This window comes from Apus apus, chromosome 4 (genome assembly GCF_020740795.1).
Source record: "Apus apus isolate bApuApu2 chromosome 4, bApuApu2.pri.cur, whole genome shotgun sequence".
In the NCBI taxonomy this organism is placed as follows: Eukaryota; Metazoa; Chordata; class Aves; order Apodiformes; family Apodidae; genus Apus; species Apus apus.
This window is the reverse complement of record NC_067285.1, coordinates 78,592,862-78,737,040: the sequence shown is the minus strand read 5'-3', so window position 1 is coordinate 78,737,040 and position 144,179 is coordinate 78,592,862. Positions and strand designations below refer to the sequence as shown.

Genomic DNA, 144,179 nt, shown 5'->3' with positions numbered 1-144,179 from the left:
GTGGGTGATGTTTTTATTTTAAATAACTAAGTAATGTTTTTGTGAAAGTGACTAGTCTTTTTAACAAATATTGTTCTGAAAAAAACCCTCAATTTCTATAAAAATAATCCTGAGTGGAAAATTCATAAAGTTAACATTATTAATATACGAAAACATCTTCAAGAAATATCTGACATTCAAACATAATTTGTTTTGGCTACTGAGCAAACCCTATATTTTTGCCAATTCTTGATCGAAAGAAGTGACCAAACAAGAAAGTCTCTCTCCCATAAAAATCTACAAGAACAACCCACAGTAACTGGTTCTGCCAACTGAGAAGTACCTGTCTTTTCTAATAAAATGCAGTTTCTATATTAAAAAGATATGCCACAAAATTATTCAAAGCATTACTGTAACCTTTCTAGAACAGGCTTACCAACATAGCCTATTCTCCCTTCCAGCTGCATCAACCATTACTTCGTTGCCAATGGCATGACAATTACAAAATCTCAGTGCACTTTAAAGAATTAATTCTTTAGTAATTTCTACTTTACTCATCATTTCAGCAACAATGCTAGAGATGACCTGGGGAAAAAAACATAGAAAAAAGTGATTGAAATGAATGAGGAATAGGAAAAAAACAATATTCCACAAAGCAGAAGTCTACAGTCTGAAAAGGAAAATATGAAAGAACACTAATATAATGCATTGAGACAAAACATTTCCAGAAAATAACTTGCAGGCCAGTTCCTCTCACAAATTCGGTTGTGTTTCTTCTGTCAGTTTCATAGTATTCTTCTTAAGCACTGGAAAGGATCTCATTATTGAGACAAAAAACCCCACAAACTATTACAAAACAAACAAAAAAACCCCTAGGTATCCATGTAGATACCTAAGGTACCAGCTAAGTACATCTCTTGTACTAAGTACAGTCTAATTGCTAAGTACAGTCTGATTGCTGATACTCCTCTGAATAAGTGTCTATGGCTAAGGTACTGCTCAACCACATAATGCCCTGAAAACAGGACAGAAACTCTCAGAGTGACATTCCATGCTAATCTGGAGACTGGCAGGATCTTAATAAAATTCATTGTTATTTCTGAGCATCTTGCCATTCTATGCACTTCTCAACTGAGAGGAAGCTCCAGTTAATTTCAGCCAGCTTTCTCTTCTGTGACCATAGAAACCTAGGATGACTTCAAGACCCTGTGTCCCATAAATAAGGGTTTCATGTCATGAGCAGTCCACAAGTATTCCAGAAATCTACTCAAGTCAAGGTCACAAGAGCAGCAGTATAGCTATAATGTATGTTTCAGAGCAGATAACCAAGACTTCCATATTTCTTCATGCAGATAGGACTAATTAGAACAGGACTTGTAGAAAAACAGAAAAAGTCTCTCATTTCATCATGTCTCGAAGGAATAATTTAAGAATTCACGTGCATAAACATGAGCTCGTTATCAGAATTCATGCCTATGCAAATGAATTCTGATCCTCTTTTTCAAGATAGCTAGGCCTTTGCAACACACACAAAGGTAAGTGTTAGCACTAACCACTGTAGGATTTTAGACTACATAGAGAGTACTGTCGACTTAGCTGGGTGTTTGCACAAGGGAAAAGTAAAGTGTAGAGAAAATGCTGATTATGTCTTATAATTACAGAGGGGAAAATTTATGATGATTAGGATATCCTGCCTCCACCCTATCACGTAACTCTGCCTGCCTACCTAAACAAATAAAGTGTTGTCTGATTTACACGCCTTAACACTAATTAACTTTCTTTTCATGTTTCCTTTCAAACTCAAGTAAGTGTTTTGGGACATTTAAAAAATGCTCAGTTTTGCCTTGCTTTTTTAGAAATGCTAAGTGAAACAACTCTTTCTAAAGTAAACTTTGACATTAGTAAAATGTTTCAAGGGTTTAAAATGCTATAATAGCCAGACTATTGTTGAATATTCAACAAGTGGTTTAAGTGTATGGACTAATGCTTTATATAAACTGTGCTTCAATATCCACAAGAGACATCCAATAAATGGGTAAGAAAAACAAAATGCAAGTGTATGGGTGTGTGTGAGAAAGAGATAGGGAGTTATTGATAAAGAATGCAGTTCTTAAATAAAAAAATATTTTAATTGATGTGAATTTGGCCATACTTAACGTGCTTATGTCAGTCTAAACATTAATTGTCTGACTTAAGATCATATATTCCCATACTGGCTGGGTTGTGAGTCCATCTAGAGGAGGAAAAAAATTACTTTCAGATGAAACTTTGGAAATGAGTGCTGATAAATAAGTTTCCTAGCATCATATTAATTGTGCTTCTGGCTTCATTTCCAAGTGCCTCAAAAGCCAGAAAATACATGGTGATTTTAAGAAGAAGTTTGCAGAGCCAGATTATTTGCAACATGACACTACACTTCAAAAGTGTCTCAGAATTATTTCCTTGGTACCTATTGACAACATGGGCCTCGGTCTTGTGTAGACTGAAATATGTCACACCTTTTTGGTCACGGTGGGTTGCTAATCACTTCTTTGTAAAATAGCAGTTAGTTGCTCCCCAGCATGAGTAAGATACCACCCGTTCCTACACAACACAGAAAGAAATTTCTCAGAAACGTCATGAAATTTCAAAAAAGATGTGTGTCTTACAGAAAGAAGTAATTTTAAAAGGTTAAGTCAGAAGCAAGTAAGTATATTTAAACAATCTAACCCTGGCTAGCGACTTTACTGTTCTCTTAACAATGATTGCAGTGACCTGCTACACAGGATGTCAGTGGGTAGAGAAGACATCAGATTCAGCTCTCTCCACCATCAAATTTAGACTTTACAGAATCATGGTTTCCCAATTTCTGTTTGGATGTAAAAAAAAATAATAAAATAAAAATAGAGGTATTTCCAGCATCTACTCAAGTGCAAGATATTAACACATTTTACTACAAGGTGGATTAATATCTCATGATACTCATTGGGAGTATCCTGGTGTCCTGATAAAAAGATCTTTCACCCAGTTCTCAGCCTGAACAAAAGCTTATTTTGATAGCCATTTCAAACGGAAGTTATGGTAGTTCTTAAATACAGCAGATAAAGACCGATATCTTTGCAAGCCCCAGTTCCATTTCAGGTTGTCAAAAAACACCCAGCTGTAACTTCTGTAATAATTTCACATGACATTATTTTTTAATTCCAGTAAGAAACTCTAGGTTGCCTACAAATTATTGTTTCAGGAACAGAAAAAGTTCCTGTGAGACCAATCCAGTACCATACTGGCTTTCTTTTTATACTTGGAGACAGCTTAAGTTGGTGTTCAGAGGTTTCTAAGTTTGATCCAGTTTGTGAAGCTGAAATTTCAAATTAAAACCTTGTATTTGTCACCTAATGGAAACTGTACTTTCAACATTCCTGCCTTTTTTTCTCATATGTAAAACCAATTTTTCCTAAAAATCATTTCAGCTTCATCAGTGCAAAATGAGAGAAGATTAATCCTTCATAGTTGCCTTTATTATTTTTCAGAACCAGGCAACGGTGACTTTCTGGGTACAATGTAAGAATCCATTTTCTTACACTTTCCATGAAGTAGCTCTCATATTGTTGTATATTTTTTGTAAGCTAACAAAAGAGCAATATAATATAGTAGTAAAAAATATATTACATGATGCTAATCAGTATTTGGTTTGCTATCTAACTGAGAAAGAGATAACTAGGTGAATATCAAAACATAGCTACTGCTTCATAACCCAAAAGCACGGCTCATTGCAGTCACCTTGTGCACATACCAAAACTGATTACTGGATTGAACATTTAAGGAATCAATTTCTGTACTATGGCCAAGTAGAAATAAGACTTAGTTGTTTCTGTGTTTTGATCTTTACTGGTATCCAAGTTGTCATTTAATCAGAACACTGCCAAAGCATTTAATACTGCCAGTATAGCCTAACTAAAATCTTAGTGTGAATAAAATATTTAAACAGATTAAAATTAATTAACCAGTGAAATTAAAGCTTCTTTCCAGTAGAGGAATGTAGTTGTTTAAGGCCGGGTGATGTGATTATCTTGATTGTCTGTCTGGCCTTTTTTCAACAATTTATTATCTCAGTTTCAGATGAAATAAATCTGAAGGGGAAAAGACATCTGCTTTAACTCAGTTTGTTTTGGCACAGCATTCAATAAAAGACTTTCATTTATGTACCGTATGATTTGATCAAACAGGTTGCAGTTACTGCACAAAATATGCCATCATTGTCACTCATTAAATCCAGACAACTTTTTCATTTAATAAATCCACAGATTCTTTTCCTCCCTGGTGAATTTGTTTCCTAGTCATTCATTCATTAATGAAAATACAATCACCATAGAAATCACAGTTTCTGAAAACCTGTAATTTAGCTCGTATTAGGCATTTTATTTCACAAAAAATGTGAAGAGGATTTCAACTTAGACCAGTTTTAGAAGTTAAAAATAGTTACAGAAAAAAAATGCATTTTACAGGTCTATAATAAAGTCAGCTAATTAAAAAAAATCTATTTCAAACAACAGTACAAAAAAATTAATATAGATATAATCTTGGAGATCTAGTCAAGTAAATGTTGTTGTAAGATCAAGATGCTGAACATGGCTATGGCACTTAGATTGTATTTGGAACAATCCACAAAAGCAAGTGTGAATGGCATGGTTTTCTGAAATTTTACAAATGAAACAACTGCAACATTAAGTTACTGAAAGCCTAACGATAAAGTAGCCAAGAAATATCAGTTATCTGTTGATGCAAAATAAGAATCCAAGGAAAAGAATTCAGGACAAGAGGAAATGGTCTCAAATTGCGCCAGGGGAGGTTTAGATTAGACACTAGAGAAACTTCTTCACTGAAAAGGTAATAAAACACTGGGATAGGGTGCCCGAAGGAGGTGGCTGAATCACCATTTTGGAAGTGTTTAAAAGTTGTACAGATGTGGTGCTTAGGGACATGGTTTAAGCACTGGACTTGGCAAAGTTAGGTTAATGGTTGGTAGAGTTAGGTTATGATTGAACTCTGTGATCTTAAAGGTGTTTTCGAACCAGAACAATTATGTGATTGTGTGACTGTTTTGCTTCTATTACTCTATCCAAACAATTGTTTTTGACCACTTTCCCTCCTTGGGATACAGATTCGTAGCTAAGGATGCGAAGACCTCCATAGGTTCCCATCCTTAAGAAAAGTGTTTTCTAGATCTCATAATAATATTTACTCCTTATATCCAGACACATTATTCTGTCTAAAGCCCTATCAGTCTTAGCAAACATTACTGTCAAGGTTAGCTAATTAATATAATGCCAGTATACAGCAAACCACTTTTCAACACTATTGATATCAACAAGTTCTTGTTTGGAAAAAAGAATTTTCTTCTAGACTCTCCATTAATTAGTGTTTTTCAAATATTTCACTTGTGTTGAACAACAAACAGCAACATATCTCTGTAGGTTTTACAGAGATGTCATTTTACCTTGTGTTCTGCTTGCTAGCAGCAAGAATGATCAGGTGAAAACACTGTGAAGTAAGACCAAAATAAATGAAACTAGTGGACACGAGCTGAAACAAGAAGCCCTGTTTAGCCTGTATAACATTATTCAAATACATAAAAGCAACTACCATTGAGAAGTCTTATAAAATCTGGACAATCCTAAGGTGATAAAATAAAATGTAATATCATTTTACAGAAGGGTGTAAAGAAGAGATTAGTCAACAAGACTTCATTTTCACAAAGGTGGTTTTTAGAAGTGAGAACAGCAAAGCACTGTGCAAATTGTCCAGGGATGCTGGAGTTCTGTGCCCAGCTGGATCTTAAACATTCATTAGGGAAGACAAATATACTAGTGATACTGGCTTTGGGGTAAGAGAATAAACTAGACAAACAGTTGTCATGCTTTGAAGGTCTACTTCCTATGCTGTTCTGTGATTTCTGTTACAGAAAAAAATTTCTTAAAGAAGAAAAAAGAAAAAGTGCTTTTGATTCGGTTGCAAGAAGCAGAAAAACATACAGTGCACTGGTCACCAAAGCAACAAATCAACTTTACTTCTGTAAAGGTTACTTGGGTTCACACCTGAATGTCCATTTCTCAGACTCTATTTCTATTTTTGTGTATCGTGTCTATTTGCACCATTTGTAACATAAACTCCAATGAACAATACAGTCTCTGAGAGGAGCTCTGAGTCTTTGTCAACATTCAGATATGTCTTATGTTACCTTCTAGAAAATATTGTAATTAAAAAAAAAAAATAGTTTCAAATTATCTGTTCTCTATACAGACTGCTGCTGCTTATGAATGACCTTTCCTCCCCACAGTGGGCAGCAATGGTTTGAGACCTTACCCTTATTCTACATCCATTTACTTTAATTAATTCAATCAAATTTTCACTGACTGAAATTTGAAATTCAAACTTAATATTTTATTTTACTTTTATTAATTGCTGACTGAAAATTTAAACAGCATTAAAACTAATACAACACGAACACCTATTATTTCAGAGATAATTTTCTGGAGGAGAGTTAAGTTTAACAGTGTGCATCAGCAATTGCATAAGAAAAAACATTATATTGATGTGAAATTACTTCAGAATTTAATATTAAAAATCAAGACAATTCAAAGTAAAATCTATGTTGAAAAGAAATCTAAATACATAAAGTGAGGCACTAAACTAACTTCTGGATCATAATGACACAGCTATTCTATTACAGGATTATGGTATTCTTTTAGTTCAGTTTCTATTTTCTATAGGTTTTTTCTTCTTTTTATTTACTTTGTTCAAATGAAAGATCCTAAATGTCCCTACATTTAACAGAATATATCACAAACCAACTTTAAAAAGTCAAAAATAAACTGAAAACAGACTTTGAATTGTCTACTAAACTACACCAAATAGTAGTGCTAATATATAAGTCCATTCACAATCCAGAATAATAATTAGAGGTATTCACAAGCTAATTAACATGCCAGTGGCAGAACACAGAAAACCTCAGAACTAGAAATGGAGTTGCTTACATCTAGTTTACTTTCTAGCAAAATTGACATGAATCAACACATTTTTATGATTATCCCCTTTCTTTTTTAAGAAGCACATGAATTAAGCATCTTAAGTATCAACAAGTCATTAAAATTAACAAAACTTAAAATTGTATGTATGTTATAAAAGACTATCCAAGTATTTTCACAGGTTTATACATAGGATTAGAAATTCAGATTTGAAAAATCATTACATGTCATCTACAAGAGTAGGCTATTGTATTGAGTCCTATTTGACATGTAATTCAATATCATGTTTCATAAGAAAATATTAATTTAAACATATGTTAAATATTGAGATTAAGAAGCCTTACATATCTGATTTTTCCTTACACTTCTGTAGTTAACTAAAAGTGGGTTTGGATGCACTGACTGGAGACTCAGGTTTCATTCAAGGCTTATTATACTCAGTTGCAAACTGTTCTTGTATCAGCAATATAAATAAAGACTAGTTCCAAGATCCTCTTCAAAAATTTAAAACAAAGGCTTTAATTTTCTGTCACTATCCTTAGCCTTTATGACACCACAGATGGCTTGAAAGTATCACTTACAAGATGAAACATGGAACATCTGTTGAAACTACTCCAGGGACATGAAAGAAAACAATTTATTCAAGTTTTTTGTTTTTAATAAAGAACAGGTTACTTAAAAAAAACGAGGGATTTTCATAGGACCAAATTATACATTTTTTCCCATGTTCAATACATGTTTTTTCCATTAAATCTGTGGTATTGTAATTTGTCTTTAAACAGTGCTTACAGAGATAACATTAAAAGTTGCCATGTAACAAATGAGATTTCCTCTTATTGTGAAGAAGAAAACACTCCCTCTTAGTCACAGTTAGTGGAGAAGAGGGGGGAACACAGTTACAAGACTGTTTCTTTATTTAGTTATGGTTGCCAAATTGGACCACATTCACATTCATCAAGTATTTCAAGCAAGTTCCTTTCTTAAATTGTTTCAAGAGTTTAATTTTTTTAGTATTGTTCAATTATGAGAGACAAATTAGCACTGAAACTTAATTGCAGCATTGAGTTGAAAGCTCTGCTTTAACAGAACACTGACTTAAAAAAATTAAAATGGCTTTTTTACTACAAAAATTAAAGTATACAATACTCTGACAATATGACATTAAGAAATACTCTTTTAAAACTATGTATAGCCCTAAAAGTTCACCTAGAAAAGATATAATTTTAATAATTGACACTATTTTTAGAAGTTCCAAACAGAAGCCCCCACCATTGCTTGTGTTACAAACATCAACACTGGAATGTTTCACCAGTTGAAGGCAATTTGCAACACAATACTGGTTTAACTCAAAAAAGCAATTTCAGCTTCTATGTCCTTTTCACCACTGAAGTCCAAATTTTTGTAAGGATAAAAGAACCACCTAAAGCTCATAGGACAGCTCACAAGACAAACGACACTTGGGTAAAACCATCCATTTAAAAATACAGTATTTGACAGAATTATACTAACAAGATTTTGGGGAAAAAGTTCCTTGTTGTCTGTCTAATTCAAGCAAGAAATACTGATATTCGGTTTTGAGTATTCTCATTACCATACACAATCACCTGTGATTGTATAAGGAAAATACAGTGTCCAATACAAATGACTTCACATATCACCTGTTACTATTTCCTCATTTATCTAAGCATTAAACTACCCACATTTATTTCAGGGGTAAACAACCTGTGCCACCTTCCTCTTAAGATGATTCACACATACTGAATACTATTTTCTCTCAGCTTCTCTACCTGACTACGATAACTCACCTTAGAGCAATTACTCCCAACCAGCTCTTAAACTGAAATTTTCAAACTCATATTGGATTATGAATAAAGACTTTTGTGCCAAAATGTTGTGGGAAATATGGTAATTTTAATCAGTTGGACTCACAAAAGCAGCAGCTTCTCTAAGTTCTTATAACTCACATACTTATCAAGTTTTACAATTTCATCATATCCCTTCATAAAACAATCTAGCAATATTTTCATGACATGCTGTAGAAGGGAACCAACTTTTTTTTATTATTGGTTGTTTTTAGTTAAACCAACTGTCTTTAAATTCTTGTGACCAATTCACTTTTTGGCTTTCATCAGAAAATTGTTTGTGCTGCCTACTTTGGCCAGGAAGGGGATGAAATGCAGTACATGGGCTACCAAAAGATGCAAAAATCACTTGTCTGATGGCCCATAAGAGAAAGAAAACAGAATCATCAGTGTCTTCTATTTGACTCTGAGATAAGTCAATACTTTCAAAGTTTCTCCATCCCTGATTGCTGCCAGGACTCCACTTTGAAGGGTCAACTTTTACTTCTGGGGTACCATTAAGGAAAAACCAAGCCCTGGGTAAAGATAAGCATGGCTGTAAACCTTATGGAGGGCAAGCCACTCTTGAAAGCAGCCATCTTTGGTCATATTGTGTCACCAGGACACCAGATATCAAACAAGAAAATGTCACTGAGAGTAATTTTTTTATCTCCTCTTCACTGTGCTACAATTACTGCTGAAGCAACATTGGCAGCAGAGTCAAGACATCAAAAAAAATAAGGCAGGAGTATGCTGTTATGCCCATATAACTCCTGCCTAGCTATAAGCCTAACCTAAAGCCTCTTTGATTTGATTAAAAGATTTTTATTTTTTTTACTCCTCTGCAGGTCCAATTACTGGAATTATGGAACAAATCCCAATTCTTTGGAGAATTTTTTTTTAAGTGAATAAAATACACTCACAGAAAAAAACACATCAGAGTAGAAAAGCATCACAGCATTATTAAAATTATTATTAATAGGATTGTTAATATAGGGAAACTTATTTGCAGATCTTTAAGTAACAGGCGACACTGATATCTCATTTCCACTGGTGGACAACTTTTGAGTTTTCCCAACATACTTTCTCATTGCGTCTTTCCTAATCCCTATAGAATACTATGCACTCTTCTTGTAAATAGTTAAACTTGAACACATCCTAAACTAAAGATAATGTTTTATGCCCTTATAGAAGAGCCAGAATGCTGTTAATACGTTCAACAATCAGAGTCAAGTCAGGCTACTACAATCTGTTCAAATTATTTCACAGCAAACTATTACAGCTAACCGAAATGGAACCCTTTCTAAGTGGCAGTGTCTACCACATTGGCCAAACAAATTATTACATGATATGCACTGAACCACATGAAACCACAAACTTTTTTGGAATATCCTTGGATACCAGAATGTCATAATAAGTTTTCACTTAGTCAGCTACTTTGCATTCAGCTTCTCATTTGTCATGGTATGACAAAACCAAAATGATCCCTCAGGCTTTCCCAGCGATATCAAGAAGTCTGACACCCTTATCATGGAACAGTTTTCATCAAATCAGACAACTGTAGGTGAATTTGCTTAGGTCTATGATAGATAACTAGTATTTGAATAACCTAGCATTTATCAAGAATATGGAGTGACTGAAGAGGGAAGTACACATCACGTGAAGACTGAAAATATCTGAACCAAAATTTCCAATTCACCCATAATTCTTGTCACCATCTGTACCTGAAAAATGAATTTGACCTAACAAGTCCAGATGTTAAAGACAATGTACTGATTACAAAGTTCCAAAACATAATGGTTTTGAGAGAGATGCACATAAACTGCTTTTCCACAAGCGTAACAGTACAAGTTGCAGTGACATTTTCATGATACTTCTGCTTTAGTTCACTGCACAAGAACAAGATTACAACTAATCTAAATTTGTCATAGTTAAATCAGCTAAAAGAAATATTTTTGTTGCAGAATGCTGGTAAACTTTTGTGACTGAGACTCAATGATACCAAGGTAACACTTAAAAGGATTTTAAAAATGTATATTTTTATGGGTACAAACATACAGTTCATTAGACGCCACGGTTTTTCACCTTTTGTAGTGTTTTGCTCTGCTTATTTCACTAACCAAAAATAGAGGTTTCAGGATCAAAATATCAATCTAATGGTTCTAATGTAACTCCCATTAGAGAAGCTATAACTTCTAACCCACATACTGATGCTGCAGACTATAAATGCAACGTACCCCTACTTGTACGACAAACCCCACAAAAACAACTTTATAGCTGTTTACTTCAAACAGGTTTGAAAAATACATTCCACCTCAAGTACCATATTGAAGAGTTGGATCAATTCTAATAGTGTTAAAAAATGTTTTTTCTCATGAAATCAAGAGATCATATTAAGCTATTGCATATGCTCCACCCAAAATGCAAACTACACTGTGTGTACATTTTTATGTGCCTGTAGAGGGCTTTTTTAGCGAGCAGTGGACATGTGAGCAATGCAGCCTTTACTGTAAACATCGGGCCCCCGCCAAGAACGTTACTATGGATACTAACTGAAAAAGTGAGCAGCGAAGTAAACAACTTCCGGATGTGCCAAAGAAGGAAGTGAGGCGGAGAGTCATGACCAATCCCTGTTTAGGTCGTGGCAGGCGTTATGAGAATTGACCAATGATGAGTGGTTTCGGACGCGTGTACACAGCAAAGGAGTATATAAGAAAGGCTGGCGCGTAAAATAAATTGGCAGTCATCTAATCACATTGATTCCTGTGTGTCTGTCCGTGAATCCTCCCGCCTTCATTTTTCAGTCATCTATTATTTCTAACAACCAGAAAGAACCCCTTCAATCTTTCATCGACTGGATGGCCTGTTGTTTTCTTTGGAATCAGATTCAAAAGACATCACTTGGCACATAACCCATGACGAGCGCTGGCTAATCTGTCAAGGTGACAACACAAATGAAATTGAAACCCTACTGTCCTCACCACTGCACTCTGAAAACTGCAGGTTAGAACCAGATGATGCTCTATTACACTTTCTGTAGATTCAGTTTAATATAATGAGAGGCTGCTTCTGACTTAAAAAAGATGAAAGGGGTGAGTGGAAATCAAAGCTCGTTTCTACACCTTGGGAAGAAACAATTTTCCTTTAATTAGATCACAAGCTTTTATGGGTACACCATAATAAAGCTTTATTTGGCCAAGCTTTTTATTACTTAATGCAACCCTTATTATACTGGAGTCTAGTAAGAAAAATACAAAGGGGATGTAAGGCATAAAGTTACATATGACTGTCAGGGAAACTTGTTCTGAAACTTGTGAAAATGGTTTGCCTTCCGTCACTTACAAATATGCTTCACGGTACAGATTTTTCCATCTAGTATAGCAAGACAGAGGAAAAAAGATTATAACTGGGGAAAATGCAGCTATTTTTCAATCTGGAAACCAAATCAAGATACAGGTAAGAAAATAACCCACAGGGAAAGAAAATAATACAATAAAAAACAAAACAGTCTACAAACAGAAACATAAAAAAATACGAGTAATTTTTCAGATTTAAATTAATGTTATGTACTCCCTTAAGTATTACTTGAAGCAATGTAGGTGTGCTACTCCTACATTACTTATCTTTTTGACAGTTGAAAACTAAAAGGCAATTTTTTTCTAATTACATTCACCAACTTTGCCTACTCAGCTGTAAAAATCCCCGTTCCAAAATGTGCCCTAATCTGAAAAAAATTAACAAGATGATAGAGAATTTTTCGTAACATACAAAAGCCCATTTTACTATAAATCTGATAATATTAATATCCATTTAAATCTCAACATTGAATACATTCAGATACTTTCGTCTCTGAACAAAAACTGTGAGCAATGTATAAAGAACTGATGATTTTTTTTTTTTTAACAAATACCATTATGTTGGGTCTTCTAGCACTTTAGAGGTTCTATATCCACAATGCATATATGTGTATATATGCACACTTATTTAACATATGAATGCACTTGTTCTATTAGTACTTCAACCCTCCAAATCTGACAAATCTAGACTATTCTAAAACAAACTATTGTGAGATTTTCTAATTCCTTGAGCTAAACCATAGCAAAGTGCGTCTTTCCTTCTTTTAGTATATAAAAAAATCAACCAGAAATGTTTTTTTGAGTATACTTCACTTCTATTTAGAAATATATTTCCCTGTCCTCTTCCTTCAACTTTGTTAAATACATTTTCTTCACAATAATTTTCTCAAACTTGACAAGTTCTCACTCGTTCACTTCTATCCTACCAATTCTCAGCTTTACCAGCAAAATTATTTGTGCAGCTGCTCTCTAATACATAAACATTAATGATAAGGTTAAAAAGAACTACAATAAAACATATATGGGTAGAACACAGCCAATAGCATGCAGAGATGGGGAGAAAAACTGAGGTTAGAGACAACCAATGCAAACCCATCCTCTGGTGTGAAAATGAATTCAATCTCAGCATTACTAAGAATTACAGACATAATTTTCAAACAGATAATATCTATTAAACACTGAAACTGCAAACATTTATATTATCACAATAACCAAAGCTATACACATGAAAATTGTCTTCTGTGGGAGGGTATAAGCATCTGCACTTAAATATTTTTCTTTCCTTTTTATGGTATTGAATGAGTCTTAAATATACTTGAGGACAATAATTCATAATGCTTTGCTTGAAGAGGTGACAAAAACAATGCCATAAAGAAACAGTAACCAAACCAGTCTCAGACAACAGGTGACATTGCTTAGATTATCATGAAGAGTATCAACATTAGCAACAGACAAAACAGAAACAAGCAAACAGAAGCAGCATATTGCTACACTTACACAGTGAAACTCAAATAGGTTGTATCCTTATCCTTAACATTTTCTGATTTTTACCAAACCACAGAACCCTCTTTCAGTCATATAAGAATTACAGCTGTAGATCACAGCAGAAAAGAAAATTTTAAAAGTATATATATTGTAGTGGGTACTAGGTAGCTCTTTGGTCTTTAGGAGAATGCTCTAAGTTTTTAAAAGGAAAGAACTACCTGGAAAATTTGTCCTTCCAGTCACTGAAAAGGAAAGGCATTTGATAGCTCATTCTTTGTAGGATTCAGGTGTCTGATCCCAGCTGAACAGAGTGGGTCTGCAGTCCAGTTTGCACAATGAATGAAGTGTAACAGCTAAATTAATCACCTGATGATGTGAAAGGCCTGAGTGAAGTTTTGTCTGATGCACATTTGTCACAGGTGAAATCATTCCACTGATGAAATAATTTGGGTTTTTTTTTGTAAACAGTAGAAGTTTGATGGAGACAGAGTAAGTGCATCACCTCTGTCTCCAGTTTTGGTACATTGACACTGTAACAGATATCTTTTGGTTTTCATTTTCCAAGTTTACTTTTTCTAAGAATCCCTGTAAGTTACAGGAATATAGCCCAAACCCAGATTTAGGTTTCTGGAACGTTGTTTCTGGTCTGAGCCCTGCAGCAGAGAGATCAGGAACAAAGAATCGATTTGGAAGAGTATTTCAAACACCTCTCTTTTAAGATTGTTATTTTAAAGTTTGAAAGTATTTCACTGACTTAATATAATACAAAAGTGCAGGCACTATGACTAGCTTCTGTGTTTGTTTCACACTAAATCCAAACCAGCTGACTAGTAGAATTAATCTTGGCTTACATGTATGTATATCAATTAATGAAGAAATAGAATATACCAAATGTGTATTTCAGTTGGCAAATAATTATTTTCACCTAAACACAGTGAAGTTTCTGGGGAGGTCCAAGTTTGTTCAAAAGCTTTCATTGTTTTTGCAGCTGACACTGTCTACCCATACAAAGAAATTTCCCGTATAAAGGGATTTCAGATTTGGCACAAGAAAAGAAGGTCTACATTAGTTTCTACACTTTTGCTCTTTCTGCACAGAGTTAATAAATCTATAAGTTTTAAGCTAAAATGTAATGTCAAAATTACGACAGCCTTACAAAAATGAGATACAAAAACTTTTAATTGACATATACTGCTACAGTGCTTTGATCCCAGCCAGGAACTAAGCCCCCAGCCAGTGGCTCGCATGCTCCTGACTGGTGAGATGGGGGAGATAGGGGCAAAAATGAGAAAAACTGTGGGTCAAGATACAGACAGTTTAAGAAGTGAAGAAAACCCAAAACAAACAAAAAGCCAAGTGATGCAAGGCAGTCACTCACCACCTCCCACCAGCAGACTGATGCCAAGCCAATCCCCTAGAGCAAAGGCTACCTTGGAAAAACTCTCTGCTGCCAGTTTTATTGCTGAGAATGACGTTATATGGTATGGAATGTCTCTTTGGTCAGCTCAGGTCAGCTGTCCCAGCACTGTTACCTCCCAACCTACTCCCTGGGGAAACAATGTGAAAAAGAGGGAAGGCCTTGACACCCTGCAAGTGATAAGCTATAGCAAAAATATCAGTGTTATCAACACTATTTTCGTAACAGATCTAAAACATAACACCATATGGGCTGCTATGAAGAAAATTAATTCCAACTTACGAGACCCAGTATGGGTACTAAGAATGAGCAAAAGACATGTTTACCCACAAGAAATATCAAAGTATTAATTTAGAAAATAGATGGTATCTTTGTCCTACTATTATTCAAAGTTACAAGTCTCTTAAAAAATATTTCACTATGGATATGCCTACAAGAGCAAGGCTCTGCATGCAGCCATTTAAGAAATACAGCCCTTCTAAAGTTGACACATTTAGTAGGCTTAGCTCAGGCCTCTTCTACAGGCTAGGCTGGGAACTATCATTTGGGTTTTGTTAATAGAAAATCAGTTAAAATGGCAGTTACAGCTGGGATACAAACAAACCAAGTGCCAACATAAAGCTACTCTAGTGGTTTGTTTAATCTAAATCATAGAATTAGTTCATCTTCTTTCAAAGGACATTTGTATACTTCATCAAAGGAAGTGCTTATAATGTACAATCATTTTTATTTTAACTTTTAATGCCTATAAAAAGTAAATGATTGGCAACAGGAAAGAGGACACAATACAAACCTCCTGTCCCACCAGTGACCTCTAATATGGGTTACAGCTACTGCCTTCTGCAAATGTCAGAGAGAGTCTATTATTCATGCTCCCTCATCCCAAAGCAGTGCACAAATGCAGAATGAAGGGGGAAAATGTGAGCAGCGGTACTACAAGCACTGAGGTCTGTAAGTCCCAGACACAGCTAAAATCAGCTACAATCCCATTCCATTAAGATCTTGACTATTCTTCAATTTAAACAAAGTTGGGGCAAGAACCTTGCCTCTGTCAAAGCAAGCAAAGCATAGCTGCATCACATCAATAAAATTTAAAACAAGGTTTTCTTGAATTTGGAATTTGCCCATATAACTCGCATTTTCTCAATAAAAAAAAATAATCTTGAAAGTTAGCTGATTTTGGTTACTAATGCCCTTGACATTACAAGCAACCACTTCCGATCAGCAATGGTTCAAGTTTCTTTCCGATTCCTAAATATACCAGAGAACATGTGCAAAGACAGCTGGTTCCTGAAAGAAAAACTAAGCAGGTTCCACATCAAACTGGGAAGGTAGGCACCATCCAGAAGGACACAGTAACCTAGCCAAAGTTAATAAAAAGGATTCATGTACATGAACCACTGAACACATCAGTGCTGTCATAACAACAATTATGCAGAAATCTCAAATCTGTAACACCTAGACAAACACCGCAACTATATGGGGGTTTTGTTTTTTTCTTAGAGTTAAAAACTTTCAGAAAACAAATTTATATCAGTCTTAAAAATTCTGAGCAGTGAATACAGAACTGTGTAATATCTAGATGCTGATGCTCTTCCTGTAAGGAGATCTGCAGGTTTTCTCCATGAAAAGGTTTTGAATTAGAGACATTTGATACATCTAAAGATGTTGATTAAAGCTAAACTGAAAGGTGGTACAACATAACGCAAGCCTCAAAAAAAAAAAAAGAGAACTCCTTAAGTGGTCAGTTGGTTGACCTGAAGATAAAAATTATCTTGAAATTGTTGGCATTCCAACCAATCTAACCAATTTGTAACAAAATACTGAACTGAAGCTGCAAACAGGCCTCCTTTCCCAGCTCAATACAAAGGGTGCTTAAGCTTTTTCCACCCTTAAGTTATTGCAGCTAGAACATCACATATAATTCAGATACCAAAAATACTAAGTTATATAAAGTCTTTCTGCTAAAGGGCTTCAGCTTGCCACCTATCACACAGTGCAACCCACGGGAAACGGGACTGAGACTCTACTGATGTCAGCAGCTGGACCTTACTGAGCTGAAACAAAACCAGAATTCCATCCTTTCATCCTTTGTTTTGTTCCTGAAGTCAGGCATGAGAATATTATTCCATTCATTGCTTTTCTGTAGTTTTTTCACACGATTAGCAAGAAGAAAATAAAGAAGAGGTTTCTAAGTTATTCAAGCATTTCCTCTAAAATTTTTACGTCCCCATTTTAGGGCATTAGATAAACCATACTTGTTTAGGACTAGAAGCCTGAGCTTGCTTGAAACGTACAAATGGACACATGTTCACAGGAGTGCATTGCAATAGACAATAAATAAGAGAATACTTGTAGTGTAAGAACACAGCTGAAATATAGTAATAATTCAAGCATTCTATGCTAAACTACTGACCAAAACAGTAGTTTAGTTACTGTTTATTAGGGACACACATGGGCATACTGCATAACCAATGCATTTTCTTTCCAAAGTGGACTGTTTATTACACTTGGACAGGAAAATCTGAATCTCAGCAGTTCTTACAGCAGACTTTTATGGAGCCATCGGAACAACAAACCAACTTACTAAAAGATACTGTGGCAGCAGAATGTAAGTTTGGTTCATCTTCGGCCTGAGGGGCCAAACCTCCTCTCCCTCTCTATTCTCCTCTTGCTGGAAAGGAAGAAGTGACTATCTCAGCCTCCTATTCCTTTATATTTGCTTTATTCAATTATTCTTTCATCTGGATTTACTTAATTATCACTTAACCTCTCTTAAACAGCTCAGTCATCCCTATACAAGGACTGATATTTTTCATTTCTCTGCATAGGTATCTTCAGTGTCCGTCATGTTAGTCCTGTCAAGTTTGTATTGTACTTATTGATTTATAGAGAAAAATGTCATCCAACAGGTAAAAAACCAACTAACTAACAAACAAAACACACACACACAAAAACCCCAACACCAAGAAAAACCCAAACCCAACATATTCTGAACAAATATCTTTGAGAAAGGATTTTAGGATATTGTAACTTGACTGATGTGGCAGGCTTTTGTTTTATGCTTCCACTGGATTCACTAACCCAGTACTGGTCTTTGTCTTACCACCTTCCCACTTTCAGAAGGCAGACACTTGCACCTATTGCCATGCCATTCAGACTCTTAATTATACAGATGATAACTTCCTGTAGTTATCAGGGTCAATATAGATCAGCAAGTTACACAAATGAACGGTCTTAGTGCTAATTGTTTGAAATGTATCAGGTACATAAATGATTCCTCAACAGGCAGTCATTTTCAGAAAGAGGTGATTATCAGACAGAAATAACAGCTATGAAGCACAATTTTCACTTAATTATTGTTATTCTGCCTCCAGCATGTCTTGGCTGGCATCTATGTGAAAAGGAAAATATCCTTTAACACCAGGATATACCAGTGCAACAGAGCAATACAAAACACAGTTGCTATGAACACATCCAGTGCCAAAAAGTGAAAAGGCTTTAAAACACTTGCTGTGAGAAAACACAGTGGGATTATTTTTAAAATGGGGAAATACACTGTTCTGTTTTCCTATAGAAACGCTGTTGCAATTTTGCTTAGTTTTTCACTTTTTTTTTTTTTCCTGTGCCACTGTTGGTCAAGTAACTCCGCAGCACCTTTCCCATTCCCCTGAACAAATAGAATTTTAAAAGGGTTTTGTGCAAAAAAAGAGAAGGGGAAAAAACCACAGACATCTTTACTCCAAAAAAGGTGAGAACCAGTCTATGCTAGCTGCTCCAATTTTGAATTGTGTGTCACTCCCAGTACTGACTTACTAAGGCTAGATTTGTTGCAAGCAACTATTCAAGACTGTGCTGTTTTCCACTTACTTCAAATGTAGCCCTAAACATTAAAAGAGCACACAGTCTACACCAGTGTTTATTCATACACTTTTTACAACATGCCATAATAAAAGTGTTCTCTTGTGGTTTCCAGAGTCATAACATTTTCTGTTAAACTTGCAAAAGGAGACAAATTCAGATTGTAGCCTAAAGAACCAGAACAACTACTTATTGTTGATTTATGTGACTTCTCTATCCAGATTTTTGACAAAAGGGCACTGGCTGAGACCAAAGGATGATCTGGACAAAGACTCTCTTTTTCATAATGAACAAAAGTGTTGGGAAGAGTAAATAAATAAAGAAAGCATATAGTAATACTTCCCCTGAATACTCTCCTGTTCCCCAGCTAACTTGTAATTTAGTGCTTTCCTGTACCACAGGTGTCATCCTTGTCTTGGACAGTTTTTTTCTTGAGTGAACTTAGTTAGCCTACCCTTTGGCCTATATAAATTTTAATAACTTAAAAAATGTTGCAGATAGCTCAAAAGGCGGGGGGCATAACCAGTTGTAATTTCCTACTATTTATTTTTTAAGTTTTTTCTAAACCTTGATTCAGACACAATACAAGAATTACTGGGCTTAGATTTCACATGTTACTTGTTATTACAAGTAAAATACCTTGTTATTACAAAAATATACTTTAATAAATAACATTTATAGTATAGCATTTGCACATAAATTATCATCTGAAAAAAAATAAATTACTGGAATTAAGATGTCTGTTTTATTTCAGTACTGTCAACTCTTACCCATCAAGCTACCTTTTACAAGATTTATTATATGTCTTACTTTAATGCCCTGCAAAACTTTTGCTGGATGAAATCCCTACACTTTGAGGTAAAGTAATAATCCAGATAATTCAGCAGTAAAATGCACATACGCGCACACACACATACGCTGGAGTTTTTTTTGTACAGGACACAATACACTATAAACATTTTACTCTTTTTTCCTGTATTGCCTGTTTTCTAAAATTATTGACTGGCATATACAACTTAAAAATCTATTCAGTGCATGGAAAACATCATTAATAAGTGCAAAGCATATTAATTTGAAGTGTGCCATATTGCACAAGTGAAAGAGACTATGTGAGCTGAAATCTGTAGGGTTGTGAATAGGTCTTTTATCAGTCACTTTTGTGGATGAAAAAGCAATCCTTCTTGAATGCTGTCCCCTTTCTAACCTCTCTCCCTCCCCAGCAGAGGAGAGGTACAAGACCCCATTCCACCACTGCCAGCAATGGAAGAGCTTCTGAAAATAGAACTATTGGCGTCATCAAACCAGGACTCACAGCTAGGCTCTGGAAAAAAAACATTCTTATTCTGTAAACTGGACCTCTATTTCTAAGAACAAAGCACACCCATCGTGAGTAGGAGAAAGAAAGGGATTGCTTTCACAATCAAAACTCTTGAAAAGAAAACACAGCTGCACCTGCAAGCTTTCTTTACTGCAACACAAGCTTTGCCCTATCCTTTCTGAAGGACTGCCTGGAAGCCAAAGGTGCAAAAATGAACTGAAACCTTGTGCATGAGGAAGTGAAATACAATGAATTACTGCCATTACTCTGAGTACAATTATTTTGCTGAGGGTTTTTTGGTGGGGTCTTTTTTTGGTTTTGTTGTTGTTGTTCTTATGCTGTTGGGTTTGGGGTTGTTTTGTTTTTCTGTTTTGATTTGTTTGGGGTTTTGTCGGGTTATTTTAGGGGCAAAACCGATGTAGAGATTTGTGGGTATTGTTGCTATTCCAACTTTTGGTTCCAGTCAGGCAAAAAACATGTAGGCCATTTACAGAACACATAGGCAACAGAAAATTATCCAGATTAATGTCAGTTGTTTAGAAATTATTATAATGAAGGTATTCTTACAGGAGAGTAAGAAGAGGCTGAGTACAACACAAGCATACTCCTCTATGCTAATGCCATTTTCATGCCTCCTCCAGCACATGGGTAGACCCTGTACTTTGCCTAAAAGTTTCTAGGCAAACCATTTCAGGTTGGTTTAGATTACTGTGGTCTCTGCAGCCACAAAGGAGTAATGATTTAAAGCACTCAAAACTCTGCCTAGAGAAGGGAAGAACTTTAAAAAGTCAAGATAAAACTAAGAAAAAAATCACAACAAAAGTTGCCAGCATCCATGTAAAAGTATCTAGGGCTCCATGTACAAGAAGCAGGTCAATTCAGAAAATACTTAATATATTCATAAAAAATTCCTGGTAACTCTAAGCTATAATGAAATTCCATTATTTCCTGGCAGAATCCTTAAGTAAAGAAATAATGCAGCTTCCACCTGCCCTTCTGCAATTCAGCAGGATTGCGCAAATCTGAGCTCTCCTACATAAGCAAAGTTTAACCAGTAAAAGTCATGTGTTCTAGATCAATGTGTATAAGCACAGCTGACAGGATGCATTTGAAGTCTGGGTAGCACTAAGTTTATACCTGCACTTGAGGCTGGTTAATACCCTTGCTGCAGCTGCTTTGCAGGATTCTGCATTTCAAAGGCAGACAGAATTTTAAGAAAATGTTAGGCTCACTTGTCCTCCCCATGGGTGGTCCTCTTCCTCCTCAGGCTGACACACAGAGCTAACATTCAGTAGATTGTGTGATTTCATTCTCCCTCCTCTCCCCCTTCCTGGACTTTTTCTTTTTTATTTTCCCCCTTCTCCTTTTCCCTCCATTCTCTCCTGCCCCCAAATCAGCTGTATCCGGCTATAAACATTAATTCTTACAAACAGTGTACATTGGGTTGTAAGCTCTCTGTGTTCCTACTGGCTGCTATTCCAAATGCTAGCCAAATAGCTTAACTTAAGAATTACAACATCTGCATTTGTATACCGAAGGACTTAATAAAAAGATAAAGCAGGAGGCCAAATTCTGATCTCACTTGTGTCACTGAATAATTTCACTGACGCTAAAAAGAGTTGCTACAGACTTTCCTCCAGGATTACTGAGAGCAGGATTTGACCATTTGCTTTAATTATGTGCTGATATTTTCTTCAAACAGATCATGAGAAAAGGAAAATAATTGATTCTGGCATTCTAAATATTTGCTCCCTGTCAGTGCTCAGAGAGAGAATTCTATCTATAGTGTGCCTTAATTTCTATGAAAAAAATGCATTTTATTGTTTCTCCATCCTCAAATCTACATCTTTAATAGATGGGAAATTGCATGAATATCTCCCTACACTGGCCTTTTCAATTTACAATAATAGTATTTACAATTCAAAAGAATAGCAGGAAATGTCTAATAGACTTAGCACTTGGTCTCTAGGAAACAAGAAATACCACGCTAATCACTGAAGGCTGCACCTTAACTATATTAAAAGTGTTTAAGCAAGCATGAGAAAGACTTTAGTTTTCTGTGGGCAGTAGTATTCTGAACAGACAAAATACAGATATTAAAATAAAAATAGGTTTGATATCATTAACCTTATCCATTGTAAACACAGGAGCAAATCATATTCTTCTGTTGTAGACTTAAAAAAAATATCAGTAAGCTTAATTTGCACAAAAATGTTGAAAATTGTCTTGGGCATCTTGAATGTTTATGATCTGTTGTTTTTTTGTTTGTTTGTTTTTAAAAAAAAAAAAGTTTTCCACATCAAATATGTTGCTTATAAGTAAAATACAAAAAAGTTTGCATTCAGCTCTACAAGTCCTAGTAAAATTACCTTTACGTGTTATACTTATTCAGACAAATTGTACTCCAGTGTTGTATTTAAAAAAAAAAATGCAGTAATCTTGATTTGTAGCATGAAGATTCTGAAAATTATTTTACAAATACTAAAACTGCTTAAGAACTTTTTAAAAAATGTTTTCATATAAAATATATAGTTTATCAGTAAAAATACCAAAGAACATTAAACTTGAGCCAGAAAAATCCAAGTAAAAACTAGAAGCTGATCAGATGCTGTCATTTTCATGCACTTTTACCAATACTAGCATGTGTTTACCAGCTTAATCCCAGAAAAGTATCTCTGCAGTCTAGTTTTCCTCTGCTTGTCCTTAATGGCAGATACATAACAGTATTAGACTTCCACAGACATAATGGATTAGTATAAACAGAAAATATAATCCTCCGTCTTAAAGAGAAACAAAAACATTCTTCATGTCCTTGCTGTGACAATTTTTTTTTTTTTTAATTAGTTAGCTAGACAACAAAATTCACTATTGAACACCTGCATAGAGAAGACCCATCTATCAACATTAGCCTACTATCATTACAGGCTCAGGCTACTTTATCAGCAACTTTCCAGCAAAAATTATGCTCCTAATTGGAAAATAATGCTTAATTACACAGATAATATGTTGTAAAAGGAAAGTTGAACACTAAAAATAACAAAAGGACAACTACAATCATCATCATGTAGTTTTAAACATTTCCAAAAAAAAATGCCAAAGCACAGACAATACATTTAATTCTTCTATCACAGACACTGAACACAGGCATCATCAGTATATCTGATGATCCTACAGACTAAAACTACATCTTCCACTCTGCACAGACTCGCAGCTTGTATGAAGTAAAATACGTGGAAGAAGAGTACTTTAGAGTATTTTCACAAGAATCTGCTGATGTTTATATGTTTTCATACCCTCTTTAAGTCTCTAAAAGTGAAACACTGACCATATTGTTTCTTTCATCAGTCTCTGGCTGACACTACAGGAAGTTTCAAGCTTCTTCACAGTTCTCTTTTCAAATACACTAGGTATGCAGAGGGAAAGTTGATGGAATTGGCAGTTTCAAGCAATAGCCCCTGTGTAAGGATGGCAGTTCAGCAGACATCTCGCCTTGCTCCAATTGCAAGTCACTGTTAAGGCCTGCAGTATTTCTATCAGCTTGACTTCTTCATTTCCAACACGTGTGATAAAGATGTAAAAAAATGTTGTGGGTTAATTTTTTGTCTGGCTTCGGCATTGCTGTATCAGCCTCCTTGCTTCGTGGTGAGTCACTACTACTCACCAGCAGAATTAATCATCGCAGTAAATAGGGAAAGGACTTCTAATAAGTACATTGAGGACAGACATGGGCTACAAAACAGCCAAGTAAGTGGGAGAACAGCTCTCACATACAGTTTCCATCACAAGTCCTCTCCTATCTTTTCAGAGGTGTCAAAGTGGCAGATGTTATACGGAAAGAGATTAAGACTGTGGGATAGACATACATAGTCACTAACAAAATTGCTAAATCCAACTCACAATTAAAATTCACAACAAGGACACCAACACAAGCAGGAAACTGAAATATCTTGGAATAACTACAATTTTTACTTCAGGCACAAGAACCTGATGCATACAAAGAAGTCTGTATCCATTATAATTAACATCTTAAAGATTTAGAATATTGAAGACCAAACTAAAGACAGGTCTAAAGAACAGAAGGTATTGTGCATGTATGTACTACTACTTTTTAATTTTAGCTTAAACAGCAAGTTTCAGCTTTTGTTTCAAGAAAATCAGCCCAAATACAAACAGGCTTGAGCTACACCATTTTGTAATAGGACAACTCCTGAATTTGAGATCAGGTACTATCAACTGAGCTACGAGCCCTATTTAATAGTTCACAGCACGATGTCAAATAGCATCTTTGGTGTGGACAGGTAATGTACTTACAACTGGGCAATATCTTGCAGCTTGAAGACCTTTTAAAATAAGACATTTGTGAAGAATCGCTGCTTTAAATAAGCCAAGGACGCATAGATGTGGACAAGGCGTGCCAACAAAGCTGTGTGGAGCCTCCTTGCAAGTGGCAGAACACAGGCAAGTTGAGCATCCCTCCGCCAGGGCCCCGAGCACCCCACTCTGGCCGCTGGCACAGGGTGGGCTGGGCAGCACGGCCAAGGGGAAGCTGTGGGCCAGGGCCTGCACAACGTGGGGCACTTCGTGGGCCCTGATCCTGACCCCCACCCACGGGCTGACACTCAGTCCCGGCCCTGTCCTGGCCCGGGGGAAGTGCCCAGGGCTGAGCCTGCCTCCGGCTGCCTTTCTCCGGGCTGAGGCGATGGGTTGTCCCTGGCTGGTGAGGCCCTGCACTGCAGCAGGACACCCTGACCTAACATCAGATACAGCCCTACTTGGAGAGGAGGCTTGGGTCTCCCAAGGTCTCCTTCTCCCTGACCTATTTAGGGATTCCATGATGTAAAGGCAATATATTTTATTACTGCACCAATATCAAGCTTCTAAGGTGCAGGAATTACAGGATCATTTAGGATGAAGGGGACCTCTTGAGGTCATCTAGTCCAGCCCCAAGAAACTTTATTTTCTGGTAGCTCTGACAATGTGGTTATTATTTACATATGTTTTACCAACTATAGAAAGCTTTAAAAATCAAAGTATCTCCACAGCAACACACTTTTATTCACCATTCTTGCAAGTACATTTTAAAAGCAAAGTCAGTGTATTTCTGGTCTTACTAAGTGTATTTAAGAAAAGTCACTTCGCAGCTACAGTACATAACTAAATACTCCTAATTTCTAGTTACACTTTAAGATACATACTCTTTGAGGCCTTATTTTATTAGTAAATGAGATTCAAATTTGCACTTAGAAGATTAGTCCTGATTAATAAACATTACAGTAATAATGTAGACTATTTATAAGTCATAGTAATTATAAAACATTATTTCTTAAATAAATCCATAAATCTTGAACTCTTTAATTTCTAGCTGACACACGCACAAAAAAAGAGGAAACAGAATCAGGCACCAGTTCTTCCCTTCAAAATACTATGCATTACAGCATTTTGTAATTTTGTAGATTTTGTAAAATTCTGCTAGCTATGAAATATCACATGCACTCTCAAAATAAGTTAACTGAAATAAACCTTTTAAATAATGGCATTTACCATTTTAAATCTTGGTAGGAAATAATAGTTAACCTATGACATTAGGATTATTCCATTACAAAGACAAAGCTTTAAGCAATTATTTTTAACAAAAATCTGATATTTCTGAGTTTTTAATCTTGTTTATCCTTTGCAATGAGAGTTTGAAGTTAGTAAAGCTTAAGTAAACTGCACCGTATTTATTTATAAATAGCAGTAACACGCAACACTACTATTTTGTTCTTATGCATATTTTTTTACCAAGGGACCTCAAAATACTTTAAAAAAGGAAGGAAACGTCACTAACCCATTTTGCAGGTAGATAAATTTCAGAGATTTCAGTTTTTCTCTGCCTATTTCACATCCTCCTATGCAAGAAGAAACAATGGATACTATATTTAGTTGCAGCTTCAAAACTGTGGTCTGTGAGAATTCTGTAAGTCACAGAACTATATTCAAGAGTGCTTTTAGGGTGCCCTTTAAAGAGCACAGATTGATCCAGAAGTTCTGAAATTTGATAACTGTTAATTCAATCCAAAAATTTTGCAAGCCACTGACTGTTTATACATGGTCCTATACGCTGTAAAGTACCCAGACACAAAAAATGAGATCCCCAGTTCTAATACCATTAATATTTTAGGCCTACACATTAATAATTATTAACCACTTTATACTGAACTTAAGCTGAAATGTTTCTGTCTGGAAAAATATTCCCTATCTCTAAAAGTGTTTACAGATTCAAACAAAAAATCTAAGTAATTATCATTCATAGAAGTATTCCAATGTAATTGAGTACTTTGATTTTATTGTAACCAAAATTCTGATTAAAAAGTAGTTCTGAACTTAAAAATCAGGGCTTTGCGCCTGAAATTTTCAAGGAAAAAACTATAATTTTAATTATTTTTTTCATGGTATGATAAATTGTAATTTATTTGGGACAAAAAAATAAATCTGATGAATCTGCATTTTTGCATTGGGTGTATTAGTAAACATGTTTAGAACTTCCTAGCACAATAATGCTGAGTATCTTTTTGTTTTGTTTTGTTTTTTAATAATGGACTCCTATTCCATCATAAAAAGTTTAGCATGCTTGTTACCTGTCTCAGGCTATATGAAGGTCTGCAGATTCAGCAGCAATTTCAGCAACAAGCATAAATAACTATGTATGTGAACACAAATTTCATTCATGTTGCCAAACTATCTTAAATGTAAGACTAGAATACTAACTTTAGAAATCTTGGTAAAGAAAAGGAGAAAAAAAAAAAAGAGGAACGGTATCTTGAATTAATGGTCTTCTTTTTTCCTCATGTTAACCTGTTTATTTGTCATGCTAAATAGCAACAGTAGTAAACTATATCAACTTCAGATTCTGAACAATTCTTTCTTTAATAATCAGAACAAGTGACCAATAGTTATGGCATGTTCACGTAACAAGTTTTATATCTAAGAGCTCAGTGCTGTGCCAAGGGAAATCTTTGTACACCCAAACATTGCCTAAATGCTTCCTGACAATAGTTGAGCAGGTTCCCACCAAAAGATGGAGGTCACTGCAGGAAACAAAGTGGAATTAAATGTTTCCACATTAAGTTTTGCAAAAGTGTAGATTGCCATACAGATAGTTTCCAGGACTATTTCAAAAGCCTGTAAAACACACCTTTCCTGGGAAAGTAACAGACTAAGTATCTTTCCTGGACTCCACAGTCACCCCCTCTGTGGACAACTTAGTACACTGAAGCACTGAAATTATTCACCTGTATCAATCCACCAAAATCCACAGAGATGGATATCTGTACCCCTGTGTGCTTGGTTCCCTCAGGCCATGTAGCAGAGAGGGAAACTATGCCCCACAGATGTAGCTTTGGAGAGCCCAGTGTTGGCTGTTGTGCTGCAAATGCCTCTGGACATCAGCAGCTTCTTATACCACATATCAAAGAAGGAAAAGTTATTAGATTTACAAACAGCTTTCAGTTCCCATTGCCTCTACCTGTGAAGTTGCCATAATTCAGTTGTAAATTTTCTTGCTGGGAGACTGTGGATTTTCCTGGACACCATACCCACACCCTTGCTCGGGCAGCTGTGCCCAGGTCTACCCTGCTGGGCTTGTGGGGGAGGTAAGAGAACAGGAACAAAGTTAGGAGTTAAAAAGAGTTTAGTACTGCTTCTGCAAGCCCTCAAACCATCAGTCTAGATCTAAAGGTTCCTGGCAGCAGTTTTAGTCTGTGGCAAGTCTGAAATAAAGAAAACTGTTGTCCCTCACCATTAGGGCAATTTAGTTTTCAGTTTTACAGCTTTATTGTTGATACAAACATTGGGTAACAAACATTGAAACTAGCTTATTAAATTTTCTGCTCAACTGCAAATAGTTGAATATTTTGGGAAGAAATATAACAATAAATGAAGTGGATTTATTATGAAATACAGCCCTTTTAAATGATGAAGCTCAAGAATTACAAAAGAGATTAAGGAAGTCAGCCACACAACTTGTAACCAAAAAAATAGCTGCAAGGTTAAATCCCTAGTTACAATTGAGAAAAAAAAAAAAAAAAAAAAAGATATCACAGGAAACATACAACAGGAAACAAGTAATCACGCAGGTACTCACCAGTATTCTGTTCATCTATGTCAATTTTAAATATTAATGCTTTTATTCAGAGGCTATCTACACAGAGAGAACCAGGGCCAAAAGAAAGACAATTTTGCTTCATACAAATCTTTGATATAATATTTTCAATAAAAATTTTCAGGGATTGAGTTTCAGTATTGAAACACAGTCTTCCTTAGAATTGAAAAGGAAAAGCAGAAACATCCCTCTTCTGCCACTCAGAAAAGCTTTGGGCCATGAAGAAGATCCTATACAATTCCTAACATTATGGTTACTTCTGTAACCATAGTTTGTATTTTAAATTTAAACTTTGGCTGGTATACCGAACACAGAACTATTTATTGTCTAACAAGCATGTTGAAGGTGACTGTCCATATTTTTATCCCAGAATGTAAGGCATAGACATAAAAATTAAAACAGAGTTTGACTCTTTCATCCACTATGATCTTCATTAATCTGTATAGAAGTGAACCTCAACACATGTAATACAGGGAGAGGAGGACATGGTCAATGTGAATAACAAAAAAATAAGTCCTAACCACTTACTTCCTGTAAATCCTACCAAATACCAAACCCTTTCCCAACAAAAAGCCATGAAAGTCTTCAGAAGTACTTTGTAGTGATTAAGAAAGGTGCTTTACTAATACACTCTCATTCTCCAATAGTGAACGCTGCTACTTTGCACTGCTGAAGTGTTCTCTAGGGCTCAGCTGGTAAATCATAACCAGACAACGAGCTTGCAAAAGTAAATCTGAAGTAATTCTAAGTCCTACTGAACTAACTTACTTGATGACAAAAAAACTCAAATAAACAAGAACATTTTTTTATTTCCCCCCCCGCCCCAAGATGTAGGGTATTCTGCATACCTAACACTTCACTTGAAATCCAGATAATTTCATGTAGTTGTTTGCTCAACTGAATGAAGTTGAATTACAAGAGAAAGTAAAAAAATATTCAATTGTCAAAAAATCTGGAACAAATCCCTCAGACTGCATTTCACATGTTTTCACAGTTGCTTGACCTACAATAGAAGCAGAGTGCTCACTTCTGATTACTATCATAAAACTTATTTGACTGCACATTTTTTCAGAAGAATGCTTTCATGTGGAAGAACTGGAAGTTATTTAAAAGTCATAAAATCCTTTTTCAAATTTTAATAGAAAGAAGTGTCTGCCTTATCTCAACATTCACTATACATAGAGAACTGATCCATTAATAATTGGATGCACAGCATGTGACAACATTACTTCTTTAGCTGAAAAATGTATATGCTTTTTCTTGTACCTACATGTTGCATATATGCTTTTTTAAAAATGCATCTTGTAAGGAAAGCAGCAGTGAAACCACGTTATTAAAAAGCCACGTATCCCCACACTTTGTAAATTAGTTGGGGAAGGATCAGCAAGCAAGACACAAAGGAGCCATGTGAGACTTAAGTGACACTTGCAAGAAACCCAGTACCCACTCACTGAGAAGGCAGCAGGACAGATGAAGAGCAAACACCATTCCCCAAGGGCTGAATCCCTCCTCCAGTGCTCCCTGGCAAGAAAAAGGGCAGAGAGCACATGGGGCAGTGGGGAAGCAGGGACTACCTTTCTGTCAGCCTCTGCCACACCATGTGGCAGCAAGCATGTGGAAGGTCAGTAGGCCTTGTACACTGCCAAGGGGAGATAAAGATCAAGACCTAGCATGTGGGGTGATGATGGCTCAGAAACACACTGCTCAAGCAGAGGCTGGCAGCAAAAGTTGCTGCACCCAGCAGCCACCACCAGGGCTTTCTAGGGCAGCCCCAATAAAAGCAATCCCAGCAGCTGCTGTGCTTCTGTAAGGAAAAGGGATTTTTCCAGTTTTATTGACTTCTTAATTTCTTAATTAAATACACAAATAAACATAAAACAAAAGGTGAGTAAGAACATAGATGACAAACTATAGAAGCAGTATTAGCTGAGACCAAGGGTCCATATATTCAAGCAGCTTGATCACCAACAGTGTAAAAAGGAAGAACTGGGCAAGTATGAGCTTATGCAACTAGGAAGCCCCTCAATTACTTTAATCTCAAAGGTTGTCCCAAAGCCGATTTATTTTTTTGTTTAGTAATCACACATTGATCTCTCTTTCAAGTACTTAGAGCGCCATGAACTCAAGCAAATATTTTTCATGTAATTCATGAACATGGTCCTTGTTTTGCAATTAGTTCTGGAAGCAGCTTGCAGCTGAAACATCTCTAAAGCATCATTGACTCTGAACTTACAGAGAATTAATCACTGAATAAGCAAAAGAAAAGTGACAGAGTTAGTTCGAAAAGTCAGAATATTAAGGAAAAATAACTGTTCACTTTTGTCATAAAGTGATGCTATTATTTTTTTCTCCTGAATTTATCTCCCCACTGTTCACCTTCTCTTTGTCATTGCTGATAGCTGTCCCCTCCTTGCAAGCAGATACAACTTCCATTTTTTTTCCTACAAAACTCAAGTCATAGGTTTCCTGAAAACCACAGTTCTCTAACAGTTTAAAAAGTCCTTTGGACACAGGACCATCGTAAGTCTATGCACCTATTTTGTTTAGTTAGTTAGATTTTTTGAAACATCATGGAACAAGTTCCAGGGGGGAAAATATATACATAAATAGAAACATCTGAGGGAGGTATGGAGAAAAAAGATACTTTGAAGTCAGCTTTACCTTTCCTGCTGAAGAAGTGGAGACAGCTGTTTGGGCAGGGATCAACATTAACTGAGCTGCTAGGTCCTGGCCACTGGAAATTTGTGTGTGTGTATGCTGGTCTGCTTCAGCTGTCATGATGGTCTTTGAAAATAAACTAATGAACCATTAAAACTTCCAGTGAGGTAAATAATTACCATTCTTCTTTCACATACAAGTAAATAATGATAGTAAATAAATAGCTGGTCTGAAGCCACAGAGAGAATTCAGTAGCTTCAGAAATAGAATACCAGTTTCCATGTTTATATATTCCCTTTTAAGAACTTCTATCTGTCTCTACTTTTTGGTTTGGATTACAGATTAGTCTGTTACTGCTTCCAGCTAGCACACTTATCTCAGATTCACAGAAAAACTTTACAAGGGAACAGAATAATGTACACATTATACAATAAAATACGGTGTAGAGATCCCTGAGCTGGATCCACAACAAGCAGCAGAACAAGCACATCAGCACAAGGTAATTTATTAGTAACAGGAAAACTTAATAAATTGCTCCTGCAGAGGTCAGTTTTTGGCCATGAAAGCATCAACCATCTAATTTGCAACCATCTTCCCACTACACTCTACTACCTGCTACAGGCAATAAGTAACCTATTTCATTAGCAGTTTGACACCTAGCTCTGCTAGGTGTGCAATTCCAGCCCAAATTATTGAACCAACAGCAGTACATTGCCTGATACCATCATGCTACTTAGTTACATCCACATAAAACAGAAGCTCAGCACAGGCTTCAGATCGATTGTAAGGAGCACTGAACAGCCACTAATTGAGCTGCTGTAACAGGGACTGGGTTTACATGCTGGACCACTATGTAGGAATCAAAACCCTAGTACTACTTCTGTAGAGATAAACCAGAAAGCTTTGTACTCCAGGTTATTAAAAACAGCAGCACAAAATAAGGTAGCATAAAAACTATACATTTGAGAAAGAGTATAACCTTCAGCAGCAAATCATGGCCAAGTAGTAAAAAATCCATTCTGATTACTTCAATTACTTATCAGTGAAACATGACCAGTCAAAAAAGCTTGACAGAAGCACTAGAGGCCATTACAAAAGGATGGCTGAATAATATGATGCGTGGCATTAGAAACTGACGTAAGTGTACATAATCTTTAAAAATAAATACTAGGTGTCAACTGGGGGCACTGCACTTAAGAATGGGGAGAAGTTCAATCTTCTATTTCAGAGGAAGGCAGAAAGTTAGCTCATTTCTTACTTCATTTGTGTAATGCAGAATTAAGAAAAATCATAGTTGTCCTCTCCTTCTGCATTCCATGCCTCTCGTACAATGAAAAATGCTTTGTATAAATTAATTTTATACAAGCATTCAATCTTTCTTTCCAGTAAATATTTTGTGTTTGTTACTTATTTCTCTACTAGAAAAATGTTTAGGAATTTAAGAATGACATGGTGCCTCGATCCATTTATAGGTATTCATTTGTTAAGACTGAGCTGACAGTTAAAAAAACATGAAGCTCTTTTTTAATTATTATTTTATATGAACTTGGTTCTGCAATGAACAGCATTTCCCAGATAGTGTTCAATAGGCATACTAAGGGAAGACACTGATGTCCTTCTTTCAGGGTTGTTGTACCACCTCTGTAAATTCTGAACTGAGTTTAGGTTTTTAGCCAAAGATTTTGGCATATAAGAACAGCCATAAGAGAGAGGGCAAAGAAATTGTAAAGAAACACGTTATCAGAATGATTAAAGCAAAAGCTAAAAAAAATCTCAAAGCATACTGATATGCAGAAATTGGATGTTCACAGAAGTCAACCATATAACCACTCTCTCAAAAAGTATCTAATTTTAGTGACACGCTGCACATCTAACAGATGTTACAGTATGTCTGTCTATTTAGGCAATATTGCCTGTGAATTTGCATACATTGAGGTAATATTTTTATTAAATTATTCACTCTATAACATATTCCAAGATCTTTAAAATATTTTAATAGATAACCACTGAAATATCTGGTAACTTGATAACATTAATACACCCATATCAAAATAGCAATAAAGGCTTAGTATGTTTTATACCATAAAAATAAGAAGTCAGAACACATACATATTTAGGAGCAACTCTTCTAGATGGCAGTTTAAAGAGCTTTTCAGGGATGGTTAAGCACCACTGCTAAATTATTATTGAAAATTACTGTATATGACACAGTATGTTTTTTGTTTAGTGGATTAACAGACAACTTTAGCCTATTAGTGTTCTCAGTGCTATGTACACATCAAATCACCACTACAAAGACAACTTCTGTAATTTTAACTTCAATTCCCAGATAAACAGTAACTCCTTTAACAAGACAGCTGGACGAATTCACAAATAAGTAAGTCTTCTAAGCAGTCATGTAACAGAAGCCATATGCAGAGACACATACCAGCAGCAGATAAAAATCTTACTACACTGAACTAAATTTCCCCAAGATATGATTCTGTTCCATTTTCCAACACAGAAGAACCACTATTAATAGGAGCGTGCTTCTCACATGGTAAAATCAGGTGTATTATTTAGTTTGATCCCAAGTGGTCACAAAGAGGAGCATTTGAGAATCTCAAGCAGGGTTGTGCACACTAGCTAGGAAGAACTTGGAAGGATAGGCAGTTGTGTTTGAACACATCACTACATCAATTGTGTAAATTACATAAAAGTTAAAACAAAAATCCATCACAGTCCATAGCTTATTACATTACAATGCATACTCCTCTTTTGGTCATTGTGTTCCTGTTTTAGTGCTAGTTTTCACAATATTACTGAATTTAACATTTTAAGCCTTTGAAGTATTACACATACTCCGTTAAATACTTCAGAAGACAGCTCCAAAGAGTGGAGAGACTTAAAGCAGAGAAAGCAGTCAGCTCTTTGCAGAATTCAACTCCTGTGAGTCTTCAAAGAAAGGACAGTCTCTGAAGACAACAGATTGGGCAAGCAATTTTTAGCATGCATTAATAAAAAAAAAGTAAAAAAAAAAGTAAAAGCAAATTGGGTTGTCTCTCTGAAAACAATACTTTGCACGCCATAGTATTTCTCCAATATAATTTTGATTTGGCTAGAACATTACTTTGAGTTTTCTTTAGCAGACTTTATTTGAAAGGTGGGAATTTCTAAAGTTGTGAGTCATTACTATTGTTTCCTTTAAATTTTCTCACCAACTCATCCTGCATCACTTCCCTTGTTCTCATGAATGAACAACAGTAATGGAAACATACTCATTGGTAAAAAAGGCTGAGAAAATTACTGTGATAGATTTTCAAATGCCCTGTAAATAAAGTTAACATTTAATTCTACTTGCTAACTTTCAGGACTGTAGGTAGGAATTAAGAGATTTGTTTCCTTGTTTAATATGAACTTAAACTTTGCAGCTATGTGACTTCTTAACAGCAAGTAAAATGCACCCATCTTGTGCAACATTGTTTTATGATCCATTACAATAAAAAAGGAAAGGGAATATGATTTTAATCTTAAAATAATACGCCATTTGTGTAAAGTCAATGCATCATCAAGGCTTCATTTCCCCATAGCACCTCTGTATTTCAGCACAAAGAGGAAAAGAAAAAAATCTTCACATACCACAAAAATCTTACCTCCCTTCAAGATTAATGGGCACTAGTCTCTATGTACTTTAAGAGGTCACTCAACCCCATCTGTTGTGCTACAGCCAGGCACACTGGGATAAGTGAAGGAAACCAAAAAGCTTAGTTTCCCCTCTATAATTCATTGCATGGAATCTTTGTTGTGGGCCCTTCATGTGTTGTGCCTGTGGAACTCCCTTTGATACCAGTGGAATTTCGGAGCACAACACAAATGCATTACTGTCACATCAGGCTCTGCCAAATGCTGTTCTCCTGTAGCAAGTTCCCCATTATCAAGTCCCTCTTAATATTGGGTCTGGAGATTAAATAATAAACAGAACTTCACAAAACAAAGAACGTCATGAAAACAAGAGGAATGGTCTAGTTTTACAAAATCTGCAAGATTTAACAGGGTGCAGCCTAGACACAGTGTTACTCAGCTAGCAAGGACAGCAGATGCTAAGATCTTTTAAGATGCCCTTTCATGAACTTTACTAGATAGATGCATTTTCTGTTTCACTCTAACTACGCGTGGTTCTCCAACACAACTGACCACAAATATTGCTAACATTTTTTTCCTTTCACTATTGTAAATACATGGTTCTAAGGAACAGGCTTGCAATGAGATGCTCTCTCTTCTCCTTTGCTGTGCTTTTATCCATGAAAACTGCCTGAAAAACTTCTTTCTCCCGATGTTAGATTCTTTCTTGCAGTTAAGAAAAAAGCACACGGTGCTATATGTAACACTGCCATCTAGTGACGTACTGCAGAGGGTGTTCTCTTTTGATAAACTATTCTCAACTTTTTTTTCCTATTGAAATCTAGCTCAGAATTTTAGTTTAGTGTTAATAAAAGTGTATTTGAATCATTAATGCAGATTAACATGAAAAATAAATTTTATTATTTGATTGATTTCAGGATATTTCTTACTGTGTGTTTAGATTTCCATTATTAGCTCTTGAGAAGTCTAGCTGATATCTTTTAAAATTGCTAATGAAAAATACCTTTGTATACTTTCAGTAGGCAGTGGGAGCTAGTATATCCTCCTTCAGAAGGAAATCGTGCAGGACTCTTTGCATGCTTGCAGACCTTGTTGTTAGTCCTCTGAGCAGTCATATTAATTTTTACTTGTTTTACATCTAAACTGAACTTTTGTCTTGTGCATGTCTTATGTGCCACCACTGTAATCAAGACCAGCTTCTTTCAAAACTATAATCATAAGACCTGAGAGTCTAAGTGGAAAAGCCAGAGTTAGGCCAAAAGTAAACAGGTTTGTGCTGAGAATCTGCAACCTTCACCCACTGCTGGGTTACAGATTTCTCTTGGGCAGAAGTTAGTCCAGCGGGCTGGATGAGCCATAGTGCCACACGCTCCCATCACTGAGACACTGCAAATCCCCTTCAGCAGGACTGAGCCACAGAAGCTGCTCCAGCACCATCTTGCTAAAGCAATAAAAGCTCTGGGGAGTCACAGTCAAATGCCAGCCTGACAGCAACCCAGCCACTGAAGGTGACCATTAGATTTAATTTCTTGCTGTTCAGAGATGAAAGAATGAGGTCCAAAAGAAAGAAACCATGAACCAAGAACCTAACTGTGCTAGCCTTGCAAGACAGCAATACTGAGCACCACCAATTGATAAGTGCAGTGTTAACCAGGTACAGACTGACTCTGCATGACTAAAGGAGCAGTTATACTTTATTTATTTAGACAAAAACTGTTTTATCGGTAAGCTCTTTACTTCCCTACCACTTTGTTTGGTTCTACAGAAGCATCAGCTGCTGGGCCAGGGTGTAAGAGGTGGAGGAAGTGTGTCAGATTTTCTTCCAAGTGTGGTACCTTTACACAAAGTCATCCTCTGTCATATTGTATCTTATCTGAGCACTTTCAACGCAGCACTTTCAAAGTGGTTTATGAACTCTATTGATCTCTACTTGTAGCAGTTCTAGTCTTTGTCTTTCCATTTTGTTTTTTGATCCAAAAGACTTCACTAGTGCTTGCGCATAAGGGAAATACCCCATAACATTCTGGAATAGGTACAATAAAAGCCCAATAGATGTAGTCCTCCTTCTTTCTTTCACAAATGTACATCATATAATATTTTCTTATGCCAGTTATTTTGGTTTTTTTTTATTTAGAGTGGCTAAAGTTGGGTAAGAAGAGGATAAAAATAGTGGTTTGTAATACCATGGTAACTGCCTAGGCAGCGGTCCTCATTTCATGCTCAATCCTTTCTGTTGTTTTTACCCAAGACTGCTTTGAGACTCATGTTGCTGCAGCACTAGCAACTGACTTGTATCTTGTCTCCTTGGGAAGCAGCTGTTCCCACTTAGCAGAGGTAGATGCTCAGAACAGAGACGTTTACCTTAAGGAACGGGGTCAATGCGGTTATCTGTCTAGAAATACCACCCCACTTCAAAGGACAACTGCTCATGCTCCACTGCCCAAATATTTAGGAAAATATTTTTATTTTGTTTCCTACAGGAAACATTTAACAGGCAGTTAATAAATACACTGAAAACTGCCTTAAATATACTCACAACAACAGTGGAGTAACAGAAAGAAGATGATGTTATTCAGTCTTGTCATTCTCTATGACAGCTTTTACCCAAACATTTCAAAGTTTAAAACTTTATCTTATATTTGCAATGAGGTAGGTTTTGAAGTGCTTGTGAGACAACCAACCTTGCTCCTATGTATTTTAAAACTCTGTGCCATAGTTTTGTCATCTGCAACTTCTCCTTTGGTCCATGAAAGATCTGTAAAGGATACAAAAATAGTATCCCAGAGTCCTGTCTCTGTCATGGACTGTAAGGATTCTTTCCTTTGCAACAGACAACTGGTCAAATCCCAGGGATAAAATAACCAGCGCTACCTTAAATATCACCAGACACTTAGTGTCTAGAGCACACAATTGCAAGGATGTCCCTTATGTACACATGTACACCATTTTGACTCATATTTTACCATATAATAGATGGTATTCATAAATGTCAAATATTGAAAGATATGTCACATGAAGAGTAAGCCCACCACTGTTTAACACAAAACTCCCTCAGAAGTTGTTCATTAAACTAAAATCTCTCAAGTCTAAAGGGCAACAAGCTACAAAATAACATTATGTACCTACATTTAAAATAAAACTTTCTTACATCCTACTGTGAAAATGGACATTTTTCAAGCTCATTTGTTTTATGAAGGGAATGCCTGACATCTGCTGGTAATTTTACAGATTGCATATTGCTAAATTAAACTGTCTTCAGTCTAGTTTTTAGATTTAGGGAGATGATTTAGAATATATAAATTATTCAAATAAGAAAGAATTAAGTTCTTGCAATAATGATATAATGAAGTTTCAAAACCAAAAAGCATCAATACTGCTTTAACTTGTTAGATGCAAGATGTCTTAGAATTTCCTACAAAACTTTCCCACAAGATTTATCAAATGCAAGTCCTCAGAAAAACAGTTTTTGACAACGTGACTTTTTGTGTATATTTTTAATAAATAGGCAGAAGCAATTCGAGTGCTATTGTACTTTACATTACCTTTTGTTTAGATTGAATATTTTTTAGAAAGCTATTTCTACATTATTCCATAAAATTTCTGTCATACTTCAAAAAAAACACACTTGCTAACTGGAACAACAGAATTGCAGGAATGTTCATTAAAATACAGACCTTTAAAAGTTCCATCTGTGACAAAGGCTACAAAAGACATCTTTATTTAAGAAGACTTCTTAGGAGCCAACAAAGACATGGGAGAAAATAAAGGAGATAGCACTAGAAGAAGCAGCAGCAGAGATCTGCCCCAAAATCAGTAAGTTGAAAGCTTTCAATTTTTCACTGTCTCATGAGGTCTTTTTCAAAAACTTTGGGACTTATCCATATAAATAAGTAAGAGTCAGTTTTACAATATCTAAGCACCTGTGATTTTATGAGGCAACTGTGTAACATAATGGTAAAACGTAATTCAAAAACTAATTTTGTGCATAAAGGGGTCAGCATATCAAAATAATCCTGCTGGATCACAACCAGGAAGTAGGCAGAGAAAGAAAGAAAGAAAGAAAATATACAAAGGAAAATGGGAAACTGTAAAACATGTTATGAATTCTTTAAATATGGGGGCAGCAAATAAAGTGCTCTGTTTAGAGGGGAGGAAAATCCCTCAAAACTTCTAAAGTTAACAACTGAGCTTTACAGAAAGCCTGTATGAGTATCAAATAGCAGAACTCCTTCAGCCACTGAAACTGATCCTTCAGTCGAAACAAAAATAAAACTTTATTTTACAAGATTTTTCCCTTGCCCTGTAGAGCCATCTTGATGAACCCCATGAAACGGAGAGAAAGAAAAGTAAAAGCTATTGCTTCCATCAATTTTTATTTTCTTATTTTTCCTATGTGCCAACAAAACCAATAAAACTGAAATCCTGTAGAACATCTGTTGAATCACTACATCATAATACACATTTTTTGTAGTGTGCAACCTAAAAGCTATGTTTTGCTACAATAGTGCCAAAAAGAGAGCTTAAGAGTGTTACTTTGAATTTAATGCAAAATGCATATTGGTTTTCTGAATGCAAGCTATCCACAATTCTCTCTGACAGAATTTTCCTTCCAACCAAAAAAACTTTTACTTATTGGTCTCAGGAAAATCAGTCATTTACTCCTCAGGAGTAAAAGTGTTACATTAGTGACACACTCAGCAGAACTGGGTGGACAAGTCCCTGTTTGACACTGATTCCTGACATAAGTAAGATACACTGAAGACAGATTGATAAAATTACCTGGTATTGACCAGTTCTTAACTATAGATAAACATATATGCCGTACATAGTTATTGGGTGTCCACATTGTTATTGGTTTCCCACATTGGGTCTCCCCGAAAGGATAACAGTTTTGTTGTGTAAAACATAAATGGAAGTTACAGATTGTTTCTTTTAATATTAAAAAAATAATAAAAAAATAGAGAATTTATAGTAATTGAACAATTGCTCATCCTGATGCAATATGGAGGGCATGGGAAAAAAGAGACATGACTAATGCACTTAGTACATTATTATTTTAATGCTAAGTATCCAGGAAAAAAAAAACAACAAGGCATACCTTATCTGAAGATATCCACTGACTTTGAGGAATATTGATGGGGTTCCTACATAGAATTCTCTGCCTTTGAGGAGTGGCCTACTGTCCTTTATCAGGAAGTCAGCAGATGGTTTTCAAATTTCTGATCGATAATTTATAAAAATGGAAAAATAATAGTGCTGACTATTCACCAAGTCACAGAAAACATCTATATGCTCTTAAGTCACAAAAATTTCCATTATCTTTTTATATCAATATCATTTTGGAAGACTTTAATATTTACAAGAACAAATCCCTTCATTTTAAGAAAACAAAACCAATTTTATCTACAAACTCTTTTAACTTAGTGACTCCAACCATAGCAAACTTAAGGTTGTTCCGGAATAGAGTGGCAGGGAGTTGATTTGCTAATGTTTCTACCTATCTGTTACGCTGTCTTAAACAGTAAAAAAGATAAGGTTTTTTGTTTCTGTAGCAAGAAAGTGCACTGAAAACCTGCTCATTGAGATACAAAAAACCATTAAAACCCAGAAACATATATTTTATAACTGGGTCAAAAATGTTATTTTGAATTCTAAAACTAAGTGGAAGCACATTCTTGAAGCAGCACAGACATTCTGCTTTTAGACTTTTCAGCCAAGCTTATAAGAGACACACTTCAGCCTTTCTGGCAAAATAAACTTTACACCCTGTCATAGAGCTGCTCTCCAAATACAAAATAGGAATGATTATAAACTTTATCACAGAGCCAAGGGTTTAAGTTACGTTCTAGGTTTATGATTTTTTTTTTTCTTTTTTTCCCCTTCTCCTTCCGACAGACGGATGGCAACTCTAAATGCCAGAGCATCAAAGAACCATAGACTGCTCTGTGCTTTTTCCAAGACACAGCACTACATTTGGAGCTATTCAAAATTTTCATTTCATCCATCATCTTGGATTTCTAGCAATACTAAGCAACACATTTCTTAGACCTAAACTCAAGGGTAAAAATCTACAACTACAGAAAGTATAAAAAATGTATTGACCTTACTTATGTGAATTTCTGTCTGTACTGAACCAAAGTTTTCTAAAGTGCATGTATCAAATTCCCCAACCACTTTCAGTCTGAGAGCAGAAAGTTGCTTTTAAATTTAATTATTGGCAAAAAGCACTTGAACATCATTAGAAAGCAGTATTCGTAACACTTCCTACTCAGCCCAGGACCATTAAAGCATCAGTTTGTTCAGTTAAAATCTAGTTTCAGCTCTGTATTTAAGATTATGCAGATACAATTGCTCATGTTCATATATTGCATGGATTTATGCAATGAGAGTCCTACAGGGAACAAGACTAAATTAGACACAATACAGGAAACTTGCATTAACTCTGAAGAATATAAATAATCACATAATCTTACTGATTGCTAATCAACACCTTACCATTAAGAATCACAAAGTCTATAAAAATAGCCAGAATAATCTTTATGTCTTTCATTTAATCAGTTGTTGAAGACATTAGTACCCTGATCAACTTGATAGGATGGTGGGAAATTAGAAGTATTCAATTACAAGTACGTCAGTAGATAACTTTTGTTATCCAATATTACATTCTTCTTTTACATGTATACACAAGTGTCTTGGCAAACATCCCTTAATCTATTCTTCTCCCCTAGTTGCCTCAAAATAAAAAAAAATAAGAATACTTTGGTCAGCGATTTAAGATTTCTCATTGTCTACAGCTATTGCTACCAGCTCTATACTCCTATGGCCATATTTAGCAAGTAACATTTTATCCCTAATGCATATTGTAAGGTCATTTGGACTACATACAACTGAGGAGTTAACAGATCTCTGACCTAAGTTCTGGCAACTAAGCCACCAAAATTCTGGGACCCTACTTGTTTTGGGATCTGTTTTCTCACCCTTTATTATGGCCTGTAATTTTAACTTTAGAAACAGAGTTATCTAGAACATGGATTTACCACACTCAGGTCAGCTGGGAAAGTTTCACTTACATTAATATGATTGCATAAATGCCAGCCTGCAATCCCAAAATCTTTCCCACCTCAGCCCTGAGGTGTATAACCTAGTTGCTGCCCCATCGTTGTTATCAGGAGGACACTGCTTCAACCTAACCTCCCATTGCTGTCCCATTACTGTAAAAGGAAAAAAAACTAATACTCAAAAAGAATGCTAGCATTGCCTGTTACCACATATGGAGTTAGATTGCAGGTGCCAGTGCCGATCTCTTTTACTATACTGATTCCTACAGCAAAAAATAAATGAACAAGCACTATTTAATTAGAGACAAGGGCTGGAAGGGCACGGAAGAAAAAGAAACTCTGACCTCCTCCTACTTTCAGAATTGTGAGAGAAATGAAGGAATAAAACAGGAAGACAACTACCTTTTAGAAATATAATAGGAAAAAAACAAACCAAACACCAAAAAACAACCAACTTAAAAAGCCACAGATAATCTCACTGCTGTTACCTTCCAATCAGTTAAACCTAGTTTTATCTTCAACTACTACCTTACGCAAAAAAGGCTGTCAGCCTTGTCAGCCACTCATAACTATGTCTAATACAAGTAATTCTTAAAGGCAAATATTTTTTACATTTAAATCCAATTAACTGATCTTTCATAGACAGATTCATAGCCTTCTTTTCTCATCAGATCTATCATTGCACTCTGAAACCTCTCCTGTGTACCAAGCACAACTCATTCACCTCAGCATAAGCCCCCAGGACCACAGCACTCACTTGGAAAAAGCCACCCTGGTAAAACAAGAAGAAACACTAAGCATAGAGGCAGACTGTACCTGTTGGCCCTGTTGCACCAGAGAAGTAAAATCCTGTGTGTGAAGTCCAAAGCCTGGTCCTGCAGAAAGAGGCCCGAAGGAGCAGGCCCTGATCACTCCCCTTTTTCCTGCCGTCCACCTGTGCAGCCAGGTGGCAGAGGCCCACACCGGGTCAGTCACAACCCTCTCGGGCAGTTCTGACTACTGCCAGATAATATTTTTGTGACAGTTGCTTGCAAAAGCACCTCCAGTATGGCTTAAGCATGCCTGCCTCTTTCTGGAAATATAGATTTTTTTCTTATAAAGCACTTGGTAATGATCAAATTACAACTGCAACACACATGATGATTGCTGTTGACAAAGTTTTGGGCATGCTATAAATTTTTCTACAAATTACAAGAACACTTGCTCACTGTCATAGTTCTCTAGCTCTGGAAATATACTGTCTAATAAATTTCTGCCAGTTTTATGATTTTAAAGAGTGCCAACTATTTCTTAAGAATTTATGGCCTGGAGCACTGCTAACGAGCACAAGGGGATACAGCTGGAAAGCAGAAGATAGTCACAGGTGCCTTTGGTGTGTTATTAGCACTGAGCTGGGGGAGGGACTGGGGTCAGGAGGTCAGAGAGTCCCTTTTGAATCAATAGCTTGTAAGTCTGGATAATGTAATTATACTGATTCAGAGATGGTTTTCTATTTGTCTTGTTTTCTCAATAGCTTATGCATAGAGGATATAGAATGTCATTGTTAGACCATTAATGTTTGGAAAAAGAAATAATAAATGCAAGTCTCTTGGAGTTTTGAGTAAAAAGAAAAGAGAGAAAATTCTATCTTTCCATGTAAAACAAAAGCAGATTAAGAATTATTAATTAAAAATAACTATTAGTGGATAAAGTAAGTAATAACTTGCATAAACAGCATCAGTACTGTGGCACAATAAGCGAAAAAAGAAACATTAACAATGGAATGCCTACTTTATCTTTACCAGTGCCTTGTCCTTTTTGGAAACTGCAGATTCACAAAAATGGTTCTGAAAGTGGTGGAAGGCACCAGAAAAAGATCCAGCAGCAGTTTGGGATGTTTTTTTGCTTGATAAAAACATGCCTGATGTGACTACTGTAATCTGAGCATTTACATACATGCTTAGAATGGGACTCTCTGTTCATGCTAAAAAGTATATGCCAGTTTCCTCACATGAAATGTTTTAAATGTTTCAAAACCAGTTTTAAACTGTTCTTGACGGAGAAAATACCAATTTTATTTGAAAATAAAGGAGGCAAATGCTTGATAACATTCCTTAAATACTGAAGACTTAGAAGTAGTCATTTTTTTAATCTAAAGAGGTTTCATTTTACAGAACTCTTTCTGCAAAACCTCTCTTGAAATAGTTTGCAGAAGCATAACATTTTCAACATTTGGAATCCAAAATTAGTGCAGGAACTCTAGTTTGCCTCTTGTTTGTTAGGCAATATAATAGCTAACTCGAATTGTTTATGTTCAAAATAAATGTATTTAAAAAAAAAAGCAACCAATAGTTAGAAGTAATTTATTTTCTCAATGTCTTTCTATTTTCAGCATCTATGGTGCCAATTAATAATTAAGACTGTACGCATACAGGAGTAGAGGTTTAAAGACAGGTTTTTTAAAGTGGTTTCCCTTTTCTGCACAGAGCTTTCTATGTTGTGCTGTGTGCTCTCAACAGTAAATGGAAACGTGGGCCACTTTTTCTTCATTTATCAGTCCTTAGATTAAAAACCCCTGTCTCCAGAACCTCAATAAATTGCTATGTGAAATGCATCAGAAGAGTTCAAATTTTCTACACAAGTGTTTCAAACCTTTCCCCTTAAGGTAAATCACCTGCTAGGAAATACATCTTTTGTACACATCATTACATAAAACACCATAATTTAATTGATAACACATCAGCTACCAGAAATACTTTCTGAAAGATGTATCAGAAGAGACAAGAGGACGTAAATGGCATTTGTTTCCATTAAAGAACATTATTTTTATAAATGGTTTGAGAATTGTCAGAACAAAATGCAGTAGTCATTTTATTTTTTCAAAGGTTTTTGAAGACTGGCTGAGGAAATTGCCTCTTTGCTCCCTGAACCAGGAATAGAACAGAGAGCATCTTGTCCCACTTGATGACTAAGAAGCAAAGTGCAAGCTACTACAATCTATTTTAAGTGCTTATCTATGCTGGCTTTCCCCTCAGGATAAAACAGAGTTCTCTCCAAGACGATGATCACTCAGTGATCATTTCTTCTTCATCTATCTAAAGGGCTTACCACAAAACTTTTAGTTGCTTCTCACTTGGAAAGGCTAGAAAAGTTTCAAGCATTGTTTCAAGCTACAGTTTTAGTGTCTTGAAATTCTGTTATAATCTGCTGGGAGGAATATACCATTTTGGAAGGAAGAATGTAGACTTCTCTCTGATGTTTTTTGAAGTGGATCCTTGACTTTGCAGTTAAAGTGTCTTTTTCACAGTCTTTATATTCACTGGAAGAGTACTGCCAAAAGAATGCAGGGAAGTGGTTGAATGTCAAGCCACAACAAATAAGTTTCAGTAAATATTTCAGGAATATAACATATGAATAAACCAACAACTTAATTGGCAATTAACAAAATAACTCCAGAACCTAGCCCAAGTATCTCTGAAAAAATAACTTTTGTTTTCCTTCTGTTCAACAGTATTCTCTGTAATAATTATGTTTTAGAGATTTTTAGATATCAAATATATACATTTGATATCAAAGCATAGAAAAACAGGATGTATTTCAGGTGCCAGTTATGCTAATTGGTAGAAAACAGCACAAGTTCAGAGAACTGAAATTAATGTAAATATGATTCCTGCAAAACTAAATTTTATTTTCACACCTAAACCACAAAATATTGCTTGTAAAAAGAACAAAGCACTTTTTGGAATTTTTTCAAAACCTCTGACTGATACACCAACACACTGAAATGTAATTAATAGTCACAGATAATTCACAAATACCAAAGATCTCTTTTTAAAAACAAGTTGGTTTCCTCAAAAAGCATCAGCTCTTAGGTGAGCTCACAAAAAAAAATTAACCTCGATCATACTTTGAATATATTCATACATTAAGAACTATGTCAGGAAGGACAAAATGGCCAGTGCTGCTCCTTTTGGATGCATGAACAAGAAACACTAGTCAATCAGTATAAACCAACATTATTAGAAGAGGCAATCCTGATACCCTGCTGCTTCTTTCCATCCTCCCAGCTACAAGCATTTGCAGCTGTAGCTGAGTGGACACACAGAGCAGGATGTGCAGCCACAGACAGGCCGCTTTCTCAGCAGAGGTACTGACTGGAACTGCTACACACTGCTGGCTTCCTTTTCTGGTTAATGCAAATGAGGAAGACTTGCAGGCAGGCTTTTATCAAGATTCAAGCTGGTAAATCTCTCTTAATTTTTCTGTGTTCCCATGGGAAATCCTCTGTTTCTTAAATATTTTGCCAGACTGTTTTGGAGGACATCTGCCCCATCCCTTGCTGTGGAAGGGCCCTTCTAATACTAGCTGTCTTGGCCCCATCTGGAACAAGTGTGTTCATTCTTCACACTGAGCAGATCGCAATAAAAATCAAGTGGTTGCTTTGTAGAGAGTCTTTCTTTACCTAGAGCTTTTACTTTTCTTATGCTTAATACAGTGACGATTTATTTTTATTCCTCCTGTTACCTGCATTATAAGCAGTAATTAAAATGTTTTATAATAAAGAATTGCATGTGGGCTGCATCCAATGGCACTCAAAACAAGATCTGCAGGCTGACAGACAAGATAATGAACTATCAGTTTTCAAAGTAGCTGTTGACAGTCCTAGAAAGGAGAAAGCTTACATTACTGTAACATGCTAAGCATGCATTTAGCAAAATGCTGTGAAACAGAATAGCCACTTCCTTCAGGCACTCCCAGAAAATGACTCCAGAAGGTGTTACTTCAGTTCTACACAAATAAGTATCACAGTAACTCAAAAAAAACCAAACCACAGTAGCACTATCTTCTGGTTTAAAAATGTTTATTTAAAAGAAAAGGAGATCTGTATCCAGATGGCCAGAAGAAAGAAAATAAGATCCTCAGTTTTCCCCCCAAAACCATTACTTCACAATTCACTTTTCCCTTAATTTTCAGCTTCAATATTTTATTTAAAAAAAACAAAACAAAAAACCAACCAACAAAAAATAACAAAAAAAAAACCAAAACCAAAAAAACAAAAACCCCAAAAAACAACACAACCCCAAAAAACAACCCTGAACTTTCATTTCCTTTTCCTATGCTGCTAGACCTGAGGAAATTAAGTATTTTTCACTGAAGGGGTGCATGGGATGCGAGAAGAAACCGTGATAAAATTTATTCACAATATACAAGTATAAAAATATCTTGCTTAGGATTCAGTATTATAATTTAATAACTTTTTGTTGTTTCATAGGTATCTGGGAAAGGTACAGACACATGTCCTGATCCTGTTACAAGAGGTAGAATACCAGCATTTGGTACAACATTCCAGGAGAGAGTCAAAGTGACATTCCTGTTTCCCCTGCAAAAGCAACAAAGACTATCAGCACAAATATTCAAGTTAACCAATTTGATTAATATTTAATAATAATAGATAAATTAGGATATTACTTATATTCCTGATCTAGAAACAACAGGATTTTTATTCTTATGCAGTTACTTCATGATGTACTATGAAATTGTTATTTTCCAGAAAAAGACTTATTTTTTTTAGTTAGGTACCTAACTCCTTTGGAGTTGAGTACATCACAGAACCAATTATTGGAAGCAGAAACCTAAAAGCCTATAGCTTGTATTAGCAGTGCTTCTTCTAGTTTACAGAAGAAAAGGATATCTTGTATCACAAGTTCATCTAACAATCAATCTACAAGGATGCAGGAGGCTGACAGAATATCTGATGCAGTACAGATACCTTGCAACAGCCATAAAACCAGAATAAATGTGAAGTATGTAAGTAAATCAAGACACTGTCATTAATAATAATAACAATGATAAAAGGATGTACTTACTTGAGACCATTTCCATCATCAAAGAAAAAGTACTTTGACTTCATATCTTTTAAGAAAAGCCTTGGGTTATCTCCCCTCAACATGATCTTGTCCCAAAGGACCACCTGGTTTAGAGCCTAAAAATACAATTATAATTAAGTCAGCAAGGCACCTTACAAGATCATATTCAGTTTTCCTTTTCAATTGCAAAAGTAAGTCACTTTTAAAGTTGTATTTAGACTTGGTTTTAAACAAAGGACTTTAGTTGAGCTATCATGACACTGCCTAGGTATTGAACATTTTTCCAACTTTGAGATAAAAAAATCTCTACTTGAATTGCAAGTGTAACCCCAAGAACCGTATGAAAAATTCAAAAGGCAAATCCCAAATTCTAAAGTATTTAAAACTTCATACTGTTCTTTTAAGTAGCTAGGTGACAGTCTTGTTTAGTACCTGATAGGACAATTTAGAAAAAATATTTCTCAGTATTTGTGAGACCTAGTGATGTGAAAAAATATCTAAAAGATCAAACTAGAAAATGAAGTCCCGGACCCTAATAAAGAACTCTAAAAACTATTATAGTACAAACACAGTACTCTCTGAGCAGCCTGGTCTAGTAGGAGGTGTCCCTGCCCATGCAGGGGAGCTGGAACTCCATGATCCTGAAGGTCCCTTCCAACTCTATCTTCACTGTATCTTTGCAATGTGCGTACAGTAGCTTAAGCTAGAATTCAGTGATACCATTGCAGCACGGTGTTTAATTAAAATATTTTTCCCATAGGCTGTTCCATACAATTCCTATCAGATCAGTGAAAAAAGCCTTCAGCTTTCACCATAGTGAAATATCAGTAGCAAACAATTAAAAGGATGCAGCAAGGGCAATTATTTTGGTAAGTATGACAAGATAACATTACTGTATTATGGGGCTACAGTAAATGGTATGGGCAAACACTTCAGTGATCTATGAACTAAAGACCCACCACACCTGGCTAGACAAATATAAAAATAGGACAGACAGAGCAACTAAGCAAAAGCACTCATTTCCAGTTCACTACTGTAAGTGAACAAGGCATGTGTTACTTTTCTCCCACTCTGCGGGCACATAGCAAGTTGGGATCCATGAGGTGAACTTCCCACCCCGCAGTTAAACTGTCAAGGAAACAACCAACATGAAGGCCAGTAAAAACAGACAAAACTAGAAGGAAATGCTGGTGCCTTAACTCTTCCCAGCAGAACTTCAGAATGTTAAAAATAGCTGCAGTACAAAGTGAGTAATTGCTTTGACTTTCGTTTTGATACTTACATTGTTTTTTGTTGAATATTCTGCAGACAAATATAGAAACAATTGTTTAACATTCCAGTCAAATATACTCTGCAGATGTATGCAAGTTAAGAAAAATACCATATTGTACTTACATAACCTTGTCTTATTTTTACTAGATCTAAACACACTATGATACTTACATTAAGTTCTTACCTTTCAACATACCTCATCTTTCAGGAGTTCAAACTTATATTCTAATCATATTTAAGTGACAGGTTTTTGGTTGGTTTGTTTTTTTGCTATATGAAACCCAACAGCTATTTCCTCTGGTGATTTAAGAGTTCTGTATTTGACACTGCAAGCTAGTACCCATAACCCACTGCTAGACAATCTATTATAAAAACCTTAAACAGAAAAGACAAGACAGAATTTCTTCAGTAAGTATCTCCAAAGTGATTATTTATACTATCAAAGAACAATGGTATCCAACTGTGAATCAAGATACAATAGCATTAAGAATATTTAAATATAAAATTGGTGCAGAGTGGAGATTAAAGAGCCTATAATACCCATATTGGAGAAGTTGCTAGACAGGAAGTATTTCATATTGGACGGGATGACAGGAATTAGCAAATTTAATTACCTGCTTACTACAAATAAAGTCAGCTTATTAGACTGGCACAAAACTTTTCAAATTTTTGATTAACAGTGAAGAACTGATGACTGCCATTTGAGTCTGTCAGTATAATAAAGCTGGTATCCTAAATATTTGTCTGTTTATTTTGGCAATAAAATGCCCTGTGTGTGACTGCTAAGGAAAATAACTTTCAAGTCACAATGAAGGTTATCTGTAACGTTTTACCTCCCAGTCTTCTTTTTAAATTCTATTTTCCACTATCTCAAAGGATAAATTAAACAGAATCCCCAACCAGCCTCAAAATCTGTGCTATCTTGCTCCACTCATCCCAAGACTGAATAATTTTTTAAGCTCAAGTTTACTTGAACATTTCTCATAACCTAACTTAAAACAATAAGCAAGATTCTGAACGTCTCCTTTGTAGGATTTAATCTTTGCTAAAGTTAGCCACAAATTAAATAAGCTAAAAAGAGTTTGTGAAAACTGCCTCCTTTACTTTCCCAAGTTTCTTTTTCTGTTATTTTCTTTAATTCTTCTTAGGACAAAAAACTTGCTTACATTAATTAAGAGCGGCTAAATACCAGTATCAGTAGAAATTTCATCAAACAAATCTATTAGAAAGTTGTATTTACAGCTCTACACACTGTAAGTTATATTTATGTCAGGCATGAAAGATTAAGTCACAGTTCTCATAAAAAAATTAAAACTACTGCTACTATTAAAAGTAATTTAAACACAGAATCTTTCTGTCCACGTACTGCAGACTAATCCTTGTGTAATAACACTTCTTTTAGAGGTCCTGTCTTGCTCTGCTTCCCTCTATATACAGGGCATACAATTACATTAGTCTACTTTACAATTTTAGTCTGGTTTTAAGATGTATAAGCATTTCAGAGGTAAAACTTAAGACTTAAGAGCTCCCCTCTTCTGACCCAGCTGACAAAACAAAAAAAATCCCTCTCATTCCTGTGCAACACACACCTGCAAAGTCTGATTAACCTGTTTCTCCAGCATTCACATGCATTCAAGATTTGTATTTTGTTTGGTTTGCTTACACGATGTAGCATTCTCCAAAACAGAGAAACTGAAACACAGAGGTAATCAATGTCTTGCCTAACACAGTGATAAAACCCAGGAGACAGGGAGAAATCCCAGGAATCTCACCCAGCTGCAATGCAAGGCTTAATGTAGTCAATTAAGGTAAAGCACACTGCCTCCTATTTGGTAATTTTTATATAAAGATCCTAAATCCTAAGAATGATTCACTTCTGTTGTCAAAAAACCTAACCAAATCAGCACAACTAAACAACACACACAAAGAATTCCCCAGTAAAAAACAGACTGACATGGAAGCAGAGAAATAAAAAAGAAAAGTTGCAAAAAGGTAAAAGCCATGAGAAAGAGACCAAAAAGCAATGTGATAAATTCCATAGTACCTCATATGCTTCCCAATGAATCTCATACTGTTCAGTGTTAAAGATTTGATAGTTTAACATCTAAGCAACTGAAGGATTACAATGTCTCTTTATTTTTAAAACCTGACAGTTACTTGCATGCAACTATTTTGTGGCCAGAACTTTACAAGGCTCACAATGAAATGAGTTTGAAAGGTGCATCGGAGCTTCTAGATTCAGTATAACAGTCAAAATAGTATGTTATATAAACTTTATAATTAATTCACATGTCAAACGAGCAATACAAACTTCATGTAATGGTAATACTGTCCAGATGTTAAACTGCACTTCCCATTATTAAATACAGTGCACTTATCTGTAAAACCTGATTTCAAATACAAGTACTAAAAAAGACAGAAAACTTGTGTCATCTGCTAAGAGCTATTTCAAGTTCTATTGTACTGCCTTAGCTACGTAAAATACTATTTTCACTGTTTAAAATTTGTATTTTAAGACAAATGGTTAGTTTTCCTCAAGTCCTGCATATCTGAAGATTATAAGGTAACAAAAATAGATTACAAGATGTTCTTATTTCAAAATGTTCGCAAACCAGTTTTTCTGTTAAGGATATCTGCAGTGATGTCAAATGTGACGAATCCCAGATCACTTCTTTCTCTAGGTCCAGTGAAATCTTCTACATTTTTTCTAAGACAAAACAAACCACAAGATTATCCTTTGTCGTTATTTCTCTTTCATGCATTAGAGAAGTTATTCTTATTTACTGTTATTGTCCCTTCTCTGTACTTTCTTTTAAACGGTTTGGTAAAAATACAATTGACATTACAAAATAAAATAGTCTATAGACGTTTCCCTGTTAAGAAATATCTGTATCTATCTGTACCTCAACTGCACTACATTTCATTTCACTAAAATATGTGTCAGACATCCCCAAATACACAAAGCTGATGAACACAGGCAGTTTAGCTCTCTACTGGCACCAGTTTTCAATATTACTTCTTAACTTTCTATTAAAAATAGCCCCTAGTGGTCAGTTTCATACAACACACCCCAACCATTCTGATAAAACAGTTTAGGTTTGCAGCTGACACAATTTACGAGATTTCTCCCTGGAATGTACTGAAACAGCAGTGTTTTAAAAAGTGCTTATTTTCTTCTGCATTATGAAAAATTATGTCGTTTGGAAGACTATTAAAAACTCACATTTGGAGTAATACCTGACATTGCCACACTAAACCACACAGGAAAAATAAGCCGCAAAATACCAGAGCCACAACAGACATTTTAATACATATTTACAAAGCTTATCAATTTACCAAACTTAGCCTTGACAAAGAGGAACACTATAAGTAGGCTGGCAATCAGCTATGAACCTTCACTCTTTACAGAACAAACATTTTATGAATTATGATCTTCTTAGTTTAATTTATTGCAGTCTGAAAGTTAGTCTATCAAAACATCATTTCATGAAAACTAATCTTAGCAATCTCAAAGAAAAGTTTACCAGCAGAAAAAACACTTTAGAAGACAGTAGAAAAACACCACCAAAACTTCCCCAATAGAAGCCTTACTACAAATTTCCATTCCTTTACAAAAAGCAACATCTTTCCAAGTAGTAACCCTTATCCTCTATCCCTGTTAATCTGATGGAGTAATGTGTAACCTCTAAGACCTCTCATTAATACCAGATCTGTGCATCACAGAAGGCACTGGCACAGCACTGCAAATTTCATCCAAATTAGGCATTAGTCTGCTACCTCCTCTATGTCCAGTGCAAAGGCACAATCAAAAATTTGCTTTTCTGCTGGTCTTAGGCTGTTCGCAATCCTCAATCTAGCATGACTGAAACCATAATAATAATAATCCAGCATAATTAGAACTGTCTGGGTGCTCGCACTCAGAAAGTTGCAGTCAATGGCTCAATACCCAAGTGAAGGCTGGTCATGAGTGGCATTCCTCCAGGGTCGGTATTGGGACTGGTGCTGTTTATCATTTTTGTTGGTGACATGAACAGTGGGATTCAGTGAACCCTCAGCAAGCTTTCTGATGACACCAAGGTCCTGCACAGGGGCTGGGGCAATGACAAGCACAAATCCAGTCTGGGCAGAGAACAGACTGAGAACAGCCTTGAGGGAAAGAACTTGGGTTTGTTGGTTGATGAGATGCTCAACATGAGCCAGGAAGGTGTGTGTGCTTGCAGCCCAGAAAACCAACCATATCCTGAGCTGCATAAGAAGTGTGGTCGAGGGAGGCAATTCTCCCCTTCTGCTCCACTTTCATGAGATGACACCTGGAGGACTGTGTCCAGTTCTGGAGCCCCCAGTATAAGAAGGATATCAAGCTGTTGCAGTGAGTCCAGAGGAGGACCATGAAAATCATCAGAGGGCCGGAGCACCTGTCCTATGAAGACAGGCTGAGAGAGTTGGGGTTGTTCAGCCAGAAGGCTTTGGGGAGACTTTAGAGCAGCTTTCCAGTACCTAATGGGGCCCTACAGGAAACGTGGGGAAGGACTTTTCACAAGGGCAAGTTGTGACAGGACAAGGGGCAATGGCTTTAAACTGGAAGAGCACAGATTTAGGTTAGACATTAGGAAGAAATTCTTCCCTGTGAGTGTAGTGAGACACTGGAACAGGTTGCCCAGGGAAGCTGTGGATGCCCCCTCCCTGGAAGTGTTCAAGGCTAGGCTGGATGGGGCTTTGAGCAACCTGGTCAAGCAGGTGTCCCTGCCCATGGCAGGGGGTGTGGGACCTGATGATCTTTAAGGTCCCTTTCAACCCAGACTTTGAGTCTTTGATTCTACAAATATGTAGTTTATTTTCCTGGGATAGTTTCCTGTTAAAAAGGTTCCTTTCCACAAGAAAATAAATAAATAAATATAGACAAGGCTCCCCTGGCACAAATTTGCATGAGCATCTTGCTGCATGTAGGAAATGTTTTCCTGATGTGGTATTAAGTATTCTACACCTGCTGCATCTCACAGGAAATAAGCCATCCATCCCAGTCAGTCTGCTGTCACAGAGCTTGCAAAAAACATATCACAGAATGGTAAGGGTTGGAAGGGACCTTGGGAGACCTTCCAGTCCAATCCCCCTGCTAAAGCAGGTTCACCCAGAACAGGTTGCACAGCATGGCATCCCAACAGGTTCTGAGTATCCCCAGAGGAGACTCCACAACCTCTCTGGGCAGCCTGTTCCAGTGCTCCATCACTCTCACAGTAAAGTTTTTTCTCACGTTCAGATGGAACTTCTGTGGTCCAGCTTGTGCCCTCTACCCCTCATCCTGCTGCTGGGCACCACTTAGAAGTGTCTGTTACATGTCACTAGTGGAAAAATATAAGGGAACAATTAATGAAAAAAAATTAAAGATGGTGCTAACGTTGTCTTGAACGTGGGGTCGGTTACCCTGTGTGCAAGAAGCCAACCCACAGAGTCGAGACATAACTGACAACACTAGGGAGATAAACTGTATGCTAGTTTAGCTCCCAGCACCCTCAGAAACGGTTCGCTCGCCTCCCGTGCAAGCAAGCACCCCCTTATAGAGAAGGCGAGTGATGTTCATAGCCCAGCACACCCCAACGCGACTGCCCCCCGGCACCTTCCCTGGGTCCCCCCCCGGCGCCCTCCCCGGGCCGCCCCCCGGCAGCTCCCGCCCGCGGCAGGCGGCGCCCCCCAGCCCCCGCCCGGGGCGCGCGGCGCGCAGCGCCTCGTGGGGCTCGCCCATTGGCCCGGGCGCAGCGCGGGCAGGAAGCGCAGAGCGCGGCGGGCGCAGCGCGGCGGGGAGCGCCGGGCCAGGGGCTTCCGCGGCGGCCTCCGCCCGCCCCTGCGCCCTCACCCAGCCGGGCGCTGACCTCCCCTCCGCGGGGCGCCCCGGCCGATACTGGCTCCGCAGCGGCTTCTCGGCAGGCGGCCGGCGAGCTGCCGCAGCTCCCAGACAGACCCTTCCCCGCCCCGGCAGGCAGGCAGGCAGGCAGGCAGGCAGGCAGGCAGGCAGACAGCCGCCGCGCCGCCCGGCCCTCCCCTCCTCCGCTTCCCTCTTCCGCCCGCACTCACAGCGTAACGCGGGAGACGGTGATAGTGACGGGCACGCTCCGCTCCTTGAAGGCGGTGGTGATGAAGCAGCCGAAGGTGAGCGCCGCCATCACGCTCAAAGAGAAGGCGAAGAGCGAGTTGGCCCGGGACAGCACCGTATTCATCTCCCCGCTCGGCCCGGCCGCCGCCCCGCGCAGGCTCCCAGGCTCCAGCCGCTGCTCGGAAGGGGAGGGGGCCGCTCGGGGGGCCTGGCGGCGCAGGAAGGCAGCGGGCGGCAGCGGCGCCTCCGGTGGGGCTGCGGAGGGAGGGGCGCGGCGCGGTCCCACCCCGAGGGGCCGGGCTGCGCGGCCGGGCTGCGCCCCTCCCGCGCCGCGCCCCTCCCGCGCCGCGCCTGCGCCCCTGGCAGCGGCAGCGGGAGCTGCAGCCGCGCTCGGCCGGGCTGTCGTGCGGCTGGGAGGTGTCGTGCCGGGCGCGACGTGGTGGTGGCGGCCGTAACTGGCAGTGCGCCTGCTTCCCGGGCTGTCCTCTGACACCCCCGTCTCTGCTCTGACCGTCTAGGATGTAGTTTTGCGTCGCGATCCCTTTTGAGGTCCACACCCTCTCCGGCACCTCTCAAAGAGTAGGGTTAATGGTTGGACTCGGTGATCTTGAAGATCTTTTCCAACCTAAGTGAGTCTGTGATTCTGTGTGAAACTTGGGAGTTCGGAGAAAGAAACGCCCTGTGCCCTGTGGCTGTCGTGTGTGGAAGGTGACCGATTTTCATGGAAGAGCCTGTGCAGAGTTTCTGCCTCTGCCTGTTTCTAGAGGAAAAAAAAATATTAAAAAGTCCCTGAAGCTGAGAGGTGCCTGCTTGTGTCCTGTTTAGCCGTGGGCAGGTTATTTCGCTGTTGTGAGGATCTGTCTCCGGCGTGGCAGGGGAAGGTCCCCAGCACAGGGTGGAGGCATGTCTGTGTCCCCAGGGAGCGTTCCCCGATGGAGGGCTTCTTGGGACAGCCCTTTGGGGCTCCCACCGTTAATATTTATGGTATATATTCTTGTCCTGGTTCCTTCATAACCTTTGGGGAAAAAAAGGGGCTGATAACCTATTAGAGCATTTTTTTGTGTGTGAATTAATTGTTTGTCACCTGCTTACATTTCTAGTGCATTTGTTGTTAGAGGGAAGTTTGTAGCTCTGGTGCAATTTTGCATTTATATAACAAAATGTAAATAGCATTTAAGGTGAAGGCTTGTTTTGTTACTGATGACTGTATCTTGCTTTCACTGGTATTGTGATATGCTATTCACTATCTTGTTTCTTATAGGTTGTTCCTATTAATTTCTGCTTTATTATTTACATATTCAGTATGTAAGTCATCTTGTCTAGAAACCTCACTTAGTAGCTGTGCATGCCATTGGAATCCTTTTCCTTACCATGTGGCTCTGTCATCCCACACGGTTTGCAGGATGAGGCAGTCTTTTACTTTACTGCCAGTTGTTTGAAATGTCGCTTTGGATCAGAGCTAGCAAAAGCTTAGAGGTGGTTTCTAACTCCTTTTCCTAGGCCTGCTTGACCCCCCCATTCCTGCTTTCTGCATAGGAAGCATTTTGAGAACTGGGGGTGGGAGAGAAAGAGCCTCTACAATGGTGGTTTGTTGTCTGTTTTTTGGGTTTTTTTCTGTATTACTCTAAGTACACCAGGCCTGATTAACACTGATTTCTTGAGGTGAACAACAGATGTCAGCAGTGGTTCAGTTATATAACACCTCCTCTTCTGAGCCGAAGATTCCAGTGCTGTAAGTATAGGGAATAGGAACAGGAGCTCATGTACAAGGGACTAAGAAGTTGTGGGCTGACAGGCCATTCTGAAATAACGTATGTCCTGTAATTATGGTTCTGTTTCTTTTCATCCCCTGTAACTGAGTCAGGTTTGTGATTCAGGGAAGAAAAACCTGTAGATAAAGGCAGGGTATGGAAGAGGAAAAAGATGATGCTAATGCTCTGTATCTGTACAGCTTGACTATCTGTAGCACAGGTGTGAAGGTACCTAGGGGGACATGCCTTGCAGTTGGGAACCTCTCATCCACCGTGCTGTTGATTTCTGTGTGTCTGTGAATTTGCCATAATGAAATCAGTCACATGCCCAAAGAGAGTAGACTAGCAATGTTCTGATGATAAACTCTTTCTTTGCCAGTTTGCGTTTGGTAATTCTCAGCCTTCCTGATATTCCAGAACAATTCCAGAAACACTGAGAGTTTCTTGTCTAAAGGTTTTTGTTGGTTTGTTATTACTTTATGTTTTGATTTGCTATGCAAAACATTAGTTGTTCTGAGGTAAACGGTATGGTCTGGAATATAGTGTTACTGAAAAGTGGGTACTTTTCCCCCAAATACTTGAAGACTGAGAAGCAACAAGGAAGCTTTTACTGCCAGCTGAGGAGCTTAAACATTTCAGAAGTTGCGAAATCTCTGCTACAATCTAAAAGATAGTTCCAAATGTGAACACTTGTCTTTTTGTGCATCTACAACCAAAAGGCTTAATTGCCTTTGCTTTTGCTTAGAGTTCTTAAAGTAGCTGTTTAGTTTTTCATTTGATATTAAACAACTCTCCAGTTAGGGAAAACTAAGTAACTAAGGTAGAACTTGGAGGAGTAAAGTAGTGAAATTTCCAGATTTCCTGAAGAAGACAAAAATCAGAAGGTTTAGCCAAATTTATGTTAGCATGTGTTCTTAAGACAAGTGAACAAAAATGGCTGTTGCTCATGCAGTTTTGGATTTACTTTAGTAGAACCCTTAAATAAATGTCACTTAAAAGCACAGTATGCAGGGGAAGACAGATGGCACAGTTTATCCAAGGACTGACAAAGAAACCTGTAGCTTTTTAAAGACTGAAATCTTGCAAAATCAGAAGATGAATTTTGAAATGAAACGACAGTTCTGAGGGAAGAAGAGAAGGGGAAGGTGCTGTTAAACATCAAGGGCATATAGCAAGAGGACAAGGGGTAATGGCTTTACACTGGGAGAGAATAGATTTAGGCTAGATATTAGGAAGAAATTCTTTGCTGTGAGTGTGCTGAGACAGTGGAACAGGTTGCCCAGCAAAGTTGTGGATGCCCTATCCCTGGAAGTGTTCAAGGCCAGGTTGGATGGGACTCTGAGCAGCCTGTTCAAGTGTGAGGTGTCTCTGCTCATGCAGGTGGGTTGGAACTAGTTGATCTTTAAGGTCACTTCAAGCCCAAGCCATTCTATGATTCTTTGATTCACTGTAGCTGGTAAGTTCTGAATTGTTCTGTGAAAAATGTAAAATCTGTTATTTTTGTAAAGAATAGTCGCATAATATTAATGTCTGAAATAATTGTCAGCTAAATAAGTTGTGTTAGTCTGAATGAATCAAATACAATTATTATGAAAACAAATTTATAGAATCTTTAGAAGTCAGGAAAGTTTGGGAGATCATTTCCAAGATGCAGTGGTGTAAGGTGTTCAGTATGTCTGAGCAGTGTACTCAGTCCCAGATCAGCAGAGTGCCTATGGTGTGGCAGTGCTCAGGCTGGCTCTTGCTTCAAGAAATTTTGTAATTTTTCATTACAAACTAATTGAACAAAATGCAGATACAGGATTGGGAGTACAGAATTCTCCCTTCTTCTCCTGTCCTCCTGCAGAATTATCCAATTTTGGAATTGTGTTCTTACATACTCTTTGATCTGTTAATCATGTGTTCTTTTTTTATAATAACGTTGACACTTTGACAGGATTGATCTGAGTCAGCACCTGATTATTAGAGTAATCTTCTGAGAGAAAGTGGCTTGCTTTCTTTGGTTGAGGTGGTTCTACTCTGATGTTCAATTGGTGAGTGATTCCTTTAATTGTCTATAAACAGAATGATAAGTGTTGACAATCACAATAGAGATTGCTGTGAGTTCTTTGTTTTTCTGCTGAAGTCAGATTGGTTCTGACGTGCTACACACAGATAGGAGCTTTGAGGTGGATGACAGTTTGGGGTGTAAGGTTTGTTCGTTCAGGCTGAAGGGGGGGCTCCAACTTCTGCCGAGGTAGTAGCACCTTCAGCCTTCTGCGGGATTTAAATTTCTAATTAATTGTACAGGTAAAAGTTTAGGTGCCTGTGGCATCTTTGGCACCTAGCTAGCTACATGAGTACTGTAAACACATATTTTTTTTGGTCTAGGGCCATGTATAGACTTCCTAAATTTTACCATAAATGTCTAAATACTTTATTGAATTTGTCTTTCATTAATTATTGAGATGTTTTTAAGAGATAGTAGCAACACAGCTTCTTAGGCAGCTCTGGGTATGCAGGTGAAGATTAAAATGAATAGGGCCATGAACTACTTGGGGAATTTTTGTCTCTATTGCAACAGCATCCTTTCACTTAGCATCTCTTCTGGGTGGAACATTTTTACAACTGGTGTGGAAAGGCTGTGGTTAAGAGAAGCAGCGTTTCTGGACTGCACTGAAGGGTTTTTGTTTCTAACCTTCTCTCCTCCATTTTTATTTTTGCTTTGGATCTACAAAGTAAGGAGAATGAACAGATAAGCACACAGAAATTTTCACTTGCCTCTGTGTTCTTATAGCTCGTTCTCTAGCAAGAAAATTTCAGGGAATTTTAAATTTCTAATTTCAGAATGAATGTGGTATTTTATAATACTGTCTCATTTAGCAGCATAAAAATGCTTAATTGGAGGTGGAACCAAATATTCTTGGCTCCAAAACCAACTCTAAGTATGTTTTGGAGACTGACATGGTTAATTTTTGACTCCTGGCAGATTTGATATTGCCCATTTCATGGCATTTAAAGCCATGTTAGGTAAAGTCCTCTCATACATCACTGATTCAGCTGGAGCTTTCACACTTCATTGTGCTTTGCATTCTGTGGCAAGAAGCCTGTGTGCTGCTGATCCACCTCACTCTAGTTTTACCTCTTCCAGTAGGCTGGTTACAAGTTCTTCATCACAAAGTATTTTTATGGGTCTTGTAAAAGCACCAAGCAGAGACTGTCATGCCTCAGCTTGAGGAAAAGAATGCTTTACTAGCTCTGTCATGATGATATCAGTTAACTGATACCAATTTTAGTGGATGAAAAAAAACCTTTCTGATATGAACACTAGCCATTGGAATCAGGACATAGTGACGTATGCTTGCAGAATAATCTTTTAATTCCCGTAGGTATCACCAAGTCATGAACTTGACTTCGTAATTTTCTTTTATTAATACTGTTCATAGGCACTAGAATGTACTTTTCACATAAAGGAGACAAATGAAACTGCATTTTTTTTACTTAGTGTAGAAGAAAACCTGGCAAAACTTTGAAGATAGTGGATATAAATTTAAAGGAAACAGATGCTTTCACTATTTTTAGTAAAAGTTAGTCATGAAGAAAAAAAAATCAGTTAAATTATGAAAGAAATATTAAAAGACAGTCTATACTGTAGAAGAAAATTAACAATTTTGAAAGGCAAGCAAAGTGATGACAAAACGTTCAGAACTCGGAGATATTATTTCAAGCACACTTTCAATTTTAGAATAACTCACAACTGTCTCTTCTTGATTGCATAATTTAAAGATCTTACACATAAATAAACAAAAACTTACTGTGGATCCAAAATAGTTTCAAAAGTTCACTAGTATTAATTCAAATGGCTGAAGAGGTTTGTCTAGATTTCAAAGTGGCAGATAGGTGTTAGTTACAGGTACAAATCTGGTCTTTTGAAAAGTCAGCTGAAACAGAAAATTTGTCAAGTTAATTTCTCATGTACTAACTGTCTATGTGATGAAAACCAGCTCTTCTAGGATTTGAACATTCCAGATTTATTTATTAATGTATTTATTTAGAGACAACTATTTAGTGAGAATATGTGACATTTTTAAGTTCATTACAGAAAAGATTAACTGTAAAAACTGCAAAAAATACAGGTTCAGTTACAAGAATTTAAATTGAGTGGTTGCATTTCCTACTAGAGAAATGAGAAATAGCCAAGATAGTTCAAATATCAAAAGCATAGTATCTGTAGTACCACACACCTAAGGAAGGGGGTGAGTTGAAGAAGGAATCTGTGAAGTTCTATAGACGTGTGGTTGGTGATGAAAATATCTGGACCTAAGAAAGGAACTATGTAAAGGAAAAGAGATGCAAAATGAGGAGACTCTTCAAAGTTTTAGTGATATAGTTGTATCTGTACATTGAGCCATCAAAATTACAGCTAAATATTCATATTAAGAGGGAGTTTGCACGTGCATTTTGACATTACTCTCCCCTCATAGTTTGCTACAACTTTTTATCAGGAGCTTGCTATGTCTGTAGCAGAACAGGTAGTAGGGAATCCAAGTGTTTTTTTCAGTGTAAAGTCTAGCAGGTTAGTTTAAACTCATCAACAGTTTAAACTGACAGATTTTTAACTGTAAGGGCTGAATACCAGTGCACATTCCTTTCTGTTGATTTCCAGGAAGGGAGAAGGAGAGACGGGAACCTTTAGCTGAGGAATGGAATGGGCAGCTGGAGGTGGTAACTTTTAAACTCCTGGGGGGCAAGATTTGCTAGAGTTTGTCTGTCAGCAGGCAGTGTGTGCCTGCTGTCTGACACATTTCTGCTTTTAGTAATGTCTCCCAAGTACATGCATGACTTATTTTGTAATCTTCTTCTGTAATACTCTCAATAGTTGAGTTGTTTTAGGTATCCAAAGAGGACTGCAATCTGTAGAACAAAGTTACTATGTTTATTAGCAGGGCTCAGATTGAATTTATTTGTCACCAGGTCAGTTATACCTACTTCCCACCTGTATAGAACTTTACTGACGGTGATTAGATGGACTGGTTAAGCAGATCAAGCCTGCTCACATGATAATGTTGCTGATAGCAGGGGTTGTTTGATATTAGAATTATAGTTGAAAGGGAGTCTATCACCATTGTGAGAAGCAGCTATCCAGTTGGTGTATAACAAAGTGATACAGGTTTAAAATTTCTCTGTATTCTTTGAAAGAACGAAGAAGTTAGAAAACTGGAATTTCGTAATTGCTTAAACATCTGAGTTACTTCTTTTGTTTTGATATACATGTAGCATAGAAAATGTCAATTATGTCTAGAGATTCTTGCTGATATTTAAATGCTTGACCACTAATTCTGTTCTCTGGAAATCCAGATATGCAAGTTAGATATATTTTCTGAGATAGTCGTATTTTCAACAGACAGGAAAGACAAAATGTGAATAAAACCAATTTAAATTCATTAAAAGCTAACGATAGAATAAGCAAACTTTCCGTGATGTTACAAAGAAAAAGAACTTGTTTTGTATAGAACCTAAACTATATCAGAGCATTGATTATAATAAAATGGAGGAAAATAGCCTCAAACTATTATATCCACCCAAAGTCATGGATTTGGACTTTATGGAGCAATTTGAGAAAGGATGAAAATAACATGCTACAGCAAAATATGGAGAGAAACTATTTATATAACAAAACTTGTATGAGATAAATTTTTGTGCGTCAAGCTTTTTAAATGAACTGGTGTGTCTCATAGTCTTAGGAGAGAAGGAGAATGATGTCTAAATTCATAGCCATTCAGTAGAATGTGTGTAAAAAGACAGAGTATGACTACTAAGAAGAGCATGGTAGCGTGTTTTATGACACTGATTTTCTTGTGTTATGGTACTTAAGATGTCATTGCATTGCTTTTTGAAAGGGATTTTTGGTTAAAGTGTTTAGTTGGGTGATTAGGAGACTAGCATTATAAGGCCTGCAGAAATCTGAATGAAACATGATTTTCGGTATCAGTTACAACTTCACAGTTGCTTTTGTAGATTCTGGATAGACATGGCATTAAGGTACTTCAGGAAGAAAAGCTGTAAAAGGGAGATGTGGGCCTTAAATTTGTTTGGTTTACAGTGTTGTGTTTACTTTAGTTGGCAAAACAACTCTCACGTTTTTGTACTGAGAATGTGGCTTTCTCTTGTGGTCAAGTCTGTAGAATTTTTAAGGATAGGTGCAGTGAAAAAGCAGCTCAGATCTGAACCAAGCTCGGTATATGCTGGATCAAAGTTTGTGTTCTCTCACTTTTCCTTCCCTCAAAACAGTAATGCAAAGTATGTACTTTGGCTGCCTCTAGTCTTCATATTTTACAAAGACAGAGCTGTGTCTGGGTTGCACTTGAGTTCCTATTTGGAAAAAGACTCAGCAGCTGTTTGACGTCTTCCAGTCACTCCAAGTTCTGAATTTCTTGTACTTATCAGATAAATATGGTTTGTTTGTTTTTCTGTGCCTAAACATATATGTTTAATTTATCCTTAACTTATGAAAGATACTACTGAAAAGAACATTTAATATTTTTTAGTAGTTGTTTTATGGTATGTGTGTCTTTTTTTACCTTACCTTCAAAGTTAACTTAAGGTGATATTTTGCATAGCAATATATATTAGCAGATGCATTTTAAAATAGTTACTCTCTGTCCAGATTTATTCAGTTCAGATGCTCTGAATAGGAAAAAAATGCTTAAAGAACATGCATCAAGGAGAAAATGACATAAACAACATTCAATAACGTTAGATGAGTCAGATAACATTTTAAGTATTGAGGATTAGCATCCCATACACCTATAGGTCACAAAGCAGGTCATTTTTCATGCTGAATTAGACAGTGCCTTTTTGGTAGCTCAGGCTTCTCAGTGTTTTTCAGTCCTTCATCAAGTACTGTATGCTTATATCAGAAATTCAGTGCTAGAGCTAGTGGCTTCTTACTAATTTTATTTTAAACTATTTCTGTTTTGAGGTAACTGTTTTAGAAGTTTCTCTTGGTGGGTTGTCTATAATGTGTAAAATAATGCATTCTTCTAAGCACCTAAGAGTTCCCATTAACTTCATTAAATTATCTGCTGTTGTTTTATTAATTAAATTATATGTGTTGTTAGCCAGAAGTTTGAAAATCGGGACAAATATCTTAACTTCTTGTGTATTTTAAGCCAAATCTCTTAAATGTGGAGGAGGACATACAGGTGAAGTGTCATACAAATAATTCCTGATAGTGTATTGCAAAGCTCATCTTCAAAAAAACTGTTTTACTTTCAAAGGTTTTAGATTCTTGTCCAAAATACTGAAGAAAGTTGTTAACACTTAGCTAACAAAATTTGTGCCATGTGTATAATTATTTTTGTACAGCTATGTTAATGTAAGGGTATTACTTCAAGAGATTTAATTAGAAGTAAGTATATTTTCCAGAACTATATATATATAGATATAGCATATGGTATAAAGACATCACATTTCTAAGGATATTAGTATGTCCTTAGTATGAAAAAATGCCATCAAAGATTTTATATTCTTTTGTGTTATTTTTCTTGTGTGTCTTGCCTTACTGAAAATGAAGCATACAAGTCTTCTAAAGCATTGAGAAAAAATTAGCAGAATAAAATAGTTTATTAATGTGGTTATGTAATAATCATAGAAGACGGAGCATAATTTTTTCTAAAAGATAATAACTTATTTTGTGGGTAAGTTGCACTAGATTTCACTAAAAGCTTAAATTAGCGTAAGCAGGTGCTGCTGCTGAATACTTTCTTTCTACACTTGGCCACTACGTGGTGAGGCATTAAGGGGCAGGCTATGTTGTCTGAGCACTGGAGTTTGAAATTAACCACTTATATAGTAATTATAAATGGCAATATTGCTATCTTGAATATACTGGTTATATTATTTGGAACTGGTTACTGACCAAGCTACATTAAAAGGGGCTTTAAGACCATCAGTTCCAGCATTTGAAGTTTTTTAATGGTATTAAAATAGTGAAATGCCACAAATGGGGAAAGCATACCAGAGAAATTGTTATACTGTTCTTGTTTAACTTGCTGGGAATATGCTAGTATGTCAAACTAGGGGATCCTTGTCTGTCACAGTATTACTGTGTTCTTGAAACAAACCAAAATCCTAATGTTGTTTAAGATATTGCAGTTTAGCTTGGTGCCATTTTTCTGTATGGTATGATAAAACTTCAAATGTTATAATAGTTTTATGTGTTTTACATAGTTTTACATCCCTTTTCTAGCCATTAAGTGAATGAACATTTCATAGTTTGTTTTATTTATGTTTGTTATCCAAACTTTGTATTAAAAGAAATATTATTAAATACCTTATTAGTTTCAGTATGGTTTTCACTAGAATATACAAGTGTTTTATTAGTAGCAATGAAGCCAGTCCCCTTCAGAATACTCTTCTTGAGTTGTGCTTTTAAACTATTTTACAAGCGAGGAAATGAGGCAGAGAAATTTCATTCCCCAAAGTCAAAACTATACAGGAAATCTGAATGTCCAGATTAACCCACTACTCTTTTCAAGTGCTTTGATATTTTTATAATGTGTATTTTTTTCATGTTGTCGGTGCATTTCTATTTGGAAGCTGAGTATTCTGCAGTGCTGCCAGAACCAACTCCAATTGCTTCATGTTGCCATGCAGTAAAAAATTTGGAACACTGCATGCTGTTTTTTTACACTCTCTCGTGGCATCACATTGACTGTCAGATCCTTTATTTATTTACTTATGCTTCTGATTTCTGTTCCAAAATCCATAGCTTTCTGTTCCTGGTCCTGCCAGTTGGCGTGGGCTTGCTCTCAGCTATTTTGTGTTCAGTATTCACGTTGTTGATTCTTCCAAAATGCCGTGGGAGCATTAACATCTGAACAGTTGTTCTGTTTTCATGACGGGGTGCTTGGTAGCATGGGTTTGCCAACAAGCTTTAATGGCCATTTCTGCAGAGCTTTATTACCTTAGATTAGGATAAGCAATGCAGTTGGGAGAGTTTCCAGTTAAACTGGCACATATGAGTTCCAGAGCTTTATAAAAGAAGAAATATTAGGAAAGTAATTTTGCCAGCTTCTTATGAGCATGTGTGAACTGAAATTCTCAAAACTCAATTTCTTTTATTTTTATGTAATTTATAGGTAAGGAGGGAAAATTTTGAGAGGACAGTAGACAAGCATTCATACAGGAATAGCCCTCCCGTTTATTTTTCATATCGTTTCTAAAAGCAGAAGTTTTACAGATCAATGAGGATTTTTGAAAGATCATGTACAAGATATTGCATGCATCCACAGCCTCATATTTGAAAAGGGTTTGGTTATTTTTGTCAACTCTTTACAGAACAATTCAACTGGAAGACAACAACCTAAGAACTGAGTGCTGCTGTTAAGTCCAGATGTTATTTATAGTAATTGCTTTTTGGATTTTCACTTCTACAAAGAAAGACTATTTCATTAACAAAACGTGGGAGAAGTCCACATGAAAAAGCAGTTACTGGATGACACAGTAAGTCAGGAAAAAAAGGGTGGGGTAAAACTCTGTGAAGAAGAAAAAATGTTTTCCACGAGACAGTTACAATTTTTCCTTATTCTGTGCAGTAAATTTGTAAAACAAGTACTTAAGATGACAAGGGAGTTCTGTGAACTGACTAAGTTAAGCTTAATAGTACTAGTAGAAGTATGGAAGAAGTAAGAAATTCCAATACTGGATGTGTTACTAAGGAAAATTTAATTCCTATTAATGATTGAAACGGAAATTGACAGTGGTGGCTCAGAACATAGTGCCTATTTATCCTTCTGGAAAACATGACACCTCAATTCAGTGTCAGATAACAATGTGCCAAATATAAAAAGAGATTTTCATTTGGCATTTTAAGTACTCACTCCTGCTTCTAACTATGGTATAAGGAGAGCAGTTCCTATTCTGGCTGGATGAGAAAATGTCTATAAATGAAATTTAAGAGAAAATGCATATATTTTTTCACAGAATAATATTGTTTGCAGTGTAAACTACTTTTTAATTGCATTTTCTAGTTACTGTTTTGACTTTCATGTGGATTAGGTTTTTTTTCAAAGAACAAGGCTGAATATCTGCTTCACTAAAGATAAGCACAATTCAGTTCTTGTCTGTTAAAAATCTTCATATTTTCCAAGTACATTTCCTTTTATAATTGTTTTTCTTCATTTTTGTAGGTTTATTTGAATGTATTTTACAAAATGATTTCTTACTCTTATTCTTACTCTAATAAATTAGTTGTGGAGCCAGATGATAAGAAGCTCTTTATTTTGCCACTTTCCTTTCAGAAGTATGATTTTGTGTCATATCTTTGTTGTGTGCTATGCTGTTCATTGAAGCCGGGGATCTGTGGATGCAGTGACATTTGGATCATACCCTCTGTTCCTGATGAACAGTTGCCAGCATTCTAAAATGTTTTTTTCTGACCACCAAACAAAAGAATTCAGGGTAGAATAGAAAGGGTGTTTTAATTTAAGATTACTATGAGTAGAGTATTTTAAACTATGATTAAAGATGCTGTATTTTATTTAAATGGAAATTTTGAAGTTTAGAACAGGACCCTTCCTCATGGATTCTTTATTTTAGAGTTACAACTTACTTAAGAATCTAGTTCTGTCCTGCAGCTTCTCATTGTGTGTCATGTGACACTGTTATTTACTCAGCAATTGCTCACACACAGATGGAACAATTCGTGTGTAGCTGCTCATGACTATGAGTAATAACTTTATGGTATATAAGCAAATTCATTCTTAAAAAATCTAAGGAATTTAGATTCCCCTCTCTAAAACTGGCCGAGAAATAAAGCCTGTCATGTCATAGATTTAAAGTAATGTGATGCTGAGCAAAGAAGAATTTATCATAAGCATAGAATTTTTCCATCTTATATATTTACTACGGCATCTATTTAATTACATTTTAATTAATTTAATTTTATATACTCAGATATTTATAAAAATATCTGGGAGTTTAGTTTATATAGTCTGCTCTTAATACTGTTTTTGTATAATAAGGCATGTATACTAGATATCTTCAACCAGTCTGAATAAAATAATAGGAGACTCTCAAAGCTAGTATATATTAAATCTCTGGTTCTTTATTAATGTGTATTTCAAGTATTTACTGATATGGTTCTAGTTTTATAAGAAAAAAAATAGTAGATTAACATAAAATGAAGTAGCATAAAAGAACAGTTTTACAGGAGAATATATTTTTGCAAAAACTGAATTATCTGTTTTAGTACATGAAATTGTAGCTCTTAATAATAATACTTTTGATGGTGTATTTTTAAGCAAGTATTAATAGGGTAAATAAATTCATTAGAAATGCAGAATTTGGAATGAAACAGACCTTTTAAGTGGAACAAGTACAATCCAGGTTCTTGGAACCCATGTCCGTTATATTCTGTCCCACTTGAATACCACCAGGCTAGCAGGAGCAGTAGTGTACTCAATACTATGTACAGTATAAATAATCGTCATATTTTCAGCAGCAAGCATCATGACCAGCTGATATTTTCTTTCCTCAGGACCAGTTGTTCCCAAGAGTGCGTGGCTGGAGCCATATGATCTTATCAACACATTTGAGAGCCCTACCCAAACACTGAGAGGGATTTTGCTGCAGCAATGACTGTCATAGAAGAAAGTCGCCCTTTTGCCCAGCAGCTATCCAATGTGTACTTTACTATACTTTCACTTTTTTGTTTTAAGCTTTTTGTGAAGATCAGCCTTGCTATCCTTAGTCATTTCTACATTGTGAAAGGAAACCGTAAGGAAGCAGCAAGGATAGCTGCTGAATTTTATGGAGTTCCTCAAGGACAAGGTATATTTATACTTACTATCTTATGGCTACTGTTTGGGGTTTTTGTTGTTACTGTTTGTTTGGGTTTTTTTCCAGGTAATTATTTGTCTGCTAGCCTCATTTTAATTCAGTTTGTCAAATGGTATGTGTGAATATTGTTTTTTTTTCTGTAGTTCTGGCTGCATTTTTTTGAGAAAAATTATTTGAAGGAGTGTTAGGTTATTTAAGGTTGTTGGGTTTTATTTTTATTTTTTAGGTTATTAAGTTCAGAATAAAAGTGAAGTACTACAGCCAATGTCCTGAGAGGCCTGTACTTAAGATGGCCATATTTAAGATTGCCAAATACTTTCCAAACTAAGACTATTTCCCCAATTGCTTCTAAGGTTTCCCAGTTTACCCATTTGTGGTTGAAATTTTACATACTTGGCATGTGATTATTTTGTCACGCTTTAGTGAAACTAGTCCAAATGTTTTTGAGAATTATTTCTTGATTAAGTTAAAATTTCCTTGCAATAATTTCTTTGAGAAGATGTAGTCCTTCTCTACTTTGAATTAGTTAGTGTCTTGGCACATATCAGGAAGCTTACTGTTTGTCAGGGTGAGGTTTAGGGCATCTGTGTGGAAACCCATCAAATTTTACTGGGTTGAAAGCTCTTGTGAAAATTCCTTTTTCTGTTTGCTCAAGCAGAACTTCGGCAGACCTGAGCACTGCTGTTCACCCAAGCTTAACTGTGGTGAGCCAGTACCATTTTAGTTCAGTTTTTTTTCTGGATCACAGAACACAGAAAACTCCCTCTCCTCAATTGTGGTGCCCTAGTGCATGACTGAGCCATGTTTTAACTCAGCTTGGGATCCCTGTTGCTTTGCTTGTCTTTGATTGTTGTTCCTTGTATTCTGGGATGGTATCAGGTTTGAGTTAGGTGATGGAACAAGAAGACTTGTCTTGCCTCTTATCACCTTCCCCACTCATCCCTATGTACTGTGAACAAGAAGAAATAACCCAAGTTAGATGCAAAGGGGAATACTGGAGAGATGTGGACTGGAACAGTTTCAAACGTAAAGAACTTTTTAATTTTCAATGATGGGACAAATGTTAAATGTGAATTTTTTTTTTTTTTCAAAATGTATTTAAAGTTGCAAACCAGAGAGAGAGGCTTACATCTGAAGGCAGGAATTAGCTTGTTTTGCAGAAGACTTATTTGAGGTGGGTTTATGTTAGGTGTTCTCTGCTCTATTTATGAGAAAGTTCTGAAACTCTGGGTCGTTACATATGAGTATGTTAATCACATAATTGGGACTATTAAGCATGTGTGTGAGTTTATGTGTACAGATATATATGTACGGGGGTGTGTGTATGTATGTGTATTCACTACAGCAGGATGGGAAGAACTGACTGTCTATTCCACTGGCAGAAATACAGTGAATGTGGCAGCCCTCAACTGAAATTGAGAATTTTTTTGTCAAAAACTGTTGGCTAGTTCTAAGGCAGCTCGTTCTGGGAAGACTGACAGAATCTGACCAAGGAAGGGGGAAGACTGGCAAGAACTAGAGGGAAAGAGTAACATGTATCAGGTTGGAAGGTAAATAGTCTACAATGTTACCTGCTGCTGAATCCAGGAGGCTTTCATTTTGTCATTGGTCAAATGCCTGAACCATTGTATCAAAATAAACATATATTCAGTGTTCTTGTAGCTGGCCCATACAAGCAATGAAAACCTGTCACTCTTGCAGGTTACTATTTTGCTCAGGAAGCAGAGCTTTATATTGATTTAAAGGCTTAAACATATGGTAGAGTTTCTGGTTTCTGATTGGTTTGCTAAAATAGTTGATACAGCTGCTTTCTGCTTAAGCTGTACTTTTTAAACCTTGACTCACATTGTTCACATCTGGATTTGCAATAGTCCTAAGCACATGTTCAGCTAATATTACGTAATCTTCAAATTCAGCCTCTTGTAATGATCAACAGGACAAATCCTTGTTCTTTGGGATGCAAATAGGGTTCCTCAAAATTACTGGTTTATCTCATCTTTTCTATACCTTTGTTCTGTGTTTGTAGGAGGGGGCATGTTACTGTCCCAGCTCATACCATGCTGCAGGGTTTGGTTTGTTTACATTTGTGAAATACACTACAGAGGTAGCTCATCCTGTTTGCTACAGCTTGTAGTATTAAATGAAAAAATTAAATGCTGAGTATCCTCCAAAGTTGTCATCCTGTCCTGTGTTTTTCATAAAGCAAAAGAGAAGCCTCAGGAAAAAAAAAAAAAAAAGCCCAAACCAGAAAAGTAACTTATTGCCTATTTCAAGTTTATAGTGTACCAAGAAGTAATTCTAATAAGAAGAAATGTTAGGTTTTATTTTCTAGCGTTAAGCTGGTTATGTACTCTTAAAATTCTGTTAATGCTTGTATTTTCAGTTTGCTTGTAATATGACAAAGTTACTTTTTGCTGTAAGGGCTTGGCTAGGATAGAGTGCTACAATTTTGAAGAAGAGCCCTTGGAAGTAATGTGCAATTGCTGCTAGGGACAGGCATTATTTCATGTTTACTGAATTGAGCTCTTGAGTTAAAATAAGCCTTTCTTTTACAAAGCCTGTATAATTGAAGACATTTTAGGTACTGAGCAGTAGTACTTCATGGAACTTCTTTTATCAAGCTGAAGGTATATAGGTCAGCACAGGATTTGAGGCTCAGGGATCACATATTTCGTAGCCGACTTCCTTTGTTTTGTGACTTATTCTCTGTTGAATACAAGGAGACAGCTTTACCTGTGTCATCTGCCTACCGCGGTCTTATTGATAGATATTAGTAGTGAAACAGGTCATATTTTGTTCCTTAATGTTGCAGGAATATTTTTTTCTCCAGTGTGAATATTCGCCGATCAATTGTGTTGAATTTATCCATTGGATTCCCATATGCATGTGAACAGCTGGATAGGGAGTGTTCCAATAATTAGTTAGAAATTATTATACTCTGTATGTGGCATTGAAATATAACAACCAGTTCAGCATCGGCTAAGACCAGAAAAGTGCGTATAAAATCTCTACTAATTGTAAGTTGATTTGTTTATGCAGGTGAAGTCTGAGTAAAACTTTTCTTGTGTGCTGTATTATAGCTGAAAGGCACCTTGAGAGGTAGTTTGGACACTCTAGGATCAAATCTACATGAGTTATCTGGCAAATGTTTGTCTAACCTGCTTTTTAAATAATTAGTAATAGTGATTTCTGCAGTGTCCTTAGTCTGTTCTTATTACTAGAATGCTTCCATCCCCCCCAAGACTTACCAAGATCTTTATTTCTGCAAACTAAATACGTCAAATATTATCAAGTTATTTGGAAGTTATTCTCCATGTATGAAAAGTAATCAATTTAAAGACTGTTATAATGCATCTGCCTTCTTCTACTGGTTTTGTCTTATAGAATGAAGTATTTCACCTAGTCTGTCCTTCTAAGTCTTGTTTTTTAGACCAAGAATTACTGTAGTTGCTCTCCTTTGGACTTGTGCCAGTTCTTATACAGTTCATTGACATCTTTAATGATGTCTGATTCCCCATGTGAGACTGAGTGCTCCAGCTGATACTTTGTTAGTACAACCAGTGGAACTATTACTTCTATAGAAGTGGAACAGTTATGTCATGTGCCATATATGTGATAGCCTATATAATACCTCCTGGAATTGTGCTGCTTTTTTTTTTTTCCTCCAACAGTAAAGTACTAAGGATATAGTCTGTACTATGCATTTGCTTTTTCCTAATTATAATACTTTGTACTGACCTTCAGCTTACTTCATGCTCTTGGTATCAGACAGTTTCTTCATTTATTCAAGTCTGTTTGGAATTGTTTCCATCTGAGCAGTTGCAGCACCTGCAGTTGAGTGTCATCTACTTATTTTATAAAAATATTCTGTCATCCATGATAATAAAAAACTGAGCAGCACCAAATCCAGGACAGGACTGTGCAGTCTTTCACATTTGTTTAAAGTGGATTAAAGGCCCATGTCTTGATACACTGTCAGAATCTAATTCTTTTTTCAGTGAAGTCAGTGGTATTGCTGCCATAAAAGAATTAAATGAAAAAGGGATCCATTCTATTACAAAGGTCCTATTTACAGTATTATTTTTAACTTTGGCACTGATTTTGTAAACATTCATATACACATACTTGCTCCATTGAACTGAAAGGAACTGACCAGTTTTTTCAAGCTAAATGCCTTGCAATCATGGACTATAGCTGTATTTTAAATAGGTTATGGTGCCTAGTTTTTTTTAATTATTGTATTGAAGTGAACATGTATTTATTCATTATGCTAGAAAATTTGCAAAAGTCAACTTTTTATTAAGTACTTTCTTTATGGAAAAACTCATGTCATATGTATCTTTATTCGACTTTGTAATTCTGTACCCCACAACCTGACCTACAAAAATGAACTTAATTGCAAAATAATTTTGGGTGTAATTAGCTCCTTAGCAGGCTATCTGCAGTGACAGTGATCAGCACAGTAAGATTTGGTCTCTCGCTGTGTTTCCAGACCTATGAAGAGTTAATAACTCAGCCTTTTGTACAGCTGTTGCTGAGTATGAATTGGAGGATCAAAAGCAACCTTTAGATTCTTCCTACTATACCAGCTAGCTGGTCATATAATGGAAGTGCTCTGCATATACAAGCACTGAGTTGGAGCTTCAGCTGAGTTTTATAGTTAGTTACTTTAGGATGAGTTAGTAGTGTTGTGGTATGAAATGATTTCAAAGTCTAAGTGTGTATCAGATCATAAGAGTTAATTCATTGTCAGGTGTTTTGGGTCTGTAAGATTAAAAACTCTGCTGACAAATACTAGGAAGAGGTTGGTTTGTGTGGAAGAGTCCGTATTTTGAAAAATAGAGATACCTTTATAGAAGGGGAAATATGGTTCCCATTTATAACCCTTTTATAAGGCAAAAGGAGTCTATTTTACAAAGATTAAACCTCATACTCTGTATCTGTTAAAATGCTTTTAGCTGCAGTTTGAAGGTGGTATAGAGGAACTTTCTTATGAAATAATAATTTTGCAGAAGTTAATATAGCATAAACAACAAACAACTGGTATATATAGATACCTGGGGTCTGTTGCATGAACTAAGTAGTTCTGACAATGTAAATGCTTTTTCTTTAATATCCTATTTTAAATTTTTAATTATTTCAACTCTCTTTGCAAAAATTTGCACTGTATACATAAATATACTATAAAGTAATATTTGAAAGTTATTTGAAAGCAGAATTTGTATTTGTAGTATTTGAGTATAGCTTCTCAAAATATATTATACTGTTTTTGCAGAACTGGAGAAATGAGTATGTTCTGATTTATTCTAAGCTTAAATAAAAAAAAAAATAAATAAATCTACTCTTGAATGAACATAGCAAGCTCTGAGCTACCCGTCTCTGCTGCATCTGCCTGGGCCAGGCAGGATAGGAATGCTCCACACTCTAGCTATTCCTACTTACCCTAAATTAAGCCATCCATGGGACTTTGGTATTTGAAGACTGAAGGCCCCATCTTCTTTAATTATTATAAGACTTGTAAATTCTCTGAAGCCTTATTTTTCTTTTACACACGATGCTGCTTGGGTGAACCCAAGAAACTGGTCCATTAGATACAACTCAAAAGTAATGCTGTTTCACTGTTAGAGATTTACTGTTTGGAAAGCTTGATTAGATTTTGAACTGTGGTGAATAATTAGAGCAAAGTTTTCCTATTTTATTCTAACAAGTTGCAATTGATAATGTCACTCAACAACAGTTGTTAGGTAGGGAAGATAGGCACGAGGCATTTTCTCAACTTACATTCCACAGAGATCACAGTTCTATTAATAAAAGCCATATAAGACCTCTACTAGCTTCCTGGATACAATAGAGATTCATTTAGTAATGACAAGAATATTGTATGGCATACCTATTCACCATACCACTTGGTGTAAGGCACCACATTTAGCATTTGTTTTTCATATGCAGCACGTAAGCTAAAAGTGTAAAAATGCTTAAGATAGTGTTAATGTTATTTTTTGAAAGTTCAGAAGGGAGATTTTTTTGATAGAGCTGATCACCTCTTATATGCTAGAAGACTTTGCCTAGTATGACAAATAACTACCAAAGAAGAGTCGTACTTCAAAATAAATTTCAATAAGACACTTGCTTAGAATCAAGCAAATGACACCATATATTAGCAAGATACCAGCACTTTTCTCCTCTGAAACATAAAGGGATGATGCAACGAGACTGGCGTGGCCAGAGCCATGTTGTTGCTATTTGCAGCAACACAAACCAAGCACATCTGTTGGCAAGTACTGACTTTTTCCTCATCTTGAAGAAAATCTCTGAGGCTAGAGAAACTTCTAGTGAATATATCTGCTGGAGCGTGTTTGCATACTTGCTTCCCTGAAGGAAATGGAGATATCCTACCATGTGGATTCCTTAGTGGTTGTTTTTTTTTTACTCCTACCTGTATCTATACATATCAGGACCTTCTTGAGAATAGCATTGCCACACCCTGTATTTTACGGTCAGTATTATTTATCTCTGTCTCCTTGAAATGAGACTTTTCTGAAGGTCACACTTAACTTGTCACCAACCTAGGTCCTGTTGGCTTGCTTGATGTGCACAGTCTTAAGTTAACTCACATAGAAATCCTCTTCATCAATCAATCTCTTTATTTTTCTGGATTAATAAGCTTGTGCACCACAAACAAGTGCAAAATTAAACATTATGATCTCTGATGTAGCTCAAAACCTGGGTTTTTAAAGGTGCATGGCAATAAGACTGAAAGATAATCCTGGAACAATCGGCCTGCAAGGCCTGAAAGAACAGTTGTTACAGAAAAGCCGTTAGAAACCTCCGGTACTGGACTGGGACAAGCTCAAACGTACCATCTGCACTGGTCCTTTCTGCAGCAGTGGGGCATAAGACAAGAGGGGAAGAAGACCAAAATAGCATAGCTCCCTGAAGGTGATGTTCCTTCCCTCAGCCATAGACCTGTTTATGGCCAGGGTTCTGCTATTCATGCTCCTTTCTTGTAGGGGATGTTCTCAAACATTTGCAATGCAGGCAAGCAGCGAGTGAACTCCTGCCAGGGGTAGATGGTGATGGCTTTGGGGGAATGCATTACGTGCCGAAGCACTGACCTCTGTTCGTGACTGCAGCAATACTGGCTGGTTGGTCATAAATCCACTGTGGCATGCTGCATCTGTTGCATTAGTGGATGTACTCTTTGGTATATCTGGAGACTTTTTGACAACAGATATGATCTCTCTCTTTATGATTCTTCTTTCACAGTAGCTGGCTGCAGATTCAATCTGTGGGGCTCTGTAACACTCCCATGCTGACTGCTGTTCTCAGGCCTTGTGTCTTTCTTCTCCGTAAATATCTGAAGCCCAGGCTTGCTTGGTAACTGTTTTGGCTAGATTCACCAGCATGACTAGTGAAATGTGTTTTACTCTAGCCCACGTGTTAGCAAATATTCTGTGCTACCACTGCCTGTCTGCATGGATGTGGCAGGTACACACTGAAAATCCACAAGCCAAGAAATGTAGTAAATGTATCATTTTTCTGTATTTGACTTCTGTGAGGGCCTTTACCTTATCAGAATTTCAAATATTTTCTCAATCTTACATTCTAATTCCCAGCATCCAAGGATACAAGGTCTAACAACTGTAAAAATCTTCAGGAAAAGGGTTGTGTCTGCCCTGTCTTCTGGCTGCTTTTATGCAGGTATCTGCATTACTTCCATGCATAATTATAATTAAATACTGTCCCTAATTGCCAAAGGAGGGAAAGAAATGGCCAACTGTACTTTCTACATACTTGGATATCTACTTAGATTCCTGTTATAGGTTTTCTGGCAGATTTGAGTGTCTTCTATAGAGAAAAATCTCAAGAGGAGGATCGCATACCAATTCCATGTCACAGGTGGAAGTGACAGTTCTTCTTATTCAATGTTTTTACCTGTATGTTCATCCCCTATATGTATCAACATCTCAAGTATTATTTTTAGTACATTTCCAGTTGATTTCTGATGTGGTATAGCTTTCCCTTGAAACAACTCGTATTTATGTACTGTTTTAATAGGACTTTTTAATGGCTTTTGCCTGGAGACTAAATGGTTGTGCCTAGCAGAATTTAGTTAAAAGTTTTTTCTACAGTCCTGAGTAGGATAAGCTTTCCTTTCTTCAAATTATGAAAAAAAATAGTGCATCTTTTTATATATTGCTTTCTGATGTCCTCCAAAGTATTCAAAGTAACTTAATAGTAATGAGTGGCAACTGTCTATGGAATAGAGACACTTTTCCTAGTACCCTTGCCTTGAAGATGGCAGATGTTTGGGGTAAGCTAACTTGCTTGGTAGCTCATTGCTTCCTCTGCAGTTCTTTGGACTGGTGCCCCTGGGGGTCTTCCTCTTTGAGGCCATGGCAGCTTTATGTGAATCGCTGGTTTCCTTGCTCCTGCAAGTCACACCTCTGAGACTAGTAAGGGAGAATGAGGGCTGGAATATCTCTGGAAAGCAAGTTTCATTAACTACATCCAGGCTTGTACCACTCCTCTAGAGGGATTCAGCTTCATTCTCAGCTGACATTCTTACCCACAAAACTCCTACAAAAACATGTAGGTCTTTTGTCTTCCAAGCCCTCTGTCAAGCCCTGATGTGTAATACCAGATGCTTTGCTTGATACTGATCCTCACCACCTTCTCCTTAAAGTCCTGGGATTTCATTCCAAATGAAAAGGAAGTGTAAAACTGAGATGAGCCTCAGAGCCATGACAAGTACAGAAATCCTTATGGGTTATTTCTCACCTGGAGAATAGCGCTGCCATCTGCCTAACACAGATACATGTATATATGTCCATAGTAAGCTTTCTTGTAAATTAATCTTCTAGTATTTATTCCCTTGAAGAAAACACTACAATGTAACAAGTAATTCTAGGATTAAAATTATGTATTTGTAATGTGCCTTTTTATAATGAGTCCTTTTGCAAAAAGCTCTGTACAAGACTTACTTGAATCAGATTGCTGGATGTGTAGAAGGGGTTATTTCAGTCTGTGAGCTATTCTATTTCATTCATCTAGATAACTATTGAAGAAAATAACTTTCTGAAAGTAGCATGATGTCTGGGAGAGGGCAGTTTTGGTCTCTCTTGCGAAACTCACAGTAGCCCATCTGCTCCTGTTCTGTACAGAGTGTACTGCCATTTCAGTAGGGCAGTTCTCATCTGCTGTAGTTTCAAGGTGAAATTTACAGCTGCTTCTTCTTCTTTCCCTTATCCTACCTAAGTATAATCTTGCCTCTGATATTACCTTAAAGAAAAAGAAGAGGGAGTATAGAAAATTGCATTAAGTACCTGTGTATTATTTCAAAATCTTAGGGATGAATTTTATAATGTCTGTTATTTTCTATCAGTGTGATACATAGTAACAAACAAACAAACAAACAAATTGCTTTTAGTTGATTGCCCTCCTTTTTGTGGTTATTATTTTAAAAAAAATAAATAAATTGATTTGTGCTTCTGACCAGACTAAAGCCTTACTTTTACAATAGGATCTGATTTTAAAAATAATCAGTGAATTGTGTTTTTTTGGTTGTCAGACCATGCTTTTAATTATTCAAGATGCAGGTTCTAGCTGACATCTGTAGAAATCTTTGTTCCCCATTTAATGAAAACAAAACTAAACAAACCACAAAAAAACCAGAAGTGCTTCGTAGTTTTATGGATTCTTCTGAATTCCAAAACATCTCTTAACTGCAAGTTACATGTGAGTGAAGCTGGATTCAGTAACATTGTTTCTATTATTAAAAGAACTGCCAATCTGATAAAACAGTTTTAGTTTTTCTGGTTTAGGTTGCTTGTTATTCAAGCAACAAAGTGTTGAATATTTAAGCTTTAAAAATCTTCTTCTGTTTTGGTTAAGTGATTAAAAAATTAACACCTTTTTCCCATTTAAATCATGTAAATAGTTAAGACTCATGCTGTAGCTAAGCTGATTCTTTCTCTGTTTTAAAAATAGAAAATGCTCGAGCAGTCCTTCCCTTCCCCCACTATGTACTCACTGGTCCAAGCTAGTAAATGTTGCTGAATGGATTTCAGCGTTGTAGCCATTCTACAGTAAGTACGGCAAGATCCTTTATGAAAAAGCGAGAGGAGGAAAAAAAAAAAAAGTAGTAGAAAACTATTTCTGGATGTTCGTCAGACGAGACTACCTGCACCAATGACAAACAGACTTTCCTCGACAAACAAATAATGACAAACAACACTGCTGTTCAGAGGAGCCAGAATCTCCCCAAAAGACGCCTAGAAAGTATAGGGGAGTGTCCTGCGAAAAGAAAAGCTAGCTGGGGTATTCTGACCAGCCAAGGTTAGTATAGCAGCCATTTCAGAAACCATGTACTGAAATGTGCTAAGCTGACCCAATTTACGATGTTCTAGCTCAAAAATGCTTTTTGATTTTTTTTTTTTCTAGCTGTAAGATAAATGCATGCTTCTGTTTGTGGCATTTCATTGTCTTGCATGGGTTAACACAAGGGTTTTGAAGCTATTTTTGTTGTTTCTGTGCACTTATCAGCTGATCTGAAATACCTTTTCATGTTTATCTGCCCTATTTGTTTTCTGCAAGTGTTTAAGGCTTGACTTACCCTGACTTTTGCTGTCCTGTCACAAGGTAACTGGATACTGAAGGCTAATTGTTTACAACATGGAACTGGGTAATGAAAGGAGGGGGAGGAGTGAATTTTACATATAACTGTATATGTAAGGAGAAGTTTCTAGGTAGATAAAATAGGAGGCAATGGAGGAACTACAGTTGACAGAATTATTGTGCTGTACTAAGACACTAAAGACAAAGATATAATTGTAAGGGTTTGCATAGAGAAGTACTTAAGAGGTATTTAAGTTGTTGGACACTGACGTTTTCAGCAGTGAGGAAAAAACTATTATAAAATAAGTGTTTTGGACTGCTATTTTCTGTGCTCTGTTTTCCTAATTTTTATATAGTACAAGTGTGTAAAAGGGAGCTTTGAGTAACTGCAAGAGTCTAACAGGAATTTTGTGAAAGATTGATCATAATTCAAATCAATATTGACTATCATAAGGCTTAGAGTGAAACGAAAAGAAAATAAGGAAATCCAACTTGCAATTCTTGCTAATATGATAACAAATTATAAACTAGAGATAAGAAAGTAGTCAAGAAAAGGAGGAGACAGGGAAGAGATTTGATATATTGTGCATAAAAATAATTATTAAATTATTAAATTACCATGTAAAATGTAGCTGTATGTTACAGAAATCAGAGTTATTCTTAAAATATCTTTGCTAATTTCCAGTACTTAGAACTAAGCAATATTCAAGAATGTAAGCAACAGCTAATTATAGCTTTCTAAGTAACTGTTTCAATGCAACAGCACTGTAAGGTTATGTTTATTAATCAGTTTTAATATGCAATGTATCTTTTAGCTTCATATTGTTCACTCTTTGGGCTAAGTTTTCCTGATCTAAAGTAATTTCATTTATGAACATGTCAGCTAGTTAGGTTAGCAGTTGCCAAAAAACTAGGACATTATCCTTTAAACTGGAAAGAAATTTTACAAAAGTTTATCAGTGCTAGCACTAGCCACTCCTTGATATGGTTCAGTGGGTCTTAACAGATGACTGTATTAAAGGTTGATGTGAGTTTATACCTTGGTGCTGTAGGTATGGCACACAGAGTTTGCAAGCTACATTCAGGTAGAAAAATACCCAACTAACTGTTGGTCCTTGAAGAAGAAAGAACAAGCTGTCCCTGAGCAATGGAGAGGAGAGTTGTGCTGAGCTTTAATGGGACAGGAGAAGGGGCCTGACACACATCTTCTTGTGTGTGCAAGGCCCAACACGAGGCCAACAGCAGCAACTGCTGCTGCCACCACCGTTACCATTGCCTTCATGTAACATGATGTCTCCCCTGTTGGGAGCCCAGTGAGATGTGGTTGGATATTGCAGTTGTGTTCTTTTAGGTTTTTCAATACAGTTTAGTGGCTCATGTTTCTATGTGAAAAGTATATTAAATTGCAATGCTGAAGCACTCAAGACTTAGGAATTGTTAAAAGTAAGGTTGTCTGTGCCACACTGGTTTGACCCTCTAATGCATTGTAACCCTATATTTGACAATGTAGTCTCATGCTGTACTTTTCCACAAAGTCCTTGCTTCCCTTGATGTGCAAGATGGATGATGTTCTAAGAATGCATTAGGTTTATACTCAGAAAAAATACACCCTATGTTTTCCTGATGTTGCAAAGACTAGTAGTGAATGGAAGGATAATGTCCCTAAAAATAAATTCTGTTCTTGTCTTTTGTGTGGCATTTACATGTTTTAAGACCAACCCTCTAACCTAAAAGTTTCTTGGCTGATCATGGTTATTATTATCTAAGGCTGAAATTTCAGAAGCTCTAAGCTCTCATAACCATAATTAAACTATGCTTTCAGTGTACACTCTAGTGCTCAAGTACTCTGGAGAAACAAAGCAATTAGATTGGTTTTACAATTTAAGCATGAAAACTCTTTGTCTTTTAGCTCCTTAGTGATAAAATAGTATGAATGAATGACACAATGAAGATAGACTCAGCAAGAGTGTTGAAGTATTCTTTTTTTTATTGGAAGAATACCGTGAAAAAGGAAATATAAAATGAACAATGTTATACTCAGTTTATAGTGTGGATACCATGTCTTAAAGAGTGAGAGATCTTAATAGAGGTGGAGAAACAAAAAAATGTGAATACTAACCCATTAATTGAATGCAATACTGGAATGACAAAACTAATGTGGTGTAATGTAATGTGGATGCATCATAAACAGAACTGTGTGGGGAAAAAATAAGTTTTTTATGGTTTTCAAGAGTAGGAAATGGTTGGCATTTGCATTTGGAATGAAATACCAAAATTTTCAGTCTGTATGATAATAAACACTGGAAAGAATATTGGTTTGAACTAATCAAGGTTTCATTTTTTTGTATGCATATGTTTATATATTTATGTGTGTATATATTTATATACTTTTATATGAAACAAAGATTATTTTAAATATTGAAATAGAAAACTTAAATGCCACTTGAGCTACATCTTCTCTCTCAGATGTGTTTTAATAATCTCTAAGCTATATTCTGATTATTTTGGAGTTCTTCAGTGTTGATTGATTGATTGATTGATGGAATTTCATTTTGTAAAAAGAAGTGGCTTCTGGTTTGCTGGTCATATCTAATCACAGTTAAGCACCAAAAATTCATTTCTTAACTTTTAAGTCCTTGGCTTAGTATTTTCAATAATTTTTTAACATTAAATATCAGTTAAGTAGTTTATACACTTCTTTATCCTGCAAGGGCTTTAGACAAGTGGGTAGTTTTACAGTGCTGCAGTAAAAATCTGTTAGACCTTAATTACATATATAAAATGTCAGACAGTTTTAACAACTAAAGTGAAGTGAGCCTGTTGATCCTTGGGACTACAATGTTACAGTTTTTCTGTTACAGTTTTTGAGCCCATCTTTTGCTTTAGTTGCCACAAACTGAAGTACTCAGAATACATCTTAAGGAATAAAAGTGACAGCAATGAGCTTAATAGATAGCATTTGTTAGTTTTGCAGAAATACTTTTTAACCACAGTACTTTCCAAATAGTCCATGTTTCTCATCTCCCAGTAGTGAACTGTGTCAGGCCTGTATTTTCAGTTCTTCTCTGTTGATCCTGCTTCTTCTGAGGACTGGGATACCATCTGTTTACCCTTAGAGCAGTATTTTTCTGAAGTGCTGAGCCCTGGCATAAATCTTCTCCCAGTGCCATTGGTGAGATGTCCATTCAATTCCAGTCCTCCTTGATTTACTTTTCAATGTACCTCTTGCACTGTTTTGTTTTGCTTTTAAGAGTACACACATTTTTGGAAATAGAAACAAAAAGATGGGATGACTGAAGTTAATGACTTATACGAAAATGTTTTTACTTGGTATGTTAATACTATGATGATCATAACTGCAGGAATGACTCACAGGTAATTGCAGGTAGATGTAGAGGAGTGAAGTCTGTAGGAAAACTTGAAGAAGATAATACTAACTTAGAAACTGACCAAATTCAGAACAGCAAATACCTATTTAAGGTTTTTTTCACTGCTGAGAATAGTTATCAAAACCCTAATGTATCAACCGAAGAATTGTTTAGAAGATAATTGAGGCAATCGTGAGCAGCTACAAGAAAAACATAGTTCACTGTATGGCCTAAATAGCATTTGAAAGATTTTCAGAACATCTTTGCTTATTTCTTTTCTGAGTATGTTATCAGTAAATAGTAAAATAATATATGACCATTTGGCAGTGCTTCCCTTACAAATCCCATGTAATCCCCTAATATTTGGGGATGCAAAACTATGTGCCTCACTGCATGAGGTTAAAAAAGGAGTTTGTACTGCAGTTCTTAATCAGCTCAAGGTTCTCGTGATTTCACTGTGAGTTTCTCTTGCGTTCACATTCCAGTTAATCTGTCTTGGAAAGCAAATGCACAGGTCCTGGCACTTTGAAAAGTTATGTTGAAAAAATAATATGAAAAATTAAGAAAAACGGCCCGTGTCCTTCAGTATATGAAAATAAACTGGCAACTTGTAAACACTCATATCTTCAAAGCTGCATTTACTGAAGGGTGAAAGTTCATATTACATTGAGCTGCTGATCTTTTTCCAAACATAGCTGCAGTGTATTTAGAACAGGCCCAACTAGCAAAAATGGTTTGGGGTTTTTTTATTATTTCTATTTTTTATTTTCCAGATTGAAAGAAATGAGTAAGATTTATAATTACAATTGTCTGGAAGTGCCATGGGGAGATGGAGATTTAGGTATTGTATGATACTTTGTAATTTTTTTTTAAACTTCTCCTGTTAATACGGTGAATATATTTATTCCTTCTTGTTAGTGTTTACAAAGCAATGTAGGCTGTGCTTCCTGGTAAACTATACACCAGAGAACCTGGAACTAATGTGGCTTCTAAATATAGTCAGAGATACTTTGTATTCAGCATCTGTCAGAGAAGACATCAGTAGGGAATTAATGCATTAACAGTTTTGGAATAGACTATGTTTGCTAATACTGCAGTTACAGACAACAATGAATGAAAAGCTGCCCTGATTTACTTTCTTGTTAATGCTTTCTAAGTGAGAGTCATAGCAAGTTTGTAGATTAGCAAAAGGCAACAATCAAAAAAATTATTTTTACACATTTTATGTTTATGAAACATATTTATTTTGAGCATATTCTTTTAATGATGATTTATTATGATTATCAAGAAATCAATTGGAATGTGGAAGTTTTTTTCTAGACTTGGTTTTCACAAAATATTTCTGCAGCATTTTGCTTATAGATTTTATTTCTAGTACAGATGATCAAGCGTCTTGTATTTAATGGATTTAGCAGAAACAGCTAGCTGCTATATGTCTTTACATGAAGATGGGGGTATAAGGTGGGCCTAGGTGTAAAACAGAGCTTACAGTAAGATCTGGCATAATTTGCTTCTCAAATGTCACTGAAGTAATGACATTAACAGACTTGTGCAATTCAAGAGGGAAGATGAAGGAAAGAAAAGTGGAAAAAATGTTGCTTTCCTACCAGTGTCTTTGTTCTGGTTCAGAATTATTATCTACAGCTACAAAAATGTCCAAAGTGTGAGTTCATTTAATGCACATTAAAACTTCATGACACATAAAATTGTATTAGGTGTTTTTATATATAATAAGTAAGTCTTTTTTTTTTTTTTTTTTTTTTTTTCCTCCTGTTAGTTTAGGAGTAGGATAAACTGTCAAGACAGAGAAGTTTTTATTTGTAGAGAAAGGGAGACAAAATTTCAGTACCTCTAAACACAGCTTCAAAATCTTTGCAGCTGCCAGCAGAAGAACTTAATGGATATAATTCATTTGAATTAGAACAACTCAAGTGCTGGTTCAGATACTATTACAGAAAGCATTGGTCAAAATTCTCATGGTGATTGCATACATCTGACCTACAGTAGGATAAATGTATCTGAGTTTATTTGGATGACAGAGCAAATGTTGGTGTTTTTTCAAAATCAGGTCACTTTCATATTTCTGGGCTCAGTTTTTGTCATATAATGCCCCTTAAAATCCCAATCACTTTGTGTATGGGTTTTTTTTAGCTGTTACTCTGACTAGCAATAAGAATTGCAAAATATTACATTTAATAAACCTTAAGTAAAAAGTATATGTGTGTACATGTACATGCAGATGCTTAGTGCAAATAATTCTGAAAGTGTATTGGAAGCTGGATCTTGCCTATGGTGCATCCACTCCCACAGATGAGAGAGTGCAAGGAGCTTCACAGATATGGGATACTCTGTCGTAATAGAAATCTCCATGCATTTTTAAGATTAGGTTTACAAAGCTTTAATCTCCTATTTTTTTCAATGTCTGTGATCATCTTTATATAGACTTCTGATAATTAAAATACTGAGCTGTGCTTTTGTTTTGCTAAGCTTTTGACCTCAATAGCATCCAGTAGTGCTGAGATCCACAATGTAGTTCTATATTCTGTGAGAAGATACAGTCTTACCTCTAAGTAAGTTTTAGTTTCATTCACTAACACCTCTAGGAAAATGGAGGTTTTATCTCAATTTCCATAATGTGCACTATTTATTATGTTTACGCATTGGAGATTCATCTGCCATTGCTACCAGTTCATCATACTTAGCTAATTCTCTCTATGTTTCTTCAGGAATTTTGGGGGGCTTGATATAACTCCCATGAGTGATTATTGTAGCATTTTACAGTTCCAGTGATTTTCTTCTTACAGGAATAAAGATTGATAATATATTTTGAAGATGGTCCTTCCTTGCACAATCTCTCAAAACTTTATTTGCAAAAATTCATACAATAAATTGGTATCCACTATGTCTGCAATCCTGTCTGGCCAGGAGCAACCGGTCCATGGCCAGCCTTCCAAGAGGAAAGAGCAGGTTCCAGGGGCCACAGGATGACTCTGGGGTCTCTGTTGGTAGTTAAGGAGGGTAATGTGTGTGAAGGCCAGGTTTTTGTTTGGTTTCTTTTTTTCCCTTTCTTATTTGTGTGTGATAAATAAATGAAAATAAATGCCAAACCATTATATATTAAGCATATTTAACTGGTTTTATCCCTATCAGCCTGTTAGAATAAGAACTTAATACTGTATTTCTACTATAGCAATTTTTTGTGTATGTGATTTTCACTGTATTTCTCTCCTTGCTCTTGTGTAGTAGTTGCAGATCAATCTCCTAACAAGGATTTCTGTATTGATTTTCATGTACATCAGCTTTTTAAGGATTTTTTCAGGAAGGTTTATGTCTGTTTTAAGTTCAAATATCAATTTGCTGAGGTTTGTACACTTCTATATGCCAGCTGCAAAAATACTACATTATTTTTAAAAAGTAAATAAATAGTGCAAAAGTAAAAGTGGGAGACATAGCAATTCATTAATTTATTAAATCAGATTACTAGAGTAAATATATTAATATTCTGTTCTCTCTACCACATAATAATTTATTAGAGAAGTTTACAGTTAATAATAGAGCAGTATTTATTGACTAGGAACTGATCATTTAAAATACAGTTTCTGAAAAGCATAAATTAATTTCTTAGGACAGTTGGCTTCATTCTGTGCATTATACTTTCTGTTTTGCTCTATGCATTCCAAAATCCTTCTAATTCATATGGTTTACTCAATAAATGTTGTTATTACATAGGTTCTTGGGCAGATCGCTCACCTCTGCATGAGGCAGCCAGTCAAGGACGTCTTCTTTCTCTAAAGACTTTATTGTCACAGGTGAAGGCTGTGTTCTTAAAATTGCTTTCATTGTGAATGTTACCTAATTTATTGGCATAGATTATTAATCCAGTTTTAGTATGCATTGCTTTGCTTTTTTCACTTTACTTTTTCAGAGCAATACACGTTTATGGGTTGTTTTTATATGATAAGATATGTTAATATTTAAAATACTTTGTCTGTAGGTTTTAAAACTTACTCCCCTCACCCCCAATTTTTTACTAAAGTTGTATCTAAATATATGTCAGTCTTTCTGTCTGTAATTCCTCTGCTTTAAGTCCTCAGGTAAATAGAACTAATCAGTCAGATACTTTGAGAGGGGAAGAATCACTGAAAGACTGAGCTTTTTCTGTAGCTGTGATTTAAAAAAAATGTATTTTGTTAATAGCAAAGGGAGATGGTAAACTGATAGATTTTAATATTACAGTATTCTCATATTAGCTACTACAATACTGAAAAATACTATATACACTCACTATTTGGTGAATGCCAATAAATGCAACTATTAATTCCTGAGAAATAAGAGACATCTACTGCAGAAAAATTCAATGGCTTGATGATTTTATCAATACAGGAAGTGTTTTTCCTTGCTAAAATTAATGGCTTAGATATTTCCGACCTTATGTCAGAGAATCATAGAATCACAGGATAGTCTAGACTCAGGGTTGTTGAGTTTTAAAGATCACCAAGAATGGAAATGCACCAACCTCTCTGCACCTGTTCCAGGGTTTCACTGACCCTACAGTGCATTTTTTTTGCATATAACTAATTGGAATTTACAGTGTTCTGACTTGTGTTTGTTGCCTTTTGTCCTATCTATCACTGTGCATCTCAGCAGTCTGTTTCCATCTTCTTTATACTTCCTTTTTCCTATTCCTATTTTTGATTTTAAAAATATAGAAATGACAACTTTTAGTCTGCATTGATATACATTGATTGCAGAAAGATTATTTTTAAGCTCAGATTTTTTTATTGTAAGTAGAGTTTTAAGCCTATTTATAGGTAAGATATTCATTTGAACAGTAGTGTGAGAAAATTACTCCTGACAGCTTTTGTATTATCTTTATATGGCATTCGTGTCTTTTTTAGGGGTACAATGTAGACACACTAACAATTGACCAAGTAACTCCACTTCATGAAGCCTGCCTAGGAGATCATGTAGGATGTGCCAGAATCCTTCTTGAAGCAGGAGCAAATGTAAGAGTGTTTCCTTTTTTCAATATTTCTCTCTACTCACGTTATCAATTGTCTTGACCTCATTTTAATTACCATAAGCTACCATCTGAAAGCTAGCAAAGGAAAGAGATGGGTCAAAGAAACATCATTAGAGACATGTTAGGTTACAAGAAAAAAAACCCACAACAACAACCAAACAAACCACATAATTATATGTGTATGAATAGATATCAAACAGAAGAACACTAACAGGGAAGTAAGATATATGGGAACTGGGCAGACACTGAGACAGATTAATGAATTGGAGAGAATATGCTAGCAGTGTGTCACCAGCCTTATTTCCTCTCTGAATTTCATTACATTATTTCTCTTCTAAAATATGGAAGGTGTCCTTCTCCTTTACTGGTTTCCTCTTGCTTTGAGTAACTTGCAGGAGACTGTTCTTTATACCTCTAGAATGTCTTCTTGTCACACTGTACCTGTGTGCTCTTCAGATTCTTCGGTCTGAGTACAACTAAGCACTGGTTCTCTTTTTTTCTCCTGACACAGACTGGAGTTATCTGTTATCCCAAAACAAAAATGGGACTTTACAGACCACTCTCACTACAGTCTCTGCTGACATAAGGTTCAAATGTATGGTTTCTCAAGTCTCTAATCTTTGTGATGGAAATATTTATTGTCCTCACAATTCAGTTTTGAGAACCATGTAGAATATGTCTGTGTTATTACAGACAAAGAAAAAATACATAGATGTTTCCAAAAACAATTTCGTTCCACATCAGTTAGCACAAGGATTCTAAAGATACAAAACTGTAGATAATATAGACAAAACTATAAAAACAAATTTCATTTTCCTGTCTGAATTTTTTTAGTACTTGTTTTGATGGGCTTGAGGGCATGCATGGAAGAGGGTAGGCCAGAGTCCTGGAAGGAGGCCCTTTCGTGATACCTGTGCTGCTTGGTTTAGTATTACTAGCCCTCACAAATTTCCTATTTTCTTACTTCATTCTATCACACTGGGAATATTAGCTTTGCCTCCATCATGAGAAATACCACTCCAACCTGGAGATTAAAATCACAAAAGAAAATGGCACATAATCCTCACATTTAATATGGAGTTTGCAATCATGACAGCGCTGCAGAGAGAAGGTCCCCAGTATCCCACTACTACACAGATTTTCTGTATCAATTATACAATCTAAATGCAAAGACTTCTGAAAATTATTTACTGCCCAGATGTTTATGTGTGCTTTTTAGTATTACTGGTGTATTTTGGTTTATTCAACATAGTTCAACAAGAATAATAGTAAACTAATTTCAACTGAGGAGTGTGGTGAGAGGAAGAGAGTAGCACAGGGACTGATCAGTTAAGCTATATTATTGAAACCAGTAAAGTTTTTGGTTTTGCAATGCAATTTCTTACCATATCGTGTTAAAAAAATTGTATTTCTTTTGGTTCTGTTCTTAAATAGATCTTATATATTCTAGGTAAATGCTACAACAATTGATGGAGTGACACCTTTATTTAATGCATGTTCAAGAGGCAGTGCAGCATGTGCAGAGCTCCTGTTAGAGTATGGTGCCAAAGCTCAGTGGGAGTCCTGTCTTCCATCACCAACTCATGAAGCAGCCAGCAGAGGTAAGAAATTACCTGCTGAGAAAACGTGGAGCAGTTGATGACTGTGTGAGACTGTTAAGAATAAGATGACAATAAGACTTTTAAGAAATATGTCTAGTTTTGCCTATTAGACAGCTTACTGAAGTCAAGCAAACTCTGTCACTCTTTGTACTGACAGGTCACAGTGAATGTCTGGAGGTACTGATATCCTGGGGTATAGATGTTGATCAAGATCTTCCTCATTTGGGAACACCTCTCTATGTAGCATGTGTTTCACAGCAGATCCATTGTATTCGAAAGCTTCTTTATGCAGGTACGTCATGATTTAAATAAAAATATTACTCATATGTAAAATGAGCATCCTGTACTCACCTTTGAAGTGAGCTGTGCTCAATCAGTGCAACTAGAACTCTTGCTTGCAGGGCTCTACTTCTATGTTCATTCATGTTTTCTTGTAATAACTTACTTAATCTTTCTTTTTTTTTGTGGCATAGCAAGCATATGAGGAAAAAGGGAAGCAAGACCAATAATGGAAATTTTTAGCACCTACTACAGCTTGGTAGATACTCATTTTCTGTAGGGGAAAAAGGTTAAAAATCAGGTTTGAGAAAGTAGTTTTCTATAGTAATCATTCAGCTTTCAACAGAACTTTTTTAGCAATGCCATGCCACCCTTTTTCATTCTTCAGCATGCTGTGATCAATCATTTTAGAAAGCATAGAGGCTGAGTTGCAGGGAGAAGTAAGGTAAAAGGCATTTGGTCCTAAATTTCACTTGATTTAATCCATGGGAAAGAGATACTGGAGGCTCACTCTGTCTCAGCACAAATCCAGGGACACAATCAACATAGCTAAAGGATCCTTTGCTGTATTTCGGGTAGTGACATACAGGGCTTGTGTGTCCTGCAGCAGAATTAATGGAAATGAGTAATTACAGACTTGCCATTATTGCACTGGAATTGTTTTTCTAGTAAATTGCAGGTTATTTAGAACTGAAGGGAAGCAGGTAAATAGTTTCTCATTAAGTCAGTCTGTATGATTAAATATCCTATGTCATGAGTTTTATGTTTAAGAATTGCAGAACAGTTAGCTTATTTTAAGATTCAAATACAACCATACATTAAAAACAGTAACAGAAGGGTATATTCTGCATTCTTTGGTACAGTGATGCTCACATGACCTAATTTGACTTTCTTTGTTTTTATAAAGTATTTTCCTTTAGAGTTTAGTTGTGCTTATGTAATAAAACCTAGGATAAGGGTATGGATTAAAAAAACCCCAAAACACTGATATGAATAGGTATAGTGCTACACAATAAAATTAGTGAAGTGGCTAAATTCACTGTTGCATTCTAGGACAGTGGAGTTGGTTTGTTTGTGTAGTAATATCATCTTTACTCAATTACAGTTTTAATTAATTTCTTCTTATATCTCCGTGCATCTACCTGCCAGGTGCCAATGTGCAGAAAGGAAAGCATTTGGAAACTCCACTCCATGCTGCTGCCCAGCATTCTAGTACAGAGATTGTAAACTTACTCCTTGAATTTGGGGCAGACATAAATGCCAAAAATACAGATTTTGAGAGGCCTGTTGATCTAGCTGCTCCAAGTGGTTTAGTGGAGAGAATGCTGCTCCTTCATGAAGGTAAGTTTTATGTGTTTTTGCAACCATAACTTGTATTCTTAAAAAAAACAACAGACCCCTCAAAAAGAAACTCTCATCAGCCCAAACAATCCATGTTATAGAAGTTAAAATTGTGCTTTATGAAATGAATATGTTAACATTCAAGTAAACTCCTTTCTATGTATAAAAACACCCAGTAATATTTAGTCTCAGGCCAGAACCTGTTGACCAAGCAGCATCAGAATTTATACAAGTTGAAAAAGTATTATCTCATGTTTATTGGGTGTTTACAGAATTAGACGTTAAAGCTACATTTTTATTGGCTCTTACAGACCTTGTTAAAAAGAAACAGAATATTTCAATGTCAGATTATAAATATATTTAGTTTTGACCAGATGTCCCAATATTTAAAAAAAATAAATATATATTAAACACATATAAAGCACTTTATTTTGATTGTAGGCAAAAAAGTATATTAAGTTTCATGTTTTAAATTTTCTTTATTGAACTGTAAGCTCCTGAGAAATAGGAGTCAACGCTTAGGAGTTCCTTAAAATTCTTAAAGGTCTGTTGCCTTAGAAAGAGAGAGAATATCCCAAAAGGCACAGGATTTGTTCAGACTGACCTATGTACAGTGTAAAAAGAAATCACAAGACAAGGTAGGAAATAAGAAAAAGTATTGCAATAGCCCAAGTCCATCTCTTTAAAGGTGAACTGACAAGTAGCATTGATGAATGTTTTCCTCCAGAAAACATCTCTGTAGTCTGAATGCTGTTAAAAAACCCTCTAAAAAACCGTTGGTTATCACAAAATTGCCAAGGCTAGCAGCATTGCTGAAAGCCACAGCAAAGATGTAAAGTAAATAAATAAATTAGTTTGAATGAAACATACATGGTTTTATTTCCCAGAGAAACACAGATAAGCAATGTGTTAATTTTGAGGGTCTGGGGGGGGGCGGGGCTTAGGGGGACAACTAAGACCACTACATATGGTCCAGAATCTGCGGGTATTTTGCCTGTTCATTCTTGTTGCAGTGAGGCATTGGAAGTGCAACTTGTAGTGCCTTAGCACATATTTAATCTGTCCTATGAATACAAAAACCACCACAACTACAGTTTTTGAAGTTGTTGACATCAGGTCAACAACTGGGAGCAGGTTTTACATTTAAAAACAGAAATTACTTGTTGACCTGACCTTGGTTTTTTGAGTATTTCTCTGATTATTAATAAGGTTTCAGCAGCTGCAGTCTTTATCTTTGAGGGTAAAAAGGCAATGAAGGAAAAGGAAGGAAAGAAAAGGACAAATCTGCAAAATGTGAACTTTTTTAGGAATCCTGTTATTTTGCAAGACTGTTGTAAAACAAAGTACTGGCTTAAGTTGTACAATTAAAACTCCATTCTCTTTTGTTTGCAGCCACACCACCTTCTCTTTGTCAGCTCTGCCGACTATGTATCCGAAATTACATAGGAAGAGCTAGACTGCATCTTGTCCCACAACTCCAGCTGCCAACAATACTGAAGAATTTCTTACAGTATAGATAATTTAGTAATTAACCTTTAGAAAATTGACTAACAAGTACTTTTCCTCTGTTTATTGTATGTTTTATCTAAAGAACTGCTGGGCGGAAAAAAAAAAGCCTTTTGCATATTAAAAAAATAAATCTTTGACACCTGGTGTTGGTATAGAGTAATAATTGGGAGCCATTCAGCAACTGGTACCAAGGTGCTAATATGGCTGAATTGAATAAGTGTGCTGATACTCTGGGAAATGATTGTGTAGCTTTAGCATAACACTTACTGAATAGCTTTAGTGCTGTTAATTGCAATTGTATTTATACTCTTAAATTCTGTTTGACACACAAAGAGGTTCTTCATTATTTGTTAAGTTTGTCCATTTGGAGTCATTATTTTATGTCTTTAAATTTCTATTGCTTGTGTACCTAAAAGTACTTGGCAATAGGTACACTATATACATTGATAAAAATAAAACAAGTATATGTCAATTTTTCTAATTTTCCTTTATATAGACAATTGATTAATGACAGTGAGAAACTTCCTTTATTCTGTCTCGCTGCCTGTGCTATGAATTGGAATTATGCTGCTGTGAACATAATGTGATTTTTTTTTTCAGTCATACACAGTTCCTAGATTCTCTTGTTTGTTGGTACAATTATTAACTTAAAATTCCAGAACAGTAGTCTTCAAAAGCTTTAATTCTGACATACTTTTGATCTCCTCTTGTAAAACAGAATTATCTGGGCTCTTCCCTTACATTTTCATAACAGTGCTGCATCATGGGCATATTGAATAATTATTTGCTTCAGAGAAAGGCTTATGTCATTGTATAGTATCCGTGAGATTTCTGAAGGTGTATCATGGAGATGTGGGTTCGGAATCCTCAACCTCAACCAAGGTGGATCGAAGATTCCAGAAATACATCATTTTTTTGTATCAGGACAGGTATACTCTGAAACGGATATTTTTTCTCTTGTTAATTTATAAACAATTACCTAGCTCCAAAAACCATGTTGCAGAGTCCCAGAATGCTCTAGCAAGCATTTCTGAGATCAGACAGATCTTATTCTTCAACTCTTCAGCCAGAGAAGGAATGCTGACACCCCCAAGAGACATTACAAAACCCAAAGGATTTCTGCCTCGCTCATGCCCTTGCATGGCGACCATTTCCAGTCATGACCGACTGCTTCGCTGAAATGCGGCGCTCCTTCTCAGCCTTTTTGTTTGGTGTTCCTTTGAGAACAGATTATTTTCTTAGTGACAGATAACTTAATTCCTGCAAACCAAAGCATGAGACATCTAAAAATTTGCCACTTGTCCCTTGTGATTCACTCTCTTCCATTCCTTTTCAGTGACTCCTTTTGGTATTTATGTTGCTACTGGAAAAAAGCCAAGTGAGGAACTAATTATAGAGGAAGTTTTCACAAAGAATGAATACTTGGTTGCTAAATTATAGCCATGTAATAATAATGCAGCTCTCTGACATTTGCCCTGGTTAGAACTAATCCTAATTTGCTTCTGTTCCCTGCAGAAAGTCTAATAAGGGCCTCTCTGCATTCCCTGTAAAGGAAAGTCAGATGGAAGTAAACCAAACTGCTTAGGAGTACATAATGTACATACTCTGTAGTGAAGCAAGTTGTGTGGTTTTGGTTTTCATCCAGAACCATGTAATTTGTGGGTTTATGAAAATACCATTACTGTGTATTACTTTAAACAACAAAGAAGTGCCAAACCATCCATGGCACTGTTGAAATTTTCTATGTAGAATGAGATCATTTAGACTCTCACCTGCAGGTGTGCGCAATGCTTTTGACTCAGGAAAGTGTCATTTAAAAAAGCTCGGATATTCTATACAGTAAGATACTTTTCAGCAAGCATGGATTCTGCAAAACACCTGTTTGAAACAAAACCAGATGATACTAGAAGTTTTGCTGAGAGGTCACATCAGAGCCCAAGCCACCTCATCACAAACAGGTGTTTCATGCTCCCGTGGCATTTGCAATAGTCTAAACCCACTAATCCTTTCTGTCATCAAAAGAGCAAACAAGACCATCTTAAGATGGTACAGGTATTCAGTACTACTTTGTTTCTAATTCTATAGAATGGTGTAAATTAGCCAGAAGAGTAATCCAGAATTAGTTTATAGAACTAGTTTATAGTCCAGAACTAGTAATATTACGACTTTAATCTTAGGCGATATGCAGCTCTCGGTCTTTGATCTTTTGCTACTGGATAATTAGATTAAAATAGAGTCACTTTGGCAAGCTGAGCCAGGTTGGATGGGTCATCACTTCTGTTACTACGTGACAGGACAAACAAAATAAGGAATGGACATTGTTACCCTGGCAGGACTATGTACTGGAACAGGTCTCTGGCAGATCAGACCACACTAATGCCACATACCAAAACCACATAGTAATGCCATACCTGACATTAGTGTTTGGCAAAATTCTTTCCAAAAAATGATCCCTTGTTGAGCAAGAAATGAAGGAGGCTTGTTTTTAGTCTTGACTGGGGCTCTGCTGGACTGAATTCTTAGTATGAAACAAATGTTAAGTAATGTATTAAAATATTAAGTAATGTGATCTGAAGCAAACACTGAACCATGTCAGAGCACTGTTAACACTACTGCAGCACACCCAACTATAGAGTGAGCCTTCTTTACTGGCTGAAGTATCTCTTACTAGATAATTATTGTATTGGCAAAAAAGCATCTTAAGTAATTTTCGGGGGGGGGGCGGGGTGGAAGTATTGCAGTGTATTATCTTAATTCTCCAAAGAAGTCCAACTGTGAAATCCCGCAGGCTTGCTGAAAAAGCACTCAAAGGGACATACAAACGCTACCTGACTGGCGTTTCAGGAAACATACGGATCACGCGATGTCCCGGTGTTTACTGCCAGGGCCGGTAACCCCGGGGGCTGCAGCGCCCGGGCCCGCCCCGCAGCCGCTGCCTGCCCCTGCGTGAGGGCGGCCTGAAGGCTGCCAGTCCATGGCCTCCCTCCAGAAGGGGCGTACAAAATGTAAATATTCAGGCTAAGCAGTTGCTGTTGGCAATACTTGGCTTAGTTTTTTTATCTGTACAAATTAGGTCTTAGCGCTGAAAGCCTCTTTGGGTGAATTAAAGGATTTTTTGGGCAACCAGAAATCTCACTTTACTTAACGAAACTGTACAGGCATCATCTTCGCACCTGCTCATGCCTGAAACATTTTTGTCCCTGTTTCATAAAGAAGCAGACCTTTGCCCAGGGAACAAGTCACTGTAGGCCAGGAGAAGCAGCAGCAGCTCTGGTATGGGACATTGAAGTGATACTAAGGGTGACTTGGCCTTTTGGCCATTTCGTCACAGTTTAACACTAGCACTGACCTGTTAACTCAGTGTTTTTCATATCTTACCCTGATTTGGCAAGAAGTAGCACAGCTATAAATGAAAAATTTGTTTTAATGTATCTAAGTATGTGGGGGAGATTAGTAACTGTAGATAAGCTAGAAAACTTAACAATTGATTAATCAGATGCTTAACATACGGCTAAAATGAACGGCTTGTGATTTTTGCCTTAAAGTGCCATTTAGGGAGAACATACAGGTCACCATCTTTGTTGATCCACAAGCTCTGAGCACATAGCTCACATCCTAAAGGAACAACTGTTGCCACATCACATAAGTTTGTTTTTCACATCACACAAGTCTTCACTTTAATATTTTCAGATGGTAATGTGTGGTTTTCATTTACTTTTGCTATAAAGGCAACAAAGAGGTGTTGTATTTAAAATTTGAAGACATCAAATACAATTTCTGAGAAAAGAGGAAGTTTGGAGGGGGTTACCACTATTTTTTATTTTTAACATAAAATTGCTTTGAGCTTTTCCCTGGCACGGCATCTGTAGAAATTATCTTAATATTCAAAACCTTCCTCAGAGCTTTGATTTATCCTGGATACTTTCACCACACTGAAATCAGTTTTCCTCCAATTATGTAATGGAGATCTTAATTTAGTTGATGTGTGATTGGGCCAGTGCTCCTGTCCTTATTTAAGCAGTAATTCCCACAGCGCTGACAAACATCATGATTGGGTAGGGAACTGTAGGACATGGTGCAGAAAAGGGAGTCCTGTTTGTAAGCAGCTGCTGAACCACACAATGGCCCTACCCACATCAACGCCCACGTTTGGCTGGTTTTGACTAGCAATAGCTCCAAACTGATGAGTCAGATAAATTTTCAGGTTCTTTGTATATATTTTCCCCTTTTCTCACCACCAACAGTCTACACTGGTTCAAATAATCATACCCTCAGAAGATGACAGTGCTTTGGTTTTATGTATATCTAGGGCTAAAATGCTGTCTTCATAGGGGAAGATGAGGCCTTCGCTCATTGTTTAACTACAAAATTGGACACTAGATTTAAACAGAAAGGTGATTAAACCAGCATTGTTGACAGATCCTTTTACAATGGATGCTAGAGACTTCCCAGTAAACCACTGAAAGGATTACCCAGAGTGGAACTTTGAAACACAAACCCCATTCTGATTACAGTACTGTTGCCTGTATAATCAACAAAAATAAAATTTACTGTCTGATAGGGAACAAAGCCTCTTTGAAATAATCATGTTCTAAAATACAGCTTTCATTATTTCTTAATTTCTCCAATACATTAATTTACTTGTTATTATAACATCCCATAGCTTCCTTTTCAGCTTCATTTCTTCCTAGAGCTGGTTTACTATTTTATCAGTGTTTTTTTTCTGACACAGATGTTACTGATACGGCATTATAAACCACAAGATGTAACTGTTGTTTGTGAAATGTTCACTAAATCTGAAACTGTACTTCATGTCTTCACATGTTGTGCAAATGCATATTGGTCTTCACAACTGCCTTTCTAAATCTATGCTCTGCACTGTGTTTTTAGGAATTTTATCTAGAGCAAAGGTAACCATGGACTTAATTGCCTTTCCACATAAATGTGTAAGTTTCAAGTTTTAAAAAAACCCTAATGCCCATTCTGAAAGGTATCTAGACTCAGTACTTTAGTTTTGTTTTCTGTGAAAAGAATGGAGTTTCTTGCATTGGTGTCATCTTAAATTGCTGTAATTCTGGATTTAAATCACTTTACCCAATGAAGAAATTCAAGAACATGGAAACATACCTCATTTTAAAGGCGGTCTTTGCAATTGAAGAGTTTATAGCTTAAGATGTTTTTTTTTTAATATTGTTTTGGAACCCACCTAGGAAAATCTTAAAGAAGCTAGAAACACATCAGTTGGTCAAATTCTTTCAGTAGAATAATGAATTTGATTTTGTAGGGATAAAGTGATGTTGAACTTAGCTGGGATTGAACAGTAACTGGAAAGCTTGAGTTGTACAGCTTGATAAATTTCTTTATTCAAATAGAGATACAACTTTTACAGAAGAGTCAATCATTTGAAGACAAAGGATTTTTTAATATTAAGGGGAAATAATCTGTATTTGACTAGGTGTGCCAGACAATGAGGTCACACATTAGCAAACAATCTGAAATTATTTTTTAAAATGATGAATCTGTAGTTTGACAGTTGCAACCACAGTTATAGCAGCAGACACAATTACAAGCTTTTCTGCATGTTCCACACGCTTACCACACGGCATACAACCACCTTAAAGAAAATGCAACCTCATTTTATTCACTATGACTGTTACCTGATAAATTCCCGATATAAAAAGTGCCCTTTGACTTAATTTTTTGTATTTCAGCAATGGAAGAGATCTTAACTCTCTGTCATTTAAAGATGCAATAGATTTGTCTAAGATTCCATGTTAAGGCACAATCTATGCACAACAAATTGATGCAGTTATATTACATATTGTTAGATATTTAAACTGTGAACTATCAGTAAAAATCCTTAGGACACAGCAAAATATCTAAAATGTAGTAGAGTGACAGTTAAGATAATCATCAGTCATTGGGCCACATGTTCAAGTTTCTACCTTTGCTCTCCAGCTCTGTATTAAAGAGTTTTTTATGTATAAGGTTGTACAATTTATGTGCTAAATCATAACTAGCCTTTCATTTGACAGAAGCAATCCATCACATATGGACTGCTAGAAAATTCTTTCAAAAACTGTGATTTTTTATTCTGAAAGCCAGCTCTCATTCCTCAGACTCTGCAGGGTTAAACAAAGGAAAATATTTTACAAACAATACCTGCAAAATTGAGACATTCTCTTCCAGCATCCAAATATGTACAAAAAAGTTTCTGTATAGGTTACAAAACAGTTAAGCTGTTTAGTAACAGCTTATACATTTTTCACCCAGAAACCCTGCAATAATATTGTAGAACACAGACAGAATAAAATTTTAACTCTTTAAATAGGAAAAATAAAAAGGGAATTTTTACTTCCAATCTCCATCCCACCTTTCCTGAATGTTGGCACTACTTCTAGTTAAATAAGGGCATTCCTTAGCTATATATTGTGGACTTTGTTGGGATAGGGTCTGTTAAAAGAGACCTTGTCTTATTCCCAGTTTTATTACAGATTCTCTTTAAATAGTTCTGTTAATTTTAAATTGCAGCTTCCTTACATTTTATGTAACTATCAGGATATTAAAATGTATTCTAAAGCAGACGCAAAAAATATTACAACAGATAAAGTAGATTTCTGTTTATGTGCCATCAATTAAGCTAATAAACAACCCTGTAACGAAGGCATCTTTTCTACAGGTAATTCTGATTCTTAGAATTATTAATAAGTATAATTATTGTTAAGAATAGGTGTAAGATTTGCGTTAGGATTACATTCTATACTAGACACAGCTTTAACATTTAAATAATCTTAATATTCTATTGCCATAATTTTCTTTCCATTTGAACACAGCTTTAGTAAATAAAAATATATGCACAAATATTTCTCTGGTCATACTAATATGTATATTTATAACTAATACAAAATGTAAAAAGAAAACAAGTATTTTAAATGTAAATAATTTAAATACATTTGCTGTGTGTGCCTTACAAACCCTTTATTTAAAAACCCCAAGTTTTATAAATATATTTTAGCTTTTGGTGAAAGTATAGTGGGGGAAGTTGCCAAAGATTAACTTATTAGAAAATAGAATTTTGTAATCCAGGTATTTAAACCTAAATAAAACATTAGTAAACATTTTTGTACTATTCTTAAATTACAGTAACTAATGGATGAAAAAAATAATCTAAGCACTTTCTAAATTTCACTTTTGCTACAGAATTCTGTGTGTAAAAATTAGTTAAAAAGGGAGACGGACTGTGTTAAACAGCTGCAGGATTCTAGTAATTCTAAAAACAAGTTGCAGTGGCTATCAATAAAGTAATTAGATTATTATATATTTGAAAGTGTGTTTATGGATTTCACAGTTTGTTGTCCATATTTTGGTAACATGCAGATGGTTGCTTACTTCCTTTACAAGGCATCAGCTTACACAGAGTTGACTGAAATATGTCTGTATTGTCTGGCAACACTGTTCTTATTTTAAAAAAAAACACACATGGCTGTCTATTAAATTAGGACCTTTTTTTTCTCTTTGGATTCTCAAATAACTTTTTCTTTGGATGATCAACAAACATTTATATAGAAATCCTTTTCTTCTTCTCTACAATTTTCAAAGTCCATGTAATTGCCCTTCAGGAGGAATCAACTGCCATCTTTCTGTCCTTTGACAATCAAGGTTAAATCTGTATTAATCCCCACAGTGTTAGCTTGAGCACTACAAAGTACAGAGGAAAACACCTCATCAAAATGGGTTAAGTCGTATTCCTGTTCCAAGTGGTGAAAAAGGATTTACTTTGGCCCACATCAAAGCATCATTGAGTGAAATAGCAGATTTTCCATCTTCAAGGAAGAACACTGGACCCTGTACAGCAAAAATATTTGGGGAGGGAAAGAAATGTACACATGTATGTATTGTCTAAATGCTACCACAACAGAGAGCACAGTTTGCTCTAAGAAGGACATAAAACCTGACTGACAGCTATCATCTATGTTCATGCAAAAATTAACCCACCAACTTAAAGGTTTGATGATAGTTACACATTATAAATTGAGTAAAGTCATTATGTTCCAAAATCTGGAGACCCAATTTTTAATAATCCTGAAATTTTTAGTTTATTTTTAAATAATTATGGTATTTTACATATGTTTGTCAGTTAAACTTTGCCTAAATTAGAGTCTGAGGTTACAAGGGCTTTTTTCTTCAGAATACTGTATATATTTAATTGTGTCTGTCTTACCTGTGCTGATCTGTGTGTTTTCCTGTCTACACAAAAATAGACTATAATGCCTCCATGATTTGTTTGAAAACACAGAGTCTACATGCAGGCTACAGAATAACTTCAGATGTTCACTACGAAAACCATGAAGGACAAAATACCAATTTATCTGATGGAAAAGCTATTTGCTCATTTCTTCATTTGACAAAATATGATCTCAAAACTCTTAACTTAGAACTTGTCAACCAAAGCAGTTAGCTATGATACTTTAGTATGAACTATGTGGTATGTGAGCTGCTCTGCAGGCCTAAAGCAATGAGTCCTTATGTTCACTAATCCAGATATAAGGATATTGCAGATTACGAGGTGGTGACACCCTGTTTACTATTCATGTTGAATGGACTGTAACAGCGGGAGCTTTACCTGGCTGTCAGCAAATGTTGAGAGTACAACCATAGTCAGAGACCACTGGTGTAATGTGGAAGTACTGGCAGCAAGCTTTTTTAGACTTGATGGTGTGCAGTTATTAATTCTCTTTACCTCAAAAATCCCACTAGCAGTCTCCAATTTCTGATGCAAAACTAGCCATTATAGTCCCTGTTACTTTTTGGGCTGGCATCTTGCACTACACAGAGGACAGACTTGGGCTACTTTAAGCGAGTAAATTCACACTGAGGCACTGTCTGGAGAGAGGGGCACTTGGCCTCTTTTAACTTTTGCTACTGTGACAACACTCCCAAATGATGAGGGTGACCTTAGATTTATGGCAACCTCACAGAAGAACACTTCAGCTCTCTGAAACCGTACCTGTATTCTTAGTCCTGTCAAACAAGAGATGTGAACATCTGAATGACTAGGAAGATTTGATCCAGTGACACAGTCTGGCCCAACCATTCCTTTCAGAGGCTCCTCTTGTATTCGTGATACAAGTATTGAATACACTGCTGTCTGTGATTCAGATGGTGAGGTGCATGGCAATTCATCAGTAGGCCTATGAAAAAAGACATTTGTTTTTCAGCTATGCATCTTAATTTGTAGCAGAAGTTAAGAGCCACAAAGTACTATTTTTTTTACATTTATATTCAGATTTTACAAAGTAAATAAATACTGTGTTTACAACTAAAAATTTTAAGACTAATAGTCTCATTCATGATAATTTTACATGTTTCTACCTACTTGTTGAATTGAGTGCAAGCTCTCCATGCATCTAGTTCCTCAGAAAGCTGTTCAATTTTCAAAGGTAGAGACACTTCCCGTCTTTTTAAAAGCTGACTAAAAAGGAATGCACATAATGTCCAAATTAGTTCTAACAATGAATACTTTCTTAAAAGAAAACAGTAGTAACATAAAACTATTTTTTATTGGATATGGAAATAACTTTATGGAAATAAACTGATCTTTCATGATAACCACTACAGTAAAACTTAGAAATATTAAACTACTAGATATAAAGGTATACCTTTTAAGTTTGATTTAGGCATTTTTATTTAAGCTTGTCCAGTTCTACTAGTTCTACTTTTTCTTCGCATTTTAAGGCTTTATGTATTCTTCTTTATTAATAAAGATACCTCTGGGACAGCCCTGTTCCACCTGATTACTTTCAGAGTTTCAGAGATGAGGATGGCTCAGTGGAAAGGAATGCTGTTGAGACATTTGATGGAGAGGGGTCCAAGAAAAGGGGCAAACACACAGCTCTAAGACATGTTAAATAGATGTTAATTATCCTTGGTAGGTACTTTTGATAAAATATCAGGAGGTACAGGAAAGCTCACAAATCTAGTAAGGTTTGAAAGGAGTGGACAACATACATGCAACATTTATTCTTGATGAAGACACAAATGAGTGAATTTGTTAGTAAAGCTACAGTGATTCGAGCAGCTAGTGGAGATGAGGTTATGTCAAGTCAATTGGGTCAGGCTGAGCTGGTTCAAATCAAGTCTAGTCAAGTGGGCTCAGTCAGGTGGCCTAGTCTGGTCAGGTCAAGTCAGGTGACTGACTGGGGTTCAGCTGGGCCAAGTGGGCAGGACTAGGCCAGGTCGGATCAGGTGGGCTAAGTCAAGTGTTTTAATGCCTGAGAATACTAGTTCACTGTGTAACAGAGGGTCAAGCGCATTTTCTTGGTGGGAATCAAGCTACTGCTCAGTAATGAACTTGAAATTCAAAGCTTGGTGTTGCTACTGAGCAAGTCTTAGCAAATGGTCTTCACAGAGACATAAAATTAGAACTCTTATATGTAATCATGCATGCAGGTGCATGCAGGTAATGCGGAATAGTTCTCTACCTCTAAAAGTTGTTTTTCTTACCAAACTAAGTGTGCGACTGAAATCCTGGATTCACAACTTGTTGTATTACCTCAGAAACTTCTACTTGTACAATGCATAAAGAAAGTAAAGAAGTTTCTATATGCAGGCATGTTACATCCTAATAACTTTCTAACAGAACTGGAAACTCAAGATTTTTTTTTTGGGGGTGGGAAGGGGTGGGAATTGAGGACAACCTATCACAAACATCATAACAAGGACTGAGATTTCCCAGTGTTACCTTGTATACTCATAAAGTGCAGGTACAATGCTATTGTACTGTCTTCTGATAGCAAGTAAAGCACCAATGTAACCACACAAAATCAGCAACTCATTCCGAAATCTATAAATAGACAGGTATTAATTATGAACAATAACAAGCATTTGCAAAAACATTAACCAAATTCATATTCAAATTATACTTTTAAAACCTAATTTATCCATCCATGTTTTGTGGAGAATATACGCTTGCTGATTATGCTTACTTTCTGTGTGATTTAATTGTTAAAACAGATTTCACCTGCTTTATATTGATCGCAATTTCTAAATTGTAAATTGCATGTACAAAATATAGTCACTAAGCATAATCTTGTGAAGTCACAAAAACAATGTCACTAAGATCTTTCAATGTGATACAACTCTGTGCATAATTTTGCCCCACATATTAGTGTGGACTTTAGTTATGAGTTAAGCTTTTTGTTCCTTTCAGTTCTTCACATACACACCTCTGCAGGCACTTGGACCTACCTGCAACTACCTGTCATAAGGGTGAACCACAGCTATCCAACTATTTTAGAGTTAATTCTGAGTGACAGCTCAAATTTCCTTAATACTTTGACATAAAAACCTGCATTACGTGTGGTACCACTGCTCTTTTTCTTCAGGAAACTGAAACCAGAGCTCATCAAAGTGAAATTCTTCAAATAAGACCAGCATTGATTCATCCATTGTAAACACCCCACAGAGAAAGAAGAAGTGTCTTTTTTTCTTCTTCCTAAACCTTGAGAGTTCAGGAATATTACACATTCTGTTCTCCAGATTGAGAACTAGCCTGCTTGTTGCAATTTTTCTGTACCCCTCATCTCATAAGCAAAAATTTATAGTAACAATGCACAGCTATATATTTTTTTTAATTCCAAAAGTTTACTTTAATGAAACTTCCACTTTTGTAAGTAAGGAGAAAATACTCACTCACTACATTTATGCAGCACTAATCTTTCAGTGCGTATGTAACTTAGAAGATCAAGATACGGACAGACTGAATCTAAAGTCCAATCTGAGCCACAGAGTTGTTCTGTTGAAAAACAGAAACAAAAATATCTCAAGAGACAACCCATACAAATGACTTTTCTTTAGAAGGTTTTTTCATCCAAGTACCTACCTTTCACATACTGAATGCCAATAGGGAGAGCCTTTTCAGGTTCTGTGCTTAACAGGTAGTACTTTATAGTTTCTAATATATCCCCATCTGCCTGAATTGTCTCTGCCAAACGCATACATTCTTCTACACCAGGAAGATTACACTGAAAAACAGTGATTTTGCCAAAGAATTATTCCAATTGTTCTAATTATTCTAAATGTTCAAACAGTTCTCTAAGATGCCAAGAAATACTGAAGTTTGCAGATAACAATAAGATCAGACTCTCTGAAAGAAGAGTCATTGAAGAACATACCCGAATACAATGCGCATTAAGAAAACTGTCTAGACTAAAGAATAACACAGGAGGAGAATATTCTTTAAGTTTAATTTAAGCAGTATCAGCTTCCATTGCTAATGTTTTTGTGAATTTTTTTTACTATGGTCTAATAGACGTGCAGTCTGGGTGGAACATTAAAGGAGTTAGCAGAACAGACCCTTCTACTGCTGAAGAGGAAAGGCAGTATTCCAGATAAGAGACAGAAGATGTAAACCAATTCAAGATAGTGCAGAAAGCTGAACTGACAAGCCATGATTAGGATACACTTCAGTAAGGAGGTTACAAGTCATACTAACAGGTAATTCTGAAGATCATAAGCTACTTCAGGAAGCAACCCATGTAATGGAAAACTACAGTCAGAGTAGAATCAAAGAACTAAAGTTCATCTTGTGCAATGCTGAAAAATAAAGTCAGTGAAGACTAAAAGAGGAAAAAAAGGATATGTAACCTTTAAGGCTGTTAATAACAAATCTAGCCAACATATCTATTTCTCCTGAAATTTTCTGAAATTAGTAAACAAGTCAATTGATAACCTCTTGTTAGCATTCAGGTGATTTCCTTTTCATCGTACCTTTTCATGCAGGTCATTTATTTCTGCTACACATCCAGGATAAAAAGCACATAGTTTTACTAACTGCAGTTTATTATCAGGTATCATCATAAGAAGATCAGCTGCTAAATCCCTGCACAAACAAAAGATGACATGTAGTTATTCTTGCTGGTTTCTAATAGGAGGAAACTCCATTTTCTCTTTTACATTCCTTTTATAATGAAGTTTACTAAAAAATAATAGTTCCAGAGAAGAGCAGAAGCAACCTCAGTCTCTAAGACTAGTCTAGTGCAATAAATGAAGCTTAATCCATCAATTTTTTGAGGGAAGTCATGTGTTAATTTTCTGTTGCTTTTGTTGGTTGAATTAAATAGCTGTGCAATCCACAAGCATCTGAACCACCTCAAAGTGAGATGGAAGAATATGTGAGCAGGGATAGGAAGGGAGAGTAGGACCTATCCAATTTGAAAGTAGGCAATATGTTAATGTGGCTCTGTGTCATGAAGCCATTCTCAAACTTCCAGCCTTCTTGAGCTCAGTGACATCAGCATAAAAGATCTCAGTCATCCAGAATGGCAGGTACTTTCGTGCCATTACAAAAGAGAGACTGTGGAAGAAAAGAATGTAATAAGTATTTTTATCCTTTGGAAAGGAAAATTGTCTTTTAGCAAACTAATTTTTCTGAGATATTTTAAATTGTTACCATTTGTTACCCCCTCCCTACTGCAACAAGCAGCTGGAGAGAACGCATATAAATGTTATTAAATTATTTTGAAACAATTATTCTATTGAGCTTTTAAGTGATTATTCTTCTTATTTTGTGAATCTTGTATTCATGCAGACATATTATCTCCTGTGACCCACAAGACTGGCTTGCCCCTATGTAAGGCAAAAACTCCTACTAAGCTCCCCTGGATTTTCAGAATGCAGTCTTCAGCTTAAAGTTCAAGAAAGCTACAATAATTGCAACTACTTTCTCTGTCACTTTCAAGATCACAATTTAAAGATTGGAATACTTAGTTTAATCTTATTTCTAGCATAAGCAAAGGCAGAAACTTTTCAAATCTCTATAGACAAGCAAAATACCTGTATCCAAGTGACGGAAAGCTAAAAGGAAGACATTGAAACAGTAATGAACATACCTTTGGTTTGCATTCCTTCTTTTTAGAGGAAAAAGATAATAGAAAATAATTAAAACACAACAGCAAGTCTAAGGGTTAACTGAGTTTGCTTAACGGCCAAAATCCAATCTTCCAATGCCTTTTAACAGCCTACATAAGCTAATGCAAAAGGTCTTTGGAAAGTCTGTTATGTAATTAACATGCAAAAGCCACTTCTCCAAGATACAGAAAGGCTCATTCAGAATATAGTATATTTCACAACTTCTTAAACTATTTTCAAGTTCAGTTACTCACATATACTCATCTTCATAGGCAATCTAAACATTTTTTAAAGTGATTAGAAATTGCTCAGCCAAAAAACCAATATAAACTAAAAAATGATCAGAGAAGCCCTCATATAGTGATGTACAAATTGTGTTATTTGGATTTTTTTTTTTAAGATTAAACTAAATACACTGTCAGTATAAAGAACAAAATCAGGTGCCTGAGTTTGCATATGCGTTTTTCAGTATTTGATGTCAAACACCACTAGCCTTCTGAATAGCAGAAGGTTGCTTTTAACAGTATTTAGGTGGTAAATACAAAAAATTAAAGTTGTGTTCTTAAAAACTCACACATTTTCCCAGGGCTGTAGATTTGGAAAGCTGGGAAAGGGCATGAATGTTTAGTTTTGACTTTTTTGTTTGGATTTTATATTTTAGAGCACTTCTAAAAGAACCCCAAAATCTAAAAACTCAGAAAAAAAATTCCAAAAAGCATTGCACAATTAACTTTTATTTCATTACTTATCCATCAAAGTCCTTTGGTATTCCTTGAGGTGTCTACAATTAAGTGTGTCTCTATAGTGAAATGTTTCCAATTGATTAATATCCCTAAGCATAACACGCAGTAAAAACAAGAAGGGAGCCCTTCAAATATCAGAAGTTCTTGAAGTCCAGCTTCCTCATATTTGATCTTTTACACGCAGTGGACCAAGGGCTATTATGCTGTGCTGGTATCTCTTTACTGTAAAATATTAAGAGATTCAGGAATCTCTGATCTTTTCCTACAGAATAGAAAAATATTTTATAATAGCTGCAAATCAGAATCCAGGATTGCAGTGTGTAAATGTAATAGGTACAGCATATGAAACCCACTGAAAAATCCAGGAGTATACTTGGGCAATATGTGGACTTAAAGTGTCCACATGCCATAACTCTGCAGAAGTTTTATGTACATACATGTAAATGCCATATTACTCTAAGTATTTGTTACAGCACTGAGATCAAAACGAATTTGTTATGGAACTCAAAAAATATTCGCTGTGTTTCTTCACTCCATGTCCCTTGCTTCCTATCAGAGGCTGAATAAAAATCACTCCACAATGAAGGCAGGGAGATCAGAGAAAGAGCTTCAGAGATTTTAAAAGCTGCAGACAAAGCTGCAAACAACCCTGTTAGAACTGGTGCAATGCAGACATGCTAAATCATTGCAAAGCCAAAGCAGCAAGTAATCCAATTCTTACTTTATCTTTTCCCACAAAGCTTCATTGTCTAAGGCAGGCTAAATGCTCTGTAAAGAGGAGTTGCACTCTGTTTCTTTCAGGCTACCTCTAGATGCTTAAGCAAATATCAACTGTAGCAGAAAAATGGATGCTTAATTGCTATATCTGTTTCAGCACACATTTTCTATGAAACTGCTAAAAACTCCCTTAGGACAATTTTCTGCTTTATGTTGGTAGACAAAGACCAGACCAAAACAGTTCTCTTCAAAGTAAAACCACTACAAGTATGATAACAAATTTAGCAGAGATCTTTTTCCCTGTATGTAACAGAGAAATTACCCGCTCCTGCAGATTTAAATAGTAATCTCATTTCATCCCTAAATCTTGTCAGCTGTCTTGTATTCCCAATACCAATATAAAATAATTCCTCAGCCTCTTAACGTTTTTTGTATTTTTCAAGCAACTACTTTCAAATCACTTCATAGATCCTACTGAAGCTTCTGTTCCTTTTGACTTTTTAATTCAAATCTAGACTTAACTTTGTTGGAAGCATTTATTTTTACTCAGTGCACACTAGGACTTAACCATGCTACCTACTGCCCAAGAATCTAGTTTTTTTCCAGCAGGTTTCATACTCTGAAAACGACTCCTCTCATTTGCAATACATATGCAATGCGTTTTGGGAGTAAAGCACTTGCAAACTCTGTGCTTCAAAGCATCTAATACAGCAATTCTTACTCAAGCAGCAATTCTTTTTCTACCTTAAATGGTGGTCAGGTGTCTATAAAAGTTTCAGAATGAAACATCTTTATTGTTTTGGTGGGGACAGGGCATGAGGGGCAGGGAGTAAAAATCTTCGGATTAAGAAATTCTTACCATGTTGTTACTGCCATACATTTTCTTGCTAGTAATTCTAGGGCGTAATGTGTTGCTTGTGCTGCACTTTCTCCTAAGACAGTACCCACACTGATTGCCAACTCCAGTTCATTCCCACGAATCAGGTTTGCCATCGCAAGCTTGCTCAATGAAAAGATTGTATCATTAAGGGACACAAGCATTTTTGGGGATTCACCGTGTTGAGCATAAAACATTCATTTCTAAGACTGCTTTTACAGGATAAAATATGCATTAATTAAAGCAACTTTATATATAATTTGGATATCTTGAATGAGTCAATAATTTTGCACCACCTTAATCTGTTTTTAAATAACCAAATAGACTACCTTTAGCATAATCTTCCTTTATTTAAAAAAGAGATTACACATATATAATAAGCTTGATAGCAGTTCTTTCTAATCTTAAGTAAGGACACTAGCTTGCAGAGTCTAGATTTTACCCCTCTTTTGATGAAAGGAGACTCAGAAGAAAGAAAAACAAAAACCAGAGCTGGAAGACTCTCCTGTTCTTACCCTCTCTCTGGGCAACTGGAGATGCTGATAGGCATAGAAAAGTATTAAACATTAAGAAACTACAGAACAACTTGAAAGGTGTATTTTGAAACACAGGCATTGATTACTGTTTTCTCACTGAACAGCTAATTAAGACAGAATTTTACTTATTTTGGGGGATAGAGGTAAAAGAATATGTTGGGTCAGCAACAACAGAAAACACCGAGAATGAGGAAATGAAACCATTTGTAAAATTACAAAAAAAAAATCAAAATCTAATAAAACGTTACATGTCAGCCTTGTTTTTGTGCTGAAAAGTAGGAGTTTTTTCTCCTAATTATTTCATAATTTAGACTGCAAATTCTTCAAGGCAGAGACTGCATCTTTTATAGCACAATGAAGTTCCAGTTCTGGATGGGTCTTTTTTGAGTCACTGTAAACAGTAATACTTATTTGCGTGTGTGTGTGTGTGTATATATATATACATATAAGGCACTTAGGTACCTTATATTTTCTGATATGACAATGTATAATGTATATGAAAATACAATTAAATACTATCATACTACTTTTTGTGTATGAGAGACATCTTCAATTTAATAGAATCGGGGAGTTTTTCTACTACCTTCAATAATGCAAGGCTGAAACTCTCTCTATAAATATTTGCACAAAGTAAATGCCAAGTATAAGCAATGCATTTTAGAATGTGGCACATGCATTTTAAAAAACACTTAACATGGAGACACCAAAAGGAACTCAGTGTTGGCCTTTCCATAGTTAAATAGAAAAAAAATATTTACCTCTATATTTTCAACAGCCAGATGGCAACATGCTGCAAGCACTGCATGGCCATCCTGGAAATACCATTCTGCCAGTTCTTTACTGACCTTGTGCAGGAGCCTGCAAGAATAAAATATAGTTTCTGTAAGGTCACTGAAAGACTGGAAATCTGTGGCTCTTAATTTATACAAATGTCATCACATTTGTTTCTGTACCCTAGATTTTCTATATCTGACTTGAGATAATGAAAAAATGTGGTTTGTACTTCACCCACAACTTATGGTGGTGCACATTAAAGTGGATCAGTTTCTCAAAATCTACATCAGTATGGAAATGTCTCTTGAGACTGACAGAAGAGAAACTCAAGATTTGAATATTCATTCTGTACCTGTGAACTCTGCATAAATAACTCTCTAACTGCTCAATAACTGCACATGTAAATGAAGCAACTGTACAGCCTCCAAGCTGACTTTGATACTACAAATATAACCGGATAATGTGATTTAGGTTTTTGAGCCCTCTTCTAAAACAAGGCGAGATGCATTGTTTCTTTTATGGGCACACACAATGAAAATATGGCCATTAGTGTACATAATCAGGAACATCAGTGATAATAAACAGTGAAGCTTCAGAAGCTGAAAATGCATAAAACAGAATCTCACAGATACTTGTTAATGTGTCACGGACCAAGTTTAGTCTTATATGGGGGGAGAAGATTGGCCATTCTCCACATAATGCTAAATCTTACTCTGCTTATCAAAAGTTCGAAGTTAATATGTGAACATTTTTAAGTACATAGGAATGCACCTGAAAGACCAAGCTAATGAAAAGCATAATTATAATATATACATACGAAAAATTGATTTGGTGCTAGGAGGAGGCACAACAGGGGAGTTATTCAGTTATAACATCAGTTAATTAGTAACTCTATCAACTAAGTACTTGAAGATGTATAATTTTTTGCCAAAGTCTACGTTGCTGATGCCAAATAGTAACCATTAAAGTTTACCTCTCTTGATGACTTGACAGTCTGCATGGAAATGAGACTTTAGACATAAACTAGAACAACTTACTCATTATAATCATCTGTATAGTTTCCATCAGAATTTGAAGATCCACTTGTTATGCAGAGTGGTGACATTTGTATATTTCCCTCACAAGCTGCCTAGAATTGAATAAAAAAATTATTGCACTAACCAAAACGAGCATGTGATTTTTCAACAACAACAAAATAATCTAAGATCTATAAAAATCCTTCTAAAGCCTAGTTATAACAAAGGAAATGTTTAAATCAATGAACTTACTCATAGCTAAATCTTAGCCTACTGTTAACCAGCCATACAAGAAATTCTACAGAAGCAAGAGACCCCTTCCATCCTACGAATTTGTACAGGATTTTTCCAGCATTTGAGTATGTTTCAAATGGACAGTGAGGGCTACATCCTTGATTTGTACAGCCACAGGAGAAGTGGCTGTGAGCAAAGGATGAACGACATAGATATTTCTTAGTATATTCATAATTTCATAGATATTTCCAGCCAATCTGGAAAGGTTTGTAGTGGCATAACATGAACCTATTTAAAGTCTGGCAATACATTATTTCTAACATTCAGAAGAGATCAGTGTGGAATAAAAGGGAATTCTTTCATGTGCTTTAAGGTGTAGCTTAAACTCAGGGCTCATTAAAAAGTGAAAAAGTTCTGTTACGTTATTGTTTAATATTGTCTGATTAAACCTTTGTGACAAAGACTGTTCTGTGATTTGTAATGAAAGGAACGCCTGCAATGTCTCTCTCACAAGAAAAATGAAATCTTTCTAAAGCTTTAAGGTGCTTTATGGTTCAAACATCACAGCTTGTTAAATTTAAGCATACCTCAACGATCCATTTAATGGACTATTTAGCTACTATTAGAAGAATGACATACGGATAGATAGTTTCTAAAGTATCAATTCACATGCATTATTCCAGTTCTTATCTCTGAGTTAGATGAACATTCAAGTGCAGGTAGGGATGAGAGAATGTACAAATCTTGACAGTTTGTTTCAGAAAATATATTAAGTATGCAGAAATTACTCAAAAAGAATGATGAGAAAGAATGAAACAAAGTAGCAGCCTTTCACATTTTTTGCACTCTTTACCATGTGTTTAGATTAGAAAGCGGAAGGGACATACGTAATTTCAGCAATTTCTTGTACTGCTTTTTGCATTAATTGAAAAGTTTGATTTCCCTGTATTGATCACTACTGCAAATGAGCAGTTTCACCTTCTACAGGAAGCAGTATAACCAAGACCTCAGTAGAAATACAAGAGAAATCCTGCATGTCTGAGATGTCAAGGGCAATACTGACTGCTGAAAATCAGGTTAATTTTCTAGTTCAATAAAAAATGAATACATAGGTTTTCATTAAGGGCATCTGATTGCAATTTAGATGAATCAGGCTTAAAATCTGTAAGCATAAGATACCTTTTAATGGTTTCTGTGTAAAAACTGGCCAACAGGATAAGAATAAAGAGTAGGGTACCATTTTTTAGCCATTTTGCAGAAGTGAACAGAGCTTCTCTATTAAATATACTTGTCATCTTCAGAGTTAGAAACAAACAGCTAAATACATCTCCCACATGGTTACACATAATATTACCTGTGCAACAAGCAGTGCTTCTTTAAGCTGGCCTCTTGAAGTAAAGAAAGAAACTAACTTCTTCACATCTCCGATAGCTATACAGTATGGGATGACATCATCATTTTCTTCCTGAATTAACTGATCAGCTCTTCTAATTAAACAAATGAATAAATAAACAAGAAAGATCTACATATACAATTGATAAATAAACTTATTTCTATGGTAGAAATGTTAGATTAAATTATATAGTTAATTGAAACCCATCTGCCTTTCCACACCTCAGAAGACCTGCAAACTGTGGATACTGCACTAAAGAGTTTCCAGTTAAACTTTCAATTTATGCTCAACTTTTAAGTTTATTCCTGTACACAAAATGAAAAACCCTGACAGTTCCATCCCAAAAGCTTACTGAATAAAAAGCAACACCACTAGAATGCTGTAACAAAAGCCAAGTGCAACTAATAGTAGTATCCACCCTTCCTATTTGTCTGTGTCCTTTCGTGGACACAACCTACAGTTGAGCATCATAATTTATCATCTTACCTTTGCATTAAGTTTCTCCAGTATTTCATTGATACACCAGGTGCAACTGAGAGAGCTTTGTCCCACTAGGAAAAAGCAACAATGCATTTAACCTGATCATTTTATTTTGAGAAACAAGTGTATTTTTAGCTATTTTACTATTTCTTCCATTAAAAATAAAATTGTCAAGAGGTTAAATAAGGAATGAGCTATGCATTAGACTGCCTATGTTAAAAATAATGTAATTGAAGAAATATTATTCATTTCAGGATTTATGCCCCATTTTGTTGCTACTCTATCTTTGGCAGGGTAGTTGGTTTTCAGAAACCTTCATATTTTATTGTTCTTCAATAACGTTCTGATATTTTACCTCTCCAAGTTCTACCATTAGTTCACAATATCGCTGAATTTGTCCTAATCTTAAATGTATTTCTGCAGCTTCTTTAAGCCTCTCCTCTTTGCTTGGTGCACCAATACCACCTCCAAACTTGGACATTTTTACTGTTGTCAGTTCTTGTGCCTTGGACTGAGGGGGAAAAAAAAAAAAGTTAAAAATAATAGTAATTAAAAGAAAGTACAATTTTCTGTGATGAAAACAGGCTTTATTAAGAATGAAGCACAGTCAAACATTACAGTGGACTACAAAGGCTATCATTTAAGAAAAAAAGCCTTTTGAGAAAAGGGTGATTGGAAGAGTTTACAATGAGATTACAGAGAACTATTTATATTGTCAAAGTAACTCTGTTAGTGTTTTGTTGCACAGATATTTTTCCTCCATTATATTCCTTTAATCTTTTATATATTTTTTTTTATTCCCAACCATTTTCTCATATATAATAGTAATTAACCCAGAAGTCCATAAAAAAATATTGACATTTTTGAAATTTAAAAAAATATTTGTGAACATAATAAATGATACAGTCAGAAATTGTACTCTTAACCATTATAAGGATGTCCTAATAAAGAAAGAAGACAGACAGTAGGCTCAACTTGTGTCCTGATCTATCATACCCCATTAACCACAGGACCACTGCATTTTTATATTAGTTGAAGAAATAAGACCTAAATTTCCTCATCAGTCTGAGAAACAAACTGCAACAGAATCACACTGAACTAAAAAAAAACAACAAAGGAGCTTCACATTTCAAGAGTTCTCAGTTTAACTCTCTAACATCAATGCACAGGAGATGGTGTTTGGCTATTCACGGCTTTATAATACCATATATGGAGGATGGAGAATAAATTTTTAACATTCTTCACCAAAGTAAACTCAATGTAGACCAATGGCAGCTGCTGAGAAAGGCAAAGGATCTGATATTTTAAAATAAACTATGTTACTTTTTTATGTTGCACGTCTGTAATTTTTATGCTGAAGTCTCCAATGTATCCTCTCTATCTGCTAGAAACCGGTTCTAGGTCCCTACTTCATCCTGGAATGTTTTGGTGCTGCAATTCCATTATTCAGTTTCCCAGGGAAAAGATGTTATTAGCAGCCATACACAACCAGCCAGCATCACCCTACCCTCTACTTTTTCTTAAAGCAAACAAGCAAGATTCTGAGTCAGCAAAAAGGGGACAAAACGCTCTTAATTCATGGGAACACTTAATCCAGATCCACAGAATGATCAGCAATTACTGTAGTTACTCTAGGTCACCTGAGTTATAAATGCATGAAATCATGTTGCAGGGATAAAGAGACAGCTTGCACTGTATGAGCAAAGAATTACTTCTTTTCAGGCTAACTGGCTGAGAAAACTGTCTTTTGCACATGCAGAAACATGCACACACCCCCCAAGCTTCATAGTATTAGCACAGTAGCTGCCATTATTGCAGTTAACATCACCAATAGAAAATTTCCATCATTTAAGAGTCATAAGGTATGTAGGACACTCTTTAAGAGCCTGATTTTGCAAAAGAGACAGCCTGCAATAGCAATCCAGGTGATAGCTGGCAGGTATTTGGCCCTGGGAGTGGCAGGTGGCAAGTTACGCATTTTCTGATCCATACAAATAGGTCTCTTTCCTCTACTTCCAATCCAGTCATTAAAGTATGGGATTCTTTAGTATCCCTAAAAGGTATCTTCATATTCTGCACAAATTGTATGTCTGGTTGCATATTCATATATGCAGCTACTAATGAATTTGTGGCTTTGTACTTGAATTTCACATTCACATCTGAGTCACTCTTCAGCTGCCTTTTTGTATTAATGACAGCTTCTTGTTCTTCCACTCCTTCCATACAGCTACAGAGCATATTTCTGCTGACTCTCCTCCATTTTCAGGCATGATTTTCTCTGTCCCTGTATCTGAGCATAACTACAAACTTAATGGTTAAACAACCAAATAATTTGACTTTACTGAATATAAAATTATGTTATATATAATAAGGAATACAATCTTGCTTCATAGCTCAAGTAGCAGTGATGCTGGCTTTGCAATTTCTTTTAATTACTTTGAAAACTGCTTTTCTAGTTAAAAACATTGTAAAACATTAAAGAGTTAAATACTATACAGATTAACAGCCATTTTCACATACCATTTATGAATCACTTACCATTCTAAATCTAACGAGGTGTTTCATATGCATAATTCCTTTGCAGTAGTTTTGTGGAAGCAAACTGTCATCCTGTCCTTTTATTACAGCAACTAAGTCCCATAAATTTTTGCTGCCTCCTGGAGGCTAAAATTGTTAGGGAAAAGAAAGAGTTGTATTACAGTAATGTTCACCAAAGAAACTTGAACTTATAAAGACATTGGAAAGCATTTGTCAGTTCCAAGAAATAGAATTTCAGATCATTTCAGTATTAGCTTTACTATCAAGACATGAACTAGTTCAAAATACTACAATTCCTTCAGTCTTCTTCAAGGTTGCAAAGATTCAGAAAGATGTATAAACATCATTTTTTTGTTATGTGTGGACATAACTGACAGCTTACCACTATAGTTTTCTCTTTTGTTTCCAAGCTGTCTGGTGGCTACTGCTGGCATAAAACAACATTCAGCTGCTTGGATTCAAGACCTGCACCAGTACTTGATTAACATTTTCTGCAAACAAAAGGTGTGGGCCAGGTAAAAAACAAAGTCAAGGCTTGACTGCCTCGATCTGGTTTACTATCTTAATATTAAATCTTAAAAAAGACAAATATAGTGTAACTGTTTATGCACAAATTGTTGTAGGCCATAAATTAATTTTTAAAATAATTTTTAAGCATTATTATTCGTTTAACATTTGAACTGGTCTTTCTGTAGATCCAGGACAATAGTTTAACATTCAGTGAGATCTAAAAGAGAGTAATTAAAAAAAATAATTAAAAAAAAAATAAACTTTTGACCTCAAGGAGCTTTTCTAAGACTAACAGGATTACAGTTTAGAAGTCCAATAATTTCTGAGCTGGTGAAAAGCAGATGATCCTAGTAGGAAAGAAAAAAAAACAAATCCAAAAAACCCAACCCCAAACCAGTTTTTGCTCCTAGAAAATTCTAACAGTCTTATAACAGTTTTACTGTCAAATCAACACAAGACATCAAATTGTATAACTTTTGTAAAACAAGGAATTCTATAAAAAGATATTTTAAATAAAACAGGAATTTTCAGTATTTGTAATTGATTAAGATTGTTTCAGCATTTCTAAATCATGTACTTCAATTTAGCTAGAAATCAAAACAAATATCTTGGATTAATTAGGTCATTGGAGATCAGTATATTGACTTGAATTACAATGGTGTTTGACACAAGCTGTAGTTCTAGGTCATTTTTGTCCTTGCTCTACCACCTCAAGTTCAGCTCCTGTGCATGTAAGCACTCCCAGGGACCCAGGAGTTTACATTTTTGACTCAATTGCACAGAGATTCTGCAGTGACTTATAGAAACATAACTGTGCAGTGGAGCAAAGGCAACAGATGGATCCTGGGGCTTGGCATAGTTCTACAGCTCCTAAAAGATAATACAGGAGTTCTGGAACAGGCACTTGGGCATTACAAACCTTATCTGTAATGAGGCTGTCCCTTTGATGGACTAAAATTTAAAAGTCCAATGTAGTTTGACAACATCTTTTCATTTTCTTCAACAGAAAATTCTTGTCAAATCCAACTTTTATTATGGAAAATTAAATTATCCACCTATTCAACTTAGTTAAAAATTGATGCTCACAACTGGCAGACAGTTCAGTCATGGACATATTTACAAGCAGAGCTCTTAAGAGACACAACAGATTTCTGTGCATTTTTTGAGCTCCCTTTAAGAAAGAGAGAAAAAAAAATGGTAGAGAAGAAAGAAATTTCAGTTCTGGAGATTGACTTCAGAAGAGAAAGTCATGCACACTGACAACATCCTTAAGTTTGTAGAATACTTACTGAAAAACATTCTGAAAACCACCTTAGCTTTTTTCCTTGAGAATTTCTGGTCAATTTTTCCACTTCTTGTTTAATATCCCTGGAAACTTTACCACAGAGCAAAGGAGGAGCACCAGATTCCACAGCACGATCTAAAACACATGAAGATTTATATGTAATTTAAAAAAGTAAAAAAAACAACAGTAAAAAAAGTACAGTAACATACAGAAAATTAAACAATGGTATATACAATGTACTTACCTGTATTACCTATAATCTCATCCCAACATCTATCTGCTAAGATATTTATTTGTAGAGGGCTTATAAGAGGTGTTAATGACCAAAGTCTCACAGTGGAGTCACGAGAGCAAGATGCCATAGTAAATGGACGACTAGGATGACATGTCAATCCTAGAAGAGAGGACGTTTAAAATTGTAGATGAAGAATTAAGTTTAATGACCAGTTTGATTAAACTATTTTATACATTTAAAGACATTTAAAAATGCATTTCGATTCAGAAATAAAATTTAAAAATATTACCATATACATCTGCACCATGATCATAAGCTGTGTCCAAACATGTTCCATCTCTTGTGTCCCAGACTCGAATTGTATAGTCCCAACTGCCAGATATTAGAAGGTAAGGAATTTCAGGATTCCACAACAGTCCTCGTACTGGAGCTGTATGTCCACTAAGAACATTTATACAAGCGTCCTGTGTATAATCCCATATTCGAACAGTACTGAAACAGGATAAAAAAGACCTATGTCCATCAAATCACCTACTGAAAAATGAGTATCTCTTCATATTAAATCTCTTAACTTCAGCAATATTCTAAACTTCAAGTTTATCAGAATATTTAATTGCAATATGTTTATAGAAGTCGTAAAAGGAGAGCTTGAAGGCAATGCCCTTCATGTTTAGGATTGGATACAAAATACCTCAAAGACAGTTCACCACAGTGATGGTGGATTCTGCACCTAGAACAGAGTAACACCAGACAAATGTATGAACCAGGAGAGGAGTGGCTGGACAGCAGCCTCGCAGAAAGGGACCTGTGGGTGCTGGCTGACAGCAGGATCAATACGAGCCAGATGTGTGCCCTGGCAACCAGGAGGGCAACCTGCACCCCGGGTGCATCAAACACAGTATAACCAGCCAGTCAAAAGAGGAGATTCTCCTGCTGTATTCAGTGCTGCTGTGGCCTCACCTTAAGTGCTGTGTGCACTTCTAGGCCATACAATTCAAAAAGGATGCGAAGGTCCTTAAATGTAGAGAGCAATAGAGCTGGTGAAAGGACTCGAAGGCATGTCCTATGAATAGTGGCTGAGGACTTCAGGCTTGTCTAGTTTGGAGAAACGAGGCTGAGGGCAACCTCACTGCTCTGTACAGCTTCCTGAGGGGGACAAGTGCTGATCTCTTTTCCCTGGGATCTGGTGATAGGAAGCATGGGAATGGTTCAAAGCTGCTTCAGGGGAGGTTGAGACTTGACATTAGGAAGTATTTTTTTTTACCAAGAGGGTGGTGAAACACTAGAACAGGTTTTCTAGCAAGGTGGTTGATGCCCCAAGCTTGTCAGTGTTTAAGAGGCATTTTGACAACACCCTTAAAAATAGGCTTTAACTTTTATTCAGCCCTGAAGTGCTCAGGGAGTTAAAGTAGATGATCATTGTAGGTCCCTTTCAATGGAAATATTCTATTCTACTCTAGTTATTTGAATGTGGTGTTGGTCACATGGCAGAAGTGGACACCACATGATCTTAAATTTTGAAACTCCCACCTCTAATGCACAAGTAATGAGGAAGAATTCAAACCAGATTTCTTACTATTTTTAGTTCCCTTTCAACCAAGTACATTTCTAATAATTCCTTATATTTTCTGTAGTTGATATCACTGGATACAGCTGAGAAGACTACAGAATCAGGAAATTAAAAGCTTAGTTTCTTGAAAAGATAATGTAATAAAATTAAGCCAGGATCACAATTATCAGATACATTACCAAAGCTCACTCATGGCAGCAAAGGCACTTACTACAGTTTCTTCAGTGCTGCAAAGGGGCCATTTGATGGGCCTTGCATCAAAGTAGAATATGCATGTTAGAAAGGCATTTTATATATTTACATATATATTTCCCTACAGCAATATGTGTTCATGTGTGACCCTTGCATACTGTTCCTTAGCACTGCATAAGCCTAGGTGCTAAACAGGACAACTGATACAGCTGATAGAGGCTAACTATGAACAGGAGTGTTACCAAGTACAATAAACTCAAAAGACTTCCTTCCTGTGTTGCCTGCAATAACGATCCCCTTCCCTCAAGGTGAAAGTGTGACTGTTTTCTGGAAATCCCTCTGTAATTATAACTTATTACATAGCCCTATATTTACTAATAAAATCAGAATATCTCACAATGACACCATGACAGAATTTTGGATTCACTACTTGCTCATGTGAAATAGAGAGGATTTACACATAAAAGGTGTGGTGTCAAGTTGTCTTCTTTCATAAATCATGACACTATGAACTAATAGACAACACTCCAAACTTGTGATCCTCTTCAGAAAACTTTTGTATATTCTGCAGGGAAATGGCTTAGAATGGTTTACCATAGACTGATGTGCTCTCCCTCAAAGAAAGTCATAAAAAGCAACAAAACAGAAGTACCCAGCACCCCATTAAAATTTCTACAGTTTCTACTTAATTTTACTTTTGAAAGACATTAAATAAGAGCAGATCTTGCACTTATATCTTTACACATATTGCAAACATGTAGTATCCTCCTTGTACCATTCCTGGAAGTAACGGGTTACCAGTTACTGACTCTACTCTTGGGAAAGCATTCAGAAACTAGCATTGCTACAGCAGTGGTGACAATTTTAGAAAACTACCCCACTGCCTATATACTATAGTAAGCTAACAGGAAAGCTACAGCTTGAATCTGAACAAGGGAGAGATCTAGATTATTATATTATTCACAGAATTTTTGAAGGCACCAGCACCAGTAAAACTCAAGATCTAAATTTTCTCTATTAGCCTTGCTTGAGGTTTTCAGTTTTCTAATGATTCAGAAACACTCACCCATCATCAGAGCCACTGCAGAGGATTCCTTCTCTCAGGGGAGACCACCGTACATGAAACACCTTTGCAGTATGCCCTGTAAAAACTTTCAGTGGCTGATCTGAGCTGGTTGCCAAGTAGTAAACACGAACATTTTTATCCTCACAGCCAGTAGCTATCATATCTCTGCAAAACAGAAACAGTAAAATCCTTGGTCACTGGAATAATCAAAAGCAGCTATCTTTTTTTAGTTTGAAAATAAGTATGATGCATATTTTGCAATTTACTTCAAAATTAGCTTATTTTTGCTTGTCCTTTGTCTCTTTATGATGTAATTATTGAGACCTCAATTAAATATACAAAAATCAGAAAAAAACTGATAATGATCCATTAGTTGCAATGGGGAACAGTATTTGCACTGCAGTCTGACCAACCACGCAACACAACCATTAATACATTGATTTACTGTGTAATTAGTTTTTGACAAAATGTTACCACATTGTTATTAGGAATTATCTGCAAACTCAACATGTACCACAGGGATTTTTAGTTGCCTGCTATGTCTTCAGCTTATCAGTTCATTAACAGGAAACCAATTTAAACCCCCATTTACTGGTATTGAATGTCTGCTTCCCCCCATGCTATATACTCAGCCAGAGAATTTCTTATTGATGGAAGAGAAAAAAAGATCCTCTTCTGAAAGTTAGGTAGTCCTTGTACTACTCGACATGCTGGGCAATGAAATACACTACTGGCAATATAGAACTGCTACAGACATATCCTGTTGTGGAACAGCAACAATTTCAGTGCTCTAACATCACAGTAAATAATACATTCTAAATAATTTTGTGCTATTTTATTGGTAATACATTTAAATTGGTGATCAATTTGAGTTGATTTTTACTTACTTGTTGTTTTGACTCCAATCACAGCCAAACACTGCAGCTGGATGCTTGTACTTGTGAAGAACCTTGCCATCGATGGTTCGAATAATACTGAAACCAATTACAATGCAGTATTTTAAGGAAAAAAGCATTCTGAGTAGGCTATCCAAAAGTTTGATTCTGTGCAAATAAGCCAGATAGCAAAACAGTATACAGAAGGAATATAAGAAATCTTTATTCCTGCACCCTCACAACTACAAGGCTAACTACGTATTTCCCAATTAAACATTTAATTGGACTTCAGAGTTCATGTTCCTTCAGAAGGGCTGTAAAAATGTCCACTGTAGCACCTCCCTCCCTGAAAGGATCCTTATGGCCCAAAATCTAAGGTGTACCTAGGGATTCCTAGTCCTTGAAATAACAAACTTAAAAAAATAAATATATTAAAAAATGAAGACAAGTAGTGGGATTGCTTTGGAAAAGCATCCTCCATATCTACAGATAAGAAACCTAGAAGAATAGTATTAGCTAAATAAAAATCAATACTCAGTTTTGCTATCACAGTGTCTTAGGCACTATACCTTTTGCAAACACTTCATTTTTTTTCTCAAAATCATCAAAAATTTACCCTAACAAGTACAGAAGATCAATATAATCCAAGTTTGGGCCAGTAAGAACATTTTTTAAATTAATCACTGATACTACTGTCAAAGTTTACTGATTGGAGAAGTGCATTTAGTAATTATTTTTTTTCTTCCAGTAACACTCACCAAAATCCATCACTGCTGCAGGTTGCTATTCTTTTGGAATCTTTATGACTCCAGGCAATGCAGAAGATTCCATTCTTTCCATGCTTCAAAAAATGCAAAATACCTATCAATAAGAAATAATTCACCCCTTTTTTCTCTCATCTATTGACTCATCTTTTTCATTTTATTCTCCTATGGGCTTCAGCCCTGTTCTCCTAGTGAAGTATACTGCACAAAACCACATTAGAATGAGTCCCCAGTATAGCTGGAATATTTGAGAATTCAAGTCCAAAAAACTGGGACTGAGAAGAGAGACAGTAAAACAGCCATGCTTTCCAAGATTAAAGAAACAAAACTGGGTTAAGTTGAAGAATGAGCAAGCCATAACAATATGAGCTTGAAGCTTGAATAAAGGTTAGCTACTTGTTGGAATACTGAAGATAGTAGGCGTGAATTATTGTGGTATGTGAAAATTTAAGTGGGATGTGTATCAGGACGAGCGTTTGAGAAAAGATGTTTAGTAGCACAAGTGCAAATCTTCTGTGTGTTAGAACTCAAAAGCTCATTAATGTGTATCTGTTTTCTGCCCATTCCCCTCTCCCATATCTGTCTTCTTAAAGAGCATCCTTTGTCCTCTGACACAGGTGCCACAGTTAATTATGTCTGTGTAATTGGAAGATAATCTGATGATTACAGCTATGTAGTAAGAATACAAAAGAGTATAGAATACTACAACATTATATTAAATAGCTCTTTCCGCCCAGAATAATTATGCTACTGTTTCAGGACTTGCAGATGCTTGAGGAGATGTCAGGTAAATACACAGCAAGAGTCGAACTAAGGCATCCTGTTTAGTGTGCTGCAAAATGGAGCTTTATTGCTCTAGACTTCTAGGCCTTGCCACTGAAAACACTGAACATAATTTTACATTTTGATATCCAGTTTAAAGTCTATATGACCATACACATTTACGTGTCTAAGAAAGAACCAGCTATACTTTTTCTGTGTATCTCTACAGGACCAATTGAAAGATAATGGAGATGTGTGATGCTTCATCAGTCTCATGTCACAAACCCAGTCAGAGGAAGTAAAAAACACTACTGCCTCAGAGATAAACTGTCACCTACATAACTCTTTCTGTAGGATTTCATATTGCAGCACTTTTGAAAAACCTATCAACTTAGACCCATCTTTATTTATTGACACCTAACTTACATTACATGTAGACAAAAAAAGATGTAATCTCGTCTTACCTCATTGAATCTGGTTATCATTTTGCCTTTTCGGACATCCCAGATGAAGCCACCATTTCTGGATGTTGCACCAGCTATGCAGTTCAGGTCTCCTTCAGAGAAAGATATTTGTAAGATCTCACAAAAACATAAGATAACAATATTGTTTCACTAATATATTTCTACTTTAAATTCAAGGTATGTAATATAAAAAAAAACAACAATACATCAGTGGCACATAAACAAGAGGTTTTCATAGTTCAAGGCCAGCATTTGATATTAAGTCACAAAGATCAGTTTCAACAAAAGCCTGACCTGCTTTTTCTACATTATTTTGGTGAAAGGGCAGAATAGAAGTATTGTTGCAAAAAGTATTCTCAATGCCTGCTGAAAGGTGGCATTAAGGTGACAAGGAAATAATGTTCATGATGCATGACTTAAAGACAGATACAATCTCAAAGTTTCAAGTTGTAGTAACCACAGCATTTCTTTTTAAAGTTCCCTATGTTCTACAAAAAATGGAAGAATGCAACAGAACATAAAACAGTACTTTGTCTTCTTAATCTTGCACCATGGCCATTAAGAATGTACTTGAATCTGTAACCATGCTCTACAGGGCAGAATATCTGAATGTGTAACTCGAGAGTGAGACCCTGAAAACTGAATTAAAGCCTAATACAAAAGCCTCCAAATTCTCCTCACCACAGTGACCTTCTATCCCAGTATAGCTATACTTTTACTAAAGAGCTACATGGACATTTATATATATGTTTTGACTGTTATTTTCTACCACACTCCAAAAGCAGAAAAGGCAATCTATGCAGGAATCTGGAGAAGCACATGTATAAGATGGGAAGAGATTGTCAGGTAGGAGAATGGCAGGACAAAAAAGAGGAAAAAATGTTATTAATATGTTCAAAGGTCTTTTGAGACCAAATACAAATGGCGGCAGGCATTGGATTATATATTAGGAATAAAGATAAATGATAGTACAAGGTGGAGAGGAACTCTAGGAGTAAGGGATGTTAAAGAAGCAGGAAAAGTTCTGTCTGGGATGGACAGAAACTTTTGGACAGGATGGTAAGGAGCTGAAATTGAAGCACATGCTTCCAAGTAGCCTAAAGTTACTTTAAAAAAACCCTGAGAATTCAAGATTTGAAAAGCACCTGCCTAGTAAACAAACTGTTCTCTCAATGTGAGAAACTCCTACAAACTGAATTTAAATTTCAAAATAAAATGCCACAAAATAAACCACCATATTTTATATTGCCATAATTTCCATATAACAAGACAAATTATCTGTGAAGAGAAACAAGGTGCAAGAGACTCTCTGAAATGAAAAAAGTGCCAATTAATTTCACATATGCAAACTATATTAAGATTCCCATTACAGTATTTTTTCCTGCCAGCTATTATTTCTTAGTTTAAAAGCATAGGAGAGAAAGGCAGTGAGCTGAATTATTTAGACTTTTTAGAAAATGCATCTGCTATCCAAAGTATTAAAACACAATACAAAAGCCTACCTATCACCACCTAATGACATTAACTATCTGAATTGTACTCCCAGTTTCACCTAAGTGGGTTACAGAATAGTTTTACGATGAAAATTTTGCAGACTTCAGTGACATCTATAAGAAAAAGCAGATACTTTGCTGAAAAGATACTCTCTATTCTAAGAAGTAAAAGCAGAGCTCTTAAGTGATTAGAAACCTACACAAAGAAGAAAGAGAAAGAAACACTTATATTCCACTATTCCACACAAAATAGAATCTGAAATATTTTAACCAGCTGCTTCCCATGCAAAGAAAGCCTTTTTAACATTTGCATAATGTAATGCTCAAAAGGCTCTGGAGATTTTCCTCCCTCTACTCTGTGTCATTTCAGTATGAAATATTGATCTAATTCCTCATTAGGGTATGTCTCAACAAGGTCTGAAGCACTGAATTCTACAGGCTTCACAGATAAAAGTTATGCTTAAACATTGTAAGATACCCTTCTAGATAAAACTTATACTTTTATAACACGAATTGCTACTAGTCAATGCTAATCCTAAGAATGTTTAGACCTAGTGCAAAATATTCTTACCTGGAGCCCAAGAAAGGGAATAAATAACACCCTCATTACCAGGAGATGTGTAAACTGCTGTTAAAGTATTTATGTCCCAAACTTTTATTGTGCCATCAAATGAAGCTGTAGCAAGAAGATCAGGGTTATCAGGTTTGAATTTGCAATCAAAGATGGTCTCAACATGTCCCTTAAATGAAACAAATATTTAATCCATTTTTATTAATTTTACTTTTTTGAGAAGTCCAACTCTAGATCAAACTCTAAAATACATTGTATTATAACCTGTCAGATCCATTATGAGTTCCAAAAAAACTGGCTCATCAGTCCAAATGAAAAGGCACAAAATAGCTTGGACTATAACACTCCTTATAGATCATTATTAAAGATAGAAAAATTTCCTGAAACAACAGAGTGATGCAATGCCAGGAACTTGTCAGCATTTTCCATTGGAACCGAGTTACTAAAAAACAGAATTAAAAAAACTTAAGCTAAAAAAAACAACCAAGAAAAAATATTTATTTTAAAAACAAATAATTTTGCCCTTTAGGTAAAAAAGAACCTGAATGAAAAACAGAGAGGAAACATACCAAATCTCTAAGGAAATCCCACTTCCTGGCTCCCATGTCATAAAGCCCCACTCCACCATCCATGAAGCAACAGACTGCGTGTCCAGGAGGAAGTGAAAATGCTTGGTTTTGGGTTAAAGTTGGAGGAGGAACAGCCTCACTTGTTGAGGATGTATGGTGATTTTTAGTAGGATACTGTGATGAATATGCTTAATAAAAAAAAGGAAAAAATATATATAGACAAGATGATTTTTTATTTTTTCATTTAATAAGTAACAATTAGAAAGAGTAATGCTTTGCATTCCAATAAGAATCAAAACAGAAGCCTGGACTACTAAAGAAGGACCTGATGAAGTGCTTGATCCTTTGCACATTTTTCTAGTCCACTGGCACCAGAGGGTACTTCATTTAATAAAGAACTACAGATCTGACACAAATTTACAGAGATCAATTTGGATATAACAAAATACACAAAAAAGATTTTCTTAGCTTGTAGCCATTGCAATGAATAACAATAACAATTACACTTACGCTTTTTCTTTGGAGGAGAACTTAGAACATGCAAACCATGGAAACCAGTTTTCTTCAATTTAAAATTACCTACAGGTGTTGTACGTGAAACATTCCAAATACGTAACACACCAACCTGAGAATCTAAGGGTTAAAAAAAACCACACTTGAAATAATTTATTAAAAAAAAATTATTATTATCTTTTTACCGTACACAGAGATATGCAGTCTAAGGACCAGTTTAATAAAAAATACAACATGAATTAAACTTAGAATCCTAAGAAGAATTTTGTAAGTATGATCTAATTTCCATGGTAGTGTCACTATTAATAAAATAGTTAGTAGCCTTAGTTATTTAAACTTCAGCAGAGAAGCTCCATGGAACCTCTCTCATTATAAAATATTTTCAAAGCCTCAGTTTTCTTACTCATTAGTCCTTCAACCTGAGCACTAATGTCTATGATGCAGAAAAGGGGCAAGAAATAGCCTGATTTTTATTTTTTTTAATCCTTTTAAAAATAGAGAAATATAAGCTGGAGCGAGACGTGACATAGAACAATAAATTTTTATTCCTACTCCCAAAGCAACTCATATTCGCTGTTCAAGCATGCATGAAGAAAACATTATTTAGTATAAAAAGCAAAGTCACTTGTTTATGTATGCAACAAATAATAAAAAAAACCAAATACAAAACTTGCCCAATGTAGTTTCTGTTCTTTTCCACACTTATATGGTTGGGGTTTTTTTGCACAATGCATGTATGGTTTTATTTGTAGAAATGTTAAGAAACAGAAGGATCATACAAAGTATCAGTGTAGAAGACTTAGCCCTATATTTATTACCTTTGTATAAACCAAATAAAAGGCTTACCTCCAGTTACAAACATTCCAGGTGCACTAGGAACCCAAGCTAAACACTGAACAGATGCTGCTGAACTGGGAAAACTAAAAGTTGTGATACAGGACAAAGACTCAGAGTCAACTAGTCGAATACCATTATGTAAATTAGCTACAAGAAGATAGTCAGTTGACAAGGGGTCCCACTCCAGTGCTGTAACTGGATCCTCTTCATCTGTTCCTTCAAGAGACTCTGGTCTTAAGACATGTTTCTGATTTTTAGAACCTTTAAGAGCATAAGAAAACAGATTATTTCAATATGAAAACAAGTATATCTTTTCAATAGTTAAAAGTTTTGCAAACATCATTTTGTCTCTCCTTGAAATTTTTAGTAGCCTGCTCTACTAACCAGTGAGATTAGAATAAGCTATCAAGTGTATTAACATAATTTTATACTAAATAAAAGTATGTTAAATCAGACACATTGTCCTAACAACTTCCAAGAGTAAAAGCCTGCAGCACAGTTTCAAATACATGTTACAGGTCAAGAATCCAGGAACAGGTTATTAAATATCTAATTCAACACCCATAAATTGCAATCTAGAAACCCACTGTTGGTTAAAAATTTAACTCAGATAAGCCTACATTTTCAGTTAAAAATGAATGTTATGACACATATAAAGGTAGTTTTGAAAGGGTAACCACAGTAATGGTACTATATTTTATTATAGTGATACAATCGATTTTTTAATATTACTTAATTTTGAAACATATTTTAATTAATCTGTCTCTTCACCAAAAATTTTGTGATCTATTCTTAATACATCTACATTTTTATCTAAATAAATTCTTCATCTTTTTCAAATAGCATAAAGAAATCAAGTTAAAATAAAACTAAGATTGGTCTGTGTCCTTTCAAAGTCATTATGATCACACAAATATCACTGCCTTAATTACAGGAATATAATCCTTTGACTTAAAATATTCAGATTTCTTATTCCATGCAAGTCTGGGCCTTGAATGGCAGCTCTACAAGAAAAAAAGATTGCTACTCAGTTCTGACAATTGTTTTGTAAGTAGATCTTTGGCAAGCTTGGTGGATTTCAGACATAAGGAGAGAAATATTTTCCCATGTAGTCTTTAACAGAATCATGAATAATATAAGGTATAACATGAGATTCTACAAATCTACCTACAAAAATGCAGAGGTCTTTAGAATACGAAGTGGAGGACTCTAGATCAACTGCAAGCAAAGTAAGATACTAAGCAAAAGACTCAAGTGAGTCAATTCAGAAGAACAAGCTTGCTGGGAAATACAGTTCTGCAGAAGATCATAGCTGTTATCATTCCCTAAAAAGCCCCCGATTTATTGTACTTACTGAAAATTGCAGTGTTATCTTGGTCACAAAAGGGAGAAGATACAAAGAAAATGCTCTGTGTTCTTTATCTAAGAAAACATATTTTTGTGATATTGAAGGAGTAGGAACACTACGAACTAAGAACAGGTTTTACATATGTGCATACATTAAAAAACCTAAATGAAAAAAATGCAGAATTATATACAGAGACAAAAATAATACATATATAAATAAATATTTTACTGTATCAGTTTTTACCTGGCTGAAAAATAGATAGGCTTCCATCAGTATGTCCAAATACTATTTTTCCTTTTTTCTTTGGATGCCATCTAAACAGACTGATATCTGACAAGAAACTATGTGCTTCTCTGTGGACAGTTACCCCACTGTCTGGTCCTGAGATAGTCCAAATGTACAATGGACCTCTGTGGGACACAAATGCAACAGCATCCCCTCCATTCCAGCACCAGCTAAGTGATGCAGGAATTCCTGAAACATATAGGTAAACCTTGTAAGAATGTGGATATGAAATTCAGTGTATTAATGCTTGTCCCAGTATCAGCAATTGTCTTGAAAAGCTGTAAAAATAATTACTTTACATAAAAATTATTAGACTGATATTTAGACAACTGTGTGAACATCTTATGGTGTAAAAGTAAACAACACACACCCATAAGCAGCAAGTAGAATTATTTCCCAAATTGTTTTAATACTACTTTGATGGGCTGTGTTTTATGATACACTTGATTTCATTAGTGGCAAAGACAATCACACATATGGAAGTGGATAAGCCTGATCCTCTAAGCAATATTTACATTCATTCACAATTCCATTCACCATTGTTTTATTGTAAACCATCTGCTAGTAGGCTGATAAAATAATAAAAACTTTAAGATGTCTATTTTTTTGCAACACACAATTTAATTTAGAGATAAGTATGACAGAGGCAGATATTTTTGATGAAACTGGAAAGCTAGCTCTGTAATGAAAGGGAACTCTTGATACCTTCCTTCAGGATATATCAGTTTTAACTCAGTTGCCTGAAGATCCTGAAATACTGACTGGTCTTGGGTTGCACCTACATGCAAATGTAGGAGTCAGGAACACCTGACAGAGGTTGACTGTAAGAAGGGAAATACAGGTACTGGTTTTGTCTGAAGGGAATGAGCAAGAGTGGGGCAGCGAAAGGTGGCGAACACAGACTTTAAACCCCCTAAACTTCTGCTACAATCTTTTAATTGGCAGTTTCAAGTTCCGAGAGAAGATGCAGGTAAACAAGCATTAGAATATTTGTTTTCCATATTCACTGATAAATTACACTTGAATTTGTTCAAGACCAGATTTTATTTGCTTTCACTTCTGTTAAATTATCATTAAAACACACAAAGTTTAACATGAAATTGTTTAACCTTCAATACCATGATGGAAAACTTTTTTTTTTTTTCACCTGCTCAATAAATAATCAATGCCAAACTAAATTCTTGAATTGGTCAAGTACTTTAGAAAAAAGAACAACCTCTTTCTTTACCAACTACTAGATGGTTTAGAACAATTCACTCAAACACACTATCATTATTTTCTAAAATGAACTACAACAACTTTGACAAGAATATTGTGTTACGCAATTCTTAAACCTCTGGTCTACCAACTGCTTAAAATTTACTCTATATCAATTATTTCTGGAACCAGTGGAGGACAAAGCTGTAGGGATCAAATAGATCTCAATGTCTGAAATACCTTTTGTATTGTCCAGCTTGGCCACAACTTTCTGTTCAGTCACATTCCAAATAATCACTAAACTATCTGCACTGGCACTTGCAAACATGTCAGGATTGTAGGGACACCAAGATATGGCTGTGATTGTCTTCTTATGCTCAGACATAATTGCCCGGAGCTTGAATTCATTGTATCGATGATCCAGCTAAACAAAACGTAAAATTCATTTTAGAAATACATATTTTGTAAATTCACTTCAAGTACTGTTGGGTTGGAGAGCAGTTAATACTAAAGTATTAAAAATGAAATTATAGTGGATCTGACAATTGTCAGTACCTGATATCTTAACAGATCAAACCGTCATATATCTGACTTGGACAGAAAACTTGTTAAATATTCAGTTAGCCCAATCACTATTAATACAGTCAATCCTCTTTTCACTTATAAACTATTACATACCATTAATAGCTGCACTCAAACAATCCTAAAATGGTTTACTTATAGGTATGGTAGCAATAATTTAGGAACCTGTAAGGGGTTAAACAGGATAGAATACGAAAATGTGCTTGAAATCCTTCTCATTTCTTAAATCACTTGGTACAATTAAAAAAAAAAAAATCAAATGCCCAAACCTTACAGTAATTTTTATTTATTTTAATCCTACTAGTGGTATAACTCATGAAGTTAAAATAAGTATATCCTTTATTTCCTGATGTATTTCTCAGTCTGAAAATTTCATATCCCACTGGATTTCTATTTTTTTGTTTTCTGTTTGTGAATAGTAACTGCAAGCTTCAGAAGACTGCTGAGATGAGCAGTTCAGAAAATGAAGAAAGTAGTAATTTGTTCCAGACCAAAGTTTCTTAAATAAAAGTAATCTTACCTGATAAATATAAATAGCAAGGGTAGCACAGTAGACGAATCTGTCCCCACTAGCAGCACATACATCCTTGTTCCATGGCTGACATCCCGCAGCTAGAAGTCCCACTTGTTTAACCTGTGACATTTTTGCCTTTAAAACAGAAATTTATTTGACAACAAGATGACAGAATGTTAAAGAACAGAATAATAATTTTTCTTCCCAAAAATAACATATATATATATATGTACCTTAAAATTACAGATAGACTTTGTGATTTAAAAGCAAGATCTTGTGTTTATGAGGTACAACTGAATGTAGCTGAAATAAAGCCAAGCAGATGTTCACAGATCTTCAGTGCGACGCGAGAAAGGGATTTTAATACCATTCACAGGAATCCATTTGGGAGAAAAAAAGGGAGGGGGGCAGCACATAAAAACTTGAATAGTTCTTGATTTTTACTAGCTGAAGCTATTCTTCATCACTCTCATTTTCTTCTGCAATCTGGTTCAACTATATTACAATATAATGCCCTCTCTGCTCTCCTCATCATCCCTACAAAGACGACTCAACAAAATAGACCACATGCTAACAATTTTAAGTAAGTTAAGCAACATTTCTAAAAAGGTCTTCAAACTACTTGCATAAAACAACTATGCATTACTTATAATCACAATCCTCTTTGGAGAAGCCTTCTAAATTTTCTTAATAACTACTGTTTAACAAAAAAAGTTGAAGAAAACTGGAAAATAAGAAGGAAAGCTTAGTGTAACACTACTGTATATAAAATTATGCCTTCACTGTCCAAAACATGTCTTAAAACTACCAGCTCTGCTCAGAATGAGGCAAGAACTGACTTTAAATACAAACACAAGTAATTCTTTACTGAGCAAGACCAGTTATCCACCTAGCCCTCATTTGATTCATGCTGATGTCAAAATGTTATTTGAAGCACGTAAGACCATTTTTCTGTGATACGTTTACATATTCTACTACAGCCAAGAATCCACACATTTGCAAAGGTATTGTTAAAACTAAACTGGTGGGTGGCTTGTACAGGATGACCTCCACAGGTCCCTTCCAACCCTAATCATTCTGTGATTCTGTGATTTAAGAAAACCTTCAAAATAAGCCTTGTTGCATTTATTTACAGCAGACAAGTAGGAAAGGCCATCCCTTTCAATTAGAAATGAGTCATCATGTGATATAAACATCCCAGGTTCAAGCCAACTGTCTGCTGATGCAATGCCTGCTCCATCAGCCTGCAGAAGTAATAATTGTGGCTTTCCCACCACCATAGAAAGCTGTAGAGGTCAAACAACTGCAAGGGAGGTTGACAAGGATGAAAAGGTGGATAACAGTCTGCAATCCTGTGGTCAACCAAACGGCAGAACAAGGTCTAAACTGTAAAAAGGATTCACCACTTCTTCACAGAAGTCAAATCAGTGCAAACAAGGCTCCATGACTGAAAGTACTACCCATAAACAGGATATTGAGATAACTCATAGCTGAAACCTCTTCATACATATGACTTCAACTGGGCTAGCAGTAGAATCCTAACACAGAAAAACAATTGTACTTGTGTCAGTGAGAGCTCCTGCAGAAAAGAATCTTCTCGTGCAGACTGGTGAAGGAAAAGTCTGCTGAGTTTCACCATACCACTGAGTGCTTCAGCATGAGCTCAGGTAAGGTCCAAACATAAAAATTTACTCTTCCAATTATGTTATAGACTATCTCATTCAAGGACACATTTATACTGCAGACAGATTAATGGACTGAGGGACATTATGTGAATAAACATTACATGGAGGATGGGATCTCTAGGTAAAGGAGCCGAGACTATAATCTTTAAAAGACAAGGAGAGTTATACTCAATTTACCAAGTGTTAGGTAGATTTTAAAGCCCCACAACAGAAAGGGAATTAAAAAGAAAAAAGGAGACTTCAAGTGCAATCAAGTATTTTGAGGGAGAAACTCTTGATGAAGTACAAGGAGTGGTTAGGCAACACAATGCTGTGTAACAACTTTAGGAGAAATATGTTGTCTGCAGATCACTTTCCACCTACTCCATATCTACTGTATGGAGCAGGAATTATTTTTCTGAATTACATTAGTATGAAAGCACATTTAGAAAAAAAACCTTTGTACAACTATGGTAATGGTGACCTGTAGTACTCAAAGGAACCTATCAGGCAATACTGACAAAAAGCTTATTATATAAATAAATATTTTAAAATTTCCATTTTAATAGATATATACAAGAGATGAAAATAAGTTGAATGACCAATTTTATTTTCTATTTTTCTTATCCACTTGTGGTATCTACTTAGCAGATAAATAGCAATGAATAAATATAAGAAGCAACCTTCATGAGAGTAACTCTCTGTTTAATTTGTGGTTTCACTGCAGGTAAGATTGACTGTTATGTTAAGATCTCTTACAGATGCTAAAACAGAAGTCCACAGATGTTTCCTTCAGAGTAACAACAGATTTATCATGTAGTATTCTGCAGTAATCTGTATAAAAACAATTCCTGTTAATATATTCAACAGATCTTCCTTCTTGCCTTGACAGGAGAGAGAAGTTATGCCTGACTATATGAAACCTAGTCAATAGGAAAATACTATTCTAAGCAGCTGAGAATAAAGATTCCAAGCCTAAGTGCTGAAATCTAGAACAAAAGGAAAAAAAGTCCTCTACACTGGTTTTACAGTTACTATGATTGCACAAAACAGCCTAGCACTTTGGGTTTGCAGGTAGTTCCACTTCTAGCACTAGTATTTCCATATTTTGCATGCAGCTGATTTACAGTTAAGAGACATATATATAATGTTGTTTGGTTGTTTTTTTAATGTCATTAGGACACCTGGGTAGTTTAGGGTATTTTAAATATTTCCAAATGCATACATCACTGTTTAGAATTCAGATTAGATTACTCGTGACCAAAAATCACAGTAATCAAATGGCTATAAAATTATTTCAGCCTAGTTCTAAATGTATGTCTGTAAGCAGTACTGGATATTTCATATTAAGTACTGTGTTTGAAAGAGAAGATCACATTTGTCTTCTCTTTGTTCCACATTTACATTAAAGACAAAAGGAAACTCTAATAGGTTTTTCTGAAGAAATTCACCAATTTGCTTCATTCACAAGTTTTAAATTAAAACTACAATTATTGATAATGTACTATTTTTCTTCAAGTCTGATATTCAAATGAAAATGCTTAGATGAAAAAATTCTGCTTTGTGATATATCATTATTCCATTGAGTTAATTCATGTTTAAGAAGCGTTATTAAACTTTGATTCTTCAATATGGGTTTTTCCTATTTAAGTATCCATAAAAAAAACTACATATGTAAAATATTCTGAGCTCTATTATAGAAAGAAATTTGCATTTTATTTACTAATACTTGCTCTTTTAAACTTGTTAATCTTTCCTGCTCCTTTTAATGAGTTATAAACTGTTTTACAAAACACACTGCAGCTGAAAAGAAGCATTTGCTTCGAAATTCAGTCCAATAGTACCTTGAAGAAGAAATTACAGTTGTGTGGCTTACTGACTGTTAATCTTTACATATCATGCATAAAAGCACTTTCCTGCAGCTCTTTTTAGAGATTATAGACTTCTGTTGAACATACAGTACAAGGAAGAAAGCAGCACTTACCAGAACAGCCTGAATAAAAGGCCAGAAAACTAGAAATGCAGTATAACCAAATCAACATATATATACGATTTCATACACACTGCATTTTTATACAATGTGTATTTTTCATACTTTGTTTAAAAAGTATTTTATTTCAAAAGGGATGCACATGTAATTATAGTGAATTCTCAAGTATACACTGAAAAAATATTGTGCATGTAAAAAACATGTACCACTTTGGGAAAGCTACCTAAGGATGCCCACGGTTTCCAAGGAGATGAAGGAAAGAGGGAGGACAAAAAAACCCTTTTCAATTGCCAAGAGCAGCCTAGTCCTTCCTTGTTGCTAAATATAGAAAAAACCCCAGAAATTGAAAGTCTGTATGCCATAGAGCTATATTATCTGAAAATAACAACTGCATGGACTAGATACATAGACATGGCTATATATCAATAACTTAAATATATATGTCTATTAATCTCTACCTTAGCATAGGAATAGTTTTTTGTAAAACACTTAGGGATTTCCATGTTCATTCCAATATGTTGCTGTTCCCATAAATGGAAAATCTAGCTCTGGCTGGGCAATGAAGGAACTAACCCTTGATGTTCACAGAATAATGCAGTTACTAAAGGATGCAGCAGAAAAGACTGAGCATTTTGTCACACCACACAGAGAACAACAGTGTCAGTAGCCTGGCAACTGCAGTTCTTTAACAGGCACCATTTTAATTTTAACCTAACTCCTTTTTCCCTGCTTCAGCTACTCAGTGTATCCATTGCTCACTGTATTTCTGGATTGTACTACAATATTTACAGAATAATAATGGCTCTTAAAATCCATCACTTGTCACCCTTTATTTATCAAGAGATGTGCTTGCATGTATTCATGAATTTATGACCACCAAGCACAACTGATAACACATGCTTATATTGTTAGCGATTGTGGTCCCTATGGTGTATGACTTGTCCAAATGAGTACATACACGTGTGTTAATCAATATGCTTCTGTATATATAAACCCCTAGTTTTTGAACAGCTATATGCAGTAAAGGGTTAGTGGTGTCTGCTTTTGTTCATTCTATTATCACTATCTTCCAATGTTTTCTAATGCAGAAAGATTGCTGTCTCTCTATGTTTGACATGTAAAATTGTTATATCTCATCAAGTCTATTGTGCCCAGGTACAAGTATTTTTGTGAATATGCCTACGATAATGTAATAATGAAACATTTTCTTTAGCGATATAAAAGTGATGTCTCCTTCAAGACACTGGCTATATTTAGCCATCTTCATGGGAAAATCCTCTGGAGATGAAAATGCGAACTGTGAATCAGTTTCAAATTCATGACCACATCCAAAGCCACCAGCTTGAAGGCCTATAATGTACAATGAATTAAGCTTGTTAAAAAACACAAAGGTCTTCAAACCTAGGAAGAACTCTCATCGTGTCTGTGAGACATGGCAGATACCAAGTTCTTCCTGACTGTGCCTGCCACAACAGCATGAAGTCTCATGCAAGAACATAAGCATAATTAGTACAAGCCCTCTGCCAGTGGGGCTGGAAAATGCACTTTATAGCCATGTTAAGAAATTAAATTCTTATTATTAGGTACAGACCCATGAAATAAAGGATAACTGGAATATTCTGGTACATATGCAATTTAGAAGCCAATAGACAAATTAAATTTACTAAGAGTAAGCAGAGCAATGAAATTTCCAAAAACTGCTTCTGGAAGGAGTATGTAAGTAGTATATTTTCTAAATTCTGTTCTATGCTACCTATCCATTACATGTATTTATATCGATTTATGAATCTGGGGAAACTCAAAAGTAAGAGTAACTACATCAGAAGATGATGTATACATACACAATATGTACCTTGTCAAAGACCAGCTGTCATGGAAAACCATGTTAGAAACAAAGGGCCATGAAGATGATTAGATGATTGTAGAACCTCTCCTTTGAAGCCAAAGGAGACAGGGGTTGTTGTGAGAGTCGGGGTTGTTGAGTCTGGAGATGAGAAGGCTCCAGGGAGACCTTATAATGGCCTTCTAGTACCTGAAGGGGGTCTGCAGGAAAGCTGGGGAGGAACTTTTAAAAAGGGCATATAGTGACAGGACAAGAGGGAACAGTTGCAAACTGAAAGAGGGTAAATTTAGATTAGATGTTAGGAAGAAATTCTCTCCTGTTAGTGTGGTGAGACACTGGCATGCATTGCTCAAAGAAGCTGTGGATGCCCCCTCCCTGGAAGTGTTCAAATGCCAGGCTTGATGGGGCTTTGAGCAACTTGGTCTAGTGGAAGGTGTCCCTGCCCATGGCAGGGAGGGCTGGAACTGGATGACCTTTAAGGTCCCCTCTAACCCTAGCCATTCTGTGAGTCTACGAAATAGATGGCAGTGTCACATTTCAGTTATAATTTCTTAAGAACCAGATACCTCAATATCAGATGAACTACTCCCTTTCAACAAAAAATTCTTCCTACTTTGCATAGAGTACCACAAAATACTAAAGAACTTTCAGTTCTTGATGTGGACAATCAAACTGCAGTTATTAACGTAGGTCTCTAAATAGCTGAAAATGTACACATGCTACTTCAAGCAACTGCTTCAGGGGAAAAGATAAGCAAAGGCTGTCTACATTATTCATGACACTCACAGTGTAGAATAATATAGAATAATTATGTGTGTTTATGCATGTATTGCTCTAAAGAAAAGATAAAGCCTCCATGCTTCCAAGCAGGATTTACTGCTTGTTCAAGTGCCTACCTGGTTGCTAGTTTACCATTAAGCAGTACAGACAGAGAGTTTGCAAGCTTCTCTGCAAAAACTAGAAAAGTTTTCCTGCTTTTGTATACGATGCATGGCACACAGACCATCTGTGGCTCCTGATGAATCAAAATATTAACCAGAGGCAAGAAGAGACTGCCTTGGGCAAGGATTGGAATTTCAACAATATTTTTCAAAACACCAGAAGCCTCGGCTTGACTCTTAAAACCAGCATTTGCAGATGACATTTCCTAACTAATGATAACCTAACAAGTGTTTAAAATGAGTGCACTTAGTTATCCAGATGCTGCTTAAGAAAATAACATCATTATTTAAACGATAATTTTAAATAAACAAGTGTTCTACCAGTGTTCAAACATTTTAAACCTCCACAAAAATCCCAGAGCCAATTTTCTACTAGAATTGATTTAACTACAGTATCTCTGGCTTTACAAGGGAAGAAGTCCTAAAAACGTTGTAGACTTCTGGCTGCAGTATGGAAAAAGCCTGGATTTAAAAATCACAGCCCAAGATGGCATTTTACAGCAACGAACACTTTTTTGAAGTTAAAAAAATATATATATTAATCCAAGATATACCCTGCTTAGAAAACCTAAGGACAATAATTTAACATTCAAAAAATCATAACTTGGGTTAAGTCTTACAAAGGACTGTTTTTGACTGTCTTGACTACACTACTTATACAGTTTAATTAGAATATCTATTGTGCAACTTCAGCAAGATAATCTAAAGAGTAATACTAAGGTTTGAAACAGAGCATGGAGAAATGCTGATATTTCTAATATTACATCACTAGGAACGTTGAACTACATACCTAATCAACTGGAGATATCATACATGGCAGTGGTAACAAAACCATGATCTATCGAATAGTGGTTAGTAATACGGTAGTAATACGGTAGTCATACATACTGTATGTATGACAAAGAAATACATACAACCATGTCTGATCTCAGTATATATCATGTCTGATCTCATCTTCCAACCCAGAGATACCACAATCACCAGAAGATTGCTTTTCTGCTGGCAAATTGCAAAGATGACAATTCTGATTTCAGATGATGTTACTTCTTGACACATCTCACACCTGAATCCCTGATGAGCAGTTATTAAAAGATAACTCCACATCTGAAACATTAATGAGTGACATGTAAAATGAGAACAGTGGGAAGACATTAAAATCTGCTAGCTTTGAATACTTAAGAGCCTATAACTGGCATTACCAATACATAATAACGTAACTAAAGCAGCTGCTGGCCCTTAAGTTTCAGTGGCACTCCCTACATTCTGATTCAATGGCTGAGAATATACTACCAAAATGAGAAACAGAAATTACAAAAATATATGATTACATAAAGGAGCTTGATACAGATATTAACTTCCCACCATAAATCTATGAAAGCAGCAGGAGATCAAGCTTGCCCAAGGCATGCAGTTAAAAAAAGATGCAAGATATTCTGCAAATGTTGCTATAGTAACAAGTCCTCCTCCTTACAAAAATGTTAATAAAAATATACAAATATCCAAGGCACAACTATGAAATTATGCTAGCTGAACTAATATCTCCCAAATATTTTTGTTTTACTCGATTACTGCTTATAGTTATGTTAGTTTACTCCGTGCACAGTATATTAATTCATCTTAATACAATAAAGTTAAGGGTTTGATTGCTATCTCATTGCATATTAAAAAAATACTACTCATTAAATTATGCAACCAAAAAAATGCAAGTAGGTGGCCACAAAACCTCCAATATATTTTATTCAGCTAGTACCATTAATTTTGAAAAAACTGATTTTAGATGTGCTTATCTATGATTCAAGGTCTCATTAAAACTACTAAAAATCCCTTCTTAGTATCACTATGGGAATATTGCTTTCAGTACTAGTAATTATAATACACAGCAGCTTAAAGAAGGAAATTATAAAGGAAGTAAAAGAGAAAATATTAATTTAAATAATTCTTACTCATTGTTGTCCTTCATACCAATCATCTTCATCAAACCAGTGGGAAATATAAGTCATCCAAGCCATGACAGAAAGCACAGTTGAAACAAAAAACACAGAGCCTGAACACATGTGAGTATGATGAGTCCTGTGAGAAAATGTACTCAAAATCACATGCTACCCAAAGATCAGAGCTGAACTCTGTGTTATGATTTGACATTAATAAACTTTACATTCATATATCTATCTATCTATCTTCTGAAATATTTTTAGCAGCAATTTAAATGCCGTATGTATTGGATTCTGAACCGGAAAACAGAAATCAACACTAAAACAGTCACTAGATTGTATTTTCCAGTATTTTAAATTAAAGCAAGTTAGTGCTTCAAGCTTGATTTTACAGTACTTCTGAGCTCTGAAAATCAGATGCTGTTCAAATCATTCTTATTTATCACCTAAAAAATGATTTTCCTTTTTTTCAAATGTACTCTCTGTAGGAAATGTGGTTAAGTGCACAAAAGCTTGTACTGAAATGCAAAATATCTTCAGAATCAAGGGGAGTGATATGCTTTGATTATGCAGGGAGTGGTTTCAAATGGCACAGTAGGAGGGGCCATGATTATTGCAAGTGCCAAACATCTTATATTTAACATTCTTTTTTAGAAAGGGTAAAAAAAGAAATCAAAGTTCTCCATTGTTCAACAGCCAGCAGAACCTGAAGGGCTCAACTACAGCAACCAGCACTGGCTGGGGAATTTAGAAGCCTAATTGTCACTAATTTATCAGAATGCATCTGCTGCTTTTCTCTCTCTCGGGAGAGTTTCACATATCTGACTGCATTTATTCCTTCTGCAGCTAATTATCCTTTTTCGGTATGCTCTCAAGTTTCACATCATATTTAATTGTGCATTATACGAATGAAAACAAGAGGTAAAAAGAGGAATGAAAGCTGTATTGTTCATACCACAATTCAGTACTGCAGCAGCAGTACATCAACTGTGCTGTTTAGAAGACATTATCATAAAAATCTTCTGGCTGCATGGCTACAGCAACTATCAAATCCTCAACAGAGATTATGGGAACCTAAATAGCCCCAGCTTCTTATGAAATCTAGAAGCCAGACAACTCTGCCTTTCTACACTGAATTAGCAAGCTGTTTCCCAAAATTTGCAATATAACTGCAAAAGCTAGACTGTGATGTCAGATGTTCAATCAAAAAATAGACAAAGGAAAGTAGGAAAAGAACAGCTGGAAGTACCAGAAACTAACATGGACTTAGAAATTAACATTACTGACCATTTCCAAAGAGCAGTTCAGTGTCATTATCAGTCCTACTTTAGCACACATAATTTCCATTACGACTCTTGTATAAGAAAGCTCTGTTCTCAGATACACAGCAGGGAAATAAAGAAAAGCAGCAATAGTTTTGCTTTCCAACCACTTACTCAGAAAATATGACGCCCAAGGAAAAAACAAACAACCCAAACCACACGGACAAAAAAATAACAATTTAAATCAAGACCCTCACTATATTTATAAGAAGGAGCATTCCCAGATTAGCAGATTTTTTTGGTTATAAAGTCCTCCAAACAAATGTAAACATACAGAGGAACTTCCCGCCATCATGGAATCATAGAATGCCAGGTTGGAAGGGACCTCAAAGATCATCTGGTCCAACCTTTTTAGAGAATACTACACTTTATATGAGATGGCTCAGCACCCTGTCAAGATGAGACTGTCCAATGTGGGGAATCTACCACTCCCCTTGGGAGACAATTCCAATGTCTGATGATCCTCACGGTGAAAAATTTACCTCATGTGTCCAATGGGAATCTCCCCAGGAGCAACTTGTGCCCATGACCCCTTGTCTTCTCCATGTGACTCCTTGTAAATAGGGAGTCTCCATCTTCTTGGTAGCCACCTCTTAAGTACTAGATTATGGTAATGAAATCTCCCCCAAGATTTCTTTCCTCAAGGCTGAACAAGCCCGGTTTTCTCAGTCTCTCCTCATATGCCAGGTCCTCCAGTCCTCTGATCATCTTTGTGGCCCTTCTCTGGACCCTCTCCAGCCTGTCCACATCCTTTTTGTAGACCAGGGACCAAAACTGAACACAATACTCCAGGCATGGTCTGACAAGCACCGAGTAGAGCAGGATGATGACATCTTTATCCCCGCTGGTGATGCCCTTGTTGATGCAGCCCAGCATCCTCTTGGCTTTCTTTGCCACTGCAGCAGCACACTGTTCCCTCATGTTGAGCCTGTTATCCACCAAGACCCCCAGGTCACTTTCCACAGGGCTGCTCTCCCGCCAGGTGGATCCCAGTCTGAACTGCACTCCTGGGTTATGTATTCCCAGGTGCAAGACCTTACACTTCTCCCTGTTGAACTTCATCAGGTTCCTGCTAGCCCACTCCTGCAGCCTGTGCAGGTCATCCTGGAGGGCGGCTCTCCCTTCCGGAGTGCCAGCCTCTCCACTCATCATAGTGCCGTCAGCAAACTTCATCAGGCTGCTCTTGATCCCAACATCCAGGTCACTTATGAAGATGTTAAACAGCATTGGGCCCAATATCGATCCCTGGGGGACCCCACTTGTGATTGGTTGCCAGTTTGAGGAGGAACTATTTACTACAGCTTAAAGATCATGTAAATCCAACCCCTCTTCATTAGCAGGGACACCGCCCACTAGATCAGGTTGCTCAGAGATCCATCCAACCTGACCTTGAACACTGCCAGGAAATGAGCATCCACAACTTCTCTGGTGTCTTACCACCCTCAAAGTGAAAAATTTCCTGCAAATGTCTAATCTAAATCTTCCTTCTTCAAAGTTTAATCCATTATCCCTCATCCTATCACTACATGCCCTTGTAAAAAGTCCCTCCCAAGCTTTCCTGCAGGCCTCCTTCAGATACTGGAAGGCTGCTATAAGGCCTCCCTGGTCCCTTCTCTTCTTCAGGCTGAACAACCTCAGTCTCCCAGTCTGTCTTCATAACAGGTGTTCCAGCCCTCTGAGCATCTTTGTGTCCCTTCTCTGGACTTGGTCCAACAGCTCCATGTCCTTCTTATGTTGGGGTCTCCAGAACCAGACACAGTACTCCAAGTGGGTCTCACAAGAGCAGAGTTGTCCTGGTTTGAGCCAGGATGAAGCAAATTTTTCTTTTACCAATTTTTTTTTTTTTTTTTCTTCAGTGAACTCTCTTTTAAGCACACTTCCTGAAAGTAGCAGCAAGTTTACCAGCTCGTGGACTGATAACATCTGAATGTTTATAGTTACTGCTGAGAGACCGAGGGCACCTTGTTCTGCTTGTTGGATTTGTTGCTTTGGACACTAAAGGAGCAAAAGAGTCATATCTGCAAGCCTCCTGTAGGGAGGAGCAGACTAGACGGAGGGCAAAATTGGGCAGAGATATCCATATATATGTTTGCATGGCTCTCAGTATAAATTCAGGGATCACAGAAGACAATTTCCTTCTCCTTCGTCTTCTCTTCTGCCTGTGGTTTGCATCTGGGAAGGACTCCATCTATCCATCTCCTTTGATCCCTAGGTCTGTGCATCCCTGACCCTCATAGCTCTACCCTCAGCTCCTGTCTATTCTGCTGCTATCTCCAGAAGAGGTCCAGGACATTTTGGAACGGCTCACAGCTAAGGAGAATGTCATGGGAGTTGCTGGGAGTAGGGGGAAGCAACAGGGTTTTGCTGTCTAGTTTAGTTTTCAATCAGGAAAGTCTCTCTCCTTATTCTCTCCTTTCCCTAGCTGGGTGGGAGAGGGAGAGGACTGAGAACATTGTCTTTGGTTTAACTGCTGATCCTGAGTCAAGCTGTGACAAGTGTAGAGGAGGAGGCTCAAATATATACAATGCAAAGTGCACAGAATTTTATGGGAAACAAGATTAACTCAGACACCTCTACTCATATAGTTGAAGAAAAAGCGACTAAGTGATAAAAATTACTGATGTACCACTAGCATAAACAAAAATTCTACAACTTACTAAACAAATCATATCCACAATATTACTGCCTTCTGTGCCCAGAGAAGCTGTGGATGCTCCCTCCCTGGAAGCATTCATGGCCAGGATGGATGGGGCGACCTGGTCTAGTGGGAGGTGTCGCTGTCAATGGCAGGGGGCTTGGAACTAGATGATTTTTAAGGTCTCTTCCAACCCAAACTGCTCTATGATTCTACGATTCACACCCCAAATCATACTACTGCATTTAGGAAAACCTCTGCTTAGTAAGGGCACATACTATCTTTCAGTATCTTGAGCAAAGTATTACATGTAGTTCAACAGTAACAAATTTGTTTCTGTTTTACACCTATAGCTGGTCCACAATGTACATTAACTTAATTTTATAATCTCAGAACCAACCTCTTTGAATGATAAGTCTCTCAAGAAAGACTAATACTATGGTTCACATTTAGTTTTAAGATCATCTGGGAAGCACGGGCTAAATGAATATGGATAGTGTATTATCCTTTCAATACACTGGTTATCTTCAGTTCAAAGGTACAAATGCAATTAAAATCTTTACAGGATAGCTGATGGGAACTTAAACTGCTAAAAACAATCTGTTACAATTACCCGTAAATAAATTAAGAAGTTTTGTGCTAAATTATGCTTGAAGAGTAAAGGCCAGGAAGACGAATAGCTGAAAATGCATGTGTCCATTTTATTTGTTTGTGTCATTCATCCCAAATGCTAAACAAACTGTTATGCT

At 36.2% G+C, this 144,179-nt stretch overlaps 3 protein-coding genes across 10 annotated transcripts; 1 reads left to right on the top strand and 2 right to left on the bottom strand.

The window, feature by feature from the left end:
* Positions 1-46,561: 46,561 nt before the first annotated feature.
* On the bottom strand, positions 46,562-55,226 carry SPCS3 (signal peptidase complex subunit 3). Its single transcript, XM_051620037.1, has 5 exons — positions 54,926-55,226; positions 51,490-51,563; positions 48,867-48,943; positions 47,585-47,700; positions 46,562-47,097 (listed from the first exon to the last, which is right to left on the bottom strand). Exons 1-5 carry the CDS (start codon positions 55,066-55,068, stop codon positions 46,965-46,967), a joined length of 543 nt encoding a protein of 180 aa, XP_051475997.1. The 5' UTR covers positions 55,069-55,226; the 3' UTR covers positions 46,562-46,964.
* ASB5 (ankyrin repeat and SOCS box containing 5) lies at positions 54,921-92,728 on the top strand. Of its 5 annotated transcripts, XM_051620032.1 has the most exons (9): positions 54,921-55,000; positions 66,017-66,181; positions 68,217-68,509; positions 86,233-86,312; positions 87,402-87,509; positions 88,977-89,127; positions 89,285-89,419; positions 90,556-90,747; positions 92,140-92,728. In XM_051620032.1, the coding sequence occupies exons 3-9, from the start codon at positions 68,314-68,316 to the stop codon at positions 92,265-92,267; spliced, it is 990 nt and encodes a 329-aa protein (XP_051475992.1). In that variant the 5' UTR covers positions 54,921-55,000; positions 66,017-66,181; positions 68,217-68,313; the 3' UTR covers positions 92,268-92,728. The 5 variants fall into 5 exon arrangements, with proteins under 5 accessions (XP_051475992.1, XP_051475993.1, XP_051475995.1 ...); XM_051620033.1 differs by lacking the exon at positions 66,017-66,181 and having other exon boundaries at positions 54,924-55,000; XM_051620035.1 differs by lacking the exons at positions 54,921-55,000; positions 66,017-66,181 and adding an exon at positions 83,277-83,344 and having other exon boundaries at positions 68,424-68,509.
* Positions 92,729-99,010: 6,282 nt separating this feature from the next.
* WDR17 (WD repeat domain 17) lies at positions 99,011-139,506 on the bottom strand. Of its 4 annotated transcripts, XM_051620027.1 has the most exons (30): positions 139,486-139,506; positions 131,111-131,239; positions 130,249-130,432; positions 128,770-129,000; positions 127,188-127,439; positions 126,339-126,461; positions 125,829-126,016; positions 125,260-125,428; positions 123,196-123,287; positions 121,964-122,046; positions 121,218-121,304; positions 120,331-120,495; positions 117,792-117,994; positions 117,512-117,661; positions 117,272-117,402; positions 115,473-115,598; positions 113,290-113,445; positions 112,941-113,005; positions 112,416-112,548; positions 110,849-110,940; positions 109,796-109,895; positions 108,484-108,623; positions 106,090-106,110; positions 105,025-105,136; positions 104,138-104,279; positions 103,948-104,050; positions 102,998-103,099; positions 101,633-101,728; positions 101,264-101,447; positions 99,011-100,101 (listed from the first exon to the last, which is right to left on the bottom strand). In XM_051620027.1, exons 2-30 carry the CDS (start codon positions 131,231-131,233, stop codon positions 99,982-99,984), a joined length of 3,873 nt encoding a protein of 1,290 aa, XP_051475987.1. In that variant the 5' UTR covers positions 131,234-131,239; positions 139,486-139,506; the 3' UTR covers positions 99,011-99,981. The 4 variants fall into 4 exon arrangements, with proteins under 4 accessions (XP_051475987.1, XP_051475989.1, XP_051475988.1 ...); XM_051620029.1 differs by lacking the exon at positions 113,290-113,445; XM_051620028.1 differs by lacking the exon at positions 126,339-126,461.
* Between the last annotated feature and the right edge of the window lie 4,673 nt (positions 139,507-144,179).

Bases quoted from the DNA above. Each gene is read 5' to 3' on its own strand.
- SPCS3 (XM_051620037.1), bottom strand. From the start codon at position 55,068: ATGAATACGGTGCTGTCCCGGGCCAACTCGCTCTTCGCCTTCTCTTTG. The intron at 51,564-54,925 runs GTGAGTGCGGGC...GTTTTGTCTTAG, and splicing joins ACCGTCTCCCGCGTTACGCT to AAAAAATGTAGAAGATTTCA. The intron at 47,098-47,584 runs GTAAGTACATCC...TTGCTTTTGCAG, and splicing joins GATGATGGAAATGGTCTCAA to GGGAAACAGGAATGTCACTT.
- ASB5 (XM_051620032.1), top strand. From the start codon at position 68,314: ATGACTGTCATAGAAGAAAGTCGCCCTTTTGCCCAGCAGCTATCCAAT. The intron at 89,420-90,555 runs GTACGTCATGAT...TCTACCTGCCAG, and splicing joins TCGAAAGCTTCTTTATGCAG to GTGCCAATGTGCAGAAAGGA. The intron at 90,748-92,139 runs GTAAGTTTTATG...TTTTGTTTGCAG, and splicing joins AATGCTGCTCCTTCATGAAG to CCACACCACCTTCTCTTTGT.
- WDR17 (XM_051620027.1), bottom strand. From the start codon at position 131,233: ATGTCACAGGTTAAACAAGTGGGACTTCTAGCTGCGGGATGTCAGCCA. The intron at 122,047-123,195 runs GTAAGACGAGAT...CATTTTTTGAAG, and splicing joins TGATAACCAGATTCAATGAG to CATGGAAAGAATGGAATCTT. The intron at 120,496-121,217 runs GTAAGTAAAAAT...TCTGTTTTGCAG, and splicing joins GATTGGAGTCAAAACAACAA to AGATATGATAGCTACTGGCT.